The sequence below is a fragment of the Podarcis gaigeae genome, assembly GCF_964106915.1.
Source record: "Podarcis gaigeae genome assembly, chromosome: 2".
Taxonomy (NCBI): Eukaryota; Metazoa; Chordata; class Lepidosauria; order Squamata; family Lacertidae; genus Podarcis; species Podarcis gaigeae.
Window position 1 is genome coordinate 109,752,180 of NC_139679.1, and position 132,080 is coordinate 109,884,259.

Genomic DNA, 132,080 nt, shown 5'->3' on the forward strand with positions numbered 1-132,080 from the left:
TGCTCTTTTATCTCTGGGGACAGAGGGTGGCACTAGGGAGGGAAATGTCGTCGCGCCACTCCTTGGCGTGTGGAGTGCCGCAGGGCGCAATTCTCTCCCCGATGCTTTTTAACATCTTTATGCGCCCCCTTGCCCAGATTATCCGGAGCTTTGGGCTGGGCTGTCACCAATATGCTGATGACACTCAGCTCTATCTGCTGATGGATGGCCACACTGACTCGGCCCCGAACACACTGACCAGATGTTTGGAAGCTGTGGCTGGATGGTTTTGTGGGAGCCGATTGAAACTAAATCCTTCGAAGACAGAGGTCCTATGGCTAGGTCGGGATGGCATGGGGATGAGGGACCAACTCCCTTCTCTTGCGGGGGCCCAATTAGTGCCATTGCCTTCCGTTAAGAGTTTGGGTGTAATCCTAGACGCCTCCCTTTCCATGGAGGCGCAAGTTACAGCAACAGCCAAGGCGACATTTTTCCACCTTCGCCGCATCAAGCAGTTGGTCCCTTACCTTTCCCGCCCCGACCTGGCCACGGTGATCCATGCGACGGTCATCTCCAGGCTTGACTACTGTAATTCACTCTATGCGGGGCTGCCCTTGAAGCTGTCCCAGAAATTCCAGCGGGTACAGAATGCTGCAGCGAGGCTCCTCACGGGGTCTCTGCCATGGGAGCATATTCACCCAGTGCTTTTCAAGCTGCACTGGCTCCCAGTGGAGTGCAGAGTCAGATTTAAGGTGCTGCTTTTGACCTTTAAAGCCCTTCACGGCCTAGGACCCTCGTACCTACGGGACCGCCTCTCCTGGTATGCCCCACGGAGAGCCTCAAGGTCCATAAATAACAACACCCTAGTGGTCCCAGGCCCTAAGGAAGTTAGATTGGCTTCAACCAGAGCCAGGGCCTTTTCAACTCTGGCTCCGGCCTGGTGGACCGCTCTGCCTCATGAGACCAGGGCCCTGCAGGATCTGATTTCTTTCCACAGGGCCTGTAAAACAGAGTTGTTCCGCCTGGCCTTTGGCTTGGAGCCAATTTGATTCCCTCCCTCTCTTTTTTCCCCCTTTTTTTCCTTCTCCTCCTGCGATGAGGCTACATTTTAATATTTTAATGTTCCATTATTTTAATGTTGTATTTTATTTTTGTTTTTAAGTCGTAATCATTCATCTTGTTTTTATTATTGCTTGTAAGCCGCTCTGAGCCTGGCCTTGGCTGGGGAGGGCGGGGTATAAATAAAAATATTATTATTATTATTATTATTATTATTATTATTATTATTATTATTTCCATTAATACTTATATATCTATACTTATTCTAAAAACATTTCCCCTAGGGTCAAAGAAGGATTCAATTCCACGATTCCCCCATCTCTCTTTAAAAGAAAAACAAGACGAATTATATACACTTTAAATTCCCAATTTTTTCCACCCCGGTTTCAGCCCCTAGCAATAGTTCCAACAATCTCAAAAAAAAAACCTCAACCCGGAGATCTCAAGTCCGAGGCTCTTAGGTCTCTTTCGTATCCCCTCTGCCGGTCTTTTTGATATCTTTGATGTTAAAAGCCAAATCTCGGGGCAGCTCCAACCCAACAGTAATCATATTCCTTCCTGCCAAACTTCCATAGTTAAGGATAGGGCCTGTAGAATATTCCAAATCTTGTTTCACACTTGTAATGGGAATTGGGGTTGCTTGTGCGTAAATTCCAAACTGCTCCGAGCTGGTTGCGTAGCTGGACCTTTTCCCGGTTTGACAGCCCTAAAAACGGACTGTCTCAGTCACTGGCAGAATCCGTCAGTGGGCGTTTCCTAAACGTCCTCCAACATAAGAATTCCTTAACAGCCAATCTCCTCCTCGCTTCTCTGCGTGGAAGCCTTCTGCGCAGAGTGGGTGTGCCAAGGGGTGGTCCTGCACTCTCCTCACTGACCTCACTGGAAGAGTCTCGGAGCCTCCCCTCCGAAGTACTCTCAGCCTCTCTTTTCTTCCTGGTGTCACCTTGGTTTCCTTCCCCAGTGGAAGCTCTCTCTCTCTCCTTGCTGGTTCCCTCTCCGGCATCATTAGGGAGCCTTACCTCTCCACTCGGCTCCGATGTCAGTTCCCTGACAACACTCTTTTCAAATCCAAAGACCCCCAAATCTCTGACCTCCACCTGGCTCAGATTTATATCCCAAAGGTCATTTGATCTCCACACAGGGAGATCTCTCCATCCTTCATTCTTGAGGCCGAGCCAGGCTTCCATCTCCAAAAATTTGCTTCTCCTAGTTGCCATCATGTAAGGCCTCAAGTTATAGTCCACCATTTGCCTGTGTAGGGCCACGGCTCCCCCTTTCATCACTTCAGTCACGACAAGATTCTCCTTTTCAAGTTTTTCAATTTGTTCAATTAGCAGAGGTTCCCAAGCCGAGTTCTTGTCCACTTCTTCACCAATGCCCATTTTTGTTCCCAATATTACTACGTTCGTAGCCATAGCATTTATCTGATCATGCAGCTTTCCCAAGAGATAAAATGTCCTGTTCAGCTCGCACTCAATTTCCTTCCCGACTGCCATCCTTAAACAGTCCAAGGTCAAAAACTAGTTTCTCAGGGCTTTATCTTTAAAAACAATTTCCCAGCTGGTTCCTTGTAACAATATCCCAAAGCTCCCTCTAGAGGGATTCAAGTTTCTTTTCGCTCCTTCCAGCATGGACCCAAAGGTCCCATACATTAAATTGAAACAGTTCCTTCCTTCCTTTTAAACGTAAAGTTGTAACAAAAACGGGCAGTAGAAACAAAGTCCTTCTTTTGTATCTTGTCAGCAGACTTGACAGCTGTCAAATTTATCTATTCAACGTCAGCGGGCTCTCACAGTCCACTCCCGGGTTTGGGGAAGTGGCACTTCAATTCCCAAATTTTTAACCTTCTTCTGCAGGGTCCCCTGCTTTCACAAAAAATATTGATGATAGTTTCAATCAATGGAATTTAAATCCTTTACATAAAATTCTCCACGACCTTAGTTAACAGGTTCTTTGCTTCAGTTTATTTACAGAAAGGGGAGGCGGACTTCCTGTTTAGACCTTCCCCGATTGGTACCAATTTTAAAAAAAAACTTTAAATACTTTAGAGTCCAATTTCCGATTACTCACGGGTTATTGTTTGAAATCCAATTGTCCACAAGATAAAGTCAGCGCTCTCTGGCAACGGCTACGTGGCTTCACTCCGTAAAAATAGCGGTCGATTCAAAACACCGCGCCGCTCACCCCACGTCACTTCAGAAGCCCCGAAAAGGGGTTTCCCTGTGGGTAGGGGGGGCGCTCCTGGTGTCAGCCGAATCCCACGTTCCCAGGCTTCATCCGCCTGGGATTTTTAAAGGGTCTCTACCTTCGCCGCGGCAGCACGACCCGAATTCCACGGAGCGGGTTCTTCTCAGTCAGAGGAACGCCGCCATTGCCGATGGCGCTAACCCGGAAGTCCCAAAATTTAATTATCACTCTCCTGTAAGTAGGAAGCAGACTTATCACAGAGAATGATATTCATTTTAAGATACATTTATTATTTAGGAACCGTATAATTAACCAGATGGTTTTCCAAAATTAAGATCATGTCCCCTCAACTTCAAACTTATCTGTGTAAGTAGAATGTCAAACAAGCAGGAACGAGCAACAATAACCAATGATTCTGGAGTCCAAATGGCCGAAATATTGGGAAATTTTGGAACAAGAAGGAGACAAATTGAAATTGCAAGGTTTTGAGAAATTAAAAGATAAAGTGCGAGACTGGCTTCATTACTACCAAATAATGGAGGCTTACAAGTTGGATAGGAAAATTGGCTTCCAGGTGGAAAAATCAAAATTGGAAACAGAATTGCTAGAACCAAAAACTAAGAATTTGTCAAAGATGTATAACTTGCTGTTGAAATGGAATACGCAGGATGAAATGGTTAAATCAGCTATGATTAAGTGGGCACAAGATATTGGTCATAATATCATGTTCGCTGACTGGGAACAGTTGTGGACCACCGGCATGAAATTTACGGCATGTGATGCCTTAAAAGAGAATATTATGAAAATGATTTACAGGTGGTACATGACCCCAGTTAAGCTTGCAAAAATCTATCAATTGCCCGATAATAAATGTTGGAAATGTAAAGAAAATGAAGGCACATTCTTTCACCTCTGGTGGACGTGCCCAAGGATTAAGGCTTTCTGGGAAATGATATATAATGAAATGAAAAAGGTATTTAAATATACATTCCTGAAGAAACCAGAGGCCTTTCTCCTGGGTATAGTCGGCCAATTGCTGCCAAAGAAGGATAGAACATTCTTTATGTATGCTACAACAGCAGCAAGAATACTTATTGCAAAGTACTGGAAGACACAAGATCTACCCACTTTGGAAGAATGGCAGATGAAGGTGATAGACTATATGGGACTGGCAGAAATGACTGGCAGAATCCGAGTCCAGGGAAGAGAGATGGCGGAAGAAGATTGGAAGAAATTTAAGGATTATCTTGGGAAATATTTCAAAATTTTTGAATGTTAGAATGATGTTGGATTAGAAATTAAGTGGTTTTCAGCTGTAATGATTAAGTAAAAAGAAAAGAAAGGTTGAAAATTAATTGAAAACTAAGGGTAAGGATTTGCTGAATTAATAAGTAGAACTGGAATACAAAAAGGGGAGGTATGAGGAGGTCTGGGAAGTAAGTTATAAGAAAATAAGGGAATGAAATTCTACTTGTTTTTAAATTGTTTTTAATTTTGTATTTTTCTATTTTGGTGTCTGTGTTTTGTTTTTGTTATTGTGGTTTTTTTTTCTTGTATAACTTTTGAAACTTTAATAAATATCTTTTTTAAAAAAAAACCAATAACCAATGATTCAAAAGGATTGAGGTAACAGATTATTTGCTCACTCAGGCAGACTTTTCACCCCTCCATAGAGAGTACTTGGCCCCAGAGTGTGCTTAAACCACACATTATCAATAATTAGGTAGCTCACAAGCCCCAATGCGATCCCCTCTCTGCTCTGTTTTCAAGGATCAACCCTATGCTCATACCCTATGCTCATATATGAACCTCATACCAAGGAACGGGTAAGAGGCGCTATTGCCTTGCTGATATAGGATTTGGAATGCGAGAGTTTAACTCTCACATTAGGCACCAATCTCTTATCCCTGGCGTTGGGTTCTGCTTCCTTCCTGATTAGGTATGCCACCTCAGTCCCTTATTTTATTCTACTTTCAGTATGGCTCTGGGGCACACTGTCACGCTCAACTTTTCAGGCTTGAGTAGTTAGGACTCTCTTTTCTCTCTATAATTAAGGTGGGTATTTACTCAAAAGGCTGTATTTGCTGTATTGATAATGTTGCTGTCTCTTTTCATTTCATGTAATAAACCAATCTTTCTTCATGTCTTTGGTGAATTAGCTTATTAGGCATACAATATTTTTTTTTTACAGAAACACATGCTGAATCTCCACAAAAGAACCCAATCTTCTCAGAGTGCCTAACAGTGGACAATTAACATAGAAAGCTCTCTGCTAGCTCTCATGTTGGTGTGTAGATCACATAAGAAAGGTATTCAGTTGCAAATCTCCATTATGTTTGAGTTGGTCTTTTGTTCCCTCTCTCAGGCCACCACGGAGACAGGTATGAAAATGATTCTCTCTAGAAACACAGCCTCAGACTGTAATGGAGGCTACAGGAGAGGCAGAGCTTTGTTTTCACTTCTATATGAATTAATGTCATATGTCTAAGATGCTGTGCCTGTGCTTGGATAAACACATGGTAACTCTCTGGATGTAACATTATTGTTTTGAGTGTCTGTTTTGGAAGAAGTTCTGTCAGTAAAGCTTTTGAGCCATATTTTTAGACTGGACAATTTTTATTTCAAGAAAAGTCTGATTTTATTCATCATTACAGAGGTCAGTATAACAGCATGTTGTTTTATGTCGGTTATTTCCGAGGAAAATTTCCTGTCCACAAAAGTCTTTCCAGTAATTGTAGATGCATGATCTGGAGTATTTAATCAAGTCATCATTTTCTTTTGGAGAGAGAAAGAGAAGTATTTGTGTTAATAACAGGTATGAAGAGAATGTTACTGAATTTGCCCATAGCAAAAGAGAATACATTTAAAAGGATAAAGTTTACTCCACATCTTTGATGGATCTTTGGTCTGATCCAATGTGGCTCCTATTGAGCGCTTACAACCATTGAAAAGTCAGGAGGCCGTGACCCTCCTCTACATCCTGTCATTCTAGCCCCGCATATGCAAAGGAAGACTGTAAATGGGACAGACTCATTACCTGAAAATTCTTGCGAAAACGTACAAATGTCTCCAATACACGTCTCCGTACTCACATCACATGGCGTTTCATAATGATTTGAAAAGCATTGTCTGCATGTCAGAGCATCCACTGTAAAAGACAGACATGTTTGTTTGTTTGTTTGTTTGTTTGTTTGTCCCTGCAAGCACTGCCCTTACTTTAAAACTCATTAAATCAGGGGCTCATTAAAGGATGAGCCAAGGGCTGCAAATCTTCAGTCTTGCACACGGGCCCTGCTAATCCTAACACTTCTCCCCTTTCTAACAGTTCTCTTTCCAATGGGTAGCTGCTGCACTGCAAAGCAAAGTGGTGGATAAACCCCAGCTGTTCCCCAGAGTGACATCCATTCTTCTGCTGAAAGAGTCAGACACCAGAAGCTCCCTCCAATGTGGAGTCACTCTAGTTCAGTGGCTTCAGCCAGTGTGTCATGGCACCTTTGGGGTGCCTTGAATGATGGTTGGGGGGGCGGGCTGTGGGCAACACTAGCCTCCATCCCTCGTTCCTTCCCTCCCTCTTCTGATGCCCTCTTGAATCTCTGCCTCCAGAAGGCTATATGTTGCAGCAGCCCTGGCTACAAGCTCCCCAGGCATATGGTGCCTCTGGGGCTGACCAGGGGGTGCTGGTTGCCAGGAGCTGAGGTGGCCTCAGAGTAAGCAAGCAAGTGTCTGAGGGCGCCCAGCCAGCCAGTCCACTAGTCCTTTTTGTTGGAGGATGGCAAAGGGGATTTTCAGATGTAGGTAGTCTTGGCGGCGAGACCGCAATCTTTGCGGTCTCGGGTGGCGGTATCAGGCCTTGGGCGGAATCCATCTTCCATCTTCCTCTTTGTGGCGGCGATACCAGGGTTCCCCATTAAAGGGGTTTTGAAGGGAGGCTTTGGCCGTACGCCGAAAGGTCGTCATTGCTCTCCCCTGCGGCGGCGTAACGGGGGCGGCTATCTCTGCTTGAACATATGTTCTCCAGAGCCGGCCCATCCCCCCCACACACACACTGGATAACCCTGATGCTCCCTAGGTCCCCGGCTGGGGACTAGGGAGGGAGAACGCCCAATGCCTGAGCCAAGGTCTACCCACATTTGAAATTTAATAAAGTTGTGGCCAATTTATTTATTTTTTTAATAAATTTTTATTGAATTTTAAAGAAAAACAAACAAAACATCTCAAATTTCATACCCTTATTTTCGTTACCTTCTTTCATTGACTTCCCCACACACCCCTTCCCACCTTCCAATTTCGTTAATTATCTCAGCAAGTTATTTCTTCTCATCTCTTAAATACACTTCCTATCTTTTCTTACAATTTGTCATTTTTACTTGATCCAGTTTTACTTATCCAATTTTACACATTTAATCCTTTTTCTAAGGTCGGCCCAAATTCTCTCCCACGAATTCCTCCCTTTTTGTATTTAACCAAAGATCATAATATTTCAATTCAAAATCTCAGATTCTTATTACTCTATTCTCCCCTCCCCCCCCCTGGCCCGGTTCCTGTCCCTTCCCAGACCAATGTCCTCAAAAGAAAAAAACAGTTTAGCCCGGATTCCTCACATCAGAGGCCCTTAAGCCCCAGTTAGTCTCTCTCCACCAGTTTTGTTGGTAGTCCTTTTTGTTGGCCCTTTCTTCTCGAGGAAGTTCTGTCACAAGCCCCTCATATTTTCCTCCTTCCAAATCAGTCAAAAACAATTTCTGCCCAGGATCCACCGATCTCCCATGCTCCAGTCTAAAGAAGAAGTCCCCATCATACTTATTTACTCTTTTATAGTCCATTATTCCAATTATTGCAGGGGTTTCTTCTTTTATCTTTCTCTCCTTTTGCAGATTTGTAGTCCACTGGTCATCTTCTTTATTTCCTTTGTTCCCAAAGGTTACAGGCTCTGGATTGATGCTCTCCACCTGGGTTTCCTCTTCTCCTTCTTCTTCTTTTTCCCCCAGTTCCAAAGTTATCTCTTCTTCTGCAGCTGCAAAGTTTTTTTCCATTCGCTTACTGCCATCAACAGAGTTGTTTAGTTTAAGATTGAAGGTCACCAGCTGTTCACTCATAGCCATACTCTGCTCTTGTAGAATTCCCACAAAAGAAAACATTTTCTGTATCTCTGCCAGTAATTTTCCTTCAGCAGCCATTGCAATGTCTTCAGTTTCCTCCAGGGGGATTTCCATCATGATTCTTTTCCAACAGTCTGTTACTTTGTTAATCAAAATTACTTTGTTTCCAGTCAATTCAGTTTAGTTGTAACACTTTTAATCCAAAAAGATATTTGTTACACAGTTCCAGGCCTTGGCCAGCCGTTTGACAGCTCTTTTGACAGCTGTCAAACTCGGGCTCACACGCAGGGCACTCCCGGGATCCCAAAAAGGTGGGGGGGTTGGCCAGGCAAGGAAAACTTCTGAAATTTCTCTCTCCTTCTCTCCAGCACAGTAACTTCTTAGTCCAATTCGTAAAAGTTATATGTTTAAACACCAAAGTCTTTCCGCCTTAATACTCCTCTCCTTGCTTTAAAACGTTTGGTGGGGGGGGGAGTGTGGACTTCCTTTTTAACACGTCCCCCGATCGTACTCGAATTCAAGGATAAAAACTTTAGTGCCGAAATTTCATTTTACTCACGGGTTGCTTATTTCAGTCCAAATTTCAGGAAGAAAGACAGCGCTCTCCGGCAATGGCTCGCGGCTTCGCTCCGCCGAGGTAGCGATGAACTCTCAGCACCGCGCCACTCTCCAGTCCACTCCGTAGCCTTTAAAAAGGCTCTTCGCGGGTCGGGGAGGGCGCTTAAGGTGCCCACCGAGTTACCAGGTCCGCAGGCTTCCGCGCCTGCGGTTTTTAAGGGTCCCCGTGTCGCCGGCACGGCAAGACCCGTCCTTGACGGAGCCAATTCCCTCCGGAGCTCGGAGGGAATCCGCCATTACTCGTTCGCGCTATCCCGGAAGTCCAAGTTGTGGCCAATTTAATCCCATAGCACGTTGTCTAGAGTCGTTATTCCACATGACGGGGGGGACCACTCGGGATCTGGGGACTCCGCCTGTCCACGCAATGGACAGACAAGTGAGGAGGCAACACTCTTTGCGATAGGGGTGGCCCAGTGATGGGGGGCGGCTGCCCCGAGGACTCACAAGGAGAGGGGAGGAGGCTGCAGGAACACTCCACAAGGGAGGAGATCAAAAGGATGGTGACAGGTTGTGCTCCTCTCCCTGACGATGGACAAGAGATTTAAATTGAAAAAGAGGGCATATTGTTGTCAGTAGAACTAGACTCTCATGTAGCCTTAGCAGCTGCCCAAACATTCTGAGTGCAGGGACTACGCTTGCCTTTCAGAAATTGTCCCTGCTGACTCTCCACCGACGCACACAGCTAACATGTGACAGAGCTCAAAAAGGAGTTGGGGGGTTTCTTACCTCCAGGCTTGAGGCAAAGCAAAATACAGAACGCAAGCAGGCAGACCTAAGCCACACGTAGGCCCCGATTATCAAGAAAGAAGCTCTGCCCCATTGATACCCCTTTTGTATGAGGAGGCAAGTTCTGAAGTCTGGCAGATGAGAGACCACTGGGTTGCAAGGCAGATCAGGCCTCCTTGGAGTAAGTGGTAGCCGCAACTCAGCCTCTGGTAAGGTGTGACGAACCAAGCTCAACACAGCAATTATATAAGGTCAGAAGAAACCTCATTGGCTTCTCAGGACACCTGGAAGTGATGGGCTTGAAAGATACAAGCCGCCTCTGGAAGTATGCTCCCCTGATCGGTTTGGAACATAATGCACTAATGGTTTAGAACAATCTACATGGGCTGATGATTCGGCTGAATGCTGTACCAAATGTCCCAGACCTCAGAGGCCACCTGATGCTATCATACAAGGAAGGAGTTCTTGTTCCTTTTAGTGGGGTTTTTTGTCCACCTCCATATTTCTTGGTTGATGGAGTCACACAGGATCAAAGCTGGAGCTGATGCCCATTAGTGGGGAGAGATGGAAAGTTGGCTGGTTAGTCAGCTGAGTGAGGCTATTTCATCTTGCGTGTCGGCTTCAAGGACTTGGAGTAACATCCTAATATGCTAGGGTTGTGATAACTGATCTGATTCCTTTAACAGTCCCTCTGTTTTTAAACTACATTCAAAAACACAGGTCATGGAGTTAATGCCGTTTGTTTGTTTTATTCCTGAAGTTTTGTGGCTCTGCAGCGTCGGGTATAAAATGGTTCAATCCACTGGCACATTATGCAGCCACCTCTCATTCCTCATTGTCAGCTGTGGCTGTAGAACTTCGCTGTGGTGCTCTGCTGAGGAACTCTCTCCCACTAGAAATATGACACACACACACACACACACACACACACCGTTCTGCTGTAACCAACATTTCATCACCACATGAATAACTGTCTAAAGCCTGCAGCCCTGGTGCCTTAGCTTCCCTGCCAGGGGTGGAGGAGGAGGAGGGGAGGGCTTGCGCCATCCAAATCCTGCAGCACCAGGGCGAGCAAGCGAGGGGCTGAGCAGGCATTGACTGGCCTCCCGCCAGTCTGTTTTTTCTACTCGGGGTAAGCTGCTTTGAGTTTGGCAGGGCTTAACTCCCAGGTCAGTAAGCAGATAAAGACCCCTAAGAAGGGGCTGCTGGGTTTACATGTTCGCTGGGCTTTCCCGTGAAAGCCAACAGAGAAATTTATTCCGTGGAGGTTGCGATCAAACAGCAGCTGAAGAAATGGCAATAATAATAATAATAATAATAATAAACATTATTTATACCCTGCCCATCTGGCTAGTTTTATTTAATTATTTATACTTATTTGTATGTGCACACGCAATTATTATTATCATCTCATATTAAAAATTGGGAGAGGTACAGCCCTCCAGTGTACACTAGTGGCCAAAATTGTGGAAAAAATGTATTTCCGAGTGTTGATGGCTCATAACACCACTTTGTTTTGGAGTAATACCAGTGCTTAGTTTCTATGGGATTGCAGGGGGACATATGCCCCTAAACGTTTTGTGAATTTAATGGGAGAAGAAATTCATTGTATTTATTTTCTCCGATTTGAACTGTATTTATTTTTCCCCAGTGGAGATTTTCTTGAGTCAAAATGAACATTTTTTAGAAAGAAAGAAAAAAGCACTGATTATATATATCAGTGGAAAGATAATTTAATGAAGATTATAATACACTAACTATTATGAAGGATTATTTATTACAGCAGTAGTCATAAAGAAGAAATGTGAAACACAGAGAAAAAATCAGATATACAGGTTAAGTAGCTGTGTTTGCACTTTGTGATAAATAAATGTGTTTGGGGTTGCCGTTTGGGCACTCTGTCTCTAAAAGGTTCACCATCCCTGCCCTAGGATGTTCCATGAATTCCTTTCTCTAACATTGCAGCTTTCACATGTATACAATCAGGTGCCTCAGTTGCAAATCTCCATTATGTTTGAGTTGGTCTTTTGTTTCCTCTCTCAGGCCAACAAGGAGAAAGGTGTGAAAATGATTCTCTTCAGGAACACAGCCTCAAGCTGTAATGGAGGCCAGGGGAGAGGATGAGCTTTCTTCTCACTTCTGTATGAATTAATGTCATATGTCTAAGATGCGGTACCTGTGCTTGGATAAACACATGGTAACTCTCTGGATGTAACATTATTGTTTTGAGTGTCTGTTTTGGAACAAGTTCTGTTAGTAAAGCTTTTGAACCATAATTGTAGACTGGACAATTTTTATTTCCAGAAGAGTCAGATTTTATTCATCCAATTGCTTCCATATGTGTAATATTAATAATCGCAGTACGCCACAACCCATCCCAGTACCCCAGACAATTATGCACTTAGGGGACCTCTAGGTGTATTGTGCATTTAGAGAAGAGAGTGCTAAGCCATGCTCTGTTCACCATGACAGTATATTTCTTTTTAGAGTGTTTATGGTTTAAATGCATATGTTTGTGGTTTAAATGTATGTGTATACGTGTTATAGTACACATATATTAGGGCTGCTGTATGCCTGGGTTTTCCCAGACATATCCTGGATTCGTCCAGGTGGAATTTCTAAAAATTGCTAAAATATCCAGGAAAACGTATGGCAACTCAAGCTGAAGGTGTTGTTATTTGGGTAATTTTCTTTAACAATGCCTCAGAAGCTTCATTTTTTTGGAGATTTTGAAAAAAGAAGAAGAAAAGAAAAGAAACAGCTCAACAACTTAGTGTCCAGATTTTCACTTTTTGAAATATGGCAACCCTAACATATATGATGGGGGAGGGAGGTTTCACCATGGGTGATTCTGGTGACAACACAACCTGCCCTGGAACTAGTCCTAAATTGGTTTGGGGAGCAGGACTATTTTTTGGGGGGGGGACCTGCTGAGAGCTGGGAGCTTCCATTCTGGAAAGTGCTCCTCCACAAGTGGCCCCTCTGTATGAGCAATCTGCAGGAAAGTCTCTTGCAAGGCAACAACTACTCAGGGGATTGTCTACTTGTGAGACTACTGCACTTTTGGATCCCGAAGGACACTAGTTCACTCTCTGGAGCAGGGAGTTCTGGTTTCAGGGCATTGCCTGCTCAGTGACAGAAGTTGTCCTAGAATGTTCCATGAATTCCTTTCTCTAACATTGCAGCTTTCACGTGTATACAATCAAGTCCCTCAGTTGCAAATATCCATTATGTTTGAGTTGGTCTTTTGTTCCCTCTCTCAGGCCACCAAGGAGAAAGGTGTGAAAATACTGCTTTCAGAAGTGGAGATAAGTCGTTGTACAGCTTAGCTAGAGCGGATCTAAAGAGAGGTATCCGTGTAGCAAAGGAGGCGTATAGACAGCGGCTGGAGAATCATCTACAAAGCAACAACACCAGGCAGGTGTGGCAAGGCGTACAAGAATTAACAGGGTATAAATTCAAGGATTCCCTGGCAGACGAGGGAGGGGCATCCCTCGCAGAGGATCTGAATGCCTTTTTTGCCCGTTTTGAAGCAACATCTGCAGCAACACCTGCTGAGGCTTTACCACCACTACCACCACCACTCCCTGTGAAGGCTTTGCCACCATCACCACCATCGTCATCATCAGTACAAAGGAATGTGGTAGTCTCTGTGGAAAAAGAAGAGATGAGGAAGGTGCTGAAGGGAATCAACCCAAGGAAGGCCACAGGGCCAGATGGGGTAGCTGGAAGGGTACTGAGAGACTGTGCAGACCAACTAGCAGGAGTTTTCACTGGGATTTTAAATCGATCCCTAGCCCAGGCTATTGTTCCATCCTGCCTAAAGTCCTCTACTATCGTTCCAATAGCAAAAAAATCTAACCCGGAAGATCTGAATGACTTTCGTCCAGTAGCACTCACACCTATAATCATGAAGTGCTTTGAAAAGCTGGTACGAAATTATGTCATTGCCTGTTTACCAGAGGGACTGGACACATTCCAATTTGCTTATAAAACGAAAAGATCGACAGAGGACGCTGTGGCGATTGCCCTCCATGCCGTTCTTGCACATTTGGAGCAGCGGGGGGGTTATGCCAGACTGCTTTTTTTAGATTTCAGCTCGGCATTTAATACCATTCTACCACAACGTCTGGTGTCTAAACTGGAAGATCTGGGGCTCCCGTTATCACTTTGTGGGTGGATATCGGCCTTTCTGTCGGACCGCACCCAGAGGGTTCGGTTGGGCCCTTATACCTCTAATACACTTAAGACTAACACAGGAACACCACAGGGATGCGTACTTAGTCCGCTCCTTTATATTCTCTACACGTACGATTGTGTCGCTGCTCACCCTAGTAATAGGGTTGTCAAATTTGCAGATGACACAACCGTGATTGGGCTCATCTCTGAAAGGGAGGGTGAAACGGATTATAGAGATGAGGTGGAGCGGCTGACAGAGTGGTGCAGAGCTAACAACTTGCTCATAAATACAAGGAAGACAAAGGAGCTTGTGGTGGACTTCAGGAGACAGAAGAACAATGTCCAGCCACTTCTGATTGATGGGGTCTGTGTGGAGAGGGTAACAACGTTCAGATTTTTGGGTATTGAATTACAAGAGGATCTGTCCTGGAGTGTCAACACAAGGGGGCTTGTGAAGAAGGCGCAGCAGAGACTGTACTTTTTAAGAATCCTAAGGAAAAACCATCTTCCGCAGAAACTGCTGCTTGCCTTCTATCACTGTGCCATTGAGAGCGTGCTCACTTATGGCTTATGTGTGTGGTACGGAAGCTGTACTACCCAGGACAGGATGGTGTTGTGCAGAGTTGTTAAGGCAGCAGAGAGCATTGTTGGCTGCCCACTCTCCACCTTAGAGCAGATTTATGCCACAAGGTGCCATAGGAAGGCACTGGACATAGTAAAAGATCCATCGCATCCTGGTCACTGTCTCTTCGAGCTCCTGCCGTCGGGACGGAGATACCGGACGATGATGACAAGAACGAGCCGTCTCAAGAACAGCTTCTTCTCCAGAGCGATCTCGGCCCTGAATGGGAAACCTGGACTTTGAAGTCATCTAATCTTCCTTGCTGTATTATATTATATTGTTTTAATTAGTGTTTTTATAGTTGTTTTGATTTTAAATGGAGTGCCCTATCTGGGTGGATGGAGCAGCCAAGTAATTTCGTTGTCCCTGAGAGGGGGCAATGACAATAAAGATATTATTATTATTATTATTATTATTATTATTATTATTATTATTATTAAAATGATTCACTCCAGGAACACAGCCTCAGACTGTAATGGAGGCCAGGGGAGAGGATGAGCTTTGTTCTCACTTCTGTATGAATTAATGTCATATGTCTAAGATGCTGTACCTGTGCTTGGATAAACACATGGTAACTCTCTGGATGTAACATTATTGTTTTGAGTGTCTGTTTTGGAAGAAGTTTTGTCAGTAAAGCTTTTGAGCCATATTTTTAGACTGGACAATTTTTATTTCAAGAGGAGTCCAATTTTATTCATCCTATTGCTTCCATATGTGTAATATTAATAATCGCAGTACGCCACAACCCACTCAAGTCCCTCAGACAATTGAGCACTATGGGGACATTATTTTCCAAATAATAAAACAATGAAAGCATACATAAATGAGGACACACACACGAGTGCACAGAGGAGGAGCAAAGCGGTTGAACTGATGTGTATTTGATTGACAACTATGCTTAGCCAGTTATTCTGATGCCAAGTACTGTCAAGGGGTAGAAATCTCGTCCTCATGGAGGCTTCCCATGCATTTTGGACTCTGGGAAATCAGTGGTCGAAAATGTGTGGGAACCAGTGCTGAAAACAGGTGCCAGAACTCACAAAGAAGTTGTTACAGCAAGTCGCCGGGCAACTTGGGGCAGCCCTGAATAGATTCTGGTGCCCCTGGTTCTGGTGCAAGTCACTTAAATGCATCCTCACCTCCTGTGTTCTCTTAGATTCAGGCAGATGGTTAGGGCAGCTTGGAAGGGTCCTTGCACACAGGCACATGCATGCAACAGTAGATGCCTGGCTGGAAAGCTTCAAGCCTGTCTACATGGGAAATGGGTTGAAGAAAAGGAAATACAGTTGTACCTCAGGTTAAGTACTTAATTCGTTCCGAAGGTCCATACTTAACCTTAAGCTGTTCTTAACCTGAAGCACCAGTTTAGCTAATGGGGCCTCCTGTTACCGCCACACCACTGGAGCATGATTTTTGTTCTCATCCTGAAGCAAAGTTCTTAACCTGAAGCACTATTTCTGGGTTAGCGGAGTCTGTAACCTGAAGCGTATGTAATCTGAAGCGTATGTGTCAGGGGCTCAGGAGCAGAGGCACAGGAGAGGGAGGAAATGGAGAGCGAGGGGGAGGAATCCGAGGGGAGCGTAGGCGGTGACAATGGTCAGAGGGATTCCATGAGCCTCTCCAGCGAATCGGATGATTCACAGAAGGGAGCGCCGATGGCCAGGGCAAGGGGGGTGCCAAGGGGGAAACCCCAGAAGGAAGGGGCCAGCGGGGACTCCCAGAGTAGCAGTTGGAAATCAGGACCAGCTTCCCCACCAGAGCGCAGTGGGGGGGAGGAGTCCCAGGCATCGGGACCAGTGTTCTCACCACCAGCGAGAGGAGATGAGTCAGGATTGACCACGCCTCCATTGGAGAGCGGGGAAACGGTCAAGAGGAAAGTTACCGGCTGGGCGCGCGCGCCAAGTTCAAATGTACAGGCGAGCGGCACAGCAGGTAGCCCGGATAGGGAGCCAGGTCCTAAAGCCCGCCGGAAGGAGGGGCAAGACTCAGGGGGGTCAGCGTCAGAAGAGTCCAGAAAGGAGGAAACCCCAGGGGGCAGAAGGACCCAGAGGAGGAAAGAACAACGGAAGAGGCGGAGTAAGGCTAGAGTTTTAAACTGGTGTCTAGGAGGCGGAGACTCAGATGGAGCTTCGCCGGTCTAGGTTCTAAGACGTGGAGTTGCACGCTGCGGTTTGGAAATGGAAACTAATCTTCAATAAAGACTTTTATAAGTTATTACTGACTAGCGTTGGTCCTCTGTGAGCTGGGACCTAGAGGCAACTCTGACAGTATGTAACCCAAGGTACCACTGTACAGAACTATGGCAAGAGAAACTGATGGACTATGCAGAACTGGCAAAATTGACTCAAAAGCTACGAGACAAGGATAACTGTGACTTTAAAGATAAATGGGAACCTTTTACAAAGTACTTAAAGAAACAACAAAGTGAACTGGACTCCTTGGCAGGTTTTGAATAAACACTCACAAATTTATTTCTTGACAATAACCAGTTAGATAAATTAAGGAGTTAGACAATTATGTAACATGCAGAGAATAGCATCTGTAGACTTCCGGTGGAGCGCGGAACCGACTGCAGGCGAGGGTTCTTTCTGCGGAGGAAACCCCAGCTCTTTCGCCAGAATTCGGAGGTTTTTAGGGCGCCAAAACCCCCCGTTAAGCCTCTGGAGGGTGTCCAGAGGTCCAGGTACCCGGCGGTGCCAGGCAGCCGCTCGTTTGGTCGTCAGGTAGTCTTTGGAAAAAGGCGAAGAGTACGACGGAACGGGCGGTAGGCAGTCGGGCTGCCATTACAGCGGCGTTTTACGGCGAATTAGCAAAGCCCCGAGCCTGCAAGGGATAGCGCTCCGCTCTCAAAATGATGAAACTCGGATTCGTAAATGAATTGGACACAGTAAACAACAAGGAAGTCTCCGAGTAATAAGGGAGAAAGTTCGAGTTCAGCGCTGGTTTTTGACTTCATTGAAAAAAAAAGACGCAGTGTTACGAGCAGAGCCTAAAGAGAAAGTAAGTTACCGCTAGCGGATACTGTATCCGTCTCCCTCGGGTAGATAAAGTTAAAAAGCTAAAAAGAAACCCCCTTTATTTCAAAGGGGGGAAACTAAGAGGGAGCAGAAAAGAGGCGTGATAGAAAGAAAGCCCAGTCAGGAGGGCACCTGTCCAACTCGAACTAAAGACAGGACTGTCGCTAAAAATTTTCTTTTCGGGAAGAGGCAAAGCAGCGAGAAGACGCTCTGACGCCATTTTCAGTGGGAGAAGCAAGGAGAAGCGCCCCAGACGACATTTTAAAGGACTTCAAAAACCAAACGCTTAATGTGGGGATTAAGGTATTAAAAAGTACTGTGGTCAGATGCTGGAGGGGCCGTGTACCTACTCCCCTACCCACTATACCCCCGTTGTGTTCTCTTCCCCGCTACCCCCGATTGAGAAGTTGGAAATAGACTGAATAGATAGGTCGCTACTGAGGCGCGCGCATAGCACCACACTGGGACACTTAAAACTTCAGTATTAACGCTAGAAACCCCAGCCGTTCCTCTCTCGTGGTTTCGGACTTAGTGAAAGATATCAGCTCGGGAAAGATATCAGCTCAGGAAAGAATTTATCCACCCACCTTTCAGGACTAAACTCTTGGATCAATTTAACGTGAACGTTTTCCGTTGGGGGTGCATGGTCTGGTACCCGGGCTCAGATCAGACTGGAGGTTCCGGGAGCGGCTTCTCACAATTGACAAGTTCATAAATCAGGTCTACGAACATTAAGCCACCGATTGGATTAGCCCGAATAGGGGCAGGAAGATCTCAAACTGACCACTCTGACAACCAACGGGTAACCTACCCCCCTCGAGAAGGGACATTAGTCAAGTCAACTAAGTGGAGAGAAACTGCGAACGAAGTCGGCTACTACCGTATTTATCTATATTTTGGGTTTGTTATCTGACAATTGTAGTTCCGCTTCGGTTACCGCTATTTGCTGCTCACTTATCTGAACCTGTATATATTTTTTGCGGCGAATAATTCTGGTATTGGTTCAGGGGATTTGGTCTACCCCAAGAATTGGCTTTCGAGTAAGAATAAGAGCTCTAAAATATAGAAAGAAGGGATAGACCAGTAAAAACTAGTGGAATATTTGATACATAAAGATTAGTGATAATGTCATATAACCAGAAAAAAGGGGCGGAGGGGGGTACACCAACAGAGAGGAAAGCCTCAAAACAAGAAACGGAATTTAGAACAGAAATATTGAGGATGTTTGCAGAAATAAAGCAAAGTGAGAAAAACTTGGAGACAAAATTAGAGCAGGTAGATAATAAAATTGGAAAAATGGACAAAAGGATTGAAGAGACAGTGAGCGAACTTAAAGGACAGATTAAGGAGGTATCAAAAAGAGTGGATGAGGGGCTAAAAAAGACCAAACAGGAAATGAAAGAAATGAGACGGGAAGAAGAAAAAATGAAAGATGAGATAGCAGACTTACATAAAATACAGGAAGAATTAAAAGACTCCATTGCGATGAACGAACTCAAACAAAGGGAAGTGAATTTAAGAATGAGACAGGTTCCGGAATTACAAAACGAAAATATAAAAGAAAGATTAATAAAGGAAATAGCACAGTGGATGGAGTTAGCAGAGGAGGAAGTGGCAGGAACAATCCTAAATGCATACAGAATGAAAACTAAAGCAAGTAAAGTAAGGAAACTTCCAGGCGACTGTTTAGTTACATTTAAAGATAAAGAGATGAGGAACCTGATTTTACAAAGGAATAGAGAGAAGAGATTGTACATCGATGGGAACTATATAATTGTATTTAAAGATATTCCTATAAGACTGCTGAAACGTAGAGAATCATATAAACCACTGGTGCAACTACTAAAAAAAAATAGAATAGACTTTCGTTGGGAATTCCCGGAGGGGGTTTCCTTCTTTTATAAAGGAGTTAAAAGAAGGCTGACAAGCCCCGAAGAAGTAGGAAAGTTTACAAGAAGATACAAAGAACTTCAACAAGGAGAGGAGGAGTCGAAAGGAGCTGAAGGCGGAAGAAGTCCGAGGGTGGAATTAGAGCTGGGAGAAGAGGAAGATCGGAGCGAAAGGAAAACAGAGGAAGAGGAAGAAGACGAAGAAGGAGAAGAACCAGAGAGACTTTAGGCAAAACAAAAAAACAAAAAACTAAATTCAATAAATTCAATAAAAATGACATTAAAATTATGTAGTTGGAATGTTAATGGGATGAACGATAAGAAAAAACGGAATGGAATTGAGCGTTTCTTAAAAAAGAAGAATCTGGATGTCACATGTTTACAAGAAACGCATGTGGCGAAGAAACACAGAAAAATCCTGATTAATAAGAGGTTAGGGAACGAATTCATCTCCTCAGACAAAGAGAAAAAAAGGGGAGTTGTATTATATATTAAAAGCAAAATTGAGGCACACGAATTATTTAAGGATGAGGAAGGAAGAATAATTGCGGTACGTATAAATTGGCAAGGCGAAGTATTGATAATAGTGGGGATTTATGCCCCTAATGGGAATAAAACAGAATTTTTTAGCTCATTGGAAGAAAAGTTATTTGAATACATGGACCAAAAAATCATACTAATGGGAGACCTGAATGATGTGGTTTCAAATGAAATGGACCGACTAAGAAACTCAAAAAATAGAGATGGTAAATTACCTAAGACATTTTTCACACTGACTAAGAACTGCAACCTTATCGACATATGGAGACTGAAACACCCTTTAGAGAAACAATTCACATATCATTCAGAGCCGAACCAGTCATTCTCAAGATTAGACCAAATATGGATATCGAATGAACTGTCACCAAGAGTTAAAAAAGTTGAAATCCAGGCTAAAGTTATATCAGATCATAATCCAATCGAAATGGAGATGAAGGGAGTGGAAGAACGAACCTTTAGATGGAGATTAAATGATAACCTATGGGATGACCAAAAATTTGTTGAAAGAATTCGGAAAAAACTAGGGGAATACTTCCTAGATAATCTCGATAAAGGGGTGAAAACAAGTACGGTATGGGACACAAGTAAGGCTGTAATGAGGGGCCTCTTTATCCAACAAAATGTCTTGAAAAAAAAGAATAAGGAAAAGAGGTTAAAAGAGATTTTGAGACAGATTATGGATAATGAGCAAAAACTGATCAAAAAGCCGAATAATGAAAGAATAATGCAGGAAATAAAGTCCCTCCAAACACAGGTTGCAATTATAATAAATAAGGAAGTTGAGTGGAATATTAAATGGTTAAGACAAAAAAACTTCGAATTCGCCAATAAGTCAGGCAAATGGCTTGCGTGGCAAGTCAAAAAGAGGAAGGAGCAAAATACAATCAACAAAATAGTAATAAACGGAGAAGAAACAACTGACCCGAAAGAAATTAGAAAAGGGTTCTTGGACTTTTATGAGCATCTTTACAGAAATAAAGAAAGGAATAACAAGAAAAAGATAGAAAGATATTTAAAAGAAAAGATGGTGAAGAAGATGTCATCAGAGGAAAAAGATCAGCTAAATGCCCCAATTTGCAGAACAGAGATAGAACAGGTGATAAAAGAACTGAAAAGAGGAAAGGCACCGGGCCCAGACGGGTTCACACCGAGTTACTATGAGGAAATGAAAGATACATTGATAACACCACTAATGGAAGTAATGAATAACATCTTAAAAGAAAGAGACATGCCCGGTTCGTGGAAAGAGGCCTTTATAACAATTATCCCCAAACAAGACTCGGATCTAACTCAAGTTAGGAACTACAGACCCATCTCCTTATTAAACACGGACTACAAGATCTTTGCCGGTTATTCTAGCCAAAAGATTAAAAAAGATATTAACAAGGATGATACATGAAGATCAGACGGGCTTTCTCCCGGGTAGGTTAATAAGAAACAATACAAGATTCATAATTAACCTTATCGAATATCTATCAGATAGTCGCGATAAACCAGCTAGCCTAATCTTCATAGACGCGGAGAAAGCCTTCGATAATATAATTTGGGACTTTATGTTTAAAAATTTGGAGGTAATGGAAGTGGGACAGGAGTTCTTAAATGGTATAGGGGCAATTTACACTGAGCAGAAGGCGAGACTGATAGTTAATGGAGTTATTACTGAGGAAATAAAAATTTCTAAGGGAACGAGGCAGGGCTGCCCGCTCTCACCGTTGCTCTTTATAGTAGTCCTAGAAGTGCTGCTGAATGCAATAAGACAAAACAAGCAAATTAAAGGGATAACATTAGGTTCAAATGAGTACAAAGTTAAAGCTTATGCAGACGATGTGGTTTTAACGGTGGAAGAACCTATAGAAAGTATAAGGGTGATTCTGGACGAGATGGAGGAATTTGGGAAACTCGCAGGATTCAAATTGAATAAGAGTAAGACAAAAATGATCGTTAAAAACTTGGATCAGGATAAGGCTGCAATAGTACAACAACAAACTGGAATTGAGGTTGTTAAAAAGATAAAATACTTAGGAATCTGGATTACCAACAAAAATATTGACCTATATCAAAACAATTACATCCCGGTCTGGAATAAAATTAAAAAAGATTTAGAGGTTTGGGCCAGAATGAAACTATCATTCTGGGGAAGAATATCTATGGTGAAAATGATGTTGTTACCCAAGCTGTTATTTCTGTTCCAAACATTACCCATACTAAAAGGAACAAAAAATTTTAAAGAATGGCAAAAAGCCATCTCTAGATATGTTTGGGAAGGGAAGAAACCCAGAATTAAATTTAAGTTGTTGACGGATGCTACAGAAAGAGGGGGCTTCGCCCTACCAGACATGAGACTTTACTATGAAGCGACATGTTTGTGTTGGATGAAAGAATGGGTTAAGCTGGAAAACAGAGAGTTATTAGATCTTGAAGGGTACAACAACAAATTTGGGTGGCACGCATACCTATGGAAGGATAAAAAAAGGGTGCACAAGGGGTTCACCAGTCACATCTTTAAGGGCCCACTAATAGAGGTCTGGGACAGATATAAGAACATATTAGAGCCGAGAACACCACACTGGCTTTCTCCCCAGGAGCTAACAAGCGTTAAGAAAGTTAATATGGAAGAAAAGAGGGGGAAGTATGGAGAAATGGTCATAAATGAAGGAGGGAAGTGGAAAGTTAAACCATACGACCAGGTCAAAACGCTCACACAGGGGTGGCTCCACTATTTCCAGATAAATGAGATGTTTAAAGCAGAGGTGAAGGAAAGGGGCTATGAGGAAAAAGAATCAATATTTCAAAAAGAGATAATAAACAGTGAACATAAAAACCTCTCTAAAATGTATAAAATACTTCTGGAGTGGCACACGAAGGATGAGGAGGTGAAGTCAGTGATGGTACAGTGGGCGAGGGATTTCGGGTATAATATTCAAATGGAAGACTGGGAAAAGCTTTGGAGAGTGAACATAAAATTTACGGCCTGTATGTCACTTAGGGAAAATGTGATGAAGATGCAATACAGGTGGTATATGACACCCGTGAAATTGGCCAAGATGTATAAGGTAGACAACAAATGTTGGAAGTGCAAACAAAAGGAAGGGACATTTTACCATCTATGGTGGGAATGCAAGAAAGTTAAAAGTTTCTGGGAGGAAGTGTACAATGAAGTGAAAAAGATGTTAGGTTATACTTTTGTCAAAAAACCAGAAGCTTTCTTACTTTGCATTATGGGAAAGGATATTAGGAGAAAGGATTACAAACTCTTCCAGTACGCGGTCACGGCAGCCAGAATTGTGTTAGCTCAGAGATGGAAGCAGGAAGAAATCCCAATGGTGGCAGAGTGGAGAGCAAAATTAACAGAATACGCCGAGCTGGACAAACTGACAGGGAAAATAAGATACTTAAAAGATCAAAACTTTATTGAAGACTGGGGGAAATTCGTGGGTTATCTGGAGAACAAATGTTTTGTAAATACAACGTTAGTGGCATTTAAAGAGGCTTTGTAAAGAGCTAACAAGTATTGTTTAATTGAAACAATGTAAAAAAGGAGGTACGAATGGCAATATGAAAGGATGGAATGTGATTCTAAGACTCAAACACGAATGAATGTCAACATCGCTGAAGGAAGCCCAAAATGATAAGAAATGCCGAAATTCGAATATAATGTATATAATGTATATTTAATCGAACTCAATAAAATTTTAAAATGCAAAAAAAAAAAAAGAGAATAGCATCTGTAGAGAAACCAGAGACTAGAGCTGAGGGAAGTCGGGGGAGAGAAGAGGGGGGGTATTTTATGTGGGGGAGGGGGAATGGGGGGATCAAGGATGATATGTATTAAGACAATATGTTTTGTTTAAATTCTTAATAAAAAAAATTCATTAAAAGAAAAAGAAAAGGAAATACGAATTGGCCCCACCCCATAGCTTGACCAATTACAGCTACGAGCGGTTATGAGCTAGGTGGAGTCATAGATGTAAACAAAACACAAAAAGCACTGTAGACTCTCTCACACTGACCAGCTTCTGTTTTGACTTGAAATGTTTGCTTTGGGCTTTGTTTTGGGTACATGAAGGGAAGAAGTGGGATCAAAATGGCGCCCACCTGAGAGGTGCTGGAACTGTACTCTGGCATGCTGAAGAAAAGCACTGGTGGGAAACCCTCCACAAATACAGAAGACTGCCCACATCACACAGTCAGGCTCCAATTTGTGGAGGGAGATGAGGGTGATTGGGGTGGAGACTGTGGGTTTGGCTCCCCCCAGTAGGTCTGCATCAGAAGGTCTGTTATTTGAATTGTGGTGCCATGAGGTCCCTGGATAGATCGAAACAATCTTAAGAATAGAATAGGAAAATCATTCATTACAGAAGTCAGTATTGCAGCACGTTATTTTCTCTCTATTTTCCGCTGTCAATTCCTTTCCACAGTCCTCTAGCGATACTCCAGAGCCACATTCTTTGTAGTATTTCATCAAGTCACCATTTTCTTTTGGAAAGAGAAAGAGAAGTATTTGTGTTAAGAACAAGTACGGAGAGAATGTTACCGAATTTGTCCATAGCAAATGAGGGTACATTTAAAAGGACAAAGTTTACGCCACATCATTAAACTCTTCCAAAGGGTATAACTGGAACGGAATTTCAAACTGATTTTGCTAAAACTGCTAAAATGTCAATGTTAAATTAGAGCTAAAACAGGTACAAGGTACATGTCCAAATAAAGCAAACCCTTAAATATCATAATCTCCACCACTGTTTTTCCTTTTTTTTAATTAAATTTGTATACCGCCCTAAACCTGCAGGTTCACATGATAAAATCACAATATAAAAACACAAAATTGGTAATTAAAATAAAAACAAGAACAACACAATAACCCCCCCCCCAAAAAAAAACATTTTAAAAGGGGATTGAATGTCAGTCAACCAAAGGACTGGTTAAAGAGGAACGTTTTTGCCTGTCGCCTATAGATGTACAGTGGTACCTTGGTTCTTAAACACCTTGGTACTCAAATGCCTTGGTTCCCAAACACCAAAATCCCTGAAGTAAGTGTTCCGGTTTTCAAACGTTTTTCAGAAGCTGAACATCCAATGCAACTGTCAGCTAATGTTTCCAGGGCACCTGCACCAATCAGAAGCTGCACCTTGTTTTTTGAACATTTCGGAAGTCAAACGGACTTCCGGAATGGATTAAGTTTGCCACTTCTGTTTTTGCTATTTATTTTGCGTTTTTGTTTTTGAGGCTTTTTCGGTTAATTTGTTTTTGTGACTGTGTGGAACCCAGTTCAGCTACTGATTGATTGATTGATTGATTGATTGTGTGCCTGCGGAAATGGATAAAAGCCCCCCCATCCAAACCATGACTATCATCAGTGCAGGTAAGAAAAGAAATTAATTTTAATTTTTATCACCTACAATACTGTCTTATTTATGTTATAGTCATTGTTGATTGTTGATTATTGATCATTGATTATTGCTTTCATTTTTTGGATCAATGGTCTCGTTAGTAAAATTCATGTTAAATTGCTGTTTTAGGGTTTGTTTTTAAAAGTCTGGAATGGATTAATCTGTTTTGCATTACTTCCTATGGGAAAGTACACCTTGGTTTTGGAACGGACTTCCAGAATGGATTAAATTTGAGAACCAAGGTACCACTGTATAATAAAGGCACGAGAAGAACCTTCTTGTCTATGAAGGATTCCAAATACAGTGGTACCTCTGGTTGCATACTTAATTTGTTCTGGAGGTCCGTTCTTAACCTGAAATTGTTCTTAACCTGAAGCACCACTTTAGCTAATGGGGCCTCCTGCTGCTGCTGCCGCGCCACCACCACCGCGCGATTACTGTTGTCATCCTGAAGCAAAGTTATTAACCCAAGGTACTATTTCTGGGTTAGCAGAGTCTGTAACCTGAAGCGTATGTAACCTGAAGCGTATGTAACCTGAGGTATCACTGTACCTTTTCCTGAGAGTATAAGATACCAGTTAGTTCCCTGTATGGAAGTGAGAGCTGATCGCCGAAGAATTGATGCTTTTGAATTCTGGTGCTGGAGGAGACTCTTGAGAGTCCCATGGACTGCAAGAAGATCAAACCTCTCCATTCTGAAGGAAATCAGCCCTGAGTGCTCACTGGAAGGACAGATCATGAAGCTGAGGCTCCAATACTTTGGCCACCTCATGAGAAGAGAAGGCTCCCTGGAAAAGACCCTCATGTTGGGAAAGATGGAGGGCACAAGGAGAAGGGGGCGACAGAGGACGAGATGGTTGGACATTGTTATCGAAGCTACCAACATCAGTTTGACCAAACTGGGAGTCAGTGGAAGACAGGAGTGCCTGGCGTGCTCTGGTCCATGGGGTCACGAAGAGTTGGACACGACTAAATGACTCAACAACAACAAACAAGCCTTACTTTTCCTGCTACTCCCCATTATTTCATCTTCTTAAGTGTGTATGTGTAATGCCCTTTTATATAACAACAAAGCTGACATTCAAGGACCTTGTGAGGCAAATCTTTTAGTAATTCTGCCTCGCAGTTGTGTACAGGGATGGCCCGGGACGTTTTGCTGTTTGAGGCAATCTCACCCCTGTGCCACCTCTCCTACCTCCTCTTCTGCCACCACCTCTCTGATGCGCCAATGGTGTCAGTAAGGTGTGGGGTGGACAGGGCATGTCACTGGGAGCACAGGTACGAGCGCAGAGGAAGAGGCATGGCTGCAGAAGAGGAGAGGGCAAGTGGCACAGTCCTCAGACCCACCTGAGACAACTGCTTCTTTGGAGTGATACAGCCATGAGTCCTGACCCACCCCTCACCATGATTTCACAACAGAGTCCACCTGTTTGAAACATCCAGTCATCCTAGTCCAGCATACACAAAGGAGGACTATAAATGGGACAGAAACATTACCTGAAAATATTTTTCCCAATACACAGACGTCCCCATTACACTTCCCATCGCTCAGTTCGCATGGTTCGTCAGGATGATTGGAAAAGCATTTTCTGCATCTGACAGCATCCACTGTAAAAGACAGACATGTTTGTTTGTTTGTTTGTTTGTTTGTTTGTTTGTTTGTTTGTTTGTTTGTTCCTGCAAGCACTGTCCTTACTTTAAAACTAATTAAATCAGGGGATTTGTTAAGGGATGGGCCAAGGGCTGCAAATCTTGGGTCTTGCACACAGGCCCTGCTAATTTTATAACTTCTCCCCTTTTTAACAGTTTTCTTTCCTAATGAGCAGCTGCTGCACTGCAAAGCAAGCACTGGTGAAATGCCAGGCATTCCCCTCTTAATTGGATGAATTAAGATACATTGGATACAAGCCTTCACACACACTTCACAAACACACATGAAAAATTTAATTATATCATGAGCAGGCAGCCTGACTCACCTCAGCCGAACTTACACCAAGTCAAGCTCTCACTCCATTTCCCCCAGTTTTGTCCCCAGAGTCTCAGGATGTTTCATCTTCTTCTCCTTGAACCTTTTGACTGGAGATGCCTGGTGGGGGGATTAACCTGGGGTTTTCTGCATGGAAGACACGAGCTCTAACACTTCTCTTAGGGACCCCATGGTAGGAGGTTTCTTTGCTCACCCACTTCAAAGTGACATCCATTCTTCTACTGAAAGAGCCTGACACCAGAAGCTCATTCCAATATGGAGTCACTCTAGTTCAGTGGTTTTCAACCAGTGTGTCATGGGACTATGGGGTGTCTTGAATGATGGTCAGGGGGGCTGTGGGCAACACTAGCCTCCATCTCTCTTTCCTTCCCAGTTCCATTCCTCTGCTTGCCAAAGGCTTGTGCAACTGTTTGTTGCAGCAGCCCTGGCTACAAGCTCCCCAGGCGAATGGTGCTTCTGGAGCTGACTGGGGGTGGTGGTTGCCAGGAGCTGAGGCAGCCTCAGAGTAAGCAAGCAAGTGTGTGAGAAGCCCAGCCAACTAGCACATCACTTTGGGATAAGGGTGGCCCAGTGATGGGGGGGGGTGGCTGCCTGTATGACAGACAAGTGAGGAGGCACCTCTCTTTGGGATAGGGGTGGCCCAGTGATGAGGGACGGCTGCTTGGAAACCTCTGCTTTGGGGAAAGACTATCTCAAGGAAACACTGAGGAGATCAGACGTATGGTGGCGGTTTGTGCTCCACTCCCTGATGAAGGACAAGAGATTTAAATTGAAAAAGAGGGCATATTGTTGTCAGTAGAACTAGACTCTCATGTAGCCTCAGCAGCTGCCTAAACATTCTGAGTGCAGGGACTACGCTTGCCTTTCAGAAATTGTCCTTGCTGAATCTCCACTGACGCACACAGCTAACATGTGACAGAGCTCAGAAAGGAGTTGGGGGGTTTCTTACCTCCAGGCTTGAGGCAAAGCAAGATACAGAACACAAGCAGGCAGACCTGAACCACACGTAGGCCCTGATTATCAGGAAAGAAGCTCTGTCCCATTGATACCCCTTTTGTATGAAGAGGCAAGTTCTGAAGTCTGGCAGATGAGAGACCACTGGGTTGCAAGGCAGATCAGGCCTCCTTGGAGTAAGTGGTAGCCGCAACTCAGCCTCTGGTAAGGTGTGACGAACCAAGCTCAACACAGCAATTATATAAGGCCAGAAGAAACCTCATTGGCTTCTCAGGACACCTGGAAGTGATGGGCTTGAAACATACAAGCCGCCTCTGGAAGTATGCTCCCCTGATCGGTTTGGAACATAATGCACTAATGGTTTAGAACAATCTACATGGGCTGATGATTCGGCTGAATGCTGTACCAAATGTCCCAGACCTCAGAGGGCACCTGATGCTATCATACAAGGAAAGAGTTCTTGTTCCTTTCAGTGGTTTTTTTGTCCACCTTCATATTTCTTGGTTGATGGAGTCACACAGGATCAAAGCTGGAGCTGATGCCCATTAGTGGGCAGAGATGGAAAGTTGCCTGGTTAGTCAGCTGAGTGAGGCTATTTCTTCTTGCATGTTAACTACAATGACTTGGAGAAACATCCTAATATGCTAGGGTTGTGATAACTGATCTCATTCCTTAAGAGTTCCTCAACCTGCTGAGAGCTAGGAGCTTATATTCTGGAAAGTTCTCCTCCATAAGTGGCCCCTCTGTATTAACAATCTGCAGGAAAGTCTCTTGCAAGGCACACGTGCAGCGGGAGGCCCCATTACAGAAAGTACGCCTGAGGATAAGAACAGTTTCAGCTTAAGAACGGACCTCCAGAACGAATTAAGTTCATAACCAGAGGTACCACTGTATTGGCCTCTTATAAAATAACAAGGCGATGTGTAACAATGGGTGCTAGCATGTCCTTGGCCCATAGTTTATTTATGTGGTTCATAGCATCAGTGTAGTTAGCATAAGTCTAATATAAAATATGCCTTTCAGTGATCTATGAGGGACGCGGGTGGCGCTGTGGGTTAAACCACAGAGCCTGGGACTTGCTGATCAGAAGGTCGGCGGTTCGACTCCCCGTGACAGGGTGAGCTCCTGTTGCTCGGTCCCAGCTCCTGCCAACCTATCAGTTCAAAAGCATGTCAAAGTGCATGTTATCTATGACCCTGGTGTAAACTCCTGTCTAAGAAGTGACCTTGTAGATACAAGCAAGCATCCTCACCCATTAATGCTTGCCTTACTAAGCTAATTACTAATTACTAGTATGCTTGCATACTAATCTGGTGCTGGCCAGCAAAATTTAATGATCACTCTCCTGTAAGTAGGAAGCAGACTTATCACGGAGAATGATATTCATTTTAAGATACATTTATTATTCAGGAACCGTATAATTAACCAGATGGTTTTCCAAAATTAAGATCATGTCCCCTCAACTTCAAACTTATCTGTATAAGAAGAATGTCAAACAAGCAGGAACGAGCATCAATAACCAATGATTCAAAAGGATTTTTAAACTTTAATAAACATCTTTTTAAAAAAAAAACAATAACCAATGATTCAAAAGGATTGAGGTAACAGATTATTTGCTGACTCAGGCAGACGTTTCACCCCTCCATAGAGAGTACTTGGCCCCAGAGTGTGCTTAAACCACACATTATCAATAATTAGGTAGCTCACAAGCCCCAATGCGATCCCCTCTCTGCTCTGTTTTCAAGGATCAACCCTATGCTCATACCCTATGCTCATATATGAACCTCATACCAAGGAACGGGTAAGAGGCGCTATTGCCTTGCTGATATAGGATTTGGAATGCGAGAGTTTAACTCTCACATTAGGCACCAATCTCTTATCCCTGGCGTTGGGATCTGCTTCCTTCCTGATTAGGTATGCCACCTCAGTCCCTTATTTTATTCTACTTTCAGTATGGCTCTGGGGCACACTGTCACGCTCAACTTTTCAGGCTTGAGTAGTTAGGACTCTCTTTTCTCTCTATAATTAAGGTGAGTATTTACTCAAAAGGCTGTATTTGTTGTATTGATAATGTTGCTGTCTCTTTTCATTTCATGTAATAAACCAATCTTTCTTCATGTCTTTGGTGAATTAGCTTATTAGGCATACAATATTTTTTTTTTACAGAAACACATGCTGAATCTCCACAAAAGAACCCAATCTTCTCAGAGTGCCTAACAGTGGACAATTAACATAGAAAGCTCTCTGCTAGCTCTCATGTTGGTGTGTAGATCACATAAGAAAGGTATTCAGTTGCAAATCTCCATTATTTTTGAGTTGGTCTTTTGTTCCCTCTCTCAGGCGACCAAGGAGACAGGTATGAAAATGATTCTCTCTAGAAACACAGCCTCAGACTGTAATGGAGGCTACAGGAGAGGCAGAGCTTTGTTTTCACTTCTATATGAATTAATGTCATATGTCTAAGATGCTGTACCTGTGCTTGGATAAACACATGGTAACTCTCTGGATGTAACATTATTGTTTTGAGTGTCTGTTTTGGAAGAGGTTCTGTTAGTAAAGCTTTTGAGCCATGTGTTTGGACATTTGGACAATTTTTATTTCAAGAAAAGTCTGATTTTATTCATCATTACAGAAGTGAGTATAACAGCATGTTGTTTTATATCGTTTTTTTCCATGGAAAAATTGTTCTCCACATAGGTTATTCCAGGAAGTGCATGATCTGTGGTATGCAATCAAGTCACCATTTGCTTTTGGAGAGAGAAAGAGAAGTATTTGTGTTAATAACAGGAATGAAGAGAATGTTACTGAATTTGCCCATAGCAAAAGAGAATACATTTAAAAGGATAAAGTTTACTCCACATCTTTGATGGATCTTTGGTCTGATCCAATGTGGCTCCTACTGAGCGCTTACAACCATTGAAAAGTCAGGAGACCTGACCCTCCTCTACATCCTGTCATTCTAGCCCAGCATATGCAAAGGAAGACTGAAAATGGGACAGACTCATTACCTGAAAATTCTTGCAAAAACGTACAAACTTCTCCGGTACACGTCTCCGTACTCACATCGCATGGTGTTTCGTGATGATTTGAAGAGCATTGTCTGCATGTCAGAGCATCCACTGTAAAAGACAGACAGGTTTGTTTGTTTGTTTGTTTGTTTGTTTGTTTGTTTGTTTGTTTGTTTGTTTGTTTGTTTCTCCCTGCAAGCACTGCCCTTACTTTAAAACTCATTAAATCAGGGGCTTTGTTAAAGGATGAGCCAAGGGCTTCAAATCTTGAGTCTTGCACACGGGCCCTGCTAATCCTAACACTTCTCCCCTTTCTAACAGCTCTCTTTCCCAATGGGCAGCTGCTGCACTGCAAAGCTTAGTGCTGGTGAAACCCCAGCTGTTCCCCAGAGTGACAGCCATTCTTCTGCTGAAAGAGTCTGACACCAGAAGCTCCCTCCAATGTGGAGTCACTCTAGTTCAGTGGTTTCAGCCAGTGTGTCATGGCACCTTTGGGGTGCCTTGAATGATGGTTGGGGGCAGGCTGTGGGCAACACTAGCCTCCATCTCTCGTTCCTTCCCTCCCTCTTCTGATGCCCTCTTGAATCTCTGCCTCCCAAAGGCTATATGTTGCAGCAACCCTGGCTGCAAGCTCCCCAGGCGTATGGTGCCTCTGGGGCTGACCAGGGGGTGCTGGTTGCCAGGAGCTGAGGCAGCCTCGGAGTAAGCAAGCAGGTGGGTGGGGGAGCCCAGCCAGCCAGTCCACTAGTCCTTTTTGTTGGGAATGGACAGACAAGTGAGGAGGAAACACTCCACAAGGGAGGGTGTTCAAAAAGGGGTGAAGGGTGGGCTCTTCAGCCAAGGGGTGGCATAACTAGGCTCCTGAGGCTTGGAGCCCATTTCCTCACAGGGGAGCCACAGAAAGAATGTAGTTGATCAAGGGAGCCATGGACCCAAAAAGCCAGGAAACCTCTGCTTTGGGGAAAGACTATCTCTAGAAGGCACTGAGGAGATCAGAAGGATGGTGACAGGTTGTGCTCCTCTCCCTGACGATGGACAAGATCAAATCAAATTTTATTAAACGGTCACAGACCAGATTTACTCGTACAGCTAGTCAGCAAAAGATAACACCGGAAAAACAAAGGTCAATTTCAATACAGATTAGGCCATAACAGCAATTTAAGATTAGACAGCATAAATAAAATTAAATATTTGCCTTCGCCTGCATATTGACATTGGAAAGCTCTTGTTTCCTGCGCCTAATAGCAGCTACACAGAATTTGGCAACATTGATCGTAATTTCAGGGACCTTATCTTCTACCAAGACTCTCATACATAGGAGTTCTGGTTCATTTTTAAGCTTTTGTAGAACTGGGGCAATAAAGGTCAGGCGTAGGTCCTCGTAATAACTACAGTGCAACAATACATGCAGACTTGTTTCCACTTCCAATGAGCCACATGGGCAAACACGTGACTCATATGGTTTGCCCTCATATCTGCCTAACAACAGGGCAGAGGGCAGAACGTTGAATCTGGCCAGGGTAAAGGAATGTCTGTACTTAGGTATTCGTAAATCAGCCAGATAATTTGCGGGTGAGAACCCTCTCCCAAAGTCTCTAATTGTGGCATGTTTATCCATTTTGCCCATATGACATTGCAGCTCTATGTCCCTAATGCGTTGGAGCAGTTGACTTCTGGCACTCTCATATCCTGCCGCTATCAAGATCTGCGGGGAGAATCCCAAGCTTCTTATCTTTTCAAACAGGGAGGCTTTCCAGGTAGAATGAAAGGTGTCTAAGAGTGTTAAGGGAGCCAAACCGGCCGGGGGGAAAATAAGTTTTAACCAGTAGTGTATTTTAGAATCCACAGCCATGCGTTAACAGGTGGTTGTCCAACTTCTAAGCGGACAGCTGTATTAGATACACAAGGGGAGATCCCCAATATACACCGATAGAATTTTGTTTGAAATGCCTCCATAGGCGCAAAATTTTTAAAACTGCAGGCCTGGGATCCATAAGTGAGTTGTGGGAGTATTTTTGCAGCAAAAACCTGGGAGGCCGCCGGAACGTATTTTCCCCCTTTCCCATAAAAGAATCTTGTAAGGGCTTTATTGGCCCTTCCTGCGTTGGCAATGGCGTTTTTCATCTGTTGGTGCCACGAGACCCTTTCCTGAAAAGTTATTCCCAGGTATTTGAAAGTTGCTACCTGGTCAATAGGTTGACCATTAATTCTCCATTTGTGTTTCCTTCTTTTTTTTGAGAACACCATAATTTTAGATTTGCTGTAATTTATTGATAGTTGTTCCGCTTGACAATAGTCAGCAAGTGATCTCAAAAGCTTCCTCAAGCCAACGCAGGAAAAGGAGAGTAGGACTGTGTCGTCCGCATACAGAAGCACCGGGAGGGGCATACCTGCCAGTTTGGGAGGGTGGGCATTTTCTTTCGCCATATTTACTGCTAGAGAGTTGATATAAAAATTAAATAGCGTTGGCGCGAGGACACATCCTTGTTTAACCCCATAGTGTGTTTGAATTTCTTTAGTTAGATGGCCTGACCGATCACATCTTACCCTCACCCTGGTGTTTTCGTATAGACCACGGATAAGGCGTAATAAGCGTTTATCTATGTTTGTAGCGCCAAGCTTTTCCCAGAGTCTGTCCCTTGGTATTAGATCAAAAGCCGATTTAAAATCGACAAAAGCTGCATATAAAGACCCCCCTTTTCTAGAGTATTTGTCTGCCAGGTGTTGAAGGACAAGGGCCTGGTCTATAGTTGAACGTTTTGCTCTAAAACCAGCTTGAGCTTCTGATAGAATATGCTCTCTTTCCATCCACTCCACCAATTTATCACATAAATGAGCAGCGTACAGTTTGCTAATAACGCTTAATAGACTGATTGGTCTATAGTTAGCTGGCTCAGTTCTGTTTCCTTTCTTGAATATTGGAATGATGATGGCTAAATCCCAGCCGCTTGATTTATACTAGTGAACAAGGCGGCTAGCACAGGGGCCCACCACTCAACATTTGCCTTAAGAATTTCTGGTGGGATATTGTCAGCACTCGGGGCTTTCCCTGATTTAAGAGATTGAATAAGGCCAGTAATTTCTTCTGTGGTTACAGGGGGCCATTCCTTGCCAAATTCGCTTGAAGCAGGAAGCAGAACTGGGGCCAGTTGATTTGATGAATATAATGAGTGGAAATAGGCCTCCCATGCTCCAGCGGGTATAGAGTATTCGATTTCAATCGGGAAGTCTCTCCAGCTTTTTGCAATTGTTTTCCAAAACGTGGCAGAATCTTTCTTTTGGGAGGCCTCCACTCGGCACTGCCATTCCTTCCTTTGTGCCTGGAGCTTTTTCTTGTTAATCAAAGCTTTACAACTGCGTTTTAACTCAAACCAGTCTAATGGTAGCGAAGGTAGGTTCACTGATCTATAGTTCCTGTACTTATCCAGCAGGAGGCGTTTCATAGCCATGCATTCTTGGTCGAACCAAGGTTTGGATTTATTAGAGTGTAGAGATTGCCGTGGCAGTTTTTTGTTGGTCAGATAAGGTTGAAGGGACGAAATCAGTTCCCGGAACATGTCTAATCTAGCCTCAGGAGTTGGGGAATTAACGAGGTTCTCCTTTCTAGCAAGAAAAGTATCTGAGTGAAGTCTTTCCGATATTTCATCACTCAATTTGCTGGACCATTTAATGCGCGAGTATCTTAGCTCCATGTTTTTGAAACATGGGGCTACAAGTTTATCAGAGCAAAATAAATCTTTTCTTATATCCAGTATTAAACAGAGCGGTAGATGGTCGCTGTCAACCCTCTCCACCACTTTGTATTCCCGTGCTCTGCTCAAGAGGTTAGATGACACCAGGACGTAATCGATAGTGGAGGCTCCCATGTTGGATATAAATGTAAATTCCCCAACTCAGATCCAGATTGTTGGGAAAACGTAGAAGACATAGGCCTGCATAGTTGCAGCCCTTGTCTTTTGAGAGCCTAGGGGGAATAAAATGGGCTTCTTCAGAAATGGGAGGTACGTCATGGAAATGGGCATATAACGCCTTGTCTGATTGGCCAATTCTGGCATTTAAATCCCCAGCCAGCAGCACTGCCGCTGCAGGAGTTTGATTCATTAGCTCATTGACATATGATTCTAGCCTATGCCAGATGTTTTTGATAAGCTGCTTGCCTCTTTGGGGAGGGGCATATATATTGATCAATAGAAGTGTGCAATATCTGCATTTCATTAATAATGCCATGGCCACACTACTCAGAGGCTCCAGCTCGACGAAAGATGCTCTCAGCCTTGTGGATATTAGAATGCCTAGCCCACTCTTAACTCGTCCCCCTTTGTTGCTTGGTGAACCTGCGAGCGAAAATGAGGCAAAACCATTTACATCTAAATCCCCTGTTAGCCATGTCTCTTGCAGGAAAACTATATCATGATCTTGAATAAAATTGACAAATGATTGGTCAGTCGCCTTGTTGAGCCAACCAGCAATGTTCCATGATAAGAATTTAAGATTGGCTTTATCACAGTCGAGTCTTTGTCAATTATTAGCTAACGTACTTTTAGGGTTTGTCACTTTGTGTATTGGTCGCCTATCGTCTTTGTATGACGGGCTATCCAGCCGCTCTATGATTTCAATAGGTGGATGCAAAGTGCTCACGTTTGTGAACACCAGATCTTTATTATGCATAAATTCCTTCTGTGGATATTCTGTTGCGGCCTGATTTTGGCCCAATTCTGTATCATCTAGGTATCTCATTTTGTCCCATACGTCTGGTGGGGTCACCTTAGGGATATTTCTCCTTCGGCGGGGGGGTGATGGACTGCTCTCCTTGGAGGGTGGCACATTCTCTCTTGGTGGAAAGTTAATCTCCGCTTTAATCTGAAGGTTACATGTTGTGGTCTTTTTTTGGTCCCCCTTAATAACCTTGTTGCCTGAAGCTCTCTCGGCCAGCTTATCTCTTAGCTTGTCTAGTCTTCCCAAGATGTCAGTTTGAATTAATGGTGGGAACATCCAGAATTGGTCAATTAGGATATTTTCTTCCATAGTAAAGGAATCCTCACCTTTGCTCACAAGGCATTGCGGATTCTGTTTGTCAGGCCAGAATTTTGAGAGTTGTTTCCCCTTTCTAGGATTTGCCTGCTTAGTTTTCAAAAGGGGGCCCAAAGGAACCTTATTTTCAAAGAGCCTAAGTATTGTTATCCGTGCTTTTAAAAAGGCAGGTCTTGACCTAAAAATAAAGTTGGCCAGGTTCTGATCCCTAAAATTGGTCAGTGCTCTCACTGAGTGACCATCATAATGTAGATATTCCACCGAGGTGATATCATTAGACTTAACCATTCCTGGCAGTATGTCATTTAGGCTAGATACAAAGTTCATTATTCGCTGTTTCCCTGTAAGGAAGCCCTTAGGCTTCAGGAAGTTCATGAGTACCAATTTTTGGGGGTTTAGGATCAAATTCCAATCTCTTTCCTGACTAGAGGCTTGCCAGGTCTGAAGGGGGGTATCATCTCTACTAAACGCTTCCTCTTCCCCACTGTTCGATTTGCTAAATGTTTTATTGTCTTCATAGGTAGAGGCCTCTACTTCAGCAGCATCAGGTTTATTAAATAGTTGGTTATCCAGGGACTGAATTGTTACTTCTGCCTTCTCACTTGCTACTGGAGTCAGCCTTGGCGAGTCCTCCGTAGCTGGTTGCTGTGTAACTATCTTTGTTTCTCTCTTTTTACCCTTCTTTTTACTGCCTCGTGTGGTTGACTTATTTGGGGCCGAGGGAAGAAGTTTAAACAGTTTCTGCCAATGTATGTTTCGATTACTGCGGGCATACTTGGCTTTCCTTGTTGCTTTGATATTTTTACTTTTCTTCACTTTTACCCCTGGGTTATGTCTTTGCAGATTCTTATTTATTACTGGTTTGTTCGTCCCCACTAGCTCAACTGTTTTATGTTCTTGGGGCATATCACTTAATTTTGTCTCTTTTAATTGAGGTGTGAGGTTTTCTACTAACGTCAGCAGTAGCCCATTTGTTATTGTTAGATAGTTTTTTATGTTGGCTAGATCAGTACTTATTGCTAAGGAATAATCCAAAGGGTGGCCGTCACTCAATTCTGTTTGAGAGTATTTTGAAATAGGTATCTGGTTTTGATGGGTTGATGTAATTTCTTCCGTGGGCAACTGTTCCTTAGTAATAGAGGTATTTCCTTCCTGAAGTTCCTCGGCTAAAGCTAGTTCTTTCGCTAGGCTGTATGGGGAGTTAATATTTCCAGTATCTTGATATATCTCTTTAAAATAGGACGTCCAGTCAAGAACAGTTAGAGAGGGGGGTATTACTTCATCAAGAATTGACTCTTTTTGTGGACTCTTGCCCTCCTCCATCTTAGGAAAGTAATTTGTGATTTTGCTTTGTCTTTTACCAGGGCCCGGGGGGCTAATTGCCGAGTCAGGCAGTATACCCAACTCCTTATATGTTCTTCTAGTGAAAACCATGGTAAAAGTTGTCTTGATATAGAGAGAGGGCAGTTTACCCCAGGTGCGAGTGCCTTAAATTGGGGGGCAAGTGGGGATATCAATCTATATTCCCACCTGCTCTCTGCAGGAGCTTCCTGATGTGCTCATCAACAGCCTCAGTCTATTTCTCTGTTTTGAGTTCTCTGCTTTTAGATCTTGGCGATTGTCCTAAGCCTATAGTTTCACCTCAATCATGCGACCAGCGCTGTTTCACAAATGCTGCAACCTAGTCAGAATATGATAATAAAACAATGCTGCCAAAGGGGCAGCAATAATAAAATGGCTAAGAACTACATTAGAATTAAAATTGCCTTATTTAGGCAATTTATGTGCCGCTGGAAAAGGATAATAGTGGAGTTTGGCTATAGCGCATGTACAGCTATGATAACCTTGTATTTCGGGCCCAAGCTTAGTCTTTAGAGGCCATCTCCCACCGCCCTATACTGAACGAAGGATATCCAAGAGCCCCAGAAGGGAAACTTTCTGTGGGCTGGTTCACTGATTCCTTCTAAGCAGTCTTTCAGAGTCTTTCTAAGCAGTCTTTCAGAGGCCTACCACATAAGGCAGGGCACAGAACGATATCTTGCTGAAGCCGGTTTTCCAAACCTCCAGAGGTTCCTGTCCGATACACTGTTGTAGAGTTATTGTGTAAATTAAAAACTTCCTGTAAAAAAACAACAACTCAGGATGCCTTCACCAGGGGTCTCTGAGAGTATAAACGCTGGTCTCCTCAGAACAGTTTGTTAAAATGAAGAGTCTTTCCAGCTAATGCACTTCCTCTTCAGCTGCGAAGCAGGAATGCTGTCCCCAGCTAGTTCACACAGCCCCCCAGCTGGGCGGGGGTCAATCAATCAGTTCAGTTAACCCCCGAATCCCCAAGCTTTATCTTTCTCTGTGTTCAGCAAAGCTGGGAGACTATGGGCCAGTCTCAAAGCAGGGCTCACAGTCGTGTCTCTCCTTACCCTCCTTCTCCAGGCACCGTTGGTCGGGTAAGCAGTTCAGTTTTGTCTTTAGACCTCTTCTCTCTCTGCTCTCAGTTCAGGCAGCAGCGTTCTCTCCTCTCTGGCAGCCTTGACCAGGCAGCTGATAAGGAGGGAGGGAGCAGGCTAGGACAAGCTGAAGACAAGCTGGGGCAGGCTGAAACTTGCAGAGCCAGCAGGAATTATAAAAGTACTCAGAGTCTTTAAAATGTTTTCCGTTTGTTAGAAATTGGCATCCGGAGGGCAATTAAGATAAGGTTTTAAAAGAATAAAAGTGAGCGCCGGAGAGCGTGACTTGCCTCGGCGCCATCTTGGCTCTTTTCATGGACAAGAGATTTATAATGGATCCAAATGGTTTCCAGAGAGTGGTAGGGGATGCTTTATCCCATGTTGATGGCCTTTCAGCTGATTCCCTGGTGGCCCACTGGAATGCGGAGTTAACCAGGGCTATTGACTGTTTGGCTCCGAAGCGCCCTCTCCGATTGCATGGAGCCCGGAGAGCCCCGTGGTTTTCCACGGATCTGAGGGCAATGAAACAATCGTTGAGACGGCTAGAGCGCCGGTGGCGGATAACTCATTCCGAATCTGATCGGACACAGGTTAGAGCTCAACGTCGAGCCTACCAAGTGGGGATAGCGACGGCGAAGAAGAATTTCTTGACCGCCTCTATTGCATCTGCAGAAAACAGCAGCAGGAGACTTTTTCAGGTGGTTCACAATTTAGCGGAACCACCTGTAACATCGGGGCCCAGTACGGGCCACATATTCTCCTGCAATGATTTTGCAAAGTTTTTTGCAGATAAAATCGCTCAGATTCGGGAAGAAGTAGACTCCACCATGGGAGCAGGGCCAGGGCGGGAGAGTACTAGAGTTCTGTCTAGTCAAGTTGAGTGGGATCAATTCCAATCTGTTACCTCCGAGGATGTGGACAGGCTGCTTGGACGAGTGAAACCAACCACCTGTCTCCTGGATCCTTGCCCATCCTGGCTTATAAAAGCTAGCCGGGAAGGACTGGGTGATGGGCTTCGTGGGGTGGTAAATGCTTCCCTCCGTGAGGGAGCCTTCCCAGACCCACTGAAAGAGGCGGTTATTAAACCGCTTCTTAAAAAACCATCTTTAGATGCGGCCACAATGGCCAACTATCGCCCAGTCTCAAATCTTCCATTCTTGGGCAAGGTGATAGAGCGAGCGGTTGCCGAACAACTCCAGGCACGCCTGGAAGAAGCGGACCATTTGGATCCCTTCCAGTCGGGATTCAGGCCTCATCATGGGACTGAAACTGCCTTGGTCGCACTGGTTGATGATCTCCGGCGGGCTAGGGACAAAGGTGAGAGCTGTTTCCTAGTTCTGCTGGATCTCTCAGCAGCGTTTGGTACCATCGACCATAACATCCTTCTGGACCGTCTTGAGGGGCTGGGAGCTGGGGGCACTGTCCTACAGTGGTTCCGCTCCTTCCTCCTGGGCCGTGTTCAGAAAGTGGTGGGGGGGGATGAGTGTTCAGACCCCTGGGCTCTCACTTGTGGGGTGCCTCAGGGTTCTGTCCTCTCCCCCATGCTTTTCAACATCTACATGCAGCCGCTGGGAGAGATCATCAGGAGGTTTGGGCTGGGTGTTCATCAGTATGCAGATGATACCCAGCTCTACCTCTCTTTTAAATCAGAACCAGTGAGGGCAGTGAAGGTCCTGTGTGAGTGTCTGGAGGCGGTTGGAGGATGGATGGCGGCTAACAGATTGAGGTTGAATCCTGACAAGACAGAAGTACTGTTTCTGGGGGACAGGAGGCGGGCAGGTGTGGAGGATTCCCTGGTCCTGAATGGGGTAACTGTGCCCCTGAAGGACCAGGTGCGCAGCCTGGGAGTCATTTTGGACTCACAGCTGTCCATGGAGGCACAGGTCAAATCTGTGTCCAGGGCAGCTGTTTACCAGCTCCATCTGGTACGTAGGCTGAGACCCTATCTGCCTGCGGACTGTCTCGCCAGAGTGGTGCATGCTCTGGTTATCTCCCGCTTGGACTACTGCAATGCACTCTACGTGGGGCTACCTTTGAAGGTGACTCGGAAACTACAACTAATCCAGAATGCGGCAGCTAGACTGGTGACTGGGAGCGGCCGCCGAGACCATATAACACCGGTCTTGAAAGACCTACATTGGCTCCCAGTATGTTTCCGAGCACAATTCAAAGTGTTGGTGCTGACCTTTAAAGCCCTAAACGGCCTCGGTCCAGTATACCTGAAGGAGCGTCTCCTCCCCCATCATTCTGCCCGGACGCTGAGGTCCAGCGCCGAGGGCCTTCTGGCGGTTCCCTCATTGCGAGAAGCAAAGCTACAGGGAACCAGGCAGAGGGCCTTCTCGGTAGTGGCGCCCACCCTGTGGAACGCCCTTCCAGCAGATGTCAAAGCAATAAACAACTACCTGACATTCAGAAGACATCTTAAGGCAGCCCTGTTCAGGGAAGTTTTTAACGTGTGATTTTACTGTATTTTTGGTTTTTATGGAAGCCGCCCAGAGTGGCTGGGGAGGCCCAGCCAGATGGGCAGGGTATAAATAATAAATTATTATTATTATTATTATTATTATTATTATTATTATTATTATTATTATTATTATTTTGAAAAAGAGGACATGCTGCTCTCAGCAGAACTGGATTCTGATGTAGCCCCAGCAGCTGCCCAAACATTCTGAGTGCAGGGACTACGCTTGCCTTTCAGAAATTGTCCCTGCTGAATCTCCACCGACGCACACAGATAACATGTGACAGAGCTCAAAAAGGAGTTGGGGGGTTTCTTACCTCCAGGCTTGAGGCAAAGCAAAATACAGAACGCAAGCAGGCAGACCTGAGCCACACGTAGGCCCCGATTATCAAGAAAGAAGCTCTGCCCCATTGATACCCCTTTTGTATGAGGAGGCAAGTTCTGAAGTCTGGCAGATGAGAGACCACTGGGTTGCAAGGCAGATCAGGCCTCCTTGGAGTAGGTGGTAGCCGCAACTCAGCCTGTGGTAAGGTGTGACGAACCAAGCTCAACACAGCAATTATATAAGGCCAGAAGAAACCTCATTGGCTTCTCAGGACACCTGGAAGTGATGGGCTTGAAAGATACAAGCTGCCTCTGGAAGTATGCTCCCCTGATCAGTTTGGAACATAATGCACTAATGGTTTAGAACAATCTACATGGGCTGATGATTCGGCTGAATGCTGTACCAAATGTCCCAAAACTCACAGAGGCCACCTGGTGCTATCATACAAGGAAGGAGTTCTTGTTCCTTTCAGTGGGTTTTTGGTCCACCTCCATATTTCTTGGTTGATGGAGTCATACAGGATCAAAGCTGGAGTTGATGCCCGTTAGTGGGCAGAGATGGAAAGTTGCCTGGTTAGTCAGCTGAGTGAGGCTATTTCTTCTTGCATGTTAACTGCAAGGACTTGGAGAAACATCCTAATATGCTAGGGTTGTGATAACTGATCTGATTCCTTTAACAGTCCCTCTGTTTTTAAACCACACTCAAATACACAGGTCAGAGTTCATGCCGTTTGTTTGTTTCTCCGTGAAGCTTTTTTTTAAAAAAAATATTATTAGATTTTCCATAATTATAACAAAAACCACAATGCAGAATAACACACAAAAACGGGGGGGGGGGGAATACATCAATTAACGAAAGAAGAAAAAAGGAACAATAAACAAATAAACAATAGCAACAAACTTAATTCTTTACAAATCCAACCTTTTAAACATCTTGGTTGACTTCCTCTAGTCGCTCCCTTCTGAGTTTCCTTGTACTGTAGTTAAAAGTAACAGCTTTCCAATATCATTGTTAAACTAAAACATTTTCCGGTTATAGTCCATCTTATTCACTTTTCTTAACATTCTAAGTCCCATTTATTTAATTATAACTTAATTTAATCCTAGGCCTATTTGTTTCATTCAAGTAATTTCTAATTTTTTATATTACAATATTTATTCAAAGAGTCCTTAAATTTCCTCCAGTCCTCTTGAAACTCCTCTTTTTTCTGGTCACGGATTCTTCCAGTCAGGTCAGCTACCTCCAAAATGTCCATCATCTTCATCTGCCAGTCTTCCACTGTTGGTAGTTCTTGTGTTTTCCAATTTTTAGTAAGTAATATTCGGGCGGCCGTTGTGGCATACAAAAATAATTTAACATCTTTTTGGGCAATTCCAAACCTGTTATTCCAAGAAGAAAGGCCTCTGGTTTCTTAATAAATGTATATTTCAACATTTTTTTCCAGTTCATTATAAATCTTCTCCCAGAAGTCTTTCACTTTGGGACAAGTCCACCACATATGGAAAAAAGTACCTTCTTTTTCTTTACATTTCCAACAAAGGTTATCACTATTGTGATAAATCTTTGCTAGTTTTACAGGGGTCAAGTACCATCTATACATCATCTTCATAATATTTTCCTTTAACATCATACGTGCAGTGAACTTAACCCCTTTCTTCCATAGCCTCTCCCAATCCTCCACCATTATATTATGTCCCATATCTCTTGTCCAATCAATCATAACCGATTTAACTTCATCCTTTGTATGCCACTCCAACAACAAATTATACATTTTAGACATATTCTTAACTTTCGTATCTAACAACTCCGTTTCCAATTTGTTTTTTTCTGTTTCAAAACCATTTCTCTTATCCATCTTATATAATTCATTAATTTGATAATATTGCAACCAATTCACTTTATCTTTAATTTGTTCAAATCTGAGTACCTGTGCTTCAATTGGCGAAATCCATTTTGGTGTTTTTCTTACTAAGAGATCTTTATATCTATTTTTTTTATAAAAAAAAATATTTATTTAAATTTCCAAGAAAAAAGAGAAAATACAAAAAAAGAAAAAAAAGAAATTACATAGTCCAAAAAAGAAAAAAAGTATAAAATACAGAAAAAAGCCCCATCGGCAAATGGCGGAGTTCCTCCGATCGGAGGAATGGGCTCCGAGGAAATTGGGTCTTCCCACCGTGGTGAAGGTGGGGACCCGCTAGAAACCACAGGCGGAGAAGCCTGGGGACATGGGGTTCGGCAGAGCACCAAGAGCGCCTCCCCTACTCACGAGGAAACCCTTTTTGCGGCTCCGGAGCAAAGTGGGGTGAGCAGCGCGGTGTAGCGGACCGATTGCTATTTCCAGGGAGCGAAGCCGCACAGCCATCGTCGGAGAGCGCTGACTTTTTCCTGATGACATTTGGACTCCAAACAAGTACCCGTGAGTAAAAACGGAAGATTTGACTAAGGAAAATTTTTTTAATTAGGCAACGAAGCGGGAAGGTCTAAACAGGAAGTCTGCCTTCCGCTTTTTGTAAACAGACTGACGCAAAGATCGTACAAGCTAAATAGCCTGGAATTTGATTTTAAGATTGAAATTTCCTGCACCCATGACTACTAAAATCCCCTTGACAGCAGGAGGAAAGGGGGGGAAAGAACTTTGACCGTCTAACCCTGCAGAGAGAGAGTAAAGGAATATAAATTTCCATCGCCCCAAACCTGGGGACGGGACGTTGGGACAGAAACCTTTGAAGAAAACGGAATATCTTCGAACAGATAGAAATAAAAGAGAAACAAATTAACTTTAATGTTGTTCTCTGCTTTTTTGTATTGCAAAGAAACAAAGTACTAGAAAACTGAAAGTAAATCTTCCTTTGTTGGATACATTTTAAAGATGGACGTTAAATAGAAATTGTGTCCCCTAGAGGGAGCTTGTCAGTTTCTTTGTTGCAGGCTACAGGGATACATAACAGCTGTGAGAATCAGCGTGGGACAAGATACTTGACCTTGATCAGAAACGAGTAGGGAGGAAATTCCACTTTCTGCCCTTGGCAAAGTGAATGCTTTGCTGCAGCAGCTGCATGAGGATATGAACTTGGTGAACGAAAAGTTGGATTTTATGGCTGCTGTAGCTAGAAAGTATGAACTGACAGGAAAAGAAGAGAAAGAAACTTCACAACAACTAATTCAGGAAACTAACTCAAGGCAAGTCCAAGGGCAGTGGAAGATGGAAGAGGTTGCGATTGCACCTCAAAAGTTACAAAGGGAGAGATCTAAAGTCATCGAACTCGAAGAATGTCTGCAAGCTTTTGGAGTTAAGGAAATTCTTAGCTCTAGTGGGACTGTGAAACAAAATGATAAGTATCTCTGGAATAACTATTGCTTGGATTACAAGGTCAGCATAGGGGAGTGGGACTGTGGGGAATGGGACAACCTGATGAATGAAAATGGAGACTACGAATGTATGGAATTCCCCAAAGACCCACTTCCCAAGGAGAAAGGGAAGGAACTATGAAAGAATTCAACAAGGGACAAGGAAGTGTTTTATCATAAACAGGAACAAGAAAACCAGCAGAGGGGGCATGGAAGTGACCTGAGAGCCTCAGACATCAGAACACCGGACTGATGGTTAAGAGTTAAAGGGAAGAAAGGACTGACACAACCCGAAACCAGGAAGAAGGGACGATGGACAAAATTAGAAGAGAACCTCTTTTTATATATCTTTTTATTTCTGAGTAATATTAATGAAATAACAGGTTGTGATGGAAAGGAACTAATTGGCTTTAGCAGAAAGGCTTGAAGGTGTTAAGTATAAATATGGTTTAAATTCTAAACTTTAAAGTTTATGGTTTTGAGGGTAAGATAAAGTTAAAGTCAATAATGGTAAATTGAGACAGATTGTTAAGATAAATTATTTAAATAAAAATTGAGAAGTATGGGAAGAACTTGCTGAAATAATGAACAAATTAGAATACAAAAAGGGAGGTGTGAGGAGGTCTAAGACACAAGATAATGAAATGATGCAATTTGAATCTGTATTTTTTCTGTTTTTTCTGTTTTTTTGTTTTTTCTTCTTATTATGTTATTTTGTGAATGTTTTTAAATTTTTTGTATTTTTGAAAATCTGAATAAATATTACTTTTAAAAAAATACAGAAAAAAAGAAAAGGAAAAATATGAACAAGTTAAAAACAAATCCCTCTTTCTCTGTCTTATAATTCATTTACTTATTTTCAAGACTTCCCCACACCTCCCTCCTTCGTATTCCAATTAAAATAATTAGTTCAGCAAATTTTTCCCTCTTTGTTTTATCTTAGTTCATTATCTTAAACATATTATATCATTCTATTTTTCATCTAATTATCCAGCCATTTTTTGCATATTCCTTTTTAACCTTATTGTTTGAAATCACTTCATTTCATTCCTACTTCATTTTGACATCCATTAATTTTACACTGTTTCTGCAAATAATCCTTAAATTTCTTCCCATAAAGTTTCAAAATTTAAACCATATTTATACCTAACATCTTCAAACCTTTCTGCTAATGCCAATTTTTTCTTTTCCAACAAACCCTGTTATTTCATTAATATCAAACTAATTCCAGAAATAAATAGAAATTCTCCTCAAATTTTTATCCAACGTCCCTTCTTCCTGGTTTCAGGTTATGTCAGTCCTTTTAAGTCTCACGTCCAGTCCATCAATCTGGTGTTCTGATATCCGAGGCTCTTAAGTCTCTTCCATGCTCCCTCTGCAGATTTTCTTGTTCCTGTTTATTCTTACACCCTTCCCTGCCCCTTGTTGGTTTCTTTCATAATTTCTTCCCTTTCTCCTTGAGAGGTGGGCCTCCGGGGAACTCCAACCGGTAATAATCTCCATTTTCCCCAGAGTCCCACTCCCCCAGGTTAATTTTGTAATCCAAAAAGTAGTTGTTCCAGAAGTAGTTGTCAGCCCGTTCCAGAGTCCCGCCAGAGCTGAGAGCTTCCTTAACTCCAAACACTTCCAGAAACACACCATATTCAATCTTGCAGTACTGCGGCCTTTGGTCGTGCAGGACTTTAGGTTTCTCCATCTGTGTCTTTTGAAGTGCAATCACAACCTCTTCCGTCATCATCTGCCCTTGAGCTTGCCCTGTCAAGCCAGTTTTCTGAATTAATTGTTGTGGAGCTTCTTTATCCTTATTTTCTGTTAGTTCATATTTACTGGCTACAACAGACATAAAATCTAGCTTTTCATTCATCAAGTTCATTTTCTCATGCAGCTGCTGTAGCATAATATTTATTCTGCCAAGGTCAGACGACAAGATTTCTTCCCGGCACATTGCTGTTCAAGGTCGGGTGGCTGGTCCCACGGTCTAATTCCCAGAGTTGTAGAGTCACTATAAACTGCAGCAACAAATTGACAAGCTCCCTCTAGGGGACACAATTTCAGTTCACATCCATCTTTAAAATGTATCCAACAAAGGAAAGTTTACTTTCGGTTTTCAAATACTTTGTTTCCTTAACATGCAAAATGCAGAAAGCAGCATTAAAGATAATTTGTTTCTCTTCTTTTTGCTATCTGTCAAAAGTAAACCACTTTCACTCGATGGGCATCTCCGAAAAATTTCTGTTCTGACACCCTGTCCCCAGGTTTGGGATGACAGAGACTTATGTTCCTTTACTCTCTCTCCGCAGGCTTAAGAAATCAGAGATTCCCCCCCCCCTTTCCCCTGCTGTCAAGGGGGTTTTGTTGTTTATGACTGCAGGAAATTTTCAGTCTTTAAATCAATTTTCCAGGCTATTTAGCTTATAAAGTCTTTGCTTCAGTCTATTTACAAACCGGAAGGCGGACTTCCTGTTTAGACCTTCCCGCTTCATGCCTAATTCATAAATTTTGTAGTTTTCTTAGTCGAATCTTCCGTTTTTACTCACGGGTATTTTTTGAGTCCAATTTTCATCAGGAAAAAGTCAGCGCTCTCCGGTGATGGCTGTGCGGCTTCCCTCCGTGAAAGTAGCAGTCGGTTCGATGCATTGCGCTGCTCACCCCACTTTGCTCCAGAGCTCCAAAAAGGGGTTTCCCGGCGAGTAGGGGAGGCGCTCTTGGCGCTCTGCCAAACCCCACGTCCCCAGGCTCCTCCACCTGGAGTTTCTAGCGGGCCCCCACCTTCGCTGTGGTGGGAAGACCCAACTTTCATGGAGCCCGCTCCTCCAGTCGGAGAAACTCCGCCATTCACCGATGGCGCTAACTCGGAAGTCCTCTAAGAGATCTTTATATCTAGTCCATACATTGTATAACTCCTTTCTAATTACATGATTCTTAAAGCCACTGTGGGCCTTTATCTTGTCATACCATAGATATGCATGTGCAGTGGTTGGGCCGAATAGCAGCTATAAAGATGAATGTATTGCCAAAAATGCTATTTTTGTTTCAGACCCTACAGGTCGTGGACAAGGTGGAATGCTTTGGAAAGTGGCAGAGGGATATTTCTAAGTTTGTTTGGCAGGGCAAAAAGCCCCGAATAAAGTTTAAGATACTAACTGATGCGAAAGAAAGAGGGGGATTTGCCCTGCCAGACTTGAGGTTATATTACGAAGCTGCAGCCTTCTGCTGGTTGAAAGATTGGATTTTACTGGAAAACACTGATGTCCTAGATCTGGAAGGGTTTGACAATGCTTTTGGGTGGCATGCATATTTGTGGTATGACAAGGTTAAAGTGCACAAATTGTTTAAAAACCACATTGTCAGGAGAGCAATTTTAATGGTCTGGACAAAATATAAAGACTTATTGGAGAGTAAGACTCCGAGGTGGCTCTCACCGGTGGAGGCCAAGGCACGTAAGAGACCTAATATGGAAGCCAATTGGCCTAAATATGGGGAAATTATTGAAAAGATTGGAGACAATTGGAGGTTGCAGAGGTTGGAAAAACTAAAAAACAAGGTGCGAGATTGGTTGCATTATGCACAAATTCAAGAGGTCTTTAAAGTAGACAAGAAGGTTGGATTCCAGGTGGAAAAATCGAAACTAGAGACAGAATTGTTAGAACCAAAAAGTAAACTACTTTCGAGAATTTATAACCTGCTGCTTAAATGGAATACTCAGGATGAGACAGTCAAATCCGCCATGATAAAGTGGGCGCAGGATTTGGGGCATAACATTATGTTTGAAGACTGGGAAAGGTTATGGAGCACCGGAATGAAATTTACGGCATGTAGTGCCTTGAAGGAAAACATTATGAAAATGATATACCGGTGGTACATGACCCCAGTCAAGCTTGCTAAGATATATCACCTGTCTGATAATAAATGCTGGAAATGTAAAGAGGCGGAAGGGACATTCTTTCACCTCTGGTGGACCTGCCCGAAAGTGAAGGCCTTCTGGGAAATGATTCATAATGAACTAAAAAAGGTACTGAGATTTACCTTACCTAAGAAACCAGAGGCCTTCCTTCTGGGCATGGTGGACCGGAGAGTGTTTAAGAAGGACAGAACTTTTTTTATGTATGCTACTACAGCAGCAAGGATCCTGATTGCAAAATATTGGAAGACACAAGATTTACCCACACTGGAGGAATGGCACACGCAGTTGATGGACTATATGGAACTGGCCGAAATGACTGGCAGAATCCGAGACTTGGGAGAAGAAACATTCGAGGAGGATTGGAGAAAATTTAAAGACTATTTGGAAAAACATTATAAGTTGTATGAATGTTAAAAAACACACCTTTTAGGAAATTCTAGCTTCAGTAATGTTAAATTAAAGAAATGGAAATTAAGGTACAAGGAGTCAAAGATAGAATAATGAAACAACTTTATTGTGTTAAAATGAAAATGTACATGATTTGGGTTATAATTTATTTGAAATTGGGTAACATGATAAAAAGGAAGATACAATAAGTATTGAAATAAGTTAACAAATTGCAGACGTTATGTATCACAGAGAATGCAGGGTTGGGAGGACGTGGGGAAGTCCAACAGATTGGGAAAAAAGAGTAAGAAAAATTTGTAACTTTTCTTTTCTACTTTCATAATATGTTCTTTATTCTTTTTTCTGTATTTCATAAAACTAATAAAAAATATTATAAAAAAAAGGGAAGACCCAACTTTCATGGAGCCCGCTCCTCCAGTCGGAGAAACTCCGCCATTCACCGATGGCGCTAACTCGGAAGTCCTCTAAGAGATCTTTATATCTAGTCCATACATTGTATAACTCCTTTCTAATTACATGATTCTTAAAGCCACTGTGGGCCTTTATCTTGTCATACCATAGATATGCATGTGCAGTGGTTGTGAGGGGTTACTTGTGCGTAACCTTACTTCAGTTCAGTTAGTTTGCTTGCCCCAACCATGCTTAGGGTTGGAGCTCGCCCTCCGTGACCTGTTAGTCACTTGCAGAATCTGAGAATGGGCGTCTCTTGAACCTCTTCCAGCATAAAAGCTGTTTGACCCCGAGTCTCCTCCTATGTTCTCTGCGCGGAACGCGTCTGCGCAAGTAAGGGGAAGGCAGGGGCGTCTCAGCGCTCTCTCCACTAGTGTCGGGGGAAGGGTCTTGGAGCCCTGTCACCAATTCCTCCATCTCCCTCTTTTCTCTATGGGTGCTACGCTGAAATCCTTCCCCCCTGCTCGTCCCCTCTCCGGCATCGCTGGGTAGCCCTGCCTCCGTTTCTTGCTCAGATGGCAGTTCCCTGACAGCATGCCATCCAAATTGATTATCCAGTCCCTCCAAATCTAACACATCATCGTTCTCTAATTGAATACAATCCTTGATCCAGCAGAAGGCAGCAGCTTCAAAGTATATCTTCAGTCTGGTAGGGGGAAAAACCCTCTTTCTCTTATATCTGTAAGTAATTTATATTTAATTCTAGGTTTTTTCCCCTGCCAGATAAATTTAGACAATGCCTTCTGCCATTCTTTAAAACATTTAACATTATCAATGATTGGTAGAGCTTGAAATAAAAACAACATCTTCAGCAATACGTTCATCTTAACCACTGACATTCGGCCCATCAATGAAAGTTTTAGATTTGAAAGTTTTAGATTCTGAAGATCTCTCTTGATTTCATTCCATAATTTTTCATGGCTATCTTTATACAGATTCAAATTCTTTACCAATAAATTGACACCCAAATATTTAAGTTTTTCACAGAAACAAGGCCTGTGCTTTCAAAAAGGGTTTTTCTTTTGTCATTATCTAATTCCCCCCCCCCCTAAAACTTTGGTTTTGCTCTTGTTTAATTTAAATCCTGCTACCTGCCCAAACTCTTGAATCAGCTCCAGTGCTTTTACTGCACTGGTTTCTGGATCTTGTAAAGTTAAAACCAAGTCATCAGCAAAGGCCTTTAATTTATATTGCTTGGATCCTTCTACAATGCCTTTAACCTCCTCCTCTTTCCTCAACATATTTAACAAAACCTCCAGAACAGAAATAAATAGCAGAGGGGAAAGTGGGCACCCTTGCCTGGTTCCTTTCTCAATTCTGATTTCCTCTGAGACCACATTATTAACTATGATTTTTGCTTTTTGCTCAAAATAGATTGTATTAATACCATTTAGAAATTCCTGGCCAACCTCAATTCTTTCTAAATTTTTCATCATAAATAACCAACAAATATTATCAAAGGCCTTTTCAGCATCAATAAACATTAACATTGCTTTACAATTTCTTTTCACTTCCAGTCTTTCTAATATATCAATTATATTTCTAATGGGGAGAACTTGAGGGGAAGAGTACTCAAACAACTCCACGGCGGGGCATTTTGGTCAACACAAAACCATGTTGCTTGTCACCCGGCAGTTCTGGTGGCCATGAGTGAGGGAAGATGTACGGGAATATGTACGGGGTGCGACCGCTGCCAGTGAGCAAAGGGGGAGAGGGCTGCACCCACAGGGTTACTGGAACCATTACCCACGCCAGAAAGACCATGGGAGGTGGTATCCATAGATTTTATGACCGATTTGCCCAAGTCAAAGGGGAAAATGGCCGTCATGGTGGTAGTCGACCTACTAACAAAGATGTGCCATTTCATTGCTTGCTCGCATGCAGTGACAGCAGAGGAAACAGCCAGGCTGTTTGTGGATCACATCTTCAGGCTGCATGGCGCCCCCTTGAGGGTTTTGTCCGACCGGGGGAAGCAATTTACTTCCCGGTTCTGGAGGAAGCTCATGAGCTTGCTGCAAGTCAAAGTGAGCTTCTCGACGGCCAGACACCCGGAGACCAACAGGCAAGCGGAAAGAGCGAACAGTATACTCCAACAATACCTACGCTGCTACGTCAGCGAGAGGCATAACGATTGGGTGGAGAAACTAGCACTGGCCGAATTTGCCTACAATAACGCTGAATGAGCCCGTTCATGGCCACGGGAATGAGCCCATTCATGGCTAATTATGGGTGTCACCCCAGGGCCTTCCCGGGGGAAGGGGAGTGTGCTGGTCCCGGGGGGAAGGTACCGTTACCGTAGACGGAGTTCACAAGATGAGAGGCGAGGTCCGAAACAGGGAGCCGGGCGGGGAACAGGAACGCTGGAAGGTCAGAAGCAGGAGGCCGGGCAGGGAACAGGAACACTGGAAGGTCCGAAGCTGGGAGCCGGGCGGGAACAGGAATGCTGGAAGGTCAGAAGCAGGAGGCCGGGCAGGGAACAGGAACGCTGGAAGGTCAGGAGCAGGAAGCCGGGCAGGAAACAGGAACACTGGAAGGTCTGAAGCCAACAACGACGTTGCTCCCGCAACCTGGGACCGGGCTGACTGACCTTTATCTTCTTCTAAGGCCAGGGGCGGTCCCGGCCCCCAGGAGCCCCACCTCCCTTGGCCTTAAGGCGAGCACTCCTCCTGGGAGCAACCAGGAGAGCAACGCCTGGGAGCAACGCCTCTCTGCCCTAAGCCTCTGCAGTTCAGGAGAGGCCGAAGGGTTACTGGGCCCCGGAGGAGGCTCACCTGTAGACACTGAGTCCTCAAGCACCTCTGGGGCCAGAATGGTTTCACCTGGTGCCTGCTCCTGAGGATCTGACACAGGTGCAGGCTCCTCAGAATCTAGGCCTTGCCCCAGTTCAGCCGGCCCTGGAGGCGGGGACTCCTGTGCAGGCTGGGATTCCTCTGGTTCAGCCTCTGAATCGGAATCCCAGGCCATCACACCATCCCCCCTCCCAGGCCCCCCCTCAATCGAGGGTCCGGACCCGGCTTGCCGGGGTACACCGCATGGAACTCTCGGAGGCAGGCAGGCGCATGGACATTGGCCGCTGGTTCCCAGGAATGGTCCTCCGGTTCATACCCCTTCCAGGCAATGAGATACTGCAGCTTTCCCCTGCGGTATCGGGAGTCCAGAATGCGTTCCACCTCGTACTCAGGCTCTCCCTGAACCAAAAGTGGCTGCGGTCGGGGACGGTTCGGGTGGAACTCATCGGGTGGGGCCACCAGACTCAGAAGGGACCTGTGGAAGACCAGGTGAACCTTTAGGGTTGCGGGCAACCGGAGACGGAATGCCACAGGTGAGACTTGGTCCACGATAGGAAACGGGCTGGTGAAACAGGCATCCAACTTCCGCGAAGGTCGAGAGGGGTGGAGGTGGCGAGTGGAGAGCCATACCAGGTCACCGACGTGAAGTTCCGGCCCCACCTGGCGGTGGCGGTCGGCCTGGGCCTTGTACGCCAACTTGGCCTGGTGCAGTTGCTCCATCAAAAGCTGTTGCTGGGACTGGAGCTCTTGAAGCCACTCCGTCACCGCAGGGACCGCAGATGCCGGCAGCACATCTGGAAACAGCCGTGGATGATAACCGTAACTGACCTGGAACGGGGTCTGCTGGGTGGACGCATTCACCGCGTTGTTGTAGGCAAACTGCGCCAATGCTAGGTGGTGGACCCAGTCATCCTGCTGGTAGCTGCAGTAACACCGGATGTACTGCTCCAGCACCGCGTTCGCCCATTCCGTCTGGCCATCGGTCTGTGGGTGGTAGGCTGACGAGAGACAGACCTCTGTCCCGAGGGTCTCGTGCAATGCTCGCCAGAACCGGGATGTGAACTGGACGCCCCGGTTGGACACCACACACTCAGGTAGGTCATGCAGGCGGAAGACATGCTGAAGGTACAGCTGAGCGGTTTCCTTGGCTGTGGGTACAGATGGGCACAGTGCACCATCTTAGTGAAATGGTCGGAGAAAACTAGAAGGCAGGTACAGCCATGAGACGGGGGTAAGTCCACTACAAAGTCCAGCGAAACCGTGTGCCAAGGACGTGGTGGAACTGGCAATGGCTGAAGTAGGCCGGGGGGTCACCCGGTAGGGCCCTTGGCCTGCCGGCAGACATCACAACCAGCAACGTAGCGAGCCACATCAGCCTTCAGGCGGGGCCACCAAAACTCACGGCTTACCAGATGGATGGTCCGATACCGCCCAAAGTGCCCCGCTGCTGGGGCATCATGGGTCATCCGGAGAACCTCCAACCGCAGTGGCCCTGGCGGGATGTACAGGCGACCATGGTGCAGCAGAAGACCCTGATGCAGGACCAGCCCCGGATACGGAGGGCTGGACCCTTCAGCCAGCTCCCGGAGTCGTTTCTGGGCCCAAGCGTCGACCCGCTGCTGTTCCCGCACCCGAGCCTGCAGTGGCTTAGCCTCCTGGGTGGCCAGGAATGCAGCTGGTGGTAGGATCGTGGTGGGTACTGCTTGCTGTACCGTGTCTGCGTTGTCTTCAGGTTTCCGGGACAGGGCATCCGCCTTCTGGATTTGGGAGCTAGGGATGTAGCGGATCCGGAACTGGAACCGGGAAAAGAACAACGCCCACCGGATCTGCCTTTGGTTCAGCTTGCGGGTGGTCTGGAGGTACTCCAGGTTCCGGTGGTCGGTTCTCTTTTTTTAAAAAAAAAAATAATATTTATTAAAGTTTTCCAAAATAAAAAAGAAAGATAGAAAGAAAGAAAAGACAAATATGGTTTACACTTAATTTCAGTGACATCTTTCCCGAACTCCCCCCTCCCCCTCTTGTATTCCATTTCCCTTAAGTTGATTCCACAAATTCTTACCCCAAATTTTAAAACCTTATTTGTAATTTTAAATAACCCATTAATTCCAAATTAATTTATCTTATTTGTCTTAATTAACCATTTCTCCTTATATTTTATATAATTCCCTAAGATCGACCCCATTTCCCTTCCACAAATTCCCCTATTTTCAAACAACAGACAAGAAAAAAGAAGAAAGAAAAAATATGTAATTTTACAGCCTTTGGATTCCACATCTCTCCCCCCCCCCCCCCGTTCCCCGGTTCCGATCCCCAAAGTTCATCCATTGTCTACTGCCAGCCTGGTGCATCCACGTCTATCTCTCAGCTCCACTTTGCCGTCTTTTGATAGCTTTTAATTTCAGAAAGTCCAATCTCAGAGAAACTCTCAGAAAAAATCATTGTTCTTCCATCCAGACCTCTATGTTTAAGAGTCTAACTCAAATTCTGTTTCTTGATCCTTTTAAAGTCTGGATGTTCCAAATGCTCCAACTTCAAGTTTGGTCAGCTCTTATTCCTCAGGTTGCTTTTTCCTGTTCTGCTGCAGAAACCTTCTAATTCAGGAACTTCTTGTTCTCCACAGAGGCTTTTGTTATTCAGGAACATAACTTGCGTCAAGTCCCTTCCTTTCTTCAATAGATAAATCCATTGTCTCCTTTAGTATAGAAACCTCTGTAGACAAAATAATGCTTCGTTTTTGCAGCTTTCCCAAGAGATAACAAATCCTGCTCAAATTCATTCACTTGCTGCTACTGTTGCAATGTCCCAACCTCCCTCTAGAGGGAATATGGTAACTTAATTTCTTTCAAGATCACACCCAAAAGTCAAATAACTTGTTGCCTTTATTTCCAATAATTTATGTCCAAATTGTAACAAATCTAACCAGCAAAGCCATCATAACAAAGTTCTCTTTTATTTTCCTGCTTTGACAGCTAATTTGACAGCTGTCAAAGTTTCTGTGTCTCTTCTCCAGTCTCTCATAGCGGATCGTTCACGGTTCCCGGGGGGGTTGCACTTTAGTTCCCACAAATCAGTCTTCTCCTCCAGCACAATTATTGTAATTTCCCTTCGTGAAGTTAAAATTTTTTCAGGTAAGCAAGTTCATCTCTCGATCTTAGTTGTCAAATCCTTGCGTTAAGCCATCTACAACGGGGGGGGGGGGCGGACTTCCTTTTTGCACCCCCCCCGCTCGTTCCAAATTCATAGATCAATTTCCCTTTTAAGTCCAATAAATTTACTCACGGGTTGTTCTTTTCAGTCCAAATCCGAAATTTCCAAAGAAGAAGTCATTGCTCTCCGCCGAATGGCATGCGGCTTCGCTAGGCAGGGGAAGCAGTGGACTCATAGCACCACACACACACACCCCGTCACCCGCTCCGCAGCCTTTAAAAAGGCTCCTTCGCGGGTCGGGGGCGCAAACGGTGCCCGCCGAGTCACCAAGTCCATGGGCATCTCCGCCCATGGTTTTTGAGGGTCCCCGCGTCGCCGGCGCGGCAGGACCCGACCCCTACCCAGCAGACTCCCTCCGGAGCTCGGAGGGAGTCCGCCATTCGGCGATGGCGCCGACCCGGAAGTCCTGCCGACCCGGAAGTCCCCTACTGATGTGGATAGATTCCTCCAAGTTGGTAGGCCCACCACCTGCCTCCTTGATCCGTGCCCGTCTTGGCTGATTAGGGAGTGTCCAGATGTTGCGCGGACCCCCCTGGTTGAAATTATCAATTTGTCCCTTGACACGGGGACATTCCCAGGGGAACTGAAGGAAGCAGTGGTGTGTCCACTCTTAAAAAAAAACTTCATTAGATCCCTTAGACCTATCCAATTACCGCCCAGTTTCAAATCTTACATACCTGGGTAAGGTTATTGAGAGAGCGGTTGCTGAACAGCTTGGTAGGTTTCTGGAGGAAACATCGGCATTAGATCCATTTCAGTCCGGTTTCCATCCTGGTTTTGGGACAGAGACGGCTCTGGTTGCCCTAACAGATGATCTCCGTAGACAACTGGATCGAGGCGGGTCAAGACCTTTTAGATTTGTCAGCAGCCTTTGACATGGTCGATCATGATCTTCTGGACCACCGCCTCACAGACGTGGGGATACAGGGCATAGCCCGTAACTGGTTGTGCTCTTTTATCTCTGGTCGGGGACAGAGGGTGGCACTAGGGAGGGAAATGTCATCGCGCCACTCCTTGGTGTGTGGAGTGCCGCAGGGCGCAATTCTCTCCCCAATGCTTTTTAACATCTTTATGCGCCCCCTTGCCCAGATTATCCGGAGCTTTGGGCTGGGCTGTCACCAATATGCTGATGACACTCAGCTCTATCTGCTGATGGATGGCCACACTGACTCGTCCCCGAACACACTGACCAGATGTTTGGAAGCTGTGGCTGGATGGTTTCGTGGGAGCCGATTGAAACTAAATCCTTCGAAGACAGAGGTCCTATGGCTAGGTCGGGATGGCATGGGGATGAGGGACCAACACCCTTCTCTTGCGGGGGCCCAATTAGTGCCATTGCCTTCCGTTAAGAGTTTGGGTGTAATCCTAGACGCCTCCCTTTCCATGGAGGCGCAAGTTACAGCAACAGCCAAGGCGACATTTTTCCACCTTTGCCGCATCAAGCAGTTGGTCCCTTACCTTTCCCGCCCCGACCTGGCCACGGTGATCCATGCGACGGTCATCTCCAGGCTTGACTACTGTAATTCGCTCTATGTGGGGCTGCCCTTGAAGCTGTCCCAGAAACTCCAGCGGGTACAGAATGCTGCAGCGAGGCTCCTCACGGGGTCTCTGCCATGGGAGCATATTCACCCAGTGCTTTTCAAGCTGCACTGGCTCCCGGTGGAGTACAGGGTCAGATTTAAGGTGCTGCTTTTGACCTTTAAAGCCCTTCACGGCCTAGGACCCTCGTACCTACGGGACCACCTCTCCTGGTATGCCCTACGGAGAGCCTCAAGGTCCATAAATAACAACACCCTAGTGGTCCCAGGCCCTAAGGAAGTTAGATTGGCTTCAACCAGAGCCAGGGCCTTTTCAACTCTGGCTCCGGCCTGGTGGAACGCTCTGCCTCATGAGACCAGGGCCCTGCAGGATCTGATTTCTTTCCGCAGGGCCTGTAAGACAGAGTTGTTCCGCCTGGCCTTTGGCTTGGAGCCAATTTGATTCCCTCCCTCTCTTTTTCCCCCCCTTTCTTTTCCTTCTCCTCCTGCGATGAGGGTACATTTTAATATTTTAATGTTCCATTATTTTAATGTTGTATTTTATTTTTGTTTTTAAGTTGTAATCATTCATCTTGTTTTTATTATTGCTTGTAAGCTGCTCTGAGCCCGGCCTTGGCTGGGGAGGGCGGGGTATAAATAAAAAATTATTATTATTATTATTATTATTATTATTATTTGGGTAATTTTCTTTAACAATGCCTCAAAAGCTTCATTTTTTATTTTTATTTTTTTGGAGAGTTTGAAAAAAGAAGAAAAGAAAAGAAACAGCTCAACAACTTAGTGTCCAGATTTTCACTTTTTGAAATATGGCAACCCTAACATATATGATGGGGGAGGGAGGTTTCACCATGGGCGATTCTGGTGACAACCCAACCTGCCCTGGAACTAGTCCTAAATTGGTTTGGGTAGCAGGACTAATGTTTCGGGGGGGGGGACCTGCTAAGAGCTGGGAGCTTCCTTTCTGGAAAGTGGGGCAGGGGGAGGTTTCAGCACAGGCCAGTCCACCCTGGGCCATTCTGGCAACAGCCAGGGTTCCCTGGAACTAGTCCTAAATTGGTTTGGGGAGCAGGACTATTTTTTTGGGGGGGGGACCTGCTGAGAGCTGGGAGCTTCCATTCTGGAAAGTTCTCCTCCATAAGTGGCCCCTCTGTATGAACAATCTGCAGGAAAGTCTCTTGCAAGGCAACAACTACTCAGGGGATTGTCTACTTGTGAGACTACTGCACTTTTGGAGCCCAAAGGACACTAGTTCACTCTCTGGAGCAGGGAGTTCTGGTTTCAGGGCATTGCCTACTCAGTGACAAAAGTTGTCCTAGGATCTTGCATGAATTCCTTTCTCTAACATTACAGCTTTCACGTGTATACAATCAGGTGCCTCAGTTGCAAATCTCCATTATGTTTGAGTTGGTCTTTTGTTCCCTCTCTCAGGCCACCAAGAAAAAGGTGTGAAAATGAATCACTCCAGGAACACAGCCTCAGGCTGTAACAGAGGCCAGAGGAGAGTCAGAGCTTTGTTTTCAGTTCTGTATGAATTAATGTCATATGTCTAAGATGCTGTACCTGTGCTTGGATAAACACATGGCATTTTATGCAACTCTCTGGATGTAACATTATTGTTCTGAGTGTCTGTTTTGGAACAAGTTCTGTTAGTAAAGCTTTTGAACCATAATTTTAGACTGGACAATTTTTATTTCCAGAAGAGTCAGATTTTATTCATCCTATTGCTTCCATATGCATAATATTAATAATCACAGTATGCCACAACCCACTCCAGTCCCTCAGACAATTATCCACTTATGGGACATTATTTTCCAAATAATAAAACAATGAAAACATACATAAATGAGGACACACACACAAAGTGACCAGAGGAGGAGCAAAGCAGTTGAACTGAAGAAGAAGAAGAAGAAGAAGAAGAAGAAGAAGAAGAAGAAGAAGAGGAGGAGGAGGAGGAGGAGGAGGAGGAGGAGGAGGAGGAGGAGGAGGAGGAGTAGTAGTTTGGATTTGATATCCCGCTTTATCACTACCTAAGGGAGTCTCAAAGCAGCTAACATTCTCCTTTCCCTTCCTCCCCCACAACAAACACTCTGTGAGGTGAGTGGGGCTGAGAGACTTTGGAGAAGTGTTACTAGCCCAAGGTCACCCAGCAGCTGCATGTGGAGGAACGGAGACACGAGCCCGGTTCCCCAGAACCCGGTTCTATCGCTCTTAACCACTACACCACACTGGCTCTCATGATGAGCATTTGATTCACAGGAATGCATAGCCAGTTGTTCTGATGCCAACTACTGTCAAGGGGGAGAAATCTCCTGTCCTCTTGGAGGCTCCCTATGCATTTTGGACTCTGGGAAATCAGTGGTTTAAAATGTGTGGGAACTAGTGCTGAAAACAGGTGCCAGAACTCACCAAGAAGTTGTTACAGCAAGTCGCCAGGCGACTTGGGGCAGCCCTGAATAGATGCTGGTGCCCCTGGTTCTGGTGCAAGTCACTTAAATGCATCCTCACCTCCTCTTAGACTTAGGTGGTGGCTAGGGCAGCTTGGAAGGGCCCTTGCACAAAGGCACATGCATGCAATAGTAGAGGCCTGGCTGGAAAGCTTTAAGCCTGTCTACATGGGAAATGGGTTGAAGAACAGGAAATATGAATTGGCCCCCACCCCATAGCTTGACCAATTACAGCTACGAGCAGATAAGAGCTAGGTGGAGTCATAGATGTAAACTCACACACACTGGCCAGCTTCTGTTTTGACTTGAAATGTTTGCTTTGGGCTTTGTTTTAGGTACATGAAGGGAAGAAGTGGGACCAAAATGGCACCCACCTGAGAAGTGCTGGAACTGCACTCCGGCATGCTAAAGAAAAGCACTGGTGGGAAACCCTCCACAAATACAGAAGACTGCCCACCTCACACAGCCAGGCTCCAATTTGTGGAGGGAGATGAGGATGATTGGGGTGGAGACTGTGGGTTTGGCTCCCCCAAGTAGGTCTGCATCAGAAGGTCTGCAGAGGGCTTTTGTTTGTTATTTGAATTGTGGTGCCATGAGGTTGCTGGACAGATTGAAACAATCTAGGAAAACAATAGGAAAATCATTCATTACATAAGTCAGTTTCGCAGCATGTAATTTTCTCTTTTTTTCCCAATGTGTATTCCTTTCCACAAAGCTCTCTCGATTCTTCACTGCCACATTCTTTGAAGTATTGAACCTTGTCTCCATTTTCTTTTGGAGAGAGAAAGAGAAGTATTTGTGTTAGCAACAAGTATGGAGAGAATGTGACTGAATTTGTTCATAGCAAAAGAGAATACATTTAAAAGGACAAACTTTACTCCACATCATTGATGGATCTTTGGTCAGATCCAACAGGGCTCTTCTTGAGCGCTTACCACCACTGAAAAGTCAGGAGTCCGTGGCCCTCCTCAACTTCCAGTCATCCTAGTCCAGCATACGGAAAGGAGGACTGTAGCTGGGACAGACTCATTACCTGAAAATATTTCTCCCAATACACAAATGACTCCGGTACACTTCCCATCACTCGGTTCGCATGGTTCGTCAGGATTATTTGAAATACATGATCTGCATTCGATAGCATCCACTGCAAAAGACAGACATTTATCCGTGCAAACACTGTCCTTACTTTAAAGCTCATTCAATCAGGGGCTTTGTTAAGGGATGGGCCAAGGGCTGCAAATCTTGGGTCTTGCACACAGGCCCTGCTAATCCTACCACTCCCCCCCCCCCTTTTAACGGTTTTCTTTCCTAATGGGAAGCTGCTGCACTGCAAAGCATAGTGCTGGTGAAAGCCCAGGCCCTCCCCTCTTAATAATATTGATTAAGATACATTGGATATAAGCCTATATCTTCACACACAAATGAAAAAATTCTTATATCATGAGAGGACAGAATGACTCACCTCCTCAAACATAGGGAGCTCTCTAACATCAAGTCAAGCTCTCTCTCCATTTCCCCCAGTTTTGTCCCCAGAGTCTCAGGATGCCTGGTGGGGGGGTTAACCTGGGGTTTTCTGCATGGAAGACACGGGCTCTAACACTTCTCTTAGGGGCCCATGGTAGGAGGCATCTTTGCTCTCCCACCCCAAAGTGACATCCTTCCAGCTGCTGAAAGAGTCTGACACCAAAACTCCCTCCAATGTGGAGTCACTCTAGTTCAGTGGTTTCAACCAGTGTGTCATGGCACCTTTGGGGTGCCTTGAATGATGGTCGTGGGGGCTGTGGGCAACACTAGCCTCCATCCCTCGTTCCTTCCCTCCCTCTTCTGATGCCCTCTTGAATCTCTGCCTCCCAAAGGCTATATGTTGCAGCAGCCCTGGCTACAAGCTCCCCAGGCGTATGGTGCCTCTGGGGCTGACCAGGGGGTGCTGGTTGCCAGGAGCTGAGGCAGCCTCAGAGTAAGCAAGCAAGTGTCTGAGGGAGCCCAGCCAGCCAGTCCACTAGTCCTTTTTGTTGGGAATGGACAGACAAGTGAGGAGGCAACACACTTTGCGATAGGGGTGGCCCAGTGATGGGGGGTGGCTGCCCAGAGAAGTCACAAGGAGAGGGGAGAAGAGAGGAGGCTGCAGGAACACTCCACAAGGGAGGGTGTTCAAAAAGGGGTGAAGGGCTGTGGGCTCTGCAGCCACAGGGTGGCATAACTAGGCTGCTGAGGCTTGGAGCCCATTTCCCCACAGGGGAGCCACAGAAAGAATGTAGTTGGTCAAGGGAGCCGTTGACCCAAAAAGGTTGGAAATGTCTGCTCTAGTAAAACACTATCTCAAGGAGGCACTGAGGAGATCAAAAGGATGGTGGTGGGTTGTGCTCCTCTCCCTGACAATGGACAAGAGATTTAGATTGAAAAAGAGGGCATATTGCTGCAGAACTGGACTCTCATGTAGCCTCAGCAGTTACCCAAACTTTCTGAGTGCAGGGACTAGGCTTGCCTTTCAGAAATTGTCCCTGCTGAATCTCCACCGACACACACAGCTAACATGTGACAGAGCTCAGAAAGGGGTTGGGGGATTTCTTACCTCCAGGCTTGAGGCAAAGCAAAATACAGAACGCAAGCAGGCAGACCTGAGCCACACGTAGGCCCCGATTATCAGGAAAGAAGCTCTGCCCCATTGATACCCCTTTTGTATGAGGAGGCAAGTTCTGAAGTCTGGCAGATGAGAGACACTGGGTTGCAGGGCAGATCAGGCCTCCTTGGAATAAGTCGCAGCAGCAGCTCAGCTCTGGTAAGGTGTGACGAACCAAGCTCAACACAGCAATTATATAAGGTCAGAAGAAGCTTCATTGGCTTCTCAGGACACCTGGAAGTGATGGGCTTGAAAGATACAAGCCACCTCTGGAAATATGCTGGGGTGGTTCTGAAGAGCAGTAGAGGGGTGGGTAGTGGTTCCTTTGATCTGATTGGGATATAATGCAGTGATTGCTCACAAAAATCCAAATGGGCTGTACTGAATGTCCTAGACCTCAGAGGCCACCTGATGCTATCATACAGGAAGGAGTTATTGTTCCTTTCAGTGGGTTTTTTGTCCACCTCCATATTTCTTGGTTGATGGAGTCATACAGGATCAAAGCTGGAGTTGATGCCCATTAGTGGGGAGAGATGGAAAGTTGGCTGGTTAGTCAGCTGAGTGAGGCTATTTCTTCTTGCATGTTAACTGCAAGGACTTGGAGAAACATGCTAGGGTTGTGATAACTGATCTGATTCCTTTAACAGTCCCTCTGTTTTTAAACCACACTCAAATACACCGGTCACAGAGTTAATGCCGTTTGTTTGTTTGTTTTATTCCTGAAGTTTTGTGACTCTGCGGAGTTGCCTTTAGAATGGTTCAATCCACTGGCATGGTAATGTATTAATACCTGGGGAGAAGAAAGGGATTTGTTTGTGTTCCTGGAAGACCCATGATTGTGATAGAAGGAGTGAGTATTAGAGGGAAGACATTCAGAGTCCCCATCAGAGATAACTGATGTCTGTGTTGAACGGCAGGCTGACTTCTCATTCTTCCCAAGTTTAGGGCCTGACTTTCTCGAAATGAATGTCAATTCTTCCCCGAGGATATGTTCACATTCATGGCTTGAAACACTGTGAGGGCATTTCTGCCTGGTGCATTTTCAGCTTGCTTTCTGTAGAGGACATGGGTGTCCTTTAGAGAATAAAGTGATGCCAAGGTGCCAGGAAGTGAGGGTGCAATTCTTCATCTCAAAGCAGCTTATTGCTGAGTGTGTGTTATAATGATCAGGAGGAGGATCACCAGGGAATATTCCCAAACTCACAAATCCTCCTCAATCCAGTGGAAGCTGAACACAGGAATTGTGGAACTGTAGAAGTGTAGAAGAGTTGGAAGGGACCCAAGGGACATCTAGTCCAACCTCCTGCCATGCAGGAATCTCAGCTCAAGCATCCAGGACACATGGCCACCCAACCTCTGCTTAAAAACCTCCAAGGAGCGGAGGGCGAATCTCTCTCTTATATTTCCTGGCATCGTTGAAGCACAGTCAACTCTAATCTACTCAGAGTATGCTTCCATCCGCAAGGAGCTGCTTTCTGTGAGGCAGCCACTGTAAGGCCGCCATCTTTAAACATAGGCGCATAGTGTGCAGTGTTAGCACATCTAAGGGAATGCCATATTGTCACTAACTGTGCTACTGGTCGGTGTATGTCCGATCTGACTTTTTGTGTCAAAATAAATTCACACCACACACATACAAAAGAAGTTTTACAGTTTTACTTGCTGGAACTGGGTTTTAACTTAACAAAAACAATTGACACATTGTCTCAGTTATACATCTATATTCTTACACTGATTCCAGCGTGATGAACATATTTTTATTTATTTTATTAAATTTATTTTCCACCCTTCATCCAAAAATCTCAAGGCAGTTCACAAGATAAAAATACAGGATAAAAGCACAAAAGAAATTGTTAAAACAAAAACAGCCTTCTCTGTAAATAGGTGCTTTAGGTTCACCGGTGATTTTAAATTTATTTTTCACGACACACCAGCGATTTTTTTTGTGGCATGATAGAGCTTTCCAGTATGGAGTTTAGGAGTTACTGCCCTGCCTAGGGAGCTGCCTTATACCACGTGAGTCCATGTAGCTTAAGGCTGTCCGCACCAGATTTCGGGAGCCCCTCCCCCTCCCAAGGTTGCCAAACTCACACCAACCCCAGCAAACGTGGCCAATGGCGAAGGATGATGGGAGTTGTAGTTCAGCAACATCCAGAGAACCACAGTTTCCCCACATACGGCACAAGGAATCCTAAGCTACATGGACTGAAGGTCTGACACGGCAGAAGGCAACCTCTGCACCTTGTTCATGTCACGAGACCAAGGTTCTTGAGAGCAGAAGCAGTGAGGCCTACAAGGCCTACACAATCATTCAAGCCTGCTAACTGCTAACTGTTAACAGCAAACTGCTAAGTCACTGTGACTCGTGACTCATCTTGAGTGATGACTCACTCTCCCCATAAAAGTAGGCAGCTTCTCTGTGGGCCCCAGTGTCTGAGTGTGTGTGTGTGTGTGTGTGTGTGTGTCTCAGCCAGTGTTGTATTGCTGCAGACAGAGTGGCTCCAGGACTCTAGTAAGACTGTGCCTCTGTGAAGAAACAAAATAAAAAAATTCCTTCCAGTAGCATCGTTGTTGCTGTTTAGTCGTTTAGTCGTGTCCGACTCTTCGTGACCCCCTGGACCAGAGCACGCCAAGCACTCCTGTCTTCCACTGCCTCCCGCAGTTTGGTCAACCTCATGCTGGTAGCTTCGAGAACACTGTCCAACCATCTCATCCTCTGTCGTCCCCTTCTCCTTTTCCCCTCCATCTTTCCCAACATCAGGGTCTTTTCCAGGGAGTCTTCTCTTCTCATGAGGTGGCCAAAGTATTGGAGTCTCAGCTTCACGATCTGTCCTTCTAGTGAGCACTCAGGACTGATTTCCTTCAGAATGGAGAGGTTTGATCTTCTTGCAGTCCATGGGACTCTCAAGAGTCTCCTCCAACACCAGAATTCAAAAGACCAACTAAGTTTGTTATTGGTATGAGCTTTCATGTGCATGCACACTTCTTCACATACCTTCAGATATCTCATACCAATAACAAACTTAGTTGGTCTCTAAGGTGCTACTGGGAGGATTTTTTTATATTTTCTTTTGACTATGGCAGACCAACCCGGCTACCTTCCTGTAACTACCTCTGTGAAGAGTCAGATAGATGAGCACTCTGTGTGTGCTCTTTAACTATGCTGTTTATGAACAACTTTATTTTCTCAAGTAAAAGTTTTATTCTGTTTATGAAGAAGACTCTGCGTTGATTAATTTACCACTGTGCGACAGTTCATACTGATGGGCAGTGGGTCTCCTCTGCCATCATGCACCACTATGGGCTTTAAGATATTGGGGAGGCTAGGGAAATATTAAAAGATATGTGAGGGAGGCCCTGTTTGTTGTCCTGTCCATGGCTGTAGTACTTTATGTGACTGTGAACCTCTGCTGTAGAAGAGTTCCCCCACCCCTTATTGACACATCTTCATCACTACACAAAGAGATTTCTGGTCTGCCTTACAGAGAGGGGTGAAATGAGTTTTGTTCTATTTGTTCCCATGACTCTGTCAGCAGACCTGGACCTAAAGGTATACGTGGACCAGATCTTAAGCCGCTGTGAATCTTCCAGTTCACCTGTAGGGTCTGCCTCCTACACTGATTTCAAAGTAATAATTAAAGAGAACTGGGATTGTATCAGTAGGAAATATACCACACAGCCCCTGCTTTCCTGGGTGTTTCTTCATTAGTAGAAGTTTATTTATCCCCACCCACCCCTCATAGGTCCAGGACTTTGTTTAATTAAAAAATACTCACACAAGGAGTTTTTCCCCTTTTATTTTTTCACTCAGCCTGCTTCGTTCCGAGACTTAAATCAGCCCCCATGCACACTGTATGGAAGCACCCCAAAGGTGAGAGGGCAGCGAGCAGATATGGCCAGGGGCTGAGACTGACCAGAGACTGAAATCCATTTTTAAAACATCTACTGCACCTACATTAGCAGACCGCGTTTCAGTTTATGAAAGACATAGTCATCACAATCTCATAGGAAATGAAGACATATTGTACATTCATGAATCTTGAGGAAGGGAAAAGATAAGGAACAGCATTCCTGAGGGGAAATTCCAGTCACAATGATTACACAGAAAAGAAAATGGAATATGGATTACAACTTAAATTTAACTCCATTAAAACAAAACACTGAAGCATTAGATAAAATAAGTGTTGAAAAGCTTTTACAGTGGTACCTTGCAAGACAAAATTAATTCGTTCTGCGAGTTTTTTCGTCTTGCAAATTTTTTGTCTTGCAAAGCACGGATTCCCATAGGAATGCATTGAAAATCAAACTTGCAAGATGTTTTCGTCTTGCGAAGCAAGCCCATAGGGAAATTCGTCTTGCGAAGCAACTCAATAAATGAAAAACTCTTTTGTCTTGCGAGTTTTTCGTCTTACGAGGCATTTGTCTTGCGAGATACCACTGTATTGTCGCACTGCATGCAAATCTAGCAATTATGTTATCTATTACAGTGGTGCCTCGCAAGACGAAATTAATTCGTTCCGCAAGTTTTTTCTTCTTGCGAGTTTTTCTTCTTGCGAAGCACGGTTTCCCATAGGAATGCATTGAAAATTAATCAATGCGTTCCTATGGAGACCGTCCGGGGACAGAGGGGAAGCGCCGCGCGCCTTCCCCTCTGTCCCTGGACCGGTTTAAAGCAAGGGGCAGTGGGGAGAAGATTACTTATCCCCATTGCCTGCCCCGCAATCTCCCCGGACCTGTTTTAAAGCAAGGGAAAGGGCAGCGGGGAGAATCGTTTCTCCCCGTTGCCGCCCCTTGGTTCAAAAGGGGTCCGGGGAGAAAGGGGAAGGCGCGCTGCGCTTCCCCGCTATCCCCGGAGCTTGTGGGGCAAGCTTCATTTTGCGAAGCAAGCCCATAGGGAAATGCGTCTTGGGAAGCGGCTAAGAAAACGAAAAACTCCTTCGTCTAGCGAGTTTTTCGTCTTCCGAGGCGTTCGTCTTGCGGGGTACCACTGTATATTTCAAACAGCCACCTCCCACCAGTCCAAAATACAGTAGTTTAAACTTTGCTACATTACAGTTACATGGCAGTATTAAGAAAAGAAAAAATATTCCAGCACTCTAACCAAACAGGGGGTCAGGGGGACAGGGTTCACTGGACTCAGGGCAGATGAGAATTCAGAATCCAATGGACAAAATCCAGGAGAGTCTGGGTCCAGCCCCCTACCTGACCCCCTTGACTGCGAGTGTGGGATGGGAGGATCTAACAACGCAGTTCAGGACTGACCAATCATTAGAATGCTCCCAAGTTAGGGGAGATACCTGTTGTGCCCAATGTAAAAAATCACAGTCTATGGATGGGGCTAGTTACTTGTCTGTGTTTCTTTAGCGCTTGCAGTGTTTGTCATGCCAGCTCAGATCCCTGTACAGACATATTGTGGCCAGGGGACGGTTTTGGTTTTGCTTTTCTGGGTGTTTAATACCATGGCTTGGCTGGAGTGAGAAATCTTTCTTTAAATCCTTGCATCGGCAAAATCCCCAGCCTAGCCACTCATCATCAAACTCAGTTGAATTCAGCACAGCTTATTCTTGGGCACACGGCATAGTTATATATTTAAATCAAATGGTTGAGAAAGACTGAGGAATCTGTCTACGAAATCTTGCAACTGCAAAATCCTGAGCCTGTGTACTCAGAAGTAAGCTTTGCTGAATTCAATGCAGCTTACTCCTGAAGAAGACAAATTGGCAAATAGCCTTAACATCAGAACTGTCCAAAGGCTTTAGCGTTGTACTAGATAACAGTGGGGAAGGGAGAAGCTTAGAAACAATGACAGAAAGATAGCAAAATTAGGTGTCTTAGCTTGAGAACATAGATGGAAATTTTGACATGGATAATGGTTTAATAAAAATAAAAATCAGGCTAATATATTCTATATCCTTTTCTGTGGTTTGTCCAATTAAAACAGGGCTTCCTGGCTTCCATGATGGAGCAAGAGCATGAACTCTTTTAATACAATGTCTTTGTGAGATTTACACCTAACAGCATAACTGTTACAACCACAACCAATTTAAGAATACAATATTAAAATCACTCAATGCAAAAGTCAGTAAAACAGCAGTCTACTTTCTTTTTAGCGCGATTGTAGCGCGTCCAAACCTTTCCACAGTACTTTCTGAAGGATTTGGGGGGACAGGATTTGTGGACTAGTTGTAATTCACCGGTTTTGACTGCAGAGAGAAAGGAAAGCATTTGCATTTGAATGAATGTGATTTTATTAGCCTAGTCCATAGACCATAACAAGAGAAAGGAGAACATACCAAAAAGCACAAAGGTTTACTACACATTACTACTCGAACAGAATTTTGATTTTTAATTTGCTTTAAAAAAAGTAGGGGGGGGAATCAACATTAAAATAAAATGAAGTTAAAGGATGGGAGAGATACATGCCAGAATAAATCTATAATCTTAAATCTCAGAATCTCTACCACAATGATCTAAAATGGATCCCAAATTCATTTTCCTAAGTCTGGAAGCCCTTACTGCAAAAGAGGTCCATGTTCAATTGACATATCCATTTGTTCCTTGGAATGAAAAGCTTCCTTTTCAATCCCTGTCTAACATGTCATCTCCTTAAGTAACTATTTTAAAATATCTGTTTGTCTACTAGCTGCTTTCAAGGCACAGAAGCAGGGCCTCCCGTGGACCCTTTATGGCCTCTTGCTACTGATCTCATTTCTTCCAAGAAGCACAGAATCTGGCAAGGACCCTGTTATTTCCAAAGCTAGTGGAACCACGGGCTCTGGTATCCCTGGGAAGCAGGGACTATGGCAGCCAGGGCAGTGCTCCTGATACTATGCTGCAGAATGGTGCACCTCAGCCTTATGAGGAACAGTTGAGGGAGTTGGGTATGTTTAGCCTGGAGGAGAGAAGACTGAGATGTGATGTGATAATCATCTTCAACTATCTGAAGGCCTGTCACATGGAAGATGCATCAAGGTGTTTTTTCCTGCTGCTCCAGATGGTAGACCCCATACCAGTGGGTTCAAATTATAAGAAAGGAGATTCAAACTAAGCAATAAAAAGAGCTTGAACTAGATTAAAAAAGGTAAAGGTAAAGGACCCCTGACAGTTAAGTCCAGTAGAAGACGACTCTGGTGTTGCAGCCCTCATCTTGCTTTACAGGCCGAGGGAGCCGGCATTTGTCCGCAGACAGTTTTTCCGGGTCATGTGGCCAGCATGACTAAGCTGTTTCTGGTGCAATGGAACACCGAAACCAGAGCAGCGTACGGGAACGGCATTTACCTTCCCACCAAAGCGGTACCTATTTATCTACTTGCACTGGCGTGCTTTCGACCTGCTAGGTTGGCAGAAGCTGGGACCGAGCAAGGGAACTCACCCCGTTGTGGGGATTCAAACCACTGACCTTCTGATCAGCAAGCCCAAACAGCACAGTGGTTTAGACCACAGCGCCACCCACTGCCCTATTGAACTAGATTAAGGATGCCAAAAGTCCAGGTTTACCCAGACATATCTGGGAAATTGCATTGGGGGGGGGGATTTTCAGTAATTTATAAAATGTCTGGGAAAATCCAGGCATATGAAAACTCTAATTTATTTTCCCTTCTATTTCTAAAGTTCCATGATGTGTGATTCTTCTTCTTCTTCATTATTATTATGACAAAGTAATAATCATAAATAAATAAGAATTAAAAAGTGCACCCCCCCACCAAGACCATTCAATTGTAACTATCAAACCTCCCAAAATTTCAACACCTCTTGCGATGGTTTGACCCCTTTCCGTTTTAACAGTACGAATTCTACAAACACGCTCCATATCTTCTCGAAACCATTTCTCCTGCATATTCCCCGTCTTACCTTAAAGGCACATGTTAATTTATCATTAATAGCTATATCCCACACCTCCTTATACCATTCTTCCATTTTATATTCTGCTTGCCCCTTCCACTTCCTAGGTATCATAATTTGTGCAGCTGTCAATAAATTTGTCAGCAAGTCCGTCATCGGTATGAAGGCTATGTGTGGTTCTTTTGACCACTTGGAAACAGAATGCTGAACTAGATGGACCTTTGGTCAGATCTAGCAGGGCTCCTTATGACCACTGAGAAGACAGGTGCCCTGCGCCCCCCTAGTTACACAAACGAAAAATTTAAAAAGGAAAGTCTCCTTACCACTGTACACTTCCATCACGCTGCAGAATTCTCCTTCACATTCCTCAAAACCCTCACTGCATATTGGGCCTGGAGCAAATGAACTGCATTTTTTGCACTTTACAGCATCTACTGCAAAAGAGAGGAGGTTTTGATTTTATTGTTTGTTCCTGAAAACATTACATTACAACTCACCAAATCAGGAGCAAACTAAGGCCCAAACTAAGGCCCAGTAGGCAAACTAAGGCCCATTCGCCTTCTAAATCCCGCCCGTGGACGGTCAGGAATCAGCTTGTTTTTACATGAGTAGAATGTGTGCTTTTATTTAAAATGCATCTCTGAGTTATTTGTGGGGCATAGGAGTTCGTTCATTATTATTTTTTCCAAAATATAGTCCGGCTCCCCCCGAGGTCTGAGGGACAGTGGACCGGCCCCCTGCTGAAAAAGTTTGCTGACCCCTGATTCTAGGTTAAACCCGGGGCTCCAAGCTCTCGGTGTTTTGCAGAGGTCCTGGGTCTGCTTTCACTTCCTGCCTTTTTAAAAATTTTCCTTCCTAATGGGCAGCTGTCTGTGCCGCAACACATAGTACCAGGGAGACCCAAGCAACACCCGTCCTAATTTAAGTAGGGATGCATCAATATTTATTGTCTTAAGCCCCCCAAATCCTATTGGCACCGAAAGCTAACAGTAAGAGGAAGGATTTTTTTTCCCCTTTGAAAATTGGTCTAAACTTGTATGGATTTTGATATTGAAATTGTAGGCATATTTGTGGCTTGGTCCTGTGTTCCTCTCCTTGATGGTGGACAAGAGATTTAAAAAGAAAAAGAGGGCACACTGCTGTCCGCAGAACTGAGCTCTGACACAAACTCAACATTTACCCAAACATGCCGAGTACTGACACCAATGCTGCAAAGCCCATTTGGAGATTTCTCCATTTTAGGAAGTGAGGTGGAGGAGTAACATACAATAACTAGGGGACTGCTTTTTGTTTTAACCATCCTGAGGTAGTAGAAGAAGAGTTTGGATTTGATATCTCACTTTATCACTACCCAAAGGAGTCTCAAAGCGGCTCACATTCTCCTTTCCCTTCCTCCCCCACAACAAACACTCTGTGAGGTGAGTGGGGCTGAGAGACTTCAGAGAAATGTGACTAGCCCAAGGTCACCCAGCAGCTGCATGTGGAGGAGCAGAGATGCGAACCCAGTTCACCAGATTACAAGTCTACCGCTCTTAACCACTACACCACACTGGCTCTCAGTAATGCGGAGACTTACCTCCAGACTTGAGGCAAAGTAAAACACAGAATGCAAGCAGCCAAGCCTGAGCCATTCGTGGGCCTCGGTTGTCAAGAAAGAAGCCTTGTCCCATTGGAAAGCTTTTTTTAAAATGAAGAGACTGCTTTTAAAGGCTTGCAACTGAGAAACTACAGATCTGGCCTCCAGCCAATGAGTCGTTAGTCAGCTACACATCAGTTGGTTTGAGGAAACAGGCTGAATATAGCTTTTATGGAAAAAAATAAATGCCTTTTTCTGAAAGGCAATACGCTCTGGTGGTTTGAAACAGCAGGGATGTGGTAGCAGTTCCCTCAAGCTGTTTGGGGCATGGTGTACTGATCATTGAGACAAATCCGAGTAAGCTATGGAGGGATCAGCAGGAAGCTATAAAGATTGTCCCAGACCTCAGATACTATCTTATGTGAAGGGAATATTTATTCCTTTTAATGGGTTCCCTGTCCACCTCCATATTTCTTGGTTGGTTGAGTCACATAGAATCAAAGCTGGGGTTGATGCTTGCGACAGGGGAGAGTTAAAAGGCAGGTAGCTTGGTTTTTTGGTTAGTCAGTTGAGGGAGGCCATTTGATCTTGGATGCTGAGTACTAGGAGAACCATCTGAATATGCTAGTGCTGTGCTAAGGGGTATGAGTTCCTTAAAGGGTAAAGGGACCCCTGACTATTAGGTCCAGTAGTGGCCGACTCTGGGGTTGTGCCGCTCTTCTCACTTTACTGACCAAGCGAGCTGGCGTACAGCTTCCGGGTCATGTGGCCAGCATGACTAAGCCAGTTCTGGTGAACCAGAGAAGCACACGGAAACACCGTTTACCTTCCCGCCGGAGCGGTACCTATTTATCTACTTGCACTTTGACGTGCTTTCGAACTGCTAGGTTGGCAGGAGTAGGGACTGAGCAAACAGGAGCTCATCCCCATCGCAGGGATTCAAACCGCCGGCCTTCTGATCGGCAAGTCCTAGGCTCTGTGGTTTAACCCACTGCGCCACCTATGAGTTCCTTAAACAGCCCATCTATTTTAAAGCATACTCAAACACACAGGTCACTGTAATCATACCAGCTGCCATTTGTTTGCTTCTTGTTGGAATTTTGTGACTCTACAGAGTGGATGCCAATCTACCAATGCCCAGGCTGCATCAATACCTGTGGTTAGGAAAGTGATGGGAAGATACAGGGGCAGAGGAAGTGGTGTGTGGTGGGGGCAGGTTGCCCCAGGTGTCACCACTGAGGGGGCTGACAAAATACTGGGTGGCACTCACCACGGGGCCTGCAGCGTGCCCGAGCCACACGTCTCTCCTGGGTCCACCCGCTACTCCCCCCCCAAATGTAGGGCGGCTGAGTGGGAGGAGGCAGGCAGACACCTTGGAGGCCCCACGGAGCGTCCTGCCCTGGCTCGCCCTGCCCCATGGGCAGCTGGCCCCGCTCCTGGGCACAGGCCACGTGCGCCACCCCAAGCGCCCAATCAGCTTGCTCCGCCACTGGGAAGATACTGGTCGTTGATTGCAGTATCATCAGCTTAATGAAGTATTTAAGTTGGATAAAAAGAACAGGGTTTTTTTTAATAAAACGTCCCAGTTTGAAAAAGAGTTGCTAGAAAATAAAAATAAATTATTTCCCAAAATGTATAAACTATTATTGGAATGGCAAACAGAAGATGAGGAGGTAAATCAGTGATGATACACTGGGCAAGAGACTGGTTATAATATGGCTGCATGGCAGAGGTAATGGACTGCGGATTTAAAATGTACAGCATGCTATACTTTGGGGGGCGGGAACTGTACAAAAATGATGTATCAATGACATTTAATCCCTAGTAAATTAGCTAAAATGTATAAATCGAAATCAAACATATACTGGAAACGTAAGGAGAAAGAGGGTGTCTTTTTTCATATGTGGTGGATGTGTAAAGTAGTAATGGGAAATGTTTTATAATGAGTTGAAAAAAAACTGTTGAAGATTTTTTTTTTTTTAAGGAAGCAGAAACTTTTCTTTTAGGAATAATTGGTGTGGAGAACCCGATGGATCAGAAAAAAAATCTTTATGTGCGTGACCATTGCTGCCCAGATGGAAAGAAGATACTGTCCCGATCAAGGAAGATAAAATTAATTGACTATGCCAAAATGGCAAAGCTCACGGGAACAGTTAGAAACCAGGAAGAGGTAACCTTTAATAAAGAATGGGTGAAGCATATAGTTTATTTGAAAAATGATAGCAAACAATTAATTTCATGAGTAGGATTGATGTATTGATGAGCCAGTGTGGCGTAGTTGTTAAGAGAGGTAGTCTTGTAATCCGGTGAACCGGGTTCGCTTCCCTGTTCCTCCACATGCAGCTGCTGGGTGACCTTGAGCTAGTCACAATTCTCTGAAGTCTCTCAGCCCCACTCACCTCACAGAGTGTTTGTTGTGGGGGAGGAAGGGAAAGGAGAATGTTAGCCTCTTTGAGACTCCTTAAAAAGGGGGTGAAAGGCGGGATATCAAATCCAAACTCTTCTTCTTCTTCTTCTTCCTCTTCAGAGCATTCCCTGACAAAAGATTAGCAAAAATTGGAAGTATAAAGGAAATGCAGGGGGAATAATCATAGCATAAAGATCCACAAAGGGTTTTGCAACTGAATTACATTTTTTTAAAACTGTCAACTCACATCAAAATGTCATTTTCTTTGCTGCAACCTTTTATTAAGAAATAATAAATTAAATGTTGGAATTTCTGTGGAAGAATTCGATACAAGGTGAAGTGCGTGAGGAATTGAATGGGTGGTGGAAAGGCAGAAGAAGAGGAAGAAGAGAAGAGTTTGGATTTGATATCCCGCCTTTCACTCCCTTTAAGGAGTCTCAAAGCGGCTAACATTCTCCTTTCCCTTCCTCCCCCACAACAAACACTCTGTGAGGTGAGTGGGGCTGAGAGACTTCAAAGAAGTGTGACTGGCCCAATGTCACCCATCAGCTGCATGTGGAGGAGCGGAGATGCGAACCCGGTTCCCCAGATTATGTGACTACCGCTCTTAACCACTACACCACACAGGCTCTCCCACCACACTGGCTCTCCAAAGGCAGAAATAAGAGCTAATTTGTCTGTGGCTAGGGGGCGCAATCTGGATGGTTCTGCCAGGGGCGCAAGATCACCTAGCTACGGCTCTGCAGGAAACCACAGTTGGGGAGAGGGCTCTTGTAATTATTATTATTATTATTATTATTATTATTATTATTATTATTATCATCATCATCATCATCATCATCATCATCATTATTTATACCCCAACCATCTGACTGGGTTCCCCCAGCCACTCTGGGTGGCTTACAGAATATATAAAACATAATAAAGCATCAAACATTAGAAATTTCCTGATACAGGGCTGCCTTCAGATGTCTTCTGAAAGTTGTAAAGTTCTTTATATCCTTGACATCTGGCCAATTGGTGTCAAAGAAGGATAGAACATTCTTTATGTATGCTACAACAGCAGCAAGAATACTCATCGCAAAGTATTGGAAGACACAAGATCTACCCACCTTGGAAGAATGGCAGATGAAGGTGCTAGACTACATGGGACTGGCAGAAATGACTGGCAGAATCCGAGACCAGGGGAGAGAGACAGCGGAAGAAGATTGGAATAAATTTAAGGACTATCTTAAGAAACATTGCAAAATTAATGAATGTTAGAATGACGTTGGTTTAGAAATTACGTGGTTTCCAGCTGTAATGGATAAGTAAAAAGAAAAGAAAGGCCAAAAATTAAATGAAAATTAAGGGAAAGGATTTGCTGAATTAATAAATTAGAAATTGGAATACAGAAAGGGGAGGTATGAGGAAGTCGGGGAAGTAAGTTATAAGAAAATAAGGGATTGAAATTATACTTGTTTTTATTTTTGTCTGTTTGTATTATTGTTTTGTTTTGTTTTTATATAATTTTTGAAACTTTAATAAAAATCTTTTAAAAAATAAAAAATAAACGATGGAGAAGCTCCTTCAGGTATACTGGGCCGAGGCCATTTAGGGCTTTAAAGGTCAGCACCAACACTTTGAATTGTGCTCAGTCTCTGTGACCACTCCCAGTCACCAGTCTAGCTGCCGCATTCTGGATTAATTGTAGTTTCTGGGTCACCTTCAAAGGTAGCCCCATGCAGAGCGCATTGCAGTTGTCCAAGCGGTTAGATAGCTAGAGCATGCACCACTCTGGCGAGACAGTCCGCAGGCAGGTAGGGTCTCAGCCTGTGTACCAGATGGAGCTGGTAGGCAGCTGCCCTGGACACAGAATTGACCTGCACCTCCATGGCCAGCTGAATTGGAGAACTGGAGAACTGCTTTGAAAAATTCAGACAAGTGTGACTTTTGGAGGAAGGCTGTGGTTCATTTGTCATATTTCTTTGAAAAGTGCAGATTTGTAAGGTTCAGTTTTAAATGTGATCTGAATTACATTTCTCCTCCCTCCCTAGCTCGGCTCAATGGGGAAGCTGTCGGCAACATTCAGATGAATACACAAGGGCTTCTCCTTTAATCCCTTTGCTCAGCATATGAGGTGCTGATGCTGTAGATGTGGTCTAAGGGCAGAGCGAGCATGATTGGCTAGTGTCCTCCTCCCTTCATGTTCTCTGAAAATATTTGGAGGTGAAAGTCTGAATGGGCCTTGCGATTCCACATGTTCCATTTTCTCCTGTGACTGCATCACTTCTCCCTATTATGCCACTCTTTTAGAAATAATTTTATGGGAAGCTGAAGAAACCATGAAGAGAGTTATCAACATTATTTGCTGATGAATGTTTTTCATTAGATTTTAATATTGCTATACAGTAGTACCTTGGTTCTCCAATGACTTGGTACTCAAACAACTTGGAACCCAAACACTGCAAACCCAGGAGTAAGTGTTCCAGTTTGCAAACTTCTTTCGGAAGCCGAACGTGCTCCGATTTGAGTGTCACACTTCTATTTTGAGTTTTATGCTACCAATTTGAGTGCCACACTTTTGTTTTGAGTGTTACGCTGAGGTCTGTCTGTTTTTGCTATTTTGTTTTTGTGTTTTTGTTTCTGCGGCTCTTTTTGTTTTGTTTTTGTGACTGTGTGGAACCCAGTTCAGCTACTGATTGATTGGTTGATTGCGTGATTTCAGTACATTGTTTATTGTTTCATGGTCTTGTTAGATAGTAAAATTCATGTTAAATTGCTGTTTTAGGGGTTGTTTTTAAAAGTCTGGAACAGATTAATCCATTTTGCATTACTTTCTATGGGAAAGCGCACCCTGGTTTTGGAACGCTTTGGTTTTGGAACGGACCTCCAGAACAGATTAAGTTTGAGAACCAAGATACCTCTGTAGTTTCATTATTAGTAGAGGTTTATATATCCCCTGCCCCTAAGGCTGGAATTTAGGTGTGTGTGTTTTTTTTTTAATCCAAAATTGAGCTTTTCTCTTTTATTTTTCACTGCCTATTTCTTGCCAACACTCAAAACAGTGCGCCCTGTCACTTTCCCCCAGCAGGTGAGAGGGCAGTGAGCAGATATAATGGACAAGGGACTGAAATCAGTGTGAAATATTTATTGCAACTACATTAACAGAAGACCAGTGAATGCATTTCAGTTTATGACAGATGTAAGCGCATCGCACATAAATGAGCCCTGAGGTAGGGAAAATACAAAGAAGAGTGTTTTCAAGGGGAATATCAAGAAACAACAATTACATGGGCAACAAATATAGATTAAAACATAATTACAACTTTTAAACTTTACTCCAAATAAAACACTGAAGCATCCGATTAAAAAGTAAGATCTTTTCTTCAGCTAAGAATCTATAGAACAGGAACTCTACCGATGTTGCCTCAAAATGTTGGAAGATGGTCTTAATGTAAGATATGGGGAATGTGGCCAATGGGGATGATCCACGTGTGCTTTACTAGAAATGAGAACCGAATAAAGAGTCCTGCTGTTTCCAGGAGAGCAGACTGCGCACAGCACTGGTTGGCAGGTGCCCATGACCTCATCAAGAAATACCACAGTCCACTCCAGTTCCGAAGGAAACTGTGCACTTTCTGGGGGGGGTGTGTGTCATTTTTCAAACAATAAGACAATGAAAGGATGTCTTAATGAGTGAACACAAATGAGTGGACCTGCTCCCTAGAGCACAGAGGAGAAGCAAAGCTGTGAATGAGTACCGTATTGGCCCAAATATGCCGCACTTTCTTCCCAAATTCCGACTGTGAAAAGTTAAAGTGCAGCTTAAATTCACGGCCTTAGGCTTTTGCAATATCGCTGCTGAAACAGACATACGGTAAAACATGACGGGTGTGAGTGCCTGCGGAATTTTTAGGGAGCCGCTTATATTCGGTTATTGTATTTTTTTATCCCCCACCCCTTGATTTTTAAAGGGGCGGGTTATATTCGGGTGTGGCTTATATCCAGGCCAATACAGTATTTGATTCACAGCTATGCATAGACAGTCATTCCGTTGCTGGGTACTGTGCACTGCGAAGTAGGAAAGCTTCTGTACTCATGAAGGTTTCTCATGCATTTAGGACTCTGGTGCGGGAACCTTCCATGAATACAGAAAGCTCCCTGTGTCACACTGATAGCCATCAGTTCAGAGATGGTGATGAGGATGGAAAAGGGGAGGAGTCAGTCTTGCCTTTCCCCTGCAGCCTGCTTGTTCTGATGGCATCAGAACACCTGCAAAGAGCTTTCATCTGTCATTTGAATTGCAATGGGAAGACCTGGCTTTCACCATGCAGAAAGGACAAAGAAACTGTTATGTCTTTCTGAGATCCACACTCGAAAGGATAACACCACCACCACCACAGAATTTCTTACCCACCCTCTACCATGAGGTCCCTGGACAGGTTGAAATGATTTAGGAATACAATATTCACAGAATCACAGAACTATAGAGTTGGAAGATACCCCAAATTTAGTGCAACCTCTTGCGATCCAGGGATCACTGCTAAATCATTAATTACATTGATTAGTCTCACAGCATAACAATTTATGTATTTTCTTATCTTTTTCCCAATCTTTTCCACAGTACGCTTTCGATTTTGCATCGCCGCAGTCTTTGTAGTATTTAGTCATTGCACCAGCTGGAGAGAGAAAGGGAAGGATTTCTGTGAGTATTAACTTGTGAATGAAGACAATGTGATTGATCGTTCATAGGCCATGTCATAAAAGACTAGAGAACATATCAAAGGGGACAAAGTTTACTCCACACCAAAGTAAAAAACATTTTGAACTCCATCTTTAAAATGTACCTAGAATAGAATTTGGAATTTATTGTGCTACAACCACTAAAAAAAAACAACGTTCAAATAAAATCAAGTAAAAGCAGATACATGTGAAAATAAATATAACAACCTCAAACCTCAGAATTTCCACCACAATGATCTAAAATAGATCCCAAATAGGGTTTCCTAAGTCTGGAAGCCTTTGCTGCAGTAAACGCCACACCACTTCCCAATCTGATCTCATTTGTTTCGTGTATTTTTCTAATTATTGTTGGTTTGCATTCCCCTGTTGAATTTATTCATTGTGGCCCTAGCGAACGACACAGGAGGTCCCTAAGCAGGTGTTGGCCTGCTTAAATGCACTTGAGAGGGCCAAGGCCACTGGGTCTGCTCCCTTACTTGAAAAGGTTGATCCACCTGAAAAGAAGACCAAGTCTGCAGGAGTTGTCAAGCACAAGAAGGCTTGTCCAGATGCTTTTAATCTTGTCCCAGCATTCCCAGATGAAGGGGAAGCCAAACCCATCACAGCCCCTCTGAAGAAGAGTTTGGAATTGATATCCCACTTTATCACTACCCTAAGGAGTCTCAAAGCGGCTAACATTCTCCTTTCCCTTCCTCCCCCACAACAAACACTCGGTGAGGTGACTGGGGCTGAGAGACTTCAGAGAAGTGTGACTGGCCCAAGGTCACCCAGAAGCTGCATGTGGACGAGCGGAGAAGCGAACCCGGTTCACCAGATTACGAGTCTATCACTCTTAACCACTACACCACACTGGCTTGGGTTTTACTGGTGCTTACTCTGAATCGGGAGGTGGACCATGCCCCTGATCCAGTGTTGGCTGACTCCAGGTGAGTCACACTCCTCAAAACATGGGGGGGGCGGGGGGGGCAACCCTGCCAACCTGTGGAGCTTTCAAGCAGGGAGACCTAGTCTATCTTGGCTTTTCTCTTGGACCTTTTAAAAAAGGTAACGGACCCCTGACAGTTAAGTCCAGTCACAAACGACTCTGGGGTTGTGGCGCTCATCTCGCTTTACTTGCCGAGGGAACCGGCATACAGCTTCTGGGTCCTGTGGCCAGCATGACTAAGCCGCTTCTGGTGAACCAAAGCAGTGCATGGAAACTCCGTTTACCTTCCCACTGGAGCGGTACCTATTTATCTACTTGCACTTTGACGTGCTTTCAAACAGCTAGGTTGGCAGGAACAGGGACCGAGCAACAGGAGCTCACCCTGTCGCGGGGAGTCGAACCACCAACCTTCCGATCAGGAAGCCCAAGAGGCTCAGTGGTTTAGACCACAGCACCACTTAGCTTTAGTTAAAAATGAAAAGGGACAGTTCCATGTTTACATCAGAGGGGGAGTTAGAGGTGCGGTTGCACTGGGCATAAAGCCTCGGGGGTGCTACAGGGGTATAGCTGCCATGTGTCTATTTTTTTAAGGACACATCCTCTTTTTCAGATGTAAAGTTTATGTCGGGGGGGGTGTTAATTTGCCAAAATGTCTCTGGCTATACTTTCTGGATGAGACATTCACATAACTGGCGACTGAAGTCTTGTTTTCCTTTTCTCTTCTCCTGCACCCCCCTCCCCCAAGCAATATATCACAGCTTCTATAGCCTACATATAGAAGGGGTATTTAAATTGAGAGAAGTCATAATGTAGAATCTATGATGTAGAATGGAAGGGAAGAGGCAAGGGGGTACCGAATTTTGGCACCGGACAGGGCAGGGCTGAAATTTGAGACCTGAAGGTCTGCCACTGTTTACATTTCCCTATATAGTGAATATGGAACAATCATCTGATTTGATCCTGGAATGTCCCATTTTTTCTTAGGACGTCCCTATTTTCATCAGAGAAATGTTGGAGGGTAAGGAGTTATTCGGACCCTGAACCAAGGAGATAAGTAACTGCAACCTTTAGAAGACATCTCAAAGTAGCCCTGTATAATGAAGTTTTTTTAATGTTTTGTGATGTTTTTATATATTGGAAGCCGCCCAGAGTGGCTGAGGCAACCCAGTCAGATGGGCACGGTATAAATAATAAAAATGTTGTTGTTGTTGTTATACAGGACATCTCTATTTTCATTGGAGAAATGTTGGAGGGTATGAAGACTGCTTACCATCATATACTTTCATCAATGTGCAGAATGATCCTTCACATACCAGACCACTTGGCTTGCAAGGCGCATTTGGGGCACCTGAACTGCATTTGTTGCATTGTACAGCATCTACTGCAAAAGAGAGGAAGTTTTGCATTATTGCGAGTCTCTGCAAAATCAGATCAAGGGCTTCAAAATCAGATCAAGGGCTTTGCTATGGAGCCACAGGCCCTGAGCCCTCCTACAACTGCCCTTATTTTCTTCCCTAATGGGCAGTTGTCTGTGCTGCAAAACACACTGCCAGCGAGGCCCCAGCCACTGCTCTCTTCATTTGTGGAGGGACCAATTGATACACATTCTGCTAATGCCTACAGCAGTAGCTTTCAACCAGTGTGCCGTGGCACCCTGGGGTGCCTTGAATGATGGTCAGGGGTACCACGGGCAACACTGGACTCTGTCCCTCTCTCCTTCCCTCCCTCCTCTGATGTGCTCTCATGTCTCTGCCTCCCAAACAGCTTCCATGGCTGTTTATTGCAGCAGCCCTGACTATAAGCTCTACAGATGAATGGTGCCTCTGGGAACCACCTCTCTTTGGGGCAAGAGGGGGCAGCTCAGAGACCAAGGACAGCAGCAGCAGCTGCCTGGAGGACTCCCAAGGAGAGGGAAGGGGAGAGGAGGCTGAGGGAGCCCTCCACAAAGGAGGACGTTCCAAAAAGGGTGAGAGGCTGCCAGCTCTGCAGGCAAGGGGTGACAAAACCGGTCTCCTGTAGTTGGTTAAGGGAGCTGTAGACTCAAAAAGGTTGAAAATTTCTGGCCTACAGAATGTTGTTTGCACCCTTTGCTGTCAGAATTAAGGTTAAGGTAAAGGGACCCCTGACCATTAGGTCCAGTCGTGGACAACTCTGGGGTTGCGGTACTCACCTCGCTTTATTGGCCGAGGGAGCCGGCGTACAGCTTCCGGGTCATGTGGCCAGCATGACTAAGCCGCTTCTGGCAAACCAGAGCAGCGCACGGAAATGCCGTTTACCTTCCCATCGGAGCAGTACCTATTTATCTACTTGCACTTTGTGCTTTCGGACTGCTAGGTTGGCAGGAGCTGGGACAGAGCAACAGGAGCTCACCCCGTTGCAGGGATTCGAACCGCTGACCTTCTGATCGGCAAGCCCTAGGCTCTGTGGCTTAGCCCAGAGCGCCACCCACGTCCCTTCCTGTCAGAATTGTTGTTGTTGTTGTTGTTGTTGTTGTACCCCAGAAAAAAAGAGAAAGTGGGTTTTCTCTTTGAAAGTCAGACTAAATTTCCATCTATGTGCATAGATTAGGATATGGAAATTGTATGCAGATTTGTGCCATGGTCCTGTGCCCGACACTGTCAGGTAATTGGAAGCTGCCAAAGAGCTGAGGGGGGAGAGAGGCAATTACAGAGAGCCTAAAGAGCTCATCAGCAGTCTCTCATCCGACTCAGAGGAGGAAATAGGGAGGGGGGAGCAGTGCCCGGAACTAGCTACTCACAGAACAGAGGAAGTAGGAGGCGTGCACTGAGGAGATGGGCCTGTTGGGGGAGGAGGGGTAGGAGATCGCCAGTCGAGTCATCTGACTGAGCTAGGCATGGACGTGCTTTTTGAAACTCTTGTAACTGCTTTAAACTTTTGGCAATAAATCTTCAGAACAGAAATGGCTGTGTGCCTGGAGCGTTATCTCTGCTAGCTTTGGCAGCATCCACTCCTTACAGACACTTTGTACCAAGACAAACCCTCTTGCTAGAAGATGGTGAGATGTTTTGTGCTAGATCATTTTGCATCCTCAGTCCTTGCCCCAACTGAGTGCTGAGTGCTGGTACTATGCTTTATCGGTACTTACCAACACAACAACAACCATCTTCCTTGTTTGTGTGTTTGCATTGTGAGCCTTTCTATTTAAAAAGTTCCCTCTTCACCCCACCACCACCTCCAAAACTGGCTAATACATGACATAGTTCAAAAGAAAATTTGAGGATTTCTCCATTTTAGGAAGAGAAGAGTAGAAATAACATCTGTTTACCAGTGGCTTCTTTTTCTTTTCCCTCTTCTAGGGACGGAAGGGATAATACTTACCTCCGGACTTGAGGCAAAGCAGAATACAGAACGCAAGCAGGCAGGCCTGAGCCACACGTAGGCCCCAGTTATCCAGAAAGAAGCTCTTCCCCATTGGAAATCCTTTTTGTATGAAGAAGCTGCTCTGAAGGTTGACAGATGAGAGACTGCTGGCTTTCAGTGTTGATAAACAGAAGGCGCTCAACCTCTCGTCAGCAATGTGTTGCTCAGTATGAGGAGCTGGGTCCAAGACATCCCTTACATAAGGCTGGAAGCACCTTTTTGGCTTCTAGCCTCACTCTGGTTGGCTTGGAAGGTACAATAAGCCTCTGGCAACATGCTAGAGTGTTGCTCTAGCAGCAGGAATGAAGGGCAGTGGTTGCCTTTGGACATTTGATGCACAACATGCTGATTGTTAAGACAAATTTGGTTGGCTGAGGGGTGAGGTTGAAGCTGCACAGAATGTCCCAGACCTCAGAAGCCACCTGATACTATCTGATGTGTGTTCCTGGCAATTAGCAATACATCCATTGTATAAGGCTGGGAGGAACCTTGTTGACTTTTCACTTCATCCCGGGGGATCTTGAAAGGTAGAGGACACCTCTGCCAATGTGCTGGGATGGCTCCGAAGAACAACACAGGTGTGGGCAGAAGTTCCTTGGGCTCTTTGGCACACGATGTACTGACTATTTAGACAAATCCAAATGGCCTAAAAGATCAGCTGAATGCTGCACAGAATGTCCCATATATTGGTGGCCCTCTGGTGCTATCTGAACAGGGAAGGATTATTATCAAAAGAAAGGCCTGTTGCTTTCAACTAACAAGACATCCAAGGAAACAAAGACAACAATAGTTCTGCAAAAAAAATTCCTTCCAGTAGCACCTTAAAGACCAACTAAGTTAGTTCTTGGTATGAGCTTTCGTGTGTATGCACACTTCACACGAAAGCTCATACCAAGAACTAACTTAGTTGGTCTTTAAGGTGCTACTGGAAGGAATTTTTTTTGTTTTGACTATGGCAGACCAACACGGCTACCTATCTGTAAATAGTTCTGCAGCCATCCTGTATACATTTCTTTGGCAATAGATTCCGCTGAGTTCTTTGGAAGTAAGCAAGAATATTGGATTGCAGGCTATGCCTCTATGACCAGGACAGATATTCCTCCATAGTGTACACCTTTCTGCAGGTATATAATGCTTTTTGTATGTCCTTTTCACTAATAAGTTCACTTTAATGCAGTTTCCACTAGTACATGCATTTTTGTGAATATTTGATGACTGCACTGCAAAATTCAGATGAATGTAAATTTTTGAAAGATATCTGTGTTTTGGTTCTCAAATTGTTTCAGAGAGTAAAAAAATCAGGTACCGACATACCAAAGGAGCAGAAGACTCTTCATGTATGGAACAACAGTCGCCCGGATGTTACTAGCCCAGAAATGGAAAGAAGACAAGGTCCCTACCAGAGAAGAATGGCAAACAAAGCTGATGGACTATGCCAAGATGGCAAAGTTGACTGTAAAACTCAGAAGCCAAGAGGATAAAAACTATAAAAGAATGGGGGGGAATTGATAAGTTACTTAGGAGACCACTGTAAGCAGATTGAAACAAGAGCAGGATTTTGACTCACTTGAAGTGGAAAACCCCCCTACTATGGACAAAATGGTTTGATATAAAAATTGGAGTATGGATGAATATGCAGTTGTAGATATTCAAAATAACACTCCATGAAGGGTTGCTTGTGTTTATTTGTATAACCAATAAAAATATTTTTTAAAAAGAAAGTAAAAAAAATCAGTAGATTTGGCTTTAAATGCAAATTGATTCGAGCTTCTCCTCCATCGCTAGTGCTACATGGGGGAAAGGGTTGGTAAATACAGCTCTAAGTACAGTGGTACCTCGGGTTACAGGCGCTTCAGGTTATAGACGCTTCGGGTTACAGACTCTGCTAACCCAGAAATAGTACCTTGGGTTAAGAACTTTGCTTCAGGATGAGAACAGAAATTGTGCTCCGGGGGCGTCGCAGCAGCAGCAGCAGGAGGCCCCATTAGCTAAAGTGGTGCTTCAGGTTAAGAACAGTTTCAGGTTAAGAACGGACCTCCGGAATGAATTAAGTACGTAACCCGATATACCACTGTACATTCAGTTGAATGTGCAAAGCTTCCCCCTTCAGTCCTTTTGCTCAACAGATGAAATGCTCAAGTTGTGAAAGCAATGTTGGGGCAGAGCTAGCACAAGTGAGTTTTGGTTTTTTTGCACTCAACCTGCTTCTTTCAGACGCTCAAATCAGACCTGCTCCCCATTGTGTGTGGAAGCAAGGCTGTCAATTTCCCCCAATGTGTGAGAGGGCAGTGAGCAAATATGATCAGGGACCGAATTTGACCAGAGACTAAAATCCATTACTTAAATATTTATTGCAACTTTCAGGGACAGTGTTTTCAAGGAAAAATCAAGATACAATCATTACATGGAAACCAAACAGAATATAGATTGCCACTTAACTTTTAAACTTTGATATAAATATTAAGAAAAGAGAGAACAATATAAAAGAGAGATAGTCAATTTATAAGATCGAGAACAGCAATGGGAATATCGGCCTGAAAAGAATTTTTTTAAAATTGGTAACACAACCTAAAAAATGAGAAGTCATATGGCATTGTACTCCCAAGAATGCAACATAATGCAATCTAAGCTCACTCTCATTTCCTTTTAATGAACTTTGCCACCATCCCTACCACAGACTCATATTTCCAACAACATCTACTGTAATTTGCCCAGTTCAAGGAAGGAGTCCTCAAGTCTCTGGTCATAATTAGGCATTTTAGGCCTCATTGTCAGGTGTGGGGCTGGTAAATGTGGGCTGTGTAAAGCAACGCTTAGCCGGCAACTATGAACTCACCAAGGAACATCCCACCCCACCCTAATCTCTAAGACAATTGTGCATTTGAAGGTGGGGGGAGGGGCATATTTGAAAACTTCCAGAGAATGAAGGAATGCATAAATGAGTGAACAGAAGTGAATGGTCCTCCTCTCTAGAGCACAGAGGAGGAGCACAGCTGAGAACTGAAGGAGCATTTCATTCACAGCTAGGGATAACCAGGTGTTCTTATGATGGGAACTATGCACTGTGAAGCAGAGGCTCTCCTGTGATCATGGGGGCTCCCTCTGCATTCAGGACTCTGAAAAATAATTGATCTAAAACATGTGTGGGAGCCTTCAGAAGTCTCCCCACAAGGCACAGCCGTCCTCCTATTTGTGGAGGGTCATTTGGGTGGCGTATTGGTAGTAGAGCCTGCAGATTTGCCCTTCCACCCAAAGCCCCTCAAGAGATTACAGTACCATATTTTTTGCTCCATAAGACACACTTTTTTCTTCCTAAAAAGTATGGGGAATTGTCTGTGCGTCTTATGGAGTGAATGTGTGGTCCCTGAAGCCGAATTGCCCAGGGGCAAAGAGCAGATCATGCTCTTTTTTTGAAAGAGGGAAGTGGGTGTTGAAAGGAAGGAGCTGATGCGCAAGCGATCGGGAGGGAGATAAGGGACCCTAGAGATAAAGGAGGCTGCCTGGGAGGGGGGAGGTAAAGACAGCAAACTTGCAAAGGGGGGAGACAGGAAGACTAAAACAATGAGGAGAGAAATTAGAAGAAAAGGAGGAGCAAAAAAACTGCTCCAGCTAAGGAAAAGACACTAAGGCAAACAAGAGGGAAGGGGGTGTTGAAACAAAGCCGCTAATCTGCAAGAGATCGGGGAGGGAGATAAGGGATGCTAGAGATAAAGGAGACTGCCTGGGAGGGGGGAAGGTAAAAGCCCATGGATCCTTAGGATTTTTGCATTGGGTCATCCCAAATTCATCATCAGATCACATAGCATGTCTATGGCTACAGCCTGCACCAAAAAAATCATGCACCCACTATTTCCTGGGGCTGCAGTGGTGCAAAAATGTGGTTACAAAGCACGGATCCACATGGATCCTCAGGATTCTTGCCTGGGGTCCCCAAATTCACGATCAGATCACATGTCTGTGGCCACAGCATGAACCACAAAAACCATACACCCACTGTTTCATTCAGAATATTTTTTTTCTTGTTTTCCTCCTCTAAAAACTAGGTGCGTCTTACGGTCAGGTGCGTCTTTTGGAGCGAAAAATACGGTACATGCCATCAAAATGGCAACAGAAGTCTTTTGTCTGTCATTTGGATTACAGTTCATGAAGGCCTGACTTCCACCGTGGGGAAGGGACAGAAAGAATCGCTTAATATTTATTGTGTCTTTCTGAGATCCACACTCAAAAGCAGCAGCTTTTGAGCAGACGGTGGTAGCGGTTAGATTGATTGGATTGGAATCATTGCATTCTTACAACGCTTCGTATTTCCATTCAAATGCATCCCCAAAGCAGTTTCCAAAACAAAATGGCAAACTGAGGAGGGAAGGAGGGAAGGGAAAGGCTGATGGGTTAAAACAACTTAAGGATATTCATCAGAACAGTAGTCGGTATAGCAGCATGTCATTTTCTCTCTGCGAGATTCATGCCATTCCTGTCCACACAAGTGTTTTAATGGAAAAGAGCCACAGAATTTTTGCATTTGAATAAATTCATCCGTGCCGGCTGGAGAGAAAAGGGGAAATATTTGTGTTAGTGTTAACGAGCGAACGATGAGAACTTTGTGGACTTTGTCCACAGAACATATCAAAACAGAAGAGAACATATTTAAAGCTAAAATAAAATTCATTTCAACTCCATTTTTTTAAAAGGTATACCTAAAACAGAATCTCAGATTTATTCTGCAAAAGCTACTACAATGTCAACATTAAAATAAAAGTTGCAACATGTGAACGATGCATGTCAAAATAAATACATATCCTTAAATCTCAGAATTTCTGCTGCAGTTGTTTAAAATAGGTTGCAAACACCTTTTTCCTCAGACTGCAAAAGAGGCTGCCTTCCAAATGACGTATCAGTTTGTTCCTTGTAATAAAAAAAAGGAAGCCTCATTTTCATCCTATCTGCAGTATTTCATCTTCTTAAGTAAGGCCCCCTATGCTTTTGAATTATGGTGCTGGAGGAGACTCTTGAGGGTCCCATGGACTGCAAGATCAAACCTCTCCTTCAGGAAATCAGCCCTGAGTGCTCACTGGAAGGACAGAACGTGAAGCTGAGGCTCCAATACTTTGGTCACCTCATGAGAAGAGAAGACTCCCTGGAAAAGACCCTGGTGTTGGGAAAGATGGAGGGCACAAGGAGAAGGGGACGACAGAGACGAGATGGTTGGATAGTGTTCTCGAAGCTACCAGCATGAGTTTGACTAAACTACGGGAGGCAGTGGAAGACAGGAGTGCCTGGCGTGTTCTGGTCCATAGGGTCACGAAGAGTCAGACACAACTAAACGACTAAACACCACCAACAACACGTAAGGCCCCCTATGTGTGATGTGCTTTGATATAAGAACAGAGCTGGCATTCAAGGATACAATGAGGCAAATCTTCTAGTTTTGCTGCCCCCACAGTTACTTAGATGGAGTTATCTGCCGATTTATCTCGCCTGTGGCACATGCTCCCATCCCCACCACACTTTGTGGCCTTCTGCTTTCAGGCTGGAATGTCTCAGCATCATTTTTGTCATGCCCGATTATGAAAGGTGTTGGACTTCACAGTTTGGCACCTTTTTCAAGCTTGGCAAACTGAGGGTGCAGGAATTTGAGCCATTTCAAGGCTAGCATTCCCACAGCAGTCTGAGGGGAGATGAGACCATGGCTGCAGTATTTCTTCTTTTTTAAAAATTTTCTCTTACCATTTTAAAATGTCTGTCAGTCTGCTAGCTGCTTCAGTGGCATGGAAGACAGAAGCCCTGCAGAACTTTTGTGGCACCCTGCTGCTCTTTCCTCCAAGAGACATTGGTCCTGGCAAGGACGCTGTCATTTTCAAACCTGGTGGAACTCTGACCCATGGGGACACTGGTGTCTCTTGGAAGGAGAGGTAATGGCAGCCATCGCTCTCTGCTCCTGATACTAGACTGCAAATGCTGAACTAAAGCAGAGCTTTCCAAACTTTTCATGTTGGTGACACACTTTTTAGACATGCATCATTTCATAATTCAGTTTTACTAACAAACCAGAGGTTAAACTAACCCCTTTTCCAACCCCAGGAGGAGCGTGGGAGTGTTTGTGCGACACACTGCAGCTGACACACTAATGTGTCACGAGACACAGTTTGGGAAGCTCTGAACTAGAGGGACCTTTGATGTAGTCCAGCAGGTATCCTCTCTCTCCTCCATAACATCAGGTCATCCTAGTCATGGCATACAAAAGTGAGGAATACAGACACTTACCTTCAAAAACTTCTCCAATCATACAGTAGTCTCCCGTACATATACCATCAGTTGGAGTGCATGTCTCCTCTGTGTCCCATTTGGAGCAAAACCTGCATGTTATAGCATCTGCTGTAAAGGACCAATAATTGTGTTTTATTATTTGTCCCTGCAAACATTGCCCTTATTTAAAACTCACCACATCAGCTTCATTAGGGGGTAGACCAGGAGTCCCAAGTTGTGGCTCCAAAGAAACAAAGCTCTGCGCCAGGCAGACAATGAGGGGGAGAGGAGACTCCCAGGTGGCAAATGGGAGGGGCCCCTCCCTCTGCCCAGAATTAGTTAGAACAGAAAGGCAGAATTTGAATTAGATTATTCGGAGTTGGCTGGGATGTTACCTGGAGAGAAAAAGGTTGCACTCTGGTAAAGGAGGCAAGTTAGAGAGAGGATCAGAGCATGGTGGCTGATTTCTGTTTTGAATCCACAGTTGCAGCTGTGGGATAAGCAAGACCAGGGTAGGCAACCTAAGGCCCTGGGGCCGGATGTGGCCAAATCACCTTCTCAATCCAGCCCACAGACGGTCTGGCAATCAGCATGAGCAGAATGTGTGCTTTTATTTAAAATGCATCTCTGGGTTATTTGTGGGGCATAGGAATTCGTTCTCCCCCCCCCCCATGTAGTCTGGCCCACCACATGGTCTGAGGGACAGTGGACCGGCCCACAGCTGAAAAAGGTTGCTGACCTCTGAGTAAGACCCTTTTGGGGTGTCAGTGCCATGAACCCCTCCATCGTAGGCTCAGATTGCATATATGTATAAATAAACCTTACGTTATAAAGACACCACAGTTGCCACTGTGCCTCATTCCCAAAATGAAACACAAACCCTGGTTTAGCATGCCTGGAACCCCTGAAATCTTGCACTGATCAGAGATTGGAGTGGTGTACAACAATAATAACACATCCGTAGCCCTGGCGTGTTAGTTTGTGTGTTCACAGAATTAGCCTTTCAGAAACAGTTGAAGCCCAAACACACACAGCCTAAGCCAATACAGGGAAGCCACGTCTTATTCAGACTTTACTTAAGCGATCCCAAGTTTGGCAGGGAAATGATGAATCAAATGGAAAATGGGTGGGGTGGGTGGAAAGAAGGGCTGCTGGCTGGTCCAGGCAGCGCAATACCCCCACCCTCCCTACACACAGAGGCCCCTTCTCTTCCTTTCCACAGCTGGATCAGAAAAAGCAACCCACCTGAATCCTGTCCCCCAGGGTGGGTGCATTGGGTGAGGGCAATTACTAGAGCAGCAGCAGCAGCCGCCCCGGAAAGGAGTGGAGCAGCAGAATGGGAAACCTGGCATGAAGGGAGCTGTTAAGAGACCCACTGTACTGTAAGCAAGCTGGAGGGCTTAACAGATCTCTCTCCACACCAGGTTTTCCATATGCAAAGAGGAAACCAGTAAATGGCTTGGGGTGGAAGAAAGTTTCTTTCTAAACAAAAGGTCTGCATCTTTGCAGGAAGACGACAGAGGCAGCATCGGCTAGAAAAATACTGAGGGAGAAGAAGAGAAACTGCGGGAAGAAGTGGGGCTTCTCAAGACCCGAGTAAGTAAACTGGAGGGCTTAACTCAGAGTTCTTAGGGGCTGGAGGTCGTTCTGGGGATTGTTTTGGCTTTGTACAATTTTGCTTATATGCACAACCCCTGGAAATTAACCACCACAGAAGGCCTGACCATAGCACCGCTCAAAGCACTTGCAGGGTTTCTTCACTTTAGGAAGACAGGCAGATGAATTATATACATTAACTAGTGTCTTGTTTTTCTTTTACCTCTTGTAAGGAGGGATGTGGATGATACTTACCCCCGGACTTGAGGCAAAGTAGAGCACAGACTGCGAGCAGCCAGGCCTGAGCCCAACGTGGGCGCCGATTATCAAGAAAGAAGCTCTGTCCCATTGGAAAATCTTTTCTTACTGAGAGACTGGTTTCCGAAGGCTGACGGCTGAGGGACACACTTGGCTCTGTGGCAATAAGCTGTAACAGGAGCACAGCTTCTAGTAAGGAACACGTCCCACAGTTTGAAGGACAAGGTTCAAAACAGCTTTTATAAAAGGGATGGGAGGAACCTCCCTAGCTTCTTGGGACATGTGATCCTTGTGGGCTTGAAAGATATGAGAAGCCTCTGGCAATGTGCTGGGGTGGTTCTGAAGAGCAATGGGGATGTGGGTAGCGGTTCCCTTGAGCTGTTTGGGTCATAATGTACTGATTGTTCAAACAAATACAAACGGGATAAGGAGGAACCAGCTGAATACTTTACAGAATGTCCCAGACAGCAGTGGCTTCCAGATGCTATACAACATTGAAGGAATGCTTGTTCCTTTTGGTGGGCTTTCTGTCCACCTCCATATTTCTTGGTTGATCGAGTCCCATGGGATCAAAGCTGCGATTGATGCTTGCAAGTGGGGACAGGCTGGTTGGTTAGTCAGTTGGGTGAAGCCGTTTTATGTTCCATGCTGACTGCAAGGACTTGGGGAAACGCCCTCGTATGCTCTGGTTGTGCTAACTGATGTGAGTTCCATTAATAGTCCATCTATTTTAGGCCATACTCAAAGACATAGATCCCTGTAACCACACTAGGTTATTTCATGCCTTGCCTTCACATCTTCATAGAGTTTTGCAGCTCCACAATATTAGCTATAAATGTCAATGTATCAATCATAGAATTGTAGAGTTGGAAGGAATCTCAATAGTCATTTAGTCCAACTCCCTGCAATGCAGGAATTTCAATTAAAGGACCTCTAGCAGATGGTCATCCAAACCTTCAATGAAGGAGACTCTGCCACTTTCTAAAGGAGTCCGCTCCACTGTCAAACAACTCCTACTGTCAGAAAGTTCTTCCTAATCTATCAACATATAGATGTGGTGATGCATCAATCACTGGGGGAATGGAAAGAGAAAATGATTTGTTTGTGTTACTGTATCTTGGTGGGTATAAGCTGTGTATCCAAACCATGGGGGACCACTAACTGTCAGGAGTTCAGCGTACACTCAAGTAGGACTCCGGCAGAGACACATGCCCGACTGGCATGTTCCCTCCCTCCTGGTCAATCGTTCAGGAGCTTCAAAAGCTTTCTCCAGCCCGAACATCACAGCGACCGATGCCAACAGACACCGGCACACACAGAGTCTTCACAGTTCGCGTGACAGACCTCAGCATTTTGGCTAATCTACTTTATTTATATATAAACACACACGGAGCACTGCAACGTGGCTCCCTCTCTCTCTAGCATCAGACAGCAAAGAGAAGGGAAAAAAGGACAATAGTCCCACTTCACGGAACACAGTAACACAAACATCCTGTCTCCGTCACTTCCCATCCCACTCTGTGGAGTCAAAACGTACACCATCATGTGATAGACAACAATCCCATGACTGCAAACATGGAGCAGGAATTCTAACCCCCAAGGTCCTCAGTTATTGGGCAGGTATATAAGGGATTAGATGGTTCCTGAGGTATCTTGGACCCAAATTGTTTAGAGGCTTGAAAATCAATACAGCATCCTTAAACCTGGTCCACTAGCATAGGGGCAGCCAATTCTCTTAATTGAGCAGTTAAATCTTGAATAACTGGCTGCACAGATGCTACTGCAGCTCTGGCACTGAATAAATAATGTCAGAAAATCAAAGTGTGGTACTTAACCATGCTTGGAAGTTGGCACTGTAGAATTTGATGGTATAAGTCCGGGAGTAGTTCCTATTAATCATTGCAGGCAACTGGCAACTTGCATGGAGGGAAGAGTGAATCTGTTGACTAGCAAGTAATAGCTTTTTCCACCGGTCTTGCCCCAGCTTCCAGCCCTGGAGCCCTCACAAGGAAGTTGTTTCCAGAGAAAGACTCTGTTTGCTCACAGGGGGTGGTTGCTTTCACCTGTGCTGCTCTACTTCCAGCCCAAGGAACCTTCAGAAGGCAGTTGCTGCCATGAGCATTGGGCGTATGTGCACTTTAATGAACTGAAGAGAGGGAAGGATTATGAGTCACGGCAGTTGCAGAGCATTTGTGTATGAACTAAGCAGCCTCGGACCAGTATACATGAAGGAGCATCTCCACCCCTATTGTTCTGCCCGTACACTGAAGTCCGAGGGCCTTCTGGCGGTTCCCTCAGAGCGAGAAGTAAGGTTACAGGGAACCAGGCAGAGGGCCTTCTCGGTAGTGGCATCTGTCCTGTGGAACACCCTCCCACGAGATGTCAAAGAAATAAACAGCTATCTGACTTTTAGAAGACATCTGAAGGCAGCCCTGTTTAGGAAAGCTTTTAATATTTGATGAATTGTTGTATTTTAATATTTTGCTGGAAGCCGCCCAGAGTGGCTGGGGAAACCCAGCCAGATGGGCGGGGTGTAATTATTATTATTATTATTATTATTATTATTATTATTATTATTACAGTGCTGGGTTTATTATTTGGCTGCTGTCAAGCCAATGTACCAACGTACCGCACTGTGATATAATATGAGAGGACACTTTCTATTATGGACCGGTAGAAAGAGGTCATCAATTGTTGTTTAACATTATTGGTCTTTCGCAAGACCCTGAGGAAATGGAGTCTCTGTTGGGCCATCCTAGCCACCTGATTTATATTGTTTTTCCAAGTGAGGTCTTCACTAAGGTAAACTCCCAGGAATTTAAAGGAAGAGACTTTCTCCACACAGCCTGTTAGTTTCTGTTTGCCACTGAGCAGCTGCTTGGAGTCACAGGACCCTGTTTACATTCCAGAGACCTTCCAGACTGTTGGAAGTGTTACCATAAAGCAGCAATGCTGCAGCAAGCAAAGGCTCTAGCAGCTCAGTCAGCTGCTTGTGGCTGCAAAGCCAAACAGGATGTGTGTGACTGTTGCCATGGGAACAAAGGGGCAGTCCATTCTCCTTATTGAGCACCGGATGTGAGCTCAGTGTGAGTTATATGACCTGTACAGGATGTACATGGGTGGAGTGAGTTTCTCTCTGTTGTTTGTTGAAGAGTGCAGACATCTTTATCTGTATGGCTGCTAAAGACAGAAATAAAGACATGTAGATACGTTTCTGTCTGAGTCTGATTCCCCTCCCTGGGGAGCAGGGAGGAGGGAGAAGCAGTGGTGTCTTTTTCTCACAGTCTGGGAAAAATCGCCGACACAGACCTCGCATGTTTCCTGCCGGGAGTCGCAGGGGGAGGTCAAAGGAATTCAGCCGGTGCCTAGAAGAGGTAGGCACATTCCTCTGACCGAGGCAGAATTCCAACAAATGGTAGCAGACCTGCTGGTTTCTTCGATCCATGGGAGTCTGCATCAAGAGTAGCAGAGCTACTGTATTCATCGCTCCATGGAAGCCTGAAGTGAAAGGCTGGTCCTCTGCAGCCAGAAGCTGACCAGACGAAGCTGACAGCCAAGCCACGGAGCCCAAGGTATGAGATTTGCGGGCTTAAAAGTGTGAATGCAGATTGATTCATTCTCTGCTTCACGGGGAGCAGCGTTTGGGAAAACAGCTCCAAGTGAGAAGAGGCCTGCATTCCAGACATTCTTGTGGTTTCTTGTCCAAGGAAAGAAATGCACTGTTGCTAAGCAACGCCCGTCATTGAAGTGGAAAGTTACTCGAGAAGGCTGGACAGTCAGGCTGTGCCTCAGAGAGGCAAAAACAACCTATGTTTTGACTAAGCTCTAACGAACTGTTGGAAGGGACTTTCCAACGCAGCCAGTGTCAGAGCTGCCAGGTGCACAAGAGTGTAAACAAACCAGCTTTTGGATTTTAGAGGCTTGTGTTTGAGAGTTAATGCAAGGACTCAAAATGGATGCAAAGAAGGGAGGTTTGCCTTCTCCATCCCCCCTGACCAATGACAATTATGCATCTTGGTCTATTAAGATGAAGGCCCTGCTGCAGAATCAGAGATTGTGTAGGGTGATTGAGAACCCCATCCCTGCAGCACCAACGCGTGCTTGGGAGTCACAGGATGTGAAGGCCAGAACGGCTATAATTCTGTGTGTGTCAGACTCGCAGCTTATCCATATACAGAATTTAGAGCACGCGAAAGAAGTTTGGGACACGCTGAGAAGGACACATCAGAGAGATGCAGGTTCTTCAGCGTTGCTGTATTTTGAGAAGCTGACCAACCTGAGGCTTGCGCCTGATGAAGATGTTCATTTTTTTTTTTGAGCTTTCCTTTTTTTTATAATATTTTTTATTAGTTTTATGAAATACAGAAAAAAGAATAAAGAACATATTATGAAAGTAGAAAAGGAAAGTTACAAATTTTTCTTACTCTTTTTTCCAAATCTGTTGGACTTCCCCACGTCCTCCCAACCCTGCATTCTCTGTAATGCATAACGTCTGCAATTTGTTAACTTGTTTCAATACTTATTGTATCTTCCTTTTTATCATGTTACCCAATTTCAAATAAATTATGACCCAAATCATGTACGTTTTCATTTTAACACAATAAAGTTGTTTCATTATTCTATCTCTGACTCCTTGTACCTTAATTTCCATTTCTTTAATTTAACATTACTGAAGCTAGAATTTCCTAGAAGGTGCGTTTTTTAACATTCATACAACTTATAATGTTTTTCCAAATAGTCTTTAAATTTTCTCCAATCCTCCTCGAATGTTTCTTCTCCCAAGTCTCGGATTCTGCCAGTCATTTCGGTCAGTTCCATGTAGTCCATCAACTGCGTGTGCCATTCCTCCAGTGTGGGTAAATCTTGTGTCTTCCAGTATTTTGCAATCAGGATCCTTGCTGCTGTAGTAGCATACATAAAAAAGGTTCTGTCCTTCTTAAGCACTCTCTGGTCCACCATGCCCAGGAGGAAGGCCTCTGGTTTCTTAGGTAGGGTAAATCTAAATACCTTTTTTAGTTCATTATGAATCATTTCCCAAAAGGCCTTCACTTTCGGGCAGGTCCACCAGAGGTGAAAAAATGTCCCTTCCGCCTCTTTACATTTCCAGCATTTATTATCAGACAGGTGATATATCTTAGCAAGCTTGACTGGGGTCATGTACCACCGGTATATCATTTTCATAATGTTTTCCTTCAAGGCACTACATGCCGTAAATTTCATTCCGGTGTTCCATAACCTTTCCCAGTCTTCAAACATAATGTTATGCCCCAAATCCTGCGCCCACTTTATCATGGCGGATTTGACTGTCTCATCCTGAGTATTCCATTTAAGCAGCAGGTTATACATTCTCGAAAGTAGTTTACTTTTTGGTTCTAACAATTCTGTCTCTAGTTTCGATTTTTCCACCTGGAATCCAACCTTCTTGTCTACTTTAAAGACCTCTTGAATTTGTGCATAATGCAACCAATCTCGCACCTTGTTTTTTAGTTTTTCCAAGCTCTGCAACCTCCAATTGTCTCCAATCTTTTCAATAATTTCCTCATATTTAGGCCAATTGGCTTCCATATTAGGTCTCTTACGTGCCTTGGCCTCCACCGGTGAGAGCCACCTCGGAGTCTTACTCTCCAATAAGTCTTTATATTTTGTCCAAACCATTAAAATTGCTCTCCTGACAATGTGGTTTTTAAACAGTTTATGCACTTTGACCTTGTCATACCACAAATATGCATGCCACCCAAAGGCGTTATCAAACCCTTCCAGATCTAGGACATCAGTGTTTTCCAGTAAAACCCAATCTTTCAACCAGCAGAAGGCTGCCGATTCGTAATATAACCTCAAGTTATATTGATGGAGATGTTCAAGCGCACCTGACGGAAATGAAATATCTGCGTCAACAGATGGTGGAACGTAATTTCCGTTTGCAGGAGGAAGTGTTTTGCTTCATGGTGATAAACAGCCTGAATCGGACTTACAAAACCGTTGCCAGTCAGCTGGGGTCCCTCCCAGCGAATGAATTGACTTCGGAGAGGGTCTTTGCCGTAGTTCTGAATGAACAGGACAGACTTGCTGCACTGGAGGTCAAGGACAGGGGGAGACAAGAACGGAGTTCTGACACCCCCACTGCTGTTGCTACTGGAGAAAATGCTGTAGCTTTGAACGTTGTCCGATGTTACAATTGTGGACAAACTGGGCATCTTCAGCGGAACTGCAAGAAGCCACGTCAGAACAAAGGAGCCAAGGGAAGCTCCACAAAGTCTGAGGCGTCAGGCAAAAGTCATACCGTCTCAAAGGCAAAGCCTGCAAAGGTTTTGATGTCGAAAGGAACCATGCCAGAAGTGGAGAACGCTTTTGTCATAGACACGGGCGCCACGTTTCATATGTCCCCAAACAGACAGCTATTTTCGTCGTTTAAGAAGCAAAGCTTCACTGTACAACAGGCCAACGGTCAAGAGCTGGAAGCCACCGGAATTGGGACTGTGTATCTTAAAAGTCTGAACTTGACTATAAACAATGTTTATTTGGTTCCAGAGTTGAAGTACAATCTTCTCAGCGTTTCGCAGATTGCCAAGAAGGGACTAAAACTGTCCTATGATGATGAAAACTGCGAGATCTACAAAGATGGAGAGCTGTATCTTTCTGCCAAAGAGAAAGATGGACTGTATTTGTTGACTTTTGATCAAAGTGATTACATGAATTGTAATTCTAACATAATTTCTTTTGCAGGTGTAGCCAAGAAGGACGCCAAGCAGGTCACCTCGAGGGTCAACAGGGCATTTCAGCGGGTGTATGCTGATGTGATTGGTCCTCTAGCACCTTCTAGAGGCAATGCAAAATATTACCTAATATGTGTTGATTCTTTTACAGGTTTTGTCTGGATTTATCTTTTGGAGAGACCAAAAGACGCCTTAGAAAGGTTTAAAGAGTTTTGTGACAAGGTTAAAAATATGCATGATGCTGACATAGATTGTCTTTGCACAGATGAGAAGCCAATTTTTCTTTTACAGGATTTCCAGAGGTTCCTGAAGAAGAAAGGGATAAGACACAAAATTGCTAGTTCCGAAGAAGCTTGGAAGAGATGTGTCTGTGTTAGGGTGAACAAAGAATTGCAAAAGGGAATGCATGCGCAATTGCTAAGTTCACATCTGCCACATGAGTACTGGGCTGAGTCGCTAATGTCATTTACTTATACGTGGTTGAGAAAGTTTTCAAAAGAGTTGGGAAGTTCTCCTTTTGAGAAACTGTTCCATAGAAAACCTTCTGTTGCCCATTTCAAGGTTTTTGGGTCTCATGTAGGAACAGAAGCTCCAGGTGGAGTAAAGAATGCCAGAGGCATTTTTGTGGGTTATGAAAAGGGTCTCTACAGAGTAATTTTGTCTGAATCTGGTCAGGTGATTCTCACAAAATTTCTAGAGAGTGCTCCTGAACAGGAGAGAGTGATTGTTCACACATTTCCCACTGGAGATGATTCTGATGATGATGATGATGAGTTTGATCTTATTGAGTTCAGTAGTACTGATGATGACAGCGATAGCTCAGACAGCTCAGTTGTCACAGTCATTGAGAGGAAATCTCACATAATGACTAGACCCTCAGAAGAGGAGGATGAACCACTGATTAAGCTTAGTACTGGTTCTCCAGAGAGTTCAGAGGCTGAACCAGAAAGCAAGGGAGAGCAGCACCTCTTACGTAGGTCTGAGAGAGCAACAAAGGGTGTACCACCCAAGAGGTATTCAAAGGAGTTTGCTAACCTAGCTATTGCATGTGTTGCTGTTGTAAACGACCAAGGTCAAATTGAAGCTGTGTCTGAGTCAGAGACAAAGGCACAACAGAGAGTTGCTAACCAAGGTAATGCAGATGCACTCATTCCTTGGAAGTCACACAACCAGAGAGGTACATTGGTGAAACCAATGGCGGGTAGTTCCAAGGGTGGAACTGAAACAACAGGGGAGTGTTATACATATAACAACTGTTTGTTTTCTTCTCTGGATGACGCTTTGCTCGCAGCACGCATTGATACTTTAGGGGGAGTATGTTACCATAAAGCAGCAATGCTGCAGCAAGCAAAGGCTCTAGCAGCTCAGTCAGCTGCTTGTGGCTGCAAAGCCAAACAGGATGTGTGTGACTGTTGTCATGGGAACAAAGGGGCAGTCCATTCTCCTTAATGAGCACCGGATGTGAGCTCAGTGTGTTATATGACCTGTACAGGATGTACATGGGTGGAGTGAGTTTCTCTCTGTTGTTTGTTGAAGAGTGCAGACATCTTTATCTGTATGGCTGCTAAAGACAGAAATAAAGACATGTAGATACGTTTCTGTCTGAGTCTGATTCCCCTCCCTGGGGAGCAGGGAGGAGGGAGAAGCAGTGGTGTCTTTTTCTCACAGTCTGGGAAAAATCGCCGACACAGACCTCGCATGTTTCCTGCCGGGAGTCGCAGGGGGAGGTAAAAGGAATTCAGCCGGTGCCTAGAAGAGGTAGGCACATTCCTCTGACCGAGGCAGAATTCCAACAGGAAGTCTCACGGGAGGGGAGAAGGGATGTGACGTTAGTGGTTTCCTGTTCCTTTGTTCAGTTGCTCTCTGCTTTCATAGGAGAGAGGATGTATATTTCTTTGCTGTCTGCGTAGTGAGAAATAAAGCATAGCATGTAGCCATAAATCTCATCACTTCCCTGTGCTGGAAACTCTGCTGGATGGAAATGTGCCTGAGGCCTTATCAGAGGCTCAGGTCGTTAATTATTCGTCGGGAGGGCGATTCCGAAGGCTCAGCCGGAAAATGAGCTTTGTCAGCTTGGCCGAGCAGAGATTACAACACAGCCCCCGCCGCCCCCCGATATACAACGGGGCTAGTTCTCCTCTCTTCCTCCGAAAGTTCAACACCATCTCCTTTGTCTTGCTAATATTTAGGTGCAAGTTATTCTCTAGGCACCGTGTAGATACTTTTTGAACCTCCCCACTGTACGCTGATTCATCTCCACCTGTAATTAGACCCATTATGGTAGTATCATCTGCAATCTTAATCATTACAGTGGATGGATCAGATGAAATACAATCACTTTGTGGGTGGATATTGGACTTTTTGTCAGACCGCCCCCAGAGGGTTCGGTTGTGCCCTTATACCTCTAATATGCTTAAGACTAACACAGTAAACACCACAGGGATGCGTACGATTGTGTCGCTGCTCACCCTAGTAATAGGGTTGTCAAATTTGCAGATGACACAACCGTGATTGGGCTCATCTCTGAAAGGGAAGGTGAAACGGACTATAGAGATGAGGTGGAGCGGCTGACAGAGTGGTGCAGAGCTAACAACTTGCTCATAAATACAAGGAAGACAAAGGAGCTTGTAGTGGACTTCAGGAGACAGAAGAGCAATGCCCAGCCACTTTTGATTGATGGGGTCTGTGTGGAGAGGGTAACAACGTTCAGATTTTTGGGCATTGAATTACAAGAGGATCTGTCCTGGAGTGTCAACACAAGGGGGCTTGTGAAGAAGGCGCAGCAGAGACTGTACTTTTTGAGAATTCTAAGGAAAAACCATCTTCCGCAGAAACTGCTGCTTGCCTTCTATCACTGTGCCATTGAGAGCGTGCTCACTTATGGCTTATGTGTGTGGTACGGAAACTGTACTACCCAGGACAGGATGGGGTTGTGCAGAGTTGTTAAGGCAGCAGAGAGCATTGCTGGCTGCCCACTCTCCACCTTAGAGCAGATTTATGCCACAAGGTGCCATAGGAAGGCACTGGACATAGTAAAAGATCCATCGCATCCTGGTCACTGTCTCTTCGAGCTCCTGCCGTCGGGACGGAGATACAGGATGATGAAGACAAGAACGAGCCATCTCAAGAACAGCTTCTTCTCCAGAGCGATCTCGGCCCTGAATGGGAAGCCTGGACTTTGAAAGTCATCTAATCTTCCTTGCTGTATTATACTGTATTGTTTTAATTAGTGTTTTTATAGTTGTTTTGATTTTGTGTGGAGTGCCCTACCTGGGTGGATGGAGCAGCCAAGTAATTTCGTTGTCCCCGAGAGGGGGCAATGACAATAAAGATATTAGTAGTAGTAGTAGTAGTAGTAGTAGTAGTAGTATATGACGAGTACACACATCCCTGTGGAGTGCCAGTGCTGAACCTCAGGGAGGTAGATGTAACACATTGACTGCTTGCAATAAACTTTCCTTTTACATCTCCCCTTGCCTTATGTGTGAAAGTGAGGTCCTTATTTTCCTCCTGCGGGTGAAAGGATGTGACCACACATAACCAGAAGCTGAAATCTGATTTCAATATTTATTTGCAATGACAATAGCAGAAGATCAGTTCATGCATTTCACTTTAAGAAAAATGGAAGCCTAATATTCTCAAAGGAAACGAAGGTTATACATAAGTGAATGTCAAGGAAGGGAGAATATAAGGAACAAGGCATGCAAGGGAAAATCAGGGTACAATATGGGGAACAAAAAAGAATGTGGGTTACAATTTAAGGTTTAAACTTAAAGCAGAAGGGGGGAAATCGAAGCATTAGATAAAATAACAATAGCACAAACAAGTGGTCTCACTTACAAAACTAGCAATAATTGTAATGGTTATTTAACTCTTTGATTTAACACCTAGAACGCTCCAACAGTCCAAACTAGTTAAAAGCTTTATTGTGTTACAATTACAGGGCAATGAATTCTTAACAGGAAGGAAAGAGTAAAGAGATTTCTCTCTAATCACAGAGATTCAGAGGACCAGAGTTCTGCAAGCCCAGATGAGAGTTTTATTCAGAATCCAAGGGATAGCAGCCTAAAAGGTCATAGTAGAATTGGCTCCAACACCATCTCTGAACATCCTGACTGAGTATAGGATCAAATCAGTGACGTGCAGTGATATTTTTCATAGGGGAACAGTTCGGGCCAGAGGTGCCAGTTTGCGAGAGCGATGGGGGGACGTGACGTTGTGTGTGTGATATCCTGACATCGCAAGTGTAAGCTTTGCGCCTCTCTCCCTAAGCTGAGCAGAAGCCTCCCGTGCTTTGGGAAGGAGGTGCCAATGCTCCAATTTACCAGGAACATTTAGGGGACTAGTCTAGTCCCCATAGTCCACTGACCACACACCACTGTATGAAATACCCAAACAAGTCAGTTAAGGACTGACCAATGACCACTGTGCTCCCAGAACTCAGGGAGACACTTTCTATGCCAGAAGTAGAAAGGCAAATATTATCAATGACACGGGGTTGTGTTCAATTAGTTCCTACTCAGAGTGGCTAGGCTAGGTCCATTAGCTTCAGTAGTGAGGCATCTAATCATAGCCTGCATTTTTATTAAGGCTTGATCAGGGCCTGCATTTTAAAATGAGCTTAAAGATTTTCAAATGTTAAATGCCAGGCAGAAGACCAGCTGCCTAAGAACCTTGGCAATGTTTTTCCTCCTGAACAAGGGCCCCCCCTGATTTATAGCAGAAAACAATTCTCAAAGTCGTAAAAAGGGAATTACAGGCTGAGAGCAGGACACTGACCTTGCATGCTGCAAAGTACAATTAAGCTGTAAGAGTTGGTAAATAGTAAAATAAAACCATGTGCCTCCCATTAAACTTGAGCCATATTTTCCTAAGGTTAAAAGATCAAGAGCAAATGGCTGGAGAAGGGGAGTGTAAACAGAAGAAGAGGTTTTCTTCCTATTTTATTTTGAGGCTGTAAACTGTTCATTCCTTTTACTTTGAGAAGGTTTATTCTTCTAAAAAGCTACCTATGTTATGTATTAAATATATTGGCTTAAATGTAATTATGCAAAGGATTTAAGAAATGTTAAATCCTTATGCTAGATTCTTATTTCATATAGTTGGAAGAGATCACAGGGGCCATCAGCCACCAGCCCAGCCCCCCTGCCAAGCTGGAAACATCATTAGAGTACACATATGGTTGTCAGATATTTGTTTAGAGACCTTCAAAAGAAGGAGATCTTTCAATGATGATGTGAACTCAAGATCCTTGAAGATAAAAAGTTAAGATTAACTCAAGATCCTTGAAGATAAAAAGTTAAGATTAACCATCTGTTTTGGAAGGCAATAGGGCAAGGAGGGCAAGAGGTGAGCTGGTAATTAAGGTTCCTTGTTGAGACACATGTAAGATATATTACTACTTATTTGTCATTTATAGATAGAAGAATATATAGCTTTTTGTTTCCCATAAAAGGGCAAAAGGAAATGGGTGTATCTTTTGTGATTGGTTCTAGCAAACAGCCAATAGGAATTTCAACCAGGCTGATTGGACAGAGGCAGCCACAGGAGGAGCAAGGGGGCTGGATTAAGGAAATATAAGTGCTGGCCAGAATGGCAGGAGGCCAGGCCAGAGCTTGGTAACCATATACCACTGTGCCTCTCATTTATTTGTCTGACAAATAAATTATTATTTTAATTTCTCTATTGCTGCGTTGAATATTTCATTCCAGCTAAGCGTTAACCACAAGCAGGGTGCTACAGTAGGTCTACTCTGAGTAAAGCATAGTGGAACCTAAGTTAGCCGTGTTCATTAACCTCAGTGTGCTAGCACTGGGCACCTCCCACGTTCCACAATTTGTTCAGAGTATATGTGGTGTACCCTTCAGCGGACAATTCTGCAAAACAGCCACACAAGCAACTGGCAACCCAAAGCATTCGTCGTGAGTGAAGTCGGGTGTGAGATTAATGCAGCAGGGCCTGCGAGACCTGAGTTTCTGTCTTCTACTTTCCAGCAAAGCACAATGTGTACAGCACCGCTTGGCCACTGACTATCACCTCACCAAGGAACACCCCATTCCCCCTAAGAGAATTGTGCACTTTTTTCTTTTTCTTTTTTTTGCAGGAGTGTGTTTGTTCTTTTTTGAACAATAGACAATGACAGACGGCGTAAACGAGTGGACACATACGAGCGCTCCTCTGCTCTGGAGCAGGGAGAAGGAGCAAAGTTGTGAACAGAGTAAGAATTGATTCACAGCTGTTGATAGGCCGCCATTCTGATGCTGGGAACCACGCACTGCGAAGTGCTGTCTCCTGTGCTCATGAAGTCTCGCCGTGTGTTTAGGACTCTGAAAAATCATTGCTTTAAAATGTGTGGGGCTCCTCCATGAATACAGAAGGCTGTACACACCACACAGTCAGGCTCCAATTTGTGGAGGGAGATTATGGTGATGGGGGCAAATTCAGTTGGCTTGCCCCCCCCCAAAAAAGTTCCTGTTTACAGGGACAAACGCCTGTTTGTCATTTGCATCTCAATGGCTTCTACTGTGGGGAAGGGAAATGTGTGTTATATGTGCCTTAGACAGAGGTGTCAACTTGAATAAAATGTTGGGGGGGACAGATAAGCCCAGACCCACATAATCAATCACATGGCGCAGCACACACACACACACATATAAATGACAATGCCCATCAACATTTGGGGGGGACTTCAAATATTTTAATTGGGGGCAGGGGCTGAAGAGCCCTTGGTCCCTTGGAGGTGGCTCCTATGGCCTTAGATTAAGTTTTAAAACAGACGTCGGTGTCACAGCAAAGGTACTCCACTCTTGTGTGCTTATAAACATACGTTTGTCCACACCTCAAACCCGGACTATTGGAATGACAGGACAAGTGGTGGCTTAACTTTTTCCCAGTTTTGACTAGAAATTGAAAAAAAGAGAGTTCATGTTAACTGGTGAACGAAGGAATACAATTTTATCGAATTAGTTTAAAGACCCTATCATATATACCAAAGAGAATATACCAATAAGGGCGTCATAAGTGCCACATAAAAGAAAGGCGTCTTTTAAAAACTCCCCATTAAAATAGGCCTAAAACAGAATTTTATTTTATTTTTTACCATTTTGCAAAAACTACTAAAATTTAATCATTACCATAAAATGTGTTAAAAGACAGGAGCGATATATCACAATACATTTATGTCCTTAAAACTCCAAATCCCCACCCTCAGTTCTCTACAAATGATTCCAAATAACTTTTTCCTAATACGGGAAGTCTTTACTATGACATACTTATTTGTTCCTTGTAACAGAAACCTTACTTTTTCCTACCACACTCCAGGGTTTCCATGCACGTAAGCAAGGGCAGTGTTCTAATTTAATGTTAGAACAAAACTGACATTCAAGAACATAATGAGGCAAAACTTCTAGTACTGTTTCTACACAATTGCATAGTCCATCTTAGACTAATAGGCCTATGAATCCCCACAGCAGCAGGCTTGAGTCCATCTATTCAAAGTAGGGTTGGGTAAAATATTTCTGATATTCTGTTTTTCAGTGAGAAATGGCAGGTGTTTTTCATACTGCTGCTGGCAGTCTGCACTTGCCAGCCAGTGAACAAATTACATGACCAAGTGTATTGAGAGCCTGAGGTAAAATTTCAACCTGCTATGCTTAATTATTATTAAGGAAAGGGGATCTTTCATTTACTGAATATTCATCTTGATTTGCTTGTACAAAATTTCCAGGGGGTCCAATTATATCTGGTCTTTATTTCTTTCAGCATATTATTATTATTATTATTATTATTATTATTATTATTATTATTACTCTGGGTGGATCTACACAGGAAAAAACCCACTATAAATAAGTCAGAAATTAAATCTCTATAACAAAAGGGGGGAAACGCTGTGTAAAATCACAAAGAAAGTTTTTTCTCTCTCCAGTGTTGCGTGTTTATAACGCATTCAACGCACTGTTGTTTTTTTACTAATGTGGCTGAGTCCTCAGGTTGGACTCATTGAAATGAATTATCTATTAAAGTTAATCTGTCTCCTCTGAGTAAAACTCAGTTGAATGAGTATACAATAACAGAGAAAACACATTGTTATAATCTCAGCTATATAAGGTGTTAGGTTTTCTAGAACTTTATGTTGCTTTTCATTTGGTTAATAGCTGTACACAACTCTCTCAGATTTGGAGATACTGCAAGCTCATCTCTAACTTTTTTTTGTGAGAAGACTTCAGCAGCTTCAGGGGAGTTGCGGTTAAGGAGATGCTGGTAATGTTCTTTCCAGTGCAATGCAATAGCTTCTTTATGTTTTAGAAGTGTGGTACCATCTGCTGAGCGTAGTGGGCATATGTCATGATTTATTGGCCCATAGATGGTCTTTGTGGCTTTAAATAAACTCTGTGCATCATGAGTGTCAGCTAAGTGCTGGATCCCTTGAGTTTTTTTCATCCACCAGGTGTTCTTTAGTTCTTTGCTTTTTCTTTGAACCTCAGCCTTAGCATTGGCATAGGTTTTTTTTTTTTTCTTAATGGTTCAGTTTCTATCTCTTTGCCAGATCTGAAAGGACTTCCTTTTCTTGTCAATCATGTGTTCAATCTCATTGTCATTCTCATCAAACCAGTCCTGGTGTTTCTTGGTTTGTTATCCAATAGTTTGTTCACAAGCTGCATTAATGGATGTTTTTAGCTTGGTCTAGTGTTCCTCGATGTTATCAGGGAACTCTGAAAGCAGATGGTCCTTAAGAGTCGTTTGGAAGCAATCCCGCTTAATAGGATCTTGAAGGGCTTGAGTGTTCATTTTGCGCCTCGGTTTCCTTCTTTGAAGCCTGCGTTGAGGTGTAATCTTGATAGCCTTTGTGAAGCATATTAATCAATGATCTGTCCATTTTCAAATATCTGTGTGTTTGCTAGCTGCTTTGGTGGTGTGGAAGCAGGAAACATTGTAGAACCTTTGTGGCCCCCTTGCTGCTGCTTCCCTTTCTTCCAAGAGGCACTGAATCTGTCAAGGACTGAATCATTTCCAAAACTAGTGGATCCATGTGAGCATGGAGAAAATGGTGTTCCTGGGAAGGAAGGGAAACGGCGGCCAGAGCTCTGCTCTTGATGCTATGCTGCAGGATGCTTATGAGAAGGAAACTTTTTTGTTGTTTCTTGTTTTTAAAATGTGTACTTTGGCATATAGGTAAAGGTAAAGGGACCCCTGACCATTAGGTCAAGTTGTGACCGATTCTGGGGTTGCGGCGCTCATCTCGCTTTATTGGCCGAGGGAGCCGGCGTACAGCTTCTGGGTCATGTGGCCAGCATGACTAAGCCGCTTCTGCAAACCAGAACAGTGCACGGAAACGCCGTTTACTTTCCCGCCAGAGTGGTACCTATTTATCTACTTGCACTTTGATGTGCTTTTGAACTGCTAGGTTGGCAGGAGCAGAGACCAAACAACAGGAGCTCACCCCGTTGTGGGGATTCGAACCGCCGACCTTCTGATCGGCAAGTCCTAGGCTCTGTGGTTTAACCCACAGCACCACCCGCGTCCCTACTTTGGCCCAAAGGTGGAAAACTCCAGCCATGTAAATTTGGTACATTGAGGCCCAGAACCTGGAGCACAACTAAAGTGAAGACTACCCAGGGTGGCTGGGGAAACCCAGCCAGATGGGTGGGGTATAAAAAATAAGTTACTATTATTGTTGTTGTTGTTGTTGTTGTTGTTGTTGTTGTTACTACTACTTCTACTACTATTACAAAGAGCAAGTTAGAATTATTTAAGATGCTCGGATACAGATACGAGGTGCATCTTGAAGCCTGTGCACATTCCTAAAGTGTAACTCCTCAGATGCAAAACTGGACAACAGTTTTGCATCTGAGAGCACTTTGCAAGTCCGTTACTGTTATGCTTTTCATCGTGTGTGTACATGTACGCGTATGTGGCGACTGTGGGAACAGAATGCTGAGCCAGCTGGACTTTCGGGATGATCCAGCAGAGCGGCCTTTGTGTTCTCACAAACCCCTGTGTCCTCCTTGACATTAGGTCAGCCTAGTCAAACCTACGAAAGGGAACCTGGGAAAAGAGGGGGAGAGGGGAAAATAGGCTCCTTACCATCATATACAATTTTCTTTGAGCACCTAACTCCAGGACATCTGCGGTATAGAGGCCAACATGAACTCACTTCGTGCCATCCATCGCACACTCTGCATTCTACGGCATCCGCTGTAAGAGGCAGGCATTTTTTTCATAAAATCAAAGAACTATAGACTTGGAAGTGACCCAGAGGGTCATCTAGTCCAACCCCCCCTGCAATGCAGGACTGTTAACTAAAGATTATTGTTCGTCCCTGCAAAGGTCGCCCTTTCTTTACAAGTCACTAAATCAGGTGCTTTGCTGTGGGGAGGGGAACAGGGTCCCGAAACCCTCTATCTTTTGCACAAACCCATTGTTTTCTAGCATTTCCTGCTCTGAAAATAAAATAAAAAATAAGCTTTTCCTAATGGGGAAGGCTGAGCCTGCTGCAAGGCAAAGTGCCACTCAGAGCTCAGCTACTCACCATCTTAATATGTGGATGGACCAATCAACTTACATTATCCTGAACCTCAAAAATCCTGTTGGCACTCTATAGCTCAGGATAGACACTGGAAGCAGCAGCAAGATCTACCCCCCTCCCTTCAAAACTTGTCTCTGTGTGTATAGATTAGGATATGGAAATTGTATTCAAACTTGTGGCAAAGTTCTGTCTTTGCTGCACATAAAAAGGTAAAGGGACCCCTGACCATTAGGTCTAGTCGTGACCGACTCTGGGGTTGCGGTGCTCATCTCGCTTTATTGGCCGAGAGAGGCGGCGTACAGCTTCCGGGTCATGACTAAGCCGCTTCTGGCGAACCAGAGCAGTGCACGGAAACGCACTTTGACATGCTTTTGAACTGCTAAGTTGGCAGGAGCAGGAACCAAGCAACGGTAGCTCACCCCGTCGCGGGGATTCGAACCGCCGACCTTCTGATCGGCAAGTCCTAGGCTCTGTGGTTTAACCCACAGCGCCACCCACGTCCCCTTGCTGCACATAGCAACATCCTTAAGGAAACCAGTTGTATCCTCTTTTTAAAAGCTGCTGGGGTCCCATGTACTAAGTCAGGGCATTGTTTGGGCGCTCAGATCTTTCTCAACTCCACTCATATACCGTTTTTTTCGCTCTATAAGACGCACCAGACCACAAGACGCACCTAGTTTTTGGAGGAAGAGAACAAGAAAAAAAATATTCTGAATCTCAGAAGCCAGAACAGCAAGAGGGATCGCTGCACAGCGAAAGCAGCAATCCCTCTTGCTGTTCTGGCTTCTGTGATAGCTGCGCAGCCTGCATTCGCTCCATAAGACGCGCACACATTTCCCCTTACTTTTTAGAATTGAAAAAGTGAGTCTTATAGAGCAAAAAATACGGTATTTATCTCCTGTGCACACTTTCCCCTAATATGCATATTTTTTAACACATTGGTTAGTTAAAGGAGAGCATCACAAAATTGGGAGAAGCGCACATTTTGGAGGATAACTGTGTTTCAATTTGCATCTTGCTGCAGAAAGAGTCACATACAGTATTGGCCTGAATATAAGCCACATCCCCACCCCCACCCCATTCCAACTGCGAAAAGTTAAAGTATGGCTTATATTCATGACCTTACAGTATGCAGCCAGGAGTGCTGGGCAAACAGCTCCAGGAGAACGGCAAAGCAGCGCTTACCCCATGCCTAGTCCCCCGTCCTCTCCCCCAAGACCGGGAAGGGAGAGACCTCAGTACACAGCCAGGGGCAGTGAGGAATGGAGCAGCTTATATTTGGGTATTTTTTTCCCCCTTTCCCTTCTCCAATTTTAAAGGTGCGGCTTATATTTGGGCCAATACGGTAAGTAGGTTCCCGTCCAAATCTGAAGAAAAATCCAATTTCTCCCTCATTCCAAAGTACCAATACTAATTTTACTACTTCTACTTTTTTAATAAATAAATAAATAGCTGTATTTTACGCTAGTCCGCAGAGGATACATGGCAAAGCTCCGAAAGCAGTCTGAGGATTTCTCTATTTTCGGATAAATTTGGTTTCACCTCTTCAAGGGGCACGACTTACCTTCATGGTTAAGGGAGATCAAGAGAAAGAATGCAAGTAAGCAGACCTGAGCCATGCACAGACCCCGATGGTCAAGAAAGAAGCTCTTCCCCATTGGGAGGCCTTTTAATATGGAGAGGCTGGCTTTGAAGGCTGACAGCTGGGAGACCTCAGGCTTGCAGAGCAGTTGTTCCTGAGCCTCTTGTCAGCAGCACATGGCTCAGTGTGAAGAGCCATCCAAGGCATCCAATATATAAGGCCGGGAAAGATCTTCTTGACTTCCCTCATTCTGGTGGGCTTCAAAGGTACAATAAGCCTCTGGCATTATGCAGGGGTGGTTCTGAAGAGCAGCAGAGGTGTGTGGGTGGTGGTAACCTTGAGCTGTTTGATGGTTCGGAAAAATCATAATTGGCTGAGGGATCAAACAGAACACTGGAGAGAATGGCCCAGGTCTATGTGGGCACCTGATGCTATCTTACATGGAAGGCATGCTTGTTCCTTCCTTCTTTCTTTCTTTCTTTCTTTCTTTCTTTCTTCTTTCTACTTAAGATATAATTTTCATTTATGACAAACATTTCAAACAGAATCATCATTACTTATACAGTCAAGCCTTGGTTCCCAAATGGCTTAGTTGACGAATAAATAGGCTCCCAAATGCCGAAAACCTGGAAGTAAGTGTTCCAGTTTTCAAACATTTTTTGGAAGCCGAATGTCCGACGCAGCTACTGCTTGAGTGCAGGAAGCTCCTGCAGCCAATCGGAAGCCGCGCCTTGGTTTTTGAACAGTTTTGGAAGTTGAATGGACTTCCGGAGCAGATTAAGTTCAAGAACCAAGGTTCCACTGTATTTACTCTATTTCCCTGCATATCCCAATTTAAATCTATTTTATATTTTATTTCCATCCATTTCATATATGTTTTCAATGGACGCAACATTTCGTGTGTGTGATTTTAGGCAGCACTCCTATACACCAGAAGCTGCTGGCATAAACCAAAAGCAGCGTAAATTAAGCCATGCCATGCCTTCCTGGGTTCACCCCTTGCCCACCTCCCTCCCTCCATCTGTGCCACTCACAGTGAGCCAGAGCTCAAACCATTTATAGAGGCTTCCTTCTAACATGGTTTAAAAAGCTTTTGTGTACCTTGACCTTGTTGTAGCTTAAATAGGCATGCCAACCATAACGGTTGCCATGCCCTTCCAGATCTAAAAGGTGTGTGTTTTGTAGTATACATCATTCCATGATCCAGGATAGACAGGCCGCCTCATAGTAGAGTTTCAAGGCAGGGATCCCTGTGGAATCCAGTGCTGGGGGGGGGGGGCGGGCTGGTTGCGCCCATCAGAATTTTGCACCCGGAGCCATGACCCCCCCCAGCCCCTGACACTACACCACTGATTCCATGTAAATATGGCTTCCCTGCCTCAAAAGCCATGAGGAGAGAGGGGGGGGGAGGGTATGCCAACAACCTGATAGGCCAAAGTGTGTAGCTCAATTATGAATGTAGCTATATTTTACAGTCAACACGGAAGACACCAGAAACCTTGTACAGTGGAACCTTGGTTGTTGAACAGCTCCATAGTCAAATGTTTTGGCTCCCAAAAGTCAAAAACTTGGAAGTAACTGCTCTGGTTTTCAAACGTTTTTTGGAAGCCAAACATGCCACATGGCTTCCGTCTTGAGTTTCCCTATTGTATTGAGGCTTTCGCTTTCACTTTTCGAACATTTCCAAAGTCAGTCAGTCTTCTGGAATGGATTACGTTCGAAAACCAAGGTTCCAATATACTAGAGAAACAAGCGGTGGAACTCAGGTTCCTTCCTCCTCGCATGACTGGGGAAGTCTGCAGGTTATGGGGACTTGCTGGCCAGTTCTTTTACAGCAGCAGCAGTAGCCCTGCAGATGGTGGGAGGCTTTCAAGTCCAACCCCAAAGCTTTCATGTCCAGCAGGATTAAATAATCTGAGGAGCCAAAATGGTCCCATCTGACTTTATATAGCCATTACTGGTCAGACTGTTCCTTACTTTGAATAACTTCTTGCTGGGGGAAGCTTGTGCTGTTACATGCTTTCCAAGAGCCCTGCCTGATCCCTCCAGAAGGGCCGGAGAAGAAGTCAACTTCACTCTCTTTGTTCCAGAAAGCCATCCCATGGGGTGCAGATCTTGGGGGCCATGGGTGGCTCTGACTTGGCTTTTGGCAGCCTGTGTTTTCTTTGGGCTCAGCCCAGGAGGTAAGTCCCACCTGCAAGAGGAAGATTCCCATGTATTTTAACTTTATACTTTATATACTTTAACAGTGACAAATCCCAATCTGCTTTTTTGAACTGGAAACGAAGGAGGGATGTGTAAGGTCATATTCTAAATAATAGCTTGGAGAGAAGACTGTATGCGATGCGCACATATGTTTATTTTATTGATTAGTTAAATCATCTACATCTTTCTTGGAAGGAGGTGTGAGGTCATATTTTAAATGATAACCATAGTAACGTAGAGGAAATGTGTGCAGCACACACATATGTTTATTTTATTGATTATTTGCGCTTTTAAACTTCTCTTCCTTCCAAGGGAGCCAAGGGCGATGTACCGTTTTTATTTTACTATGAAGGCAGAAGATGCATGTCATAAATGAAAGATAACAACAGTGAACACATTATACAATATATGTGAAACTCACTCTCATGAATACCTGGGGAGGGGGAAGGTAAAAGACCCTCGGATGGTTAAGTCCACTCAAAGGCGATTATGGGGTTGCAGTGCTCATCTCACTTTCAGGCCAAGGGAACTGGCATTTGTCCACAGACAGCTTTCCGGGTCGTGTGGCCAGCAGGACTAAACCGCTTCTGGCACAACGGGACACCGTGACGAGTGCCAGAGTGCACTGAAATGGCGTTTACAAATATCTGCACCCTAACCTCAGTTTGTAAAAGATAGGTCTGGGAAAGGCTGTGAAGAGTCAGTCAGTGAAGACAAAACTGAGCTGGTTGTATTAATGGTCTTAGAATAAATAGTAGATGCTACAGTGGCATAAAAAATACCCATTTCTCCCCCTCCCCTGCCCACCATTGTCCAATGATCACGTATTTGCCTACATCCATTATTTACTTTGTTTCCAGAGCCTGTTGCTTCCATTTTAATCACTAGCAATCATTATTTCCAGCATCTTCATCATCACCAGCAGGACCCAGGGCAGGTTACAAGATTTTGAAATTACAATAGTCAAAGATATCCCAATCACAGGGATAGAGTGTGCAGTGATGCTCCCACTGTGCTTCCCTCAGATTTTGATCTGCTCTATTTGTCCGCCATTAGGGATCCTTTGGGAACTGACACACACACACACCCCAGGCACAATTCTGCATTGTGGGGGTTGGACTAGATGATCCTTGGGGGACCCTTTCAGCTCTAAAGTTCTTTGATCCTGGTGACTCCCAGCCGCAATGCCTTTTCAAGTAGAGTGGATTCCATCATTAATTTAAGTACAATGGGTTTAAATTTTAAAGAGACAGTTTCCCACAGTGAATGTTTCACTCAAGCCCATGTATGTCTGCAAGGAGAGTCAACATTCTCTCTTTCATAGCACATGGAATAACCTGCCGACGGTGCAGAATCGAGGAGCCAGGGTCGCGGTGCTTTCCAGCAACAACATACTGTAGAGTTGATCATGGGGGGTGCTTAGCCGAGAGACAGTATAAAGGTAAGGAGACATTGCAGAGTGTTTCTTTCCCATTCGTGTGCGTGTTTGTATACCAGGGCTGCCATACATCTGGATGTTCCTGGGCATTGCTGAAATTTCAAAGGCGGAATTGACGTCCGAGGAGAATTTCCGCTTTGTCCTGGATCTTAGGCAAGGCAAATGGAAAAATCGAGGTTTTTTGAGCTCAATGACTTTGGGGTTTCAGGTTTTCCTTAAAAAAAAGAAAGGCTGGACAATCTTGGTGGTTTCCTTAAAAAGAAAGCTTGTGTGTGTCCTGGTTTTTACTTTTTGAAAAAGTATACTCTAGCGTATACTTGACGACACGTACCTGTCCCTGTCCACCACAGGCAATCATGTACAAAGAGTCTGAGGCCTTGTCTGAAAATGGTTCATGTAGCTGTAAACAACACTGCAGAAAGCATTAGTTCTCTAAAAGGTTGAACATTGTGGGCTCTGTTCAAGCAGAGCCGGCCCTGCCATGAGGCAAGCTGAGGCAACTGCCTCAAGCAGTGGGAGCTAGCAGGATCCAGGAGTGGCAAATCCTACCGCTATGGTGTGTTTACCTGCTGCTGAGGTAAATAGCCCAGGCCGGATCAGGGGGAGGCTGACAGCAGTGACCGCACACTCAACCACCCTTCACCCATTAGAAACTCACTTAACTGACATAATCAAATACAAAAGACACACACAAAAACAAGCAAACAGGAAACCAGTATGGAAAGGTGCACTGAAACAAAACCAATAATAATAATAGTAATGACCAGGAATGAGGACACCACAGAAAGAAGGAGAGAGGGAGGGAGAGAGGAAAATAAAAGGTAGGGAAGAGGAAGAATGGAAAAATGCAAAGGAAAGAAAAAGAGAGTGGGGAAGTGTGTGTGTGTGTGTGTGTGTGTGTGTGTGTGTAGCAGTTGAAAGTCAGTTGTGCAAGGGATGTTATCTCCAGTCCTTTCAATTCAATACCTTTTTTTAAAGTTCACTGAAGAAAATGTGGCATCAAGGTGATTGATTGCTCGATTATTATTATTATTATTATTATTATTATTATTATTATTATGTTTGTATACCACTCTTCTTCTAAAGGTCACAGGGTGGTTCACACTTAACAAACTACAACTTGGCAAACTACTTGAGTGGCAGTGTAGCAGGCCATGCAAGCAGAGACGACAGCGGGCTCATCCCACTATTTCGAAATCCATATTGAGACTCCAGGAAAAACCCTGGGCCCAATTGACCCTTATCCTCCACAAATGGTCTTATAGAGAAGACTGGTTCTGCTGTATTCTGTCACACCTTCCAAACACTCTGTCACACTCTGGTGTGGCAAACTAGCAAGATTCAAAACAGAACAGCAAAGTATGTATCAGCGGATCTGATTCTCCATTGCTGAAATCACTGGGTGGTCCAACCCAAATGCACTATACACACAGAAATGAGATGGTTCTTACACCAGGTGATCTTGACAGTAGCACAGGTATTAGGAAATACCTAATAAGTAACACAAAGATGCCCTCTTCTCTCCACAATCCCAGATGGCAAATTGCTGAAAAGAATCAAGAACTGTTATATAAATGGTACCAGATGTGAAACCAATTGGACATCTCCCGAAGATGAAATTGAACACGAGGTACGCTGCTGTACTGACAGAGACTATTGCAACAAAACACTGTAGAGTGTGGGTCATGACAAACATAACAGTTAAGGCTGAAATCCTACCAACACCTCTTGTGGAACTCAGTAGAATTTCCTTCTGATTAAACATGCATATGATTGCGCTAGATGAAAAATTGCATCCCTACTTCTAATGTGTATCGGCTAGATTTGAAATTTCTTTCTAATAAAAAATAGATAGATAATAGAATATAATTGACAAATCACAGAGCATATTATTGAAAACATTTATCTGTACAAATGGTCAGAATCTTAATAATTATTTCAGATTGTAAAAAGACCCTGATGATTGTGTTGTAGCACCACCTAGAAATCCAGTGATGAACTAAGTACAAGATTTTAAATGCTGGCTGCTCTCTTTGCAAATACACTCTGCTTCAGTGACTCCTTAATTCCCATTGTGCACCATGTTCAGAGTGGTGAAAAGTTGAGGCTCTTCCTCATTTCATCCGAGGCATGAGTTCTTAATCAGCTTTCATGAATCTGAACGAATTTTCCATGGGTGCCTGTTCCTGCACAAACATTACCAGAGGACCTGGGACTGTAGCCTTGTGTGTATCTGAGCCTTTCTTCATATACAGTATTCCATTGCCATTGTCTATGCATATTTTTTGAACGCACCTATAGATACACCACCGCAGTTTGCGCCACCTCGCGGTATCCTTAGCGCAGGGGTAGGCAACCTAAGGCCCATGGGCCGGATGAGGCCCAATCGCCTTCTCTATCCGGCCCACGGACAGTCTGGGAATCAGCGTGTTTTTACATGAGTAGAATGTCCTTTTATTTAAAATGCATCTCTGGGTTATTTGTGGGGTCTGCCTGGTGTTTTTACATGAGTAGAATGTGTGCTTGTATTTAAAATGCATCTCTGGGTTATTTGTGGGGCACAGGAATTTGTTCATTTCCCCCCCCCCAAAAAAAAAAAAGTCCGGCCCACAGTGCACAGTGCTGGTCCACCCACTTAAACTGTATGTTTAAATAGGGTTCTAAATGTTAGAATTCCTCCTCCGTGATTGCAGTCATGGGATTTTTGTCTATCACATGACAGTGTATGTTTTGACTCCACAGAGTGGGAAGTGATGGAAACAGGATGTTTGTGTTACTGTGTTCCGTGCAGTGGGACTATTGTCCTTTGTTTTTTCTCTTTGCTGTCTGATGTTTTTTCTCTTTGCTGTCTGAGAGAGAGGAAGCCATGTTGCAGTGCTCCGTGTGTGTTTATATGTAAATAAAGTAGATTAGCCAAAATGCTGAGTTGCTGAGGTCTGTTACACAAGCTGCGAAGAGTCTTCGGAAGAGTGTGCCGATGTCTGTTGGCATCGGTCTCTGTGATGTTCGGGCAGAAGAAAGCTTATGAAGCTCCTGAATGAAAGACCAGGAGGGAAAGAACATGCCAGTCGGGCATGTGTCTCTGCCAGGGTCCTAGTTGAGTGTAGGACGAGCTCCTGACACTAAAACCCCACCAGAAACACTTAGATCTGCCCCTGAACTGCTGGAGACATAGTTCCAGGTAGCACCAGGGCAGCACAGGGTGAACTGGCCCAATCCAAGGGCCACAGTTTGAGGGGTGGGGGTCACAGGGCAAATCACAAACTATTCAACTGTCCCAATTAAATCAGGAGATCCTGTTTTGCAGCGCCATGCTCTCATGTGACAGCATGACACTCGAAAACATGCATTTTTTGGTTCCGTGCTCTCCTGAAGGTCATATGACTTGCACAGGAGCACAGTCCAGAAGACGTACATCCCAGTTTTCGGCTGGGACATGTTGGAGGGTATGAGACTGTGGGGTCTTTACACAGCCCTATTAATAACATTAAAAGACCCCTGGTGGATCAGATAAAAGGCTTCCTAGTTTAGCATTTTGTACTCACACTGGCCAGCCTGATGCCTTTGGGGAGCCCAGAAGTGGGACACGTGCTCAACAGCACAAGACACATGCAGTGAGACTTAGGTCATTACCAGCCTGGAGGAAGAACTTCCTTATCCCAAGGTAGGATGAAGTGGGCAGAAGGAGATGTACTTTGTTCCTTTTGATATAGCAGATATACCCTTTGCCTTTTAATGTTTTGTGCCTGGAGCAGAACGATAAGGACAAGGGTCAAGACACACTGTTCTTTGAGCTTATGCTAGCATAACATTCCATTTCAGCTTTTGGCACATCAGTTGCTGATTGACATGAACTATTAAATTAATTCAATACAGTACTTTTCCGTGTATAATACGAGGGTTTTTTACTCAAAAAGAAAGTTAAAAAACAGGGGTCGTCTTATACATGGATAGTGCAGAGGGGGGACGGGCGATTTGTTTCAGCCGCAAGCAGCAGCTTGTCACTGGTGATTGGGTGGGTGATTGGTGTATGCAGCAAAGGCTGCTTAGGATTGGCTGTTGCTACGGCAATTGGGTGGGTGATCAGTGGCTGCGGCAAGGGCTGATTTTCATTGGCTTCTGCTGCGACAATTGCTGGCTGTTGGCAGCGAGCGGCAGACGATTGGTTGCGATTGGTGATGTGTGTGAGTATCAGTGTTAGTGAGTGGTGTGAGTGATATTCAGCATCCCCCCCCCCCAAAAAAGCTGGACAACTCAGGGCAACCCCCCGGAAAAAAACCTCAACAACTTTGGTCAATACTCCCCCAAAAAATCTCCACTACAGTGGTACCTCGGGTTACATACGCTTCAGGTTTCAGGTTACAGACTCTGCTAACCCAGAAATAGTGTTACAGGTTAAGAACTTTGCTTCAGGATAAGAACAGAAATCGTGCTCTGGTGGCACGGCGGCAGCAGGAGGCCCCATTTGCTAAAGTGGTGCTTCAGGTTAGCAATAGTTTTAGGTTAAGAACGGACCTCCGGAATGAATTAAGTACTTAACCCAAGGTACTAGTGTACTCTGGTCCATCTGGTCCATCTCCCCCCAAATTCTTAAATTGTAGTCCCCAAAAATAGAGGGGGCATGTTATACACAGAAAAATACAGTACCTCCAGGACCACCTCTTCCGTCCTTCTCTAGGTGCCTATGGGGTTTGCTGGTCAGCTTCCTGCAGCAGCAGCCGCCCTGCTGTTGACCAGAGGCTTTCAACTCCGCCCTCAACAACTTCGAACTCCAGAAGGCCACATGAGCAGAGGAGTCTTATAGAGCCACTACCTGTGTGTTCTTACTTTGCCTAGCCTCTTGCTGGGTGCAACTTGTGCTCTGAGAGGAGCCCTGCCTGAACTGTCCCCCCACTCACCCACCCGGAAGGGCCAGAGAAGAAGTCAACTTCACTCTCTTTGTTCCAGAAAGCCATCCCATGGGGTGCAGCATCTTCCCAGGGCCGTGGGGGCCGTGGGTGGCTCTTACTTGGCTTTTGGCAAGTGTTTCCTATGGACTCAGCGCAGGAGGTAAGTCCCACCTGCAAGAGAAAGGTTTGCATGTACATTACCTGCACTCTCAGTTTCTTCAACAGTGACTAATCCCACTCTACTTTCTGAACTGGAAACAAAGGAAGGATGTGTGCCGTCATATTGTAAATGACAATTATAGTAACTTGGAGAGGAAAAAATGTGTGCAGCACACACAGAGATTTATTTTATTGATAAGTTATGCTTCTAAATTTCTCGTCCCCCCCCAGGGGAGCCAAGGGTGATGTACCATTGTTACTTGACTATAAAGACACAAGATGCACATCGTGAATGAAAGATAACAACAGTGAACACATTATGCAATATATATATGTATGAAACTCACTGTCACAAATACTTGCAACCTACCGAATTTTTCCTCTATAACACTCACTTTTTCCCTCCTAAAAAGTAAGGGGAAATGTGTGTGCATCTTATGGAGTGAATGCAGGCTGCACAGCTATCTCAGAAGCCAGAACAGCAAGAGGGATTGCTGCTTTCACTGCACAGCGATCCCTCTTGCTGGTCTGGCTTCTGAGATTCAGATTTATTTTTTCTTGTTTTCCTCCAAAAACTAGGTGCGTCTTGTGGTCTGGTGTGTCTTATAGAGCGAAAAATACGGTAACCTCAGTTAGTAAAAGATAGGTCTGTGAAAGGCTGTGAAGAGTAAGTGTAGACAAAACTGAGCCAGTTGTATCAATGGTCTTAGATGACCCACGAGGATCCCTTCCGCCGCCACAGTTCTGTGATCCTAGTGGCTCTCAGCTGCAATGCCATTCCTGTACAATGGATTCCATCACTAATTTAAGCACAGTGGATTAAAATTTTAAGTTTCCCACAGCGAACGTTCCACTTAAGCCCATGTATACCTGTGTGATGGACAGCAGAGCCAGACCAGAGTCCGGTGGTGGAGTCCCTTGGAGACCCCAGCAGAGTGCTGAAGCCTCTCTCTGATGGACTACGGAGCCAGCTAGCCACAGAGTGGGGAGGAACAGTGCTTTTGGGGGAGGGAGGGATAAAAGGAGCAGTTTCTGTGTGAGTGGCAGCTGATAACACACATGTCCGGTTAATTAAAAGGGTCGGTTTATGGGTAAATTGTAGAAATTCATGTAATTGGTGTACCGTGAGAAGGATGCACTATATTTAATTGGGGGCGGTTGGCGGGAGCGCATCTGCCATATTATTAATGGACGGATTCGCTGCCGTCTGCACAGAGAGTGTAAAAGTTCTGTGTTTCACAGTGCATGGAATCAACTGCCAAAGATGCATAATGGAGAAGCCAGGACTGCCATGCTATCCTGCAGACGGAATCTGCTCAGTGGGGGTTGGTGGGGGATGCTTTACTGAGAAAGAGTACAAAGGTAAGGAGAACTTGCAGCGTGCTTCTTTCCTGTGTCTGTGTGTATGCATCTGTATGTGGCGACACCAATTTATACCTCTGTCCCTGTCCACCACAGGCAGTCATGTGCAAATAGTCCGAGGCTCCAGAGCCGGCCCTGCCATGAGGTGGACTGAGGAAAATTCCTCAAGCAGTGAAATAGAGCAGGACCCAGGAGCAGCAAAATGCCACCACTAGGGTGTTTTTTTGGTGCTGCCGCGGTCTATAGCGTAGGCTGGGTGAGCTTACAGGGGCGGGGCAAGGCCAACTGCTGTGTCTGCTATTCGCCGAAGGGCTGTTGTGTGGCACAGCCTCCCCACCAGCAATGTGCTCTTGCACTGCCTCCTTTTCCCAACTTCTCTCCCTCCGGCTGTTGTCTCCCTCTTCCAGACAGTGCGCTGAGGACTGGCTCACTCCTGAAACCCCTGCCCACTCTGCCACTGGGGTGAGAGCAGCAGCCAAGATTTGCTGCTCCTCCTCCTTGCCCTTCTTCTTTAATCCCCAGCTGCTGCCTTCCTGAACTTGGGTGTTGGGCAGCAGGGCCAGGCACCAGGAAGGATCTGCCTTCCCTGAGCGCTGATTTGGGGTCCTGCTATAGAGAGGGAGCCTCCTGCCCCTCCAACAGCAGCAGCAGCTGCCATTGCCACCAGCAACCCAACCTCAGTAGCACTTTCTTCTCAGTATACATGCATAGGCTCAGATTGTATAGTTGCAATCCTCTACGCCGGTGGTTTTGAATTAGCTAAGTACTGTGGAGCCCCTACTTTTGAAAATGTCAGTATCTCTATGATAGTTTTTGTTATGTTAATGGAATATCCTCCAACATCCCGGTGATGCAAACTGGGATATGGTCTGGTCCCTCAACGCAACTAAAAACCACCTCTATCTTTACAACGCCCCCATCTCCTGTGCAGATATATGCACCCCACTCAGTGACCCCTCGCTTCCCACTGGGCACCCCAACAGAGGCCTTGCCCCTCACTCACACACCCTCTACTTGTTCTCTCCCTGCACCATCCAACTGAGGGGGAAAGAGTGTGTGTGTGTGTGTGTGTGTGTGTGTGTTGCAGAAGGTATTCAGCTGAAAGGGAATTGTGCAGGGGATGCCATCTCCAACCCGTTCATTTCAATAGCCTTTTTAAGGTTCACTAAAGAAAAAGTAGCAGGAAGGTGAATAATTGCCTTATATTATTAGTATTATTAAATTTGTATGCTGCCCTTCATCTGAAGATGAACAGGGTGGTTCACCCTTGTTGTTTAGTCGTTTAGTCATGTCCGACGCTTCGTGACCACATGGACCATTAACAATCAACAGTTCCCAAGGGGAGTTGTTCTGTGGTTCACCTCAGGCAAAAAAATGTCTTGGGCTGGGGCACTTTGTTGGGAACCCAGCCAAATGGGTGGGGTATAAATGTTGTTGTTGTTATCATTATCATTATCATTATCATTATCATTATCATTATCATTATCATTATCATTATCATTATCTAGTGGAATAGGGTGCAAACTACTACGTGTAAACTGATTTGAGCGGCAATACAACAGGCCATGCAAGCAGGAATGACAGCTGGGCTCAGGAAAAACCTGAAAAAGCCCTGGGGCCAGGTGACCCTTATGCTCTGCAAATGCTGTTATAAAGAAGGCTGGTTCTGCTGTATTCTGTCACACCTTCCCAACATTCTGTCACACTCTGGTATGGCAAACTAGCAAGATTCAAAACTGAACAGCAAAGTATGTATCAGCAGATCTGACTCTCCATTGCTGAAATCACTGGGTGGTCCATTCCTAATGCACTATATACAAAAAATGTGAGATGCGTCTTACACCAGGTGAGGCTGACAGTAGCACAGGTACAGTGGTACCTTGGGTTACAGAGGCTTCAGGTTACAGACTCCACAGGAGGCCCCATTAGCTAAAGTGGTGCTTCAGATTAAGAACAGTTTCAAATTAAGAACAGACCTCCAGAACGTAACCCGAGGTACCACTGTATTAGGAAATACCTCATAAGTAACACAAAGATGCCTTCTTCTCTCCACAATCCCAGATGGCAGAGTGGTGAAGATAACCAAGGGCTGTTATGCTGATAATTCCAGATGTGAAACCAAATGGATAAATCATGCAGATAATATTGAACATGAGAAACGCTGCTGTGCCAAAGAGAATTGCAACAACAAATGGTAGAGTGTGGGTGAAGACAAACGTAACGGTTAAGGCTGAAATCCTACCAAACCTCTTGTGGATTAAGCACCATGGAACTCAGTAGAATTTCCTTCTGATTAAACATTCATACAATTACTCTAGATGAAAAATTGCATCCCTTCTTTTTTAATATTGTAAGACACCCTGATGATTGTGTTGTAGCGCCACCTATAAATCCTGTGAAGAACTAAATAAACATGATTTTAAATGCTGGCTGCTGTCTTTGCAAATACACTCAGTTTCAGTGACTTCTTAATTCCCACTGCACACCATGTTCAGAGTGGTGAAAAGTTGAGGCTCGTCCTTATTTCACTGGAGGCATGGAGCTCCTAATCAGCTTTCATGAATCTGAATGGATTTTCCATGGGTGCCTGTTCCTGCACAAACATTACCACAGGACCTGGGACTGTATGTAGCCTTGTGTGTATCTGAGCCTTTCTTCATATACAGTATTCCATTGTCATTCTCTATGCATATTTTTGAATGCACCCATAGATACAGCACCGCAGTTTGCGCCACCTCATGGTATCCTTAGCGCAGGGGTAAGCACACTTCCCTTGGGCACTTAGAAGAAATAAACACACTCTTGTCGCCGCCACCCAGTGACAGAGGAAACTGCTTGGGCACCCGGGGCGGCAAACATGACATGCACCTGGGGGAGGTGCGATCCACCCACAGAGGTGGGTCGATCTGACCACATGGGTGCACCGAACCTCTTGGGGGTGGCTGCACCGCCTGCCAACCATGCAAATATGCCTGGCGTGCGGCGTTGGCCACCAGGGTTGTGAGTGCCGCCAGCCAGAGGGTGCATCCCCAGCGGCCAGCACCGCTCGCTGAGCGTATTTGCACAATCAGCGTGCAGATTTTCACGGCAACCGCACCAATCGTGAATATCCGCCCACTGGGGGTGGGAGCGCGGCCACGCCGATCTGGCCAGGGAGATTTTGTCACACACACATACCCCAAGCATGACACCCGGGGCGCACCACACTCCACACACACCCCTTGCGATGCCCCTGCCACCACCATCCAGCAGCCGCCATTTTTTCATCCACAATATACCTTTTAGTCGTTGTCTGAGGACTATCCCTGCCTCCGGGTCTGGTCCTGACCGGATGGATACTAGAATCAGCAAGGGATACCCACATGACCTGAAGGTGCTGCTGTGCAATGCCAGGTCAATGATTCATAAGACCACTGCCATCCATGACTTGATCATGGATGGAGGACTTGACCTGGCATGTGTAACGGAGACTTGCTTGGATGAAGCAGATGGGCCTGTCCTTGCCGCTGCTTGTCCACCAGGTTTCTCTTACGCACAGCAACCCAGGTCATGTGGGCGGGGAGGGGGGGTTGCAGTGATTTTTAGGAAGTCATTAGTTTGCACCAGGCATCCTATTGGGAAAACCCAGTTTTCCGAGTGCATGTTCTGGAAGTCAGGCAATAGGGGCAGTACAGGATTCCTTTTGGTGTACCGACCTCCCCGCTGCACCAAGGATTCCCTGCCCGAGCTGCTTCAGGTCGTGGCGGATGTTCTCCTGGAGACACCTAGCTTGGTTGTCCTAGGGGATTTTAACATCCATGCCGACACGACCTTACAAGGGGCCGCTCGGGACTTCGTGGAAAGCATGGCCTCCATGGGGCTGTCCCTGAATAAGTCTGGCCCAACCCATAGCCGCGGACATGCCTTGGACCTGGTGTTTACCTCTATGGATGTTGGTGATCTGACACTAAGTAAAAGCGAAACGAAAGAAGTGCCATGGTCAGATCACTTCCTGGTGCAACTGGACTTCTCTGCGACCCATCCCCTCTGCAGGGAGGTGGGACCAATTCGGATGGTCCGCCCCCGCCACTTAATGGATCCAAATGGTTTCCAGAGAGTGGTAGGGGATGCTTTATCCCATGTTGATGGCCTTTCAGCCGATTCCCTGGTGGCCCGCTGGAATGTGGAGTTAACCAGGGCTATTGACTGTTTGGCTCCAAAGCGCCCTCTCCGATTGCATGGAGCCTGGACAGCCCCGTGGTTTTCCATGGATCTGAGGGCAATGAAACAATCGTTGAGACGGCTAGAGCGCCGGTGGCGGATAACTCATTCCGAATCTGACCGGACACAGGTTAGAGCTCAACGTCGAGCCTACCAAGTGGCGATAGCGACGGCGAAGAAGAATTTCTTCACCGCCTCTATTGCACCTGCAGAAAACAGCAGCAGGAGACTTTTTCAGGTGGTTCACAATTTAGCGGAACCACCTGCAACATCGGGGCCCAGTACAGGCCACATGTTCTCCTGCAATGATTTTGCAAAGTTTTTTGCAGATAAAATCGCTCAGATTCGGGAAGAAGTAGACTCCACCGTGGGAGCAGGGCCGGGGCGGGAGAGTGCAAGAGTTCTGTCTAGTCAAGTTGAGTGGGATCATTTCCAATCTGTTACCTCCGAGGATGTGGACAGGCTGCTTGGACGAGTGAAGCCAACCACCTGTCTCCTGGATCCTTGCCCATCCTGGCTTATAAAAGCTAGCCGGGAAGGACTGGGTGATGGGCTTCATGGGGTGATGAATGCTTCCCTCTGTGAGGGAGCCTTCCCAGACCCGCTGAAAGAGGCGGTTATTAAACCGCTTCTTAAAAAAACATATTTAGATGCGGCCACGATGGCCAACTATCGCCCAGTCTCAAATCTTCCATTCTTGGGCAAGGTGATTGAGCGAGCGGTCGCCGAACAACTCCAGGCACGCCTGGAAGAAGCGGACCATTTGGATCCCTTCCAGTCGGGATTCAGGCCTCATCATGGGACTGAAACTGCCTTGGTCGCACTGGTTGATGATCTCTGGCGGGCTAGGGACAAAGGTGAGAGCTGTTTCCTAGTTCTGCTGGATCTCTCAGCAGCGTTTGATACCATCGACCATAACATCCTTCTGGACCGTCTTGAGGGGCTGGGAGCTGGGGGCACTGTCATACAGTGGTTCCGCTCCTTTCTCCTGGGCCGTGTTCAGAAAGTGGTGGGGGGGATGAGTGTTCAGACCCCTGGGCTCTCACTTGTGGGGTGCCTCAGGGTTCTGTCCTCTCCCCCATGCTTTTCAACATTTACATGCAGCCGCTGGGAGAGATCATCAGGAGGTTTGGGCTGGGTGTTCACCAGTATGCGGATGATACCCAGCTCTACCTCTCTTTTAAATCAGAACCAGTGAAGGCGGTGAAGGTCCTGTGTGAGTGTCTGGAGGCGGTTGGAGGATGGATGGCGGCTAACAGATTGAGGTTGAATCCTGACAAGACAGAAGTACTGTTTTTGGGGGACAGGAGGCGGGCAGGCGTGGAGGATTCCCTGGTCCTGAATGGGGTAACTGTGCCCCTGAAGGACCAGGTGCGCAGCCTGGGAGTCATTTTGGACTCACAGCTGTCCATGGAGGCACAGGTTAAATCCGTGTCCAGGGCAGCTGTTTACCAGCTCCATCTGGTACGTAGGCTGAGACCCTATCTGCCTGCGGACTGTCTCGCCAGAGTGGTGCATGCTCTGGTTATCTCCCGCTTGGACTACTGCAATGCACTCTATGTGGGGCTACCTTTGAAGGTGACTCGGAAACTACAACTAATCCAGAATGCGGCAGCTAGACCGGTGACTGGGGGCGGCCGCCGAGACCATATAACACCGGTCTTGAAAGACCTACATTGGCTCCCAGCACGTTTCCGAGCACAATTCAAAGTGTTGGTGCTGACCTTTAAAGCCCTAAACGGCCTCGGTCCAGTATACCTGAAGGAGCGTCTCCACCCCCATCATTCTGCCCGGACGCTGAGGTCCAGTGGCGGTTCCCTCATTGCGAGAGGCAAAGCTACAGGGAACCAGGCAGAGGGCCTTCTCGGTAGTGGCGCCCGCCCAGCAGATGTCAAAGCGATAAACAACTACCTGACATTCAGAAGACATCTTAAGGCAGCCCTGTTCAGGGAAGTTTTTTAACGTGTGATATTTTACTGTATTTTTGCTTTCTATGGAAGCCGCCCAGAGTGGCTGGGTAGGCCCAGCCAGATGGGCGGGGTAAAAATAATAAATTATTATTATTATTATTTTCCTGGAGGTGAAAATAAGGATTTGAAAGCTGGCTTATGCAGAGTTTGATGATTGTTCTACCTACCTAAGTACCTTGGCAGGCAGCAGGTCTTCTAGTGGAAGAGTGCCATGCATAGCCAGATCCTGGGCCTTGTTCTTGCTTTGTCCATCTTCTCTCTAGCCGGGGAGCAAGCAGCATCAGAGAGGCCGGTGGCATCACAGGCCGGATTCTGTGCCCTGCATGTTAGTGCAATATGCGGTTGGAATGCTATCAGCTGCCCTTGGTTTTTGCAATGGAAGGACAAGCAAGATAGAAACTGTGGGTGTTCGGCAGACCTGAGATCCACCTTTTTTTAACCTGTACAGCTCTGTTTCTAAACATTTTATTATTATTATTATTACTGATACCTGCCCTTCACCCCCGGCCATGTTAAAGAGGTAAAAAACAACATTAAAAACAACTTACAACAATAAAAAATATGGTACATCTCTTATTATTAATTCATTTGTTACGGTCTGGTCTGTTTCTGTATCTCTGCTCTCTCTGCTTCAGTCTGCATTTAGCGTTCCAAGCAGTTCAGTATTGTGGGAATGGTCAGGGCGGCAGGAGAGGATATATTGTTTATTAATATCCTTCCTAACTTGCTCTAGCAAGTTCCTTTACTTAGTAGAGTTTACATTCCCCTTCTCACACACAGCAGATAACTGATTGCAAGCTCATGTGAGCCTATCACTATTATACAATTCAATCTGTCTCAGATTGAATTGTACATTCCTGGTAAATTCCCTTGAATCCCTCTTAAAAAGAATAAAGGTGCCACAATCTTATTCAAAGATAATAAAAGAAGTTTACTCACATCAGTTCACAATTGGATTCCTGAAGGCAGACTTAGTTACAAATATGTACATGTGGATTTACCCCCATATGGGGGAATAATCCCTAGCAGAGCTGTCCTAGCTAAAAGCTGGTCAACCGATGAAGGAAGTCAAAAAGAGGAAGGGGTGCTGTGTGACTCGTCCTTTTATTACCTGGACAGGTAAGGTCACACCCACCTTCTATCACATGCAAAAGCAAGGATGTTCCAGCCAGGAGGAACATGAAGTATCGACTGGCTGGACCAAACATTCTCCCACATGTCCTCTCTAGCATTAAAAGGAATGTTGTACTTGACTGCCTCTCATGGATCACATCCCACAAGTATAAAATGAAGCTCTTTGTTCTCTCATTCACTATTATGTGGATTCTAGAAGCAGCTACAATGTGTGTGGTTTTTTTTCCTTTTTGACCAAAGTGGATAAAATTTACAGACACAGAACCTCATTCATACAGACACTCCAGCTACAAATCCCCAGTGTCTCCTGGGATTGGAGATGAACTACATGTAACTTTTAGGCGGGTGAGTGAAGATCATTCTGAGATTTCAAGCTGTGCATTACGGTTAGTCCTCTTTGTTGCCTACTAGAGTTAATGACATGGTCATCCAAATACTCTAATTCATGTCAAAGTACAGTAGCAAAGGTTAATAGCCAGAGCTGTGCACCAGATTCAAATGAGGCCCAAATCTTGACAAAATCAGGCCTTGGAATCCAGGGATCCAGGCCTCGGAAGCCACTTGGGGAGGTACAATAAGGATCAGACTTCACACCTTGCAAGCTGGTAAAAGTGGTCACTCACTTCAAAATGTATTTTAAAACCCTATACAATGGTACCTCAGGTTAAGTATTTAATTCGTTCCGGAGGTCCGTTCTTAACCTGAAACTGTTCTTAACCTGAAGCACCACTTTAGCTAATGGGGCCTCCTGCTGCCGCTGCGCCACTGGAGCACGATTTCTGTTCTTACCCTGAAGCAAAGTTCTTAACCTGAAGCACTATTTCTAGGTTAGCGGAGTCTGTAACCTGAAGCATATGTAACCCGAGGTACCACTGTATTTAACTGTATGTTTAAATAGGGTTTTAGAAAACCACCAGAAACCCTCAGATCTGCCCCTGAACTGCTGAGGAGACAGATCCATTTTTTTTAAAGTTCTTGTTACTCACGGGTTGTTGCTTTCCGAAACACAAATTCCAGGAAGAAAGGTCAGCGCTCACCGGCAACAGCTTCGCGGCTTCGCTCCGTTGATTGCGGAACGACCCTCAGCGCCGCTACCCCCTCCGCGATCCGGAGCCCCTTACGGGATTCCTTCAACGTTTTGGGAGGAGCTCCTGGCGCCCGCCGGGTCCCAAGACCACAGGCTTCTGCCGCCTGCGGTTTTCCGATGTGGGTCTCCGCTTCGCCGTAGCGGACGACCCGTTTCAGCGGAGCTTCCCTCTCCTAGTTAGAAGAGGGCAGCCATTACCGTTCGCGCCGCCTCCGGAAGTCAGGAGACAGATCCAGATGGGGAGGGTGTCCATCAGGGCAGCACAGTGTAAACTGGCCCAACCCAGGGGCCATACATCACAGGGCTAATTGCATGCCCTTCAACTGTCCTGATTAAATCAGGAAATCCTGTTTGGGGGGGCCATGCACTCCTGCAAGAGTGCACAGAAACGAACATTTTTTAGCTCTGCGGTATCTCACTGGTCAGGTAACTTGTGGAGGAGCATGACCTAGAAGACGTACATCCCAGTTTTCGGCTGGGACATGTTGGAGGGTATGAGACTGTGGGGTCTTTACACAGCCCTATTAATAACAATAAAGGAGCCCTGGTGGATCAGATAAAAGGCTTCCTAGTCTAGCATTTTGTACTCACACTGGCCAGCCTGATGCCTTTGGGGAGCCCAGAAGTGGGACACGTGCTCAACAGCACAAGACACATGCAGTGAGACTTAGGTCATTACCAGCCTGGAGGAAGAACTACCTTGTCCCAAGGTAGGATGAAGTGGGCAGAAGGAGATGTACTTTGTTCCTTTTGATATAGCAGATGTACCCGTTGCCTTTTAATGTTTTGTGCCTGGAGCAGAAGGAGAAGGGTAAAGACAATCACAAATGTATAGCTCAGTCCCAAGAATGCAGTGAAAACTGTTCTTTTGGATTATGTTAGGATAACATTCCATTTCAGCTTTTGGCACATCAGTTGCTGATTGATGTGAACTACAGTATTTAAATTTATTAAATACCTCCAGGGCTACCTCTTCAGTCCTTCTCTAGGTGCCTGTTCAACTATGGTATTTTGGAAGGTTGCCTGCTGCTTTCAATTTTTCTTTTTTAGTTTTTATGTACCAAGGTCAAAGTGTCCTTGTTTACTCAGGTTTGGGGATCTCTGTTTAATCAGCATGTGATATGATTCTAGCCAGGTTCGGTGTTCACCTTCTAGTAGTTTAGAATTCCTTCATTTTAATTCTTTTCGGTGGATGAACACTTCTATGATACTTACATTTCATTCTGTATAATGGATTCTAAATGTTTGATACATATTCAACTAAGTCCTACCCAGAGAAGGCCCACTGAAAGTAATGAAGGTAAGCTAGCCATGTCTACTAATTTCAATGGGTCTACTTTAAGTAGAACTAACATTGAATACCACCGTCTGTCTTTTAAGATTTTTTAAGCTGCGTTGAGATTTTAAAAGATAGACAATAAACAGATGCAATAAAGTTGGGATGCTTTTCTGGTTCCTTTTTTAAAACCATACCTGAAAGCCTGCATTTTATTGACCTTTTCAGCATACGGTGAGACTAAAAGCCAGTTTTGGTCAATGAAATGCAGGCTATTGGACGGGCTAGCAGAGAAAACATATGAATGTGTTTGAAGGTGTACTTAGTGTTTAGCTGGGGTGACCAACAAGCAAGAAGCAGAATTGAACTACAATTTGGGGGCAGAGGAGGGGCAGATTTGATTCTCCATTGCTGAAAGCACTGGGGATACCAAAGTTTGGGAGCAGATTCAGCTTCAAACCCAGTGACGTTCTCTCCTATTCTAGTAAAAAGTTGCCATTCCTGTTGTGGTAAGAATTTGCTTCTACACCACTTTGTTTGCTACCCAGGTGAGGGACCACCTTTTAAATAAACCACAGAACCAAGGGAATTAATTGAAGTCCAATATCCAGGAGGCTGGGACACTGGTGGCGCTGTGGGTTAAACCACAGAGCCTAGGACCTGCCAATCAGAAGGTCAGTGGTTCGAATCCCCACAACTGGGTGAGCTCCTGTTGCTCGGTCCCTGCTCCTGCCAACCTAGCAGTTTGAAAGCACAACAAAGTGCAAGTAGATCAATAGGTACCGCTCCGGCAGGAAGGTAAACGGTGTTTCCGTGCGCTGCTCTGGTTCGCCAGAAGCGGCTTAGTCATGCTGGCCACATGACCTGGAAGCTGTACGTCGGCTCCCTCGCCCAATAAAGCGAGATGAGCGCCGCAATCTCAGAGTCAGTCACGACTGGACCTAATGGTCAGGGGTCCCTTTACCACCTTTATCCAAGAGGCACCCAGCGGTTATTGCAATAGAGCAGAGCTCAACTTAACACGATTGTTGTAACCAAACCACCAGAGGAAGTCTGCCACAAGGAGAATCTCATGGCACATTTTCCACAATGGGGAACAGTAAAGTTCTGTCCTTGCATACATTGTGTTAGTGAAGGTGCCTGGGCCTCTTTTTTATTTTTATTTTTTTATGGGGAGCCTCTTTGCCCCTCGTCTCATATGTCCTGAGATATATGGGGGACAAACACAGGGAGCCAGATTCGATTCAGTTCACATTTGCAGGTCAACGTATCTAATTCAGGCTTTCCAAAGCAAAGTATGAACTGAAGTGCAGCTTTTCTTCAAAATGTACACTTCAGATTTTGCAAGGGGGTTGCCGAGCTAAATCATGTACAAATATGCATATACAGTGGTACCTCGGGTTACATACGCTTCAAGTTACAGACGCTTCAGGTTACAGACTCCGCTAACTCAGAAATAGTATCTCGGGCTAAGAACTTTGCTTCAGGATGAGAACAGAAATTGTGCTCCGACAGCGCGGCGGCAGTGGGAGGCCCCATTAGCTAAAGTGTTGCTTCAGGTTAAGAACAGTTTCAGGTTAACAAATTAAGTACGTAACCAGAGGTACCACTGTACTATAGTACAGGGGTCAGCAACCTAAGGCCCATGGGCCGGAAGCAACCCATGGAGGTCATTTAACCAGCCCACGAGCCAGCCCCAAACCAAGCCACCAGCACAGCATGGCGCGGGGACTCACTTCCACGGCGCTGGAAATCGCATCTGCACAGATGCAGATACAGAAAATCATGTCTGCGCACATGCAGACGCTGAAAATCACGGGCACACCCAGCTCATGGAAGGAACTCTGTGGGACTGATCTAGCCCAGGCAAGATAAACCTTGCTGACCCCTGCTATATTATGTATAAAAATGTGAAGGTAACATACAAAGTGTTTTATATTAAGGGAAGTTGTGCATATTAAGCAGAACTGCAAACGAAGAAAGGTGTGTTTTAGGAGAAATCTGCTACAAATGCTGATTCATTTTCAATTGAACTATTTCTTTTTCCTTTTAATCCACTGACTGATGTGGAAATGTGGAGAACTGAACTTCAGAATGGAGAAAGGAGAAACTGAGAGGAATCAAAATTGGCAGGTACTCCCCCTCCCTAATGCAGAAAAAATATGGGTCAGCCACTGTTTGATCCAGACAGTGGCACATCTATTATTTAATAGATTTAATAGATGTGATAACACAAAGATGCCCTCTTCTCTCCACAATTCCAGGTCAGCAACTGGTGAAAAATGTGAAGGACTGTTATACAGATGCTTACAGATGTGGAACCGAATGGGTATTTCCTTACATTCATTTGCAAATTACAGTCGA

At 44.8% G+C, this 132,080-nt stretch overlaps 13 long non-coding RNA genes across 13 annotated transcripts; 4 read left to right on the top strand and 9 right to left on the bottom strand.

The window, feature by feature from the left end:
* Positions 1-5,822: 5,822 nt before the first annotated feature.
* LOC310838132 lies at positions 5,823-10,084 on the bottom strand. The gene is made up of 3 exons (XR_014560711.1): positions 9,666-10,084; positions 6,263-6,373; positions 5,823-6,000 (listed from the first exon to the last, which is right to left on the bottom strand). It is a non-coding gene; the product is annotated as an uncharacterized lncRNA (long non-coding RNA).
* A 1,872-nt stretch (positions 10,085-11,956) lies between these two features.
* On the bottom strand, positions 11,957-15,387 carry LOC310838148. Its single transcript, XR_014560729.1, has 2 exons — positions 15,251-15,387; positions 11,957-12,075 (listed from the first exon to the last, which is right to left on the bottom strand). It is a non-coding gene; the product is annotated as an uncharacterized lncRNA (long non-coding RNA).
* On the top strand, positions 15,251-59,878 carry LOC310838137. The gene is made up of 2 exons (XR_014560716.1): positions 15,251-15,392; positions 59,456-59,878. It is a non-coding gene; the product is annotated as an uncharacterized lncRNA (long non-coding RNA).
* Positions 24,290-26,773, bottom strand: LOC310838327. Its single transcript, XR_014560930.1, has 2 exons — positions 26,650-26,773; positions 24,290-24,388 (listed from the first exon to the last, which is right to left on the bottom strand). It is a non-coding gene; the product is annotated as an uncharacterized lncRNA (long non-coding RNA).
* Positions 59,879-60,027: 149 nt separating the features above from the next.
* Positions 60,028-62,356, bottom strand: LOC310838118. Its single transcript, XR_014560692.1, has 3 exons — positions 62,176-62,356; positions 60,637-60,747; positions 60,028-60,374 (listed from the first exon to the last, which is right to left on the bottom strand). It is a non-coding gene; the product is annotated as an uncharacterized lncRNA (long non-coding RNA).
* A 1,507-nt stretch (positions 62,357-63,863) lies between these two features.
* Positions 63,864-66,707, bottom strand: LOC310838322. The gene is made up of 2 exons (XR_014560926.1): positions 66,675-66,707; positions 63,864-66,430 (listed from the first exon to the last, which is right to left on the bottom strand). It is a non-coding gene; the product is annotated as an uncharacterized lncRNA (long non-coding RNA).
* Positions 66,708-67,650: 943 nt separating this feature from the next.
* On the bottom strand, positions 67,651-71,818 carry LOC310838176. The gene is made up of 3 exons (XR_014560765.1): positions 71,642-71,818; positions 70,389-70,499; positions 67,651-68,426 (listed from the first exon to the last, which is right to left on the bottom strand). It is a non-coding gene; the product is annotated as an uncharacterized lncRNA (long non-coding RNA).
* Positions 71,819-77,158: 5,340 nt separating this feature from the next.
* Positions 77,159-82,049, bottom strand: LOC310838149. The gene is made up of 2 exons (XR_014560730.1): positions 80,969-82,049; positions 77,159-78,709 (listed from the first exon to the last, which is right to left on the bottom strand). It is a non-coding gene; the product is annotated as an uncharacterized lncRNA (long non-coding RNA).
* Positions 82,050-85,411: 3,362 nt separating this feature from the next.
* LOC310838102 lies at positions 85,412-91,406 on the bottom strand. The gene is made up of 3 exons (XR_014560667.1): positions 91,174-91,406; positions 89,341-89,451; positions 85,412-87,621 (listed from the first exon to the last, which is right to left on the bottom strand). It is a non-coding gene; the product is annotated as an uncharacterized lncRNA (long non-coding RNA).
* An 8,284-nt stretch (positions 91,407-99,690) lies between these two features.
* On the top strand, positions 99,691-101,358 carry LOC310835538. The gene is made up of 2 exons (XR_014559694.1): positions 99,691-100,230; positions 101,258-101,358. It is a non-coding gene; the product is annotated as an uncharacterized lncRNA (long non-coding RNA).
* Positions 101,359-104,564: 3,206 nt separating this feature from the next.
* On the bottom strand, positions 104,565-110,171 carry LOC310836250. The gene is made up of 3 exons (XR_014559954.1): positions 109,979-110,171; positions 107,973-108,083; positions 104,565-104,788 (listed from the first exon to the last, which is right to left on the bottom strand). It is a non-coding gene; the product is annotated as an uncharacterized lncRNA (long non-coding RNA).
* Positions 110,172-111,972: 1,801 nt separating this feature from the next.
* LOC310838122 lies at positions 111,973-115,429 on the top strand. The gene is made up of 3 exons (XR_014560698.1): positions 111,973-112,179; positions 113,526-113,642; positions 115,175-115,429. It is a non-coding gene; the product is annotated as an uncharacterized lncRNA (long non-coding RNA).
* Positions 115,430-118,461: 3,032 nt separating this feature from the next.
* On the top strand, positions 118,462-122,301 carry LOC310838115. Its single transcript, XR_014560686.1, has 3 exons — positions 118,462-118,688; positions 119,930-120,049; positions 122,111-122,301. It is a non-coding gene; the product is annotated as an uncharacterized lncRNA (long non-coding RNA).
* The last annotated feature ends 9,779 nt before the right edge of the window (positions 122,302-132,080 follow it).